Below are 117,839 nucleotides of genomic sequence, written 5' to 3'. Positions count from 1 at the left end.
GGTATAACCCATATCTTCCTAGATTTCATTTACTTATCACTTCATAGCAGGACACACGGGTAAGGCTTTTTAAGTAGAATAATTAAACTGCACAATTGGAATTAATAGCAATTATTTCAGGACATTTACTTAAATAAAGTGTATTTTCAAAATTAAAAGATTAAAACAATTTTTTTAAAGGATATAACAGATCTTTTTCTTTTGATGTATTGGGCTAGTAGTAAGACCTTCAGGTCTTCTTGTCAATCATAATTCTTTTAATCTTGGGTCCTCTGATATATTTTCTGGGTTGTTTGGTTTTTCTTTCTTCTTTCTTCCTCTTGCTCTTTATTTATTACTTTATGACCGTGTTGTTTATAGCCGCTGGCACTTTATCTGCTTTGCGGAGCCGTTCGCCCAGCCTCCACATGCCGTTGGCTTTTATCTTCTGCTCCGGTCGTCGGCTGCCTTCCTCTCCGGTTGCCTTTGTTCAACAGACTGCTGTCAGCAGCCCTAACTGCTCTTAACTGCCGTTATTTTTTAAAATAACGGGCGTCGCGAGTGCCAGCGCGTGCCTCCTGCATGCGCTGCCAACTGCCGCCTTTTTTAAAATAGCAACGGCTCCTGCGTGTCTCAGCACGCGCCCTTTTCCAAAAAGAACTATTATTTTTTTCATAAACAACAAAAACTTCCACTGGGGTTGATTCTACACACAGCCGCAGATAAGAATAGTGGCCAACCAGCTTTTCTTTCTCCCCGGCAACATGGTCAAAGATTTGACATGATTTTTAATTGAGTGGCAGGCAGATGAGCCTCAAGGCACCGACTGGTGACGTCCCGTTCCTCCAAAGACACGAGCACAAGTTGGTCATCTGCTCTCTTCGCCCAACATTGGTTCCTCAAACAAAAACCCTAAGTCCTCCCAGGACGGCTCAAATGCCACATTTTTCCATTTTTTATTACACACCCAAACTTTGTCTCTCATGCCTTTAATCATCCAGACCCTGAGGGACATTTGTTTCCAACGAATTCAGGGCCCATGTTCCCAATGTGATCCTTGTCCAGAATTCCCAGAGTAGTCTTGCTGATGTATGAAAGATGGTAGCAGGAAATGGGAAGGATTGTGAGTGCTGAGGCCATGTAGAGAGTGATTCTATGATTCTACGAATAGTTATGCTTAAAAATGGGCCACTTTAACCAGGCTTTCCTGAGTTAAGGTAGAGTAAGTTCATTAAATACTAAAGACATGAAGAGGAAGGGGGCATAACTATAAGGTTCAGGGCGGGAGATATAGGAGGGATGGCCGCGGTAGGATCTTTACTCAGAGAGTGGTTAGGGTGTGGAATGGACTGCCTGCTGTGATAGTGGAGTCGGACACTTTAGGAACTTTCAAGCGGTTATTGGGTAGGCACATGGAGCACACCAGAATGGCAGGGAGTGGGATAGCTTGATCTTGGTTTCAGACAATCCTCGGCACATCATCGAGGGCCGAAGGGCCTGTTCTGTGCTGTACTGTTCTATGATGGGAGATGTGAATTAATCGGCTCAGAAACCCTTGTAAGGCAAGTGATCCTCTCTGTCTGCACCACACCCATCTCCTTGGAACAGTGCTTCTGCATTAACCTATTCTACTACCTCAGCCCATGGTCACCAGGGAGCTAGCCAGCATAGTCAAAGCATCACCTGAAAGGTGGGCATGGGAGGGGTGGCTTGTGGTGGTTCTCCTTTCAGCTTCCCTATTGCCCTTCATTTTAACGGTGTTCACAATGAAACTGGTTGGAGGTAACGTGCACTCTCCTGGTTCGGCAAGCTGCCTCTGAAGTGTTAATAATTCTGGTACGTTGTTTGTTTAATATTCAGCAGGCATAGAAACAATAGAACCACGGTTCCCATGGCCCAAATGAGCATGAGCGTGATTGGGGTGTACTAATCACAGCCCTGCCAACATCCCCCCTCGTCCCCATGTTCAGAAATTTCCAAATTTAGTTCCCAGAATGTTTTAATTGACAATAGTTCCTTCTCGTTAGGAAATGAACGTCCTCTGCATGATTGGTTCTAATGACATGCACATGCACTCAATGTACCTTCCTCTAATTATGATTTAATACTGCCTCTAACTTTAGGTTAGATAAATGACCCACCTATATTGCCTATGAAAGGAGCTGTTTGAAGAGGACTGGGTTGAAAAATCTCCTCTGGAATAAAACGACTCTGATACATGTAATCCTGAGAAAAATGACTCTAATTCTGCAGTCAATGTCAAAGGGACAATAATTCCTTATGATCTAAAATAACTAGCAGGCTCTGTGGTGTCAATCTCCCCCATTATGGCATCAATTTCATTCTGACACCAACCAAGGGGTATCACTGTCCAGAAACGGAGAAGTTGTCAAGCGATTCACAGTGAAGAATTCTCACATCAAAGAAGGCAAGAAGTAAATGGCACTGATTATTATTTGCTTTATGATATTTTTAATAATGATCTTTTCTTGTCACAAGTAGGCACACATTAACAATGCAATGAAGTTACTGTGAAAAGCCCCTAGTCACCACATTCCGGCGCCTGTTCGGGTGCACAGAGAAAGAATTCAGAATGTCCAAATTACCTAACAGCACATCTTTCGGGACTTGTGGGAGGAAACTGGAGCAGCCGGAGGAAATCCACGCAAACAAGGGGGGAAACGTGCAGGCTCCACGCAGACTGTGACCCAAGCCGGAAATTGAATCTGCAACCCTGGAGCTATGAAGCAACAGTGCTACCCACTATGCTACCACCCCCCCCCCCCCCCCCCCCCCCCCCCCCCAACAAAGAGCAAATCAAAGACAGGGACTATTTAACAAATAATCTATGCAATTTTTATCATAGAGTGAAGGGAATGAAACGGCAAACTTGTAAACTTAGTTTTTGTTTTAAGGGCGAAGAAGTTGTTCAGCAAATCACTGGTTCTGACAGATAAGTCTATGACTATGATTCTATCTGCAAAGACAGCAATTGTGCACTCAATGGCTAGAATTTTCCAGCCCCGGCAGTCTTCCAGTGTCAGAAGCAACTCACCAATGGCAGCTAGCACGAACTTCTGGCCCTGCTGAAGTCAATGGCTGTTTGTGTTGCTCACCGGTCACGTTGTCGGGGAACCCACTGTTGGGGGGAGGCGCGGGGGCTGGGAGTAGGAAGTGCACCTTTTGCGGGACTGGTAAATCCCACTGGTGGGAAGGACTGGAAAATCCCGAGAAATGGAGGAGTAGGGTATCACTGACAGTAACTTCTGGATTTCAGTTTTTAACTACACATAGCTGGTCCTGTAAGGTACTGTTTTATGTACCCTAGAATTGTGTCAAGGGCTGACAGTCTCGCCGTCATCGCGACGGCAAAATCTTGGGCAACATAGTTTGTTCACCTATACACATGACTGACAGTTATTTTTAATCAGATGAGTTATTCAATTAGATAAGACTCTTGTTGTTTTCAAATGTATTTAATTAGCTCACACTGACCCAATGAGGGCATCAATTGAAATTTATGAAGAGAATCAGTCAGACCAATTAGTTCATACAATTGGCAAGAAGAGATAATTACAAAGTATCTATTTGTCCAGGGATTGATGGTATTCAACCAAAACTTTCAAATGTTGATTGAGGAAGTCTGTTGGCAGGCAAAGGGACTGCTGTTAAGCGGGAGGCTTTCAAAAGTGTGTGGCTTGGATCACTGTCTGTGTGGAGTCTGCACGTTCTCCCTGTGTCTCCGTTGGTTTTCTCCGGGTGTTCCGGTTTCCTCACACAAGTCCCAAAAGACACACTGTTCGGTAATTTGAACATTCTGAATTCTCCCTCTGTGTACCCGAACAGGCGCCGGAATGAGGTGACTAGGGGCTTTTCACAGTAACTTTGTTGCAGTGATAATGTAAGCCTACTTGTGACAATGAAGATTATCATAATACATAAAGGACAAAAGAGTAATCAGGGAGAGTGTAGGACCTCTTAAGGATCTTCAGTTTGCAGATGACACTAAGATTGGTGGCAAAGTGGATAGTGAAGAAGGTTATCTAGGGTTGCAACAGGATCTTGACCAATTGGACCAGTGGGCTGATGAATGGCACATGGAGTTTAATTTAGATAAATGTGAGGTGATGCATTTTGGTGGATTGAATCAGGGCAGGACCGACTCAGTTAATGGTAGGGTGTTGGGGAGAGTTACAGAACAAAGAAATCTAACAGTACAGGTTCATAGCTCCTTTAAGGTGGAGTTGGTAGATAGGGTGGTGAAGAAGGCATTCGGAATGTTTGGTTTCATTGGTCACAACATTAAATACAGGACATGTTGTTGAAGTTGTACAACACATTAGTAAGGCCACACTTGGAATACTGTGTATTCTGGTCACCCTATTATAGAAAGGATATTATTAAACTAGAAAGAGTGTAGAAAAGATTTACTAGAATGGATAAGACAGATATAGAGGGATATGGGCCAAATGCGGGCAATTAGGACTAGCCTACAGTATTTGTAAAAACTGGGCAGCATGGACAAGTTGGGCCGAAGGGCCTGTTTCTATGCTGTTAACCTCTCTGACTCTATGACTCTAATTCCAAACCATTTCAATAGTTTCTGTATTGAACATAATTGGTATAAGCAACTGCTTCAAACAGAGAAAGAAACATATGTATCAGGAACAGGGATGGGCCATTCGGCACATAAAGCCTGCTCCACCATTCAAAAGATCATGGCAGATCTGTTGTTATTTATTTATTTCTTCATTTATTGTTGAAGAATTTCATTTCAAGTTGAAACTTATATCAAGTCCTGATATTGGTTCTACTGCAGGTGAATAGAATTGTATGGATATCCATGCGGAATCTCAGTTATCTCACCATCCTGATTTTAGTATAGGCGACTGTAGAACCCACTAAAGCAGCTCGCATTGGCCAAGCAGGTAGGAAACAACGGTTAAGTTTTATTTGTGATATACAATATTTCCACTCCTTGGAGGGTTTCCCTCCTCGATCTGCACCCAGGTTGGGAATTTCATAGTGCTCTAACCCTGTGTTAAGAGAAATACCTCCCCCTCATAACCGGGAAAGTTGGTATTCAGTGGAGATCACGGGGAATCTGATAGTCCTGATGCAGTGACCTCCATGTGGGTTGTAATATTACACCCCCCTCCAAGTCCAGCTATGCGTCCATAACCATGTCCGCGGGCAGATCCAAGGAACCCTTAGATATAATAGCCCGGCAACGGCCGTCAGGGGCTGCCTGTGTGGCACCTGGAGGCCTGTAACAAACCAGGAAATGGTGTTTCCGTATGGACCACCTTGGCAGAGTGGTCAGGGCAGAGGTGGCTGTGGCTGCTGACATAACATGCTAATTCAATTTGCTTACACGTGGCCTCACTCTGGGCTAACACGATGCCTGGGATCCATGTGGCACCTTCCCCAAAGTTGTGACATACGCCGGGTCTCTGACAGCGAAGGTGCTCTAAGGCATTCGCCAACCTCCTCAACCCCAGCTCTATCCTGGTGCTGGCAGATTTCCCCACCAATATCCGGGATAACCAAACTTAAATGGATACTAAGGCAATGGACCATCAGCAATTCAGCTGGAGCGAGCCCCGTGTGGTGTCTGTCATTGTCCGGTAGCATAAAAGGAATTGCGCTAGCCAAGTCTCCCAGGAACGGAAGCTCTGTTTCCTCATTCTGATTTTGAATATCTGGACTGCATGTTCCGCTAGCCCATTTAACACCGGGTGGTACAAGGTGGTATGTTTGTCTCATATGCCATTTGCGGGCATGAACGCCTCAAAGTCCGTACTCGTGAAGGCTGTCCCATTGTCCGAGACTAGCTGTCGTGGAGATTATAATAAAGACAAATTCCTCGAGGTTCGATTTAAGGGAATTTATTTACACAAATATATTTGCGGAGAGAGAGTGTTTCAGCTGCATAGCCAGGGGACCGGACTCTGAGATTCGATTGAAGAAAGCATATTTTTCTAGTCTGAAATAACAGCTTGAAGTAAACAGCCACGTTTATATTAAACAGACTTTGGAAAGTACGTAAGATGAAATACATAGTACGTATGTTCTTGCCCTTGGCTAAAAACAACTCGAGTACACATTTTGTTATCTTTTGGAGGACAATGTGTTTTCATAATAAGGCCGAGACCAAAATATTAAGCAGTATTTTGTTTGTTATCTGACCTACTTATTTTAGTTCAAAAGCAATGTTGAACTATAGTCAAGCATTTCCCAGCATGCTTCTAAGTTGGCAACTCATTGATTTCCCTTCCACAAATGCAATTTTCTATTAAAGGGGCCTCACGGTAGCATGGTGGTTAGCATCAATGCTTCACAGCTCCAGGGTCCCAGGTTCGATTCCCGGCTGGGTCACTGTCTGTGTGGAGTCTGCACGTCCTCCCTGTGTGTGCGTGGGTTTCCTCCGGGTGCTCCGGTTTCCTCCCACAGTCCAAAGATGTGCGGGTTAGGTGGATTGGCCATGCTAAATTGCCCGTAGTGTAAGGTTAATGGGGGGATTGTTGGGATACGGGTTACGTGGGTTTAAGTAGGGTGATCATTGCTCAGCACAACATCGAGGGCTGAAGGGCCTGTTCTGTGCTGTACTGTTCTATGTTCTATGCCTCCTTGTTGATCTTTTGATCAACACCTTTTAGTAAATTATCGCGTCCTCCGTCGAGAATGGGTGGTTTATAATGTAAGGGGAACGGATGTATGACAGTTCCCTGCATGTTATGAGCCTGGTAGCAAGGAGGCAAGGCGGCTAGGGCTGTTCCCATGTTAGTACAATAAAAATATCTTGCGCAACATTAAAACAGTAACCATACGGCAATCAAAATTACAATGGCAATTATAATCCAGAACACAATCTTCTTTCCTAACGATCCTACCATCTAAAACCAAAGTCCCATCCCTCATTTTCATGTAATCTTGTTACCTCTCTACAAATGTGATCGACCAGATTATCAATTTTCTCTGAGTTATCAGGGATGTATGTGCAGCAGTCACTTCCAATCAGGGCACAAGTACCTCCCTTTTCAGCTAACAAGAAATTAAGGGTCATTCTATTCTGCAGGGCAAGTGCTCTTATAGCAACTATCTCAGTTTGTATCTGGTTAACAGCTTCTGCAGTATCATTAGCTACCTGCTCACGGATGTCTCATAGTTTGTGTAGTTCGCATGTATTAGTGGCTATTTCTAATGGTGGTATCATTATTCCCAGCATTTGTGCCCATGTCATAATACTTTGTGTTGTCCTGTGATGGAGATGGTCCTGCAATTGTTGAATGTGATGCACATAAGGGACTACATATCCCAAATAGCAGAATCCTTCCTAATTTTCTGGTAACCAAGGGTACGCCTTATGGCCACAGATACAATGCATGCCGTTATATGCGGTCAGGTTTTCTTTACTATCAGTCATCATTAGTCTAATTGGATCCCCTTCCCAGGAGCCTCCACTAGTTTAATTTTCAACTCTTGACCAATCAAAGATGAATAGTCCTTTAGCTGTAAGGTGGAACATAGGGGGTTGCCAATTCAAGGTCTGATCACACTGACTCGTGCCTATTGAATGGGTCCCATATGTTTTATGATTCTTAAAGCATATACTTCCTTTTGAGATTCCAGTATAATTGGGAAGGATCAACGAGGGTGGGTGACATGTTACATTAAACCTCGGCCCCCACCATTCCTCAAACCTATTCATATCGTATCTAGCTAATCTCCAATATAACATATTCTGTGTGTCTTCACCACGTCCTGTACGATTTTGTCTCAGAGCCCATTCTTCTATCTCTTTACTGGTGAATGGGATAAGTCGCACAGGGAAGCCCTCCCCCGAGCATCATGGAATTTGTGCACAGACCCAACAATGAATTTATTTACCCTCTCTGCGTATTAGTGAGACATGTATATTAAGGTATTGGTATGTAGTTTACCCTCTACATGATGTTGGATAAATATGATAATACATAAGAACAAAAGCACCATCATTCTCTTCAGGTCAGCGTTTCGCTAGTATTCTCAAAGTTCCATATGATGTAGTTTACACCGAGCTGCGAGGAACCCATCTGGCTTTTCTTTTACTTTAACGGCTGTTCAGAGCAGCACTTGGTGGGGTCCATTCCACCAAGGAGAAAAATAATCTTTGTTTAGTGCTTTCACATATACTTGATCTCCAGGTTTAAAGGGTGTGTATTTCCCTCTTTCGGATGCATCTGAGCCTGTCGCACCTTTTCATGTTTTTTTTTGAGTGGTTCACACATGGCCTGGGCATATTTTAGTGATGCCTTATCTGCCCATATTAAAGCTACTGCCGCTGGAGTCATTGTGGGTTTAGTTCCAGTTGTCATGGGACATTCCATTAATATCTCATACGGGGTTAAACCCGTATTATGATTTCTCTGATTTCTCAGGGCATACATTATTATGGGGATGGCATCTGGCCATAGCAGCCCATTTTGTTGACACACTTTTGCAACTGCAGTTTTAATTATTCCATTCGCCCTTTCCACCATTCCTGAGGATTGTGGCTGATATGGTATATGCAATTTCCAATCAAATCCCATGGCGTCTGTTAGGGCTTTGGTCAATTTGCTCGTGAAATGAGTTCCCCTGTCACTGTTAATACCCATTGGTATCCCAAACCGAGGTATTATTTCCTTCAACAGAATATTTACCACTGTTCTAGCATCATCCCTTCTGATTGGAAAAGCCTCTCCCCACCGTGAAAACATGTCCAATATCACCGATTATTCCTTTGACAAATCATATACGTGCGGGCTACTTTTTCAATTGTTACCGTAATACCTTGACATGACATATGGCATGTGTCATTCCTCCTTTGCCCACATGAGCCCGCCCATGGGCAAGACAACATAGTGGCTAAAACAGACTTCTGGGGCATACTGCGCGGGTATCTGGGTGGATCTAGATTTGATGATTGTCTTGATAGCAACCCACTTTTAGCCAAGAGTGATGCTCCTGTAGCGAGGCTTTCTCCTGTGTCTGTTTTAACATGGGTTCTGTTATGGTGGATGGAAGTTCAACTGCAGCAGCTTGTAGTTGTGGCTGCTGTTTGAGAGCGACGTCCTTTGCTATTTTATCAGCAAATCTATTACCGCATGAGACTTCATCACCTGTGGTAGTATGTGCTTCACACTATATATGGCTACCTTGCTGGGCAGCTGAACAGCATCTCGTAAATTTATAACCAATTTAGCATGTTTAATAGGTTGGTCGCAGGATGTTATGAATCCCCTGTTTTTCCATAATTGGCCCAAATCATGTACTACCTCAAAGCGGATCGGGAATCAGTATAAATATTGATTGTTTTATTTTTAGCTGGAATACATGCTTTAGGAACGGCAAACTATTCGGCCGCTTGAGCAGACATTCTTGAAGGCAGAGCAAAAGCTTCCACTATCTTGAATGGAGTTACAATTACATAGCCGGCCAGGAGGGACATATCATTTGGTCGGTTTGCTGATCCATCGGTGAAAAAGATGATGTCTGGATTTTCTAGTGGGTGACTCAATAAATCAGGTTGAGGGGTTGTGGTGGTTTCAACCAATTGTAAACAGTCATGATCATACAGATGTTCTGCTTCCGAGGGCGCAGGCAAGAGTGTAGCAGGGTTGACAGCTGGAACTCGCTTGTTGGTAAAGTTGGTTTTAGAGAGGATTACTTTGTACCCAGAGTATAGAGCCGCAGTAAAATGCTGTGTTGCGGATGAATTAAGCAGCAGCAAAACTGATTTTTCTACAATGGCCGCCGTGGCTGCTACTGCTCTTAAGCAGCATGGCATAATGGCATACCATTTGCCACAGCACATAGGTGCCATCAAGTAATAGGCAAGGGGTATTTTCTCTCCTCCATGCTCTTGCACCAGGACCCTTGTTGCAAATCCCCCTGCTTCATTCACAGAAAGAGTGACTGGCTTGCTGAAATTAGGAAGTCCCAAGGCAGGGGCGCTAATCATGGCTTGTTTCAAGTTACAAAATGCTTGCTCCCTCTCTGGGATCCAGGTGACAACTGAAGCCGCATCCTGTAGGGTAGCCTTGTGCAGTACTGCGTCCATCTCTCTATAGTCTGGTATCCACTGCCTGCAATAGTCCACCATGCCGAGGAAGGTAAAGGTTTCCTTTTCTGTGCGCGGAGTTGGAACCCTTGCTGCAGCCTGTATTCTTTCAGACCCAAGCCTCCACTGTCCTTGCTGCAGCTGAAATCCCAAATACTGAACTGTCTCCTGACAGAATTGCAGTTTGTCCATTCAGACCCTCTGCCCTCTTTCTGCCAGATATGATAATAACAAAAGGGTATTCTGTTGACAAACTAGCCAGTTAACAGTAGTGAACTCGCCAACATTGAGGGCATTTAAAAATTTATTGGATAAGCATATGGATGATAAGGGCATAGTGTAGGTTACATGGCCTTTAGATTTTTTCCATGTCGGTGCAACATCGAGGGCCGAAGGGCCTGTACTGCGCTGTATCGTTCTATGTTCTATGTTCTATGTTCTAGCCCTCCTTCTGTGGCTATCAATAAATCATATTGAGGGGATGTTTGTTGCGCCTGCAGACAACTGGCACTCGTCCAAGTCTCTTTAATACTGTTAATTCCGATATGTAAAGGCAAATAGATATTGACTTTCTGGGTGAAATGGTATGGAGAAAAATGCTGAGAAAGTATCTGTTGTTGGTGGTATATAAGACAAAATGACATTTGTGTCCAGCACCAATGGAGCATTAGTGATAACAATTTTATTGATAGCTCTGAGATCTTGCACAAACCATCACTAGTTGGTCTTCCTACCTTTGGAATGGGGAGTATAGGGGTGTTACAGGGGCTTTGTGTTCTCTTCAGCACCCCTTGCTGTAATAGTGCACTCCCTCTATCCATCTTTCTGCTTCCGGTGCCAACCAGCATAGTTTTAAGCAGGGCAGGGCAAATTTCTTCTGTAACTGCACTCTGTACGCTGGGGCAGAATGTACTTTTCCAACATGATTTTTATGTTGGGCCCATAGATGTGCCGGTACCTGGGCCAGGATTGAAGGGAGTAAATGATGGCTCTCTCGGGGAGGTTCTTGTCTTTCAAAAGTAGCGGGACATTGCTCCTCTTTCCAGGTCACTCTGCCCTCCTGTTTGCCATAAAATTCTATCAGGCAATTTTGTCCGTCTATTTCAATATAAATCCCATGTATTACCTTTTTCCTTTGGCCTCTTTGATCACTTCTCCTATTTGCTTTGTCTTAGGGGGATGTCTTACGGCCAATGTAAAATGGGGTTCTGAAGTTAAACCCGTCCTAAAAATGTCCCTCTGACTATGGGTCAACTGTACTAACATTCCGAATCCCGCAACACCAAAAAATAAAAAGGAGTGATATGCAATGAGGTCTGCTTTCCTAAGTGACTTTGCGTTTGTAAATTGTATGCCTGCTCATCCTCACGAGCATACCAAGCCGTGCAATGGATCACTATATTCTCTCATCTGGACTCTTATCAGGTGTTTTAATAGTTGTGCCCAAGGGTCATTCACCTTTTGTTAGACATCCTACAGTTAAAACATTTTTTTTTTCATAGTGGCACTGTAAGGGTTAACGTTCAGCTGCCAGCATACAACACATACACAGAGCCATCGGGCGCAGGCTCAGAAGTTATTCAATTTGCAACTAGTGAGCTTGTCTTTGAGACAGTTCTATAAACATTCCATTATCAATACGATGTATTACCGCTCCTAATTTGCAGAGTGCCTGTCTGCCCAATAGGGGAAGGTGTCGCTAGGTGGGGTACATCCTTCCTGGGGGTTAAATGCTTCTTGGCCCCTTGCATGATAACCTCTTTCCCTCTATTTGCTAAGCAGTGTTCGAGGCACTCATTTCCTTCATTCAAATGATTATCATTATTGGGAACCCAGCCCCCATTTATGCCAGTGCGACTGCAATCCCATCCTTCAAAGCTGGCCAAGATGCACCATAAGAGTATTTTAGAAGCAGGAAAACATCCCCAGGGAGGGGGCTAGAAATACCACATATTTAAGTCAATTTCCAATGATTGATTTTATAGGTATTAGCTATTCTTAGAGATGTACATTTTTCTTTGTCAATTCAGAAAATGTCAACTGTCTGCTGAAATGTCTTTTCACGTAATCTAAAAACTTATTTAAAAACTGTTGTTATTGGTATTACTGAGACTTGGTTGAGGGAAGGGCAAGATTGGCAACTAAATATCCCAGGGTATACATGCTTCAGGAGGGATAGAGAGGGAGGTAAAAGGGGTGGAGGAGTTGCATTACTGGTCAGCGATGATATCACAGCTGTGATTAGAACATAAGAACTAGGAGCAGGAGTAGGCCATCTGGCCCCTCGAGCCTGCTCCGCCATTCAATGAGATCATAGCTGATCTTTTGTGGACTCAGCTTTTTTACGCAGAGGGTGGTGGGTGCCTGGAACGCTTTGCCAGCGGAGGTGGTAGAGACGGGCACGATAGCATCATTTAAGATGCATCTAAACAGATATATGAATGGGCGGGATCAGAGGGAAGAAGACCTTGGAAAATAGGAGACAGGTTTAGATAAAGGATCTGGATCAGCGCAGGCTGGGAGGGCCGAAGGGCCTGTTCCTGTGTTGTAATCTTTTTTGTTACTTTTGTTCTTTATTCATATTCAATTACTTTTATTCGTAAAGGCAGTTGCCTTCTTATAAACTGATTTTAATTTCCAATGTTTCAGCACATTAGAGAAATCTCAACACAAATCACTTAAGTTATAATCTCGGACTCACAATGAAGACGATAAAAAATACAACTCAGTTAGCTCTTCATGCTTTGACTAAAATTAATTGGTTAAACAAAACACACAGATACTCACAGCTCACCAATATCACAGGTAACGGTTAGCCTTATCTCATGGCTACAGACAATCTAAATTCCCTGTTTGACAGGAATCCATCTGTTATGCTTTTTCTTTAATCTTCTATTTACTTTTACTCCCCTGTTTTTTCTTCGAGAGAAAGTCGGCTGCATTACATTCCTATGCAGGACATATAGGTTTACCTACCTCATTCCGTTGCTTTACAATTGTTTCTTTCCATTTTCTTACCCATTTTGACTCCCTTATCTGTGTTCTTCAAGGGGTTCACCTTCTTTCTCACTCTGGATGTCTTTTCCGAGGCTTCGGGACAACCTGTGAGGAGGCGTCGAGTTTATTGCTCATTGTTTCTTCTGCAAAATACTTTAGAACATATATAACAATAACAACGACCACGGAGATCATTTACAAATACTACAGAGAGCGCACACCGGTGTTTAGTCTTTCACGAACATCAAAATCTTTTTTAAAATTTTAGTCTTTTTTTTCTTCCCTTTTTTCTTCCCATGCAACAAGAGTTAGTTTATTAATTAAGATAGCTCATCCTCGCATGAGTCGCCAGCTAGTAATTTAAGGCTGCCGTGCGCCCCCCCCCCCCTTTCAGCTGGGGTCGCGCTATGGTTCTCTCCCTTTCAGCTGAGAGAGTCCTATTTATAGAGTCGTTTCAGGGTTCACATCCCGTTAAATTAGGGAAACTGCAACGAATACGCCAATTTGTCATGGAAATTATAATAAAGACAAATTCCTCGAGGTTCGATTTAAGGAAATGTATTTACACAAATATATTTGTGGAGAGAGAGTGTTCGGCTGCATAGCCAGGGCACCGGACTCTGAGATTCGATTGAAGAAAGCATATTTTTATAGTCTGAAATAACTGCTTGAAGTAAACAGCCATGTTTATATTAAATAGATCTTGGAAAGTACGTAAGATGACATACGTAGTACATATGTTCTTGCCCTTGGCTAAAAACAACTCAAGTACACATTTTGTTATCTTTCGGAGGACAATGTGTTTTCATAATAAAGCCAAGACCAAAATATTAAGCAGTATTTAGTTTGTTACCTGACCTACTTATTTTAGTTCAGAAGCAATGTTGAATTATAGTCAAACATTTCCCAGCATGCTTCTAAGTTGGCAACTCATTAGTTTCTCTTCCATAGCAGCACCACTGGTATCACGTGCGTGCTGAAAGATAGCTGCAGCCTGTCAATGGTGGCACGGGCAGTCATACTTTGCATTTCATGGACCTCCATTCACTTTGCGTGGGCATCTACAATGATGAGGATCATGGCTCATTGGAACGGTCCCGCAAAATCTATGTGGAGGCGGGACCGAGGAAGCCCCAGCCAATTTCATCCTCGTCGCCAGTCGCTAGAATCCACTAAAACAGCACACGTTGACCAAGGTTACATTTTATTTACAATATATAAGCCCTCCACTCCCCGAAGGGTCTCCGTCCTCGGCCATATTAGTTATCTGACCCCCTGTTAAGTGAAGCCCCACCTCCTCATTACCGGAGGAGTTCATTTTCAGTGGAGGCCAATGGGAATTGGACAGTCCTGATGTAGTGACATCCATGAGGGTTATAACAGTGACCATTCATTCAACAATGTTTGGTCAAAAGCCTGGGAGTCCTTCATCTAGCATTGTTATGAAAGGACTACAGCGCTCCAAGAGAATAGAACATAGAATATAGAACAGCACAGTACAAGTCCTTCGGCCCATGATGTTGTGCTGACCACTTATCCTAATCTAAGATCTACCTAACTTACACCCCTTCAATTTACTGCTGCTGATGTGCCTGTCCAAGAGTCACTTAAATGCCCCTAATGCCACTGACTCCACCACCTCCGGTGGCAGTGTATTCCACACACCCACCAATCTCTGTGTAAAGAAATGACCTCTGACATCCCCCACCCACCTTCCTGCAATCACCTTAAAATTATGTCCCCTCATGACAGCCATCTCCACCCTGGGGAAAAGTCTCTGGCTATCCACTCTATCCATGCCTTTCATCACCTTGTACACCTCTATCAAGTCATCTCTCGTTCTTCTTCATTCCAGTGAGAAACGCCCTAGCTCCCTCAACCTTTCTTGCTAAGTCACGCCCTCCAGTCCAGGCAGCGTCCTGGTAAATCTCCTCTGCACCCTTTCCAAAGCATCCACATTCTTCCTATAATGAGGAACCAGAACTGGACACAATATTCCAAGTGTGGTCTAACCAAGGTTTTATGAAGTTGCAGCAAAACCTTGCGACTCTTAAACTCAATCCCCCTATTAACGAAAGCCAACACACCATACGCCTTCTTAACAACCCTATCAACCTGGGTGGCAACTTTGAGGGATCTATGTACGTGGACCCCAAGATCCCTCTGTTCCTCCACACTTCCAAGAATCCTGCCTTTTACGCTGTATTCAGCATTCAAATTTGACCTTCAAAAATTAATCACTTCACATTGATCAAGATTGAACTCCATCTGCAACTTCTCAGCCCTGCTCTGCATCCTGTCAATGTCCCATTGCAACCTGCAACAGCCCTTGACACTATCTAGAACTCCACCAACCTTTGTGTCATCAGCAAACTTACTTGTCCACCCTTCCGCTTCCTCATCCAAGTCATTTATAAAAACCACAGAGCAGAGGTTCCAGAACACATCCCTGCGGGACACCACTGGTCACCGACATCCAGGCGGAATATTTCCATCCGCTACCACTCGCTGTCTTCTTTCGGTCAACCAATTCTGTATCCAGACAGCCAAATTTCCCTGTGACCCACGTCCCCTCACTTTCTGAATGAACCTACGATGTGGAACCTTATCAAATGCCTAACTGAAATCCATATACACCACGTCCACTGCCCGACCGACCTTCATCAATGTGTCTCGTCACATCCCCAAAGAATTCAATGAGGCTTGTGAGGCATGACCTGCCCCTCACAAAGCTCAGACATGGGGAGAATGTACAGACTCCGCACAGACAGTGGCCTAAGCGGGGAATCGAACCCGGCACCCTGGCGCTGTGAAGCAACAGTGTTAACCATTGTGAAGGCAGTCTAATATATGGAAGCTGCAACACCTGGGGAATGAAAGACAGATAGGCCACTGTCTGTGCGGAGTCTGTATGTTCTCCCCGTGTCTGAGTGGGATTCCTCCGGGTGCTCGTTTCCACCCACAAGTTTCGAAAGACGTACTTGTTCGGTGAATTGAGAGCTGGTTTAGGTCAGTGGGCTAGACAGATGGGGGGCGATTCTCCGCACTCACGACGGTGCGGAGAATAACGGGGGTCGTAAATTTTTACGGCCACGCTGGTCTGACGCCCTCCCGCTATTCTCCCCCCCCCCCATGCCCGCCTCCCGACACGAATCGCTGCCCGCCGTTTTTTTACGGCGAGCAGCGATTCTCAGCTGGCCGATGGGCCGAAGTCCAAGCCCTTTACGACCGTTTTTAGGAACGTCAAACACACCTGGTCTGACCGTTCGTAAAAACGGCCGTAAAGTTGCGATCTTGGGAACCATGGCACCGATTGGCAGTACCGCGATCACGGGCAGCGGGTACTTACCCCGCGCACTCTTTGTATCCATTCGTGGGGCGGCTGAGGGGCATCCCGTCCCGCGCATGCGCGGGTTTCGCGCAAATGCGTGATGACGTCATCCGCGCATGCGCGGGTTGGAGTCTTCCAATCCTCGCATGCGCGGCCGACGTCATGTGACGCATCAGCCGTCGCAAAGTCTGGCAAGTGGGCTTAACGAAATTCGTTAAGCCCGCGATGCCGGAGTTCACGGCCGCGGCATGCTAGCCCCAACCGGGGATCAGAATCGGTTCCCGGTCGGGGGAGCGGAGGCTGGCGTCAAACCCGCCCGTTTTTGACGCCAGCCTCACGATTTCTCCCGGTTTCGGAGAATCACGCCCATGGTTTGTGATGCAAAACAAGGCCAATAGCACGGGACCCATTAATGTAATACAAATTCCTGAATGAAATTCCCTCCTTCAGGGATCCTCCCGGTGTCAGGTTATGCCTGGAATTCTGAATCAGGCTGCATGTGCAGTATTATTTGTAACAATGTTAAATTGTAATGGAAATACACCAGATACTAGATTCTCGGAATGTTGTATTTGTGAGCCAGCCTTTACCATTTAAACTGCAAGTCAGGTTTCTGTATTGACGGCTGACAAAGTGGGCTAACAAATTATCCTCAGCTCTGTATAAAAAAAACAGGTTTAACACTACAAATGGCAGCAAATTGCCTGCAGAATCTGACTGGAAAAGAAGACCAACAGAAAGACCCATGTGCTTCCTGTACTGATTAGAGAACCTGTCCCTGAATAGCTGGAGGGTTCTTTGAATGAGCTCGACCTGGTCATGTCTCAAAAGAATAAAGAAATAAATTGACAGGCACAGTAGAATTCTGATAGGCAGCTATTTAGATCGGATACGGGAAAAAAAGACTTCATTTATGGTTAAGTTAGAATATCCCAAAAACGAAGAAGCAGAGCTCAGTGACTGCGTCGATTGTTTAACGCGCTAATCATCAATCTCTAATTTTCTCTGTACATTTTCGAGATACAATCCTCACAGAATGGGGATTAAATTTTGACATTTTACCTCTTTTCGCCACATCACATTCCCTTTGTGTGGTGAGATAATCTAAGGCATGGTAACACTCTCAACTGCACATGACACTATTTTGAAGAGGAGCAGGTGAGCTCCCCGGTACCACAGGATAATATTTATCCCTCAAACAACTTCACGAATTGTTACTTAACCCACTGATGCTCCTGGAACCTTCTTGTGTGTTAACTGGTTTCCCCGTTCACCTACATTACGGACATCGCCTTGTTCAAAAGTACTTCATTGGCTGCAAAATGCTTTGCGGTGTCATGAGGTCCTGAACATTGTTATATAAATAGAACATAGAACATAGAACAGTACAGCACAGAACAGGCCCTTCTGAAAGCATTTGATTTAAATTTTCTTTAAAATTAAAACATAAAGGGCGTGATCCTCCCAAAAGGGAAGAAAATCCCCTAGCGAGCCCGTTTAGCTGTGTATTTCCAGGCGCTTACAATGCCAAGAAACACACGGCTATACAATGCGACTCGCGTTGAATAAGCGGCCCGAACGGGTGACCCGTGGAAAGGCTGCACATATCTGCTCTGCTTTTTACAACAGGGAGCTCTGCTTGTCGGAACTTCCATTGTAGCGAGAGATCGGAATGCCATTTTTAAATGACGTCCCAATCTCCAAAGGCCACCGAAACAATCCCCGACCTCCCCACCCCCCAGCCTGAATGCAATATGGGAGGTCCCTGCCCCCCACCCACCACCATGCTTTGCAACCCCAGTCCGATCACATGTGTTCAAAAAATGCTAGCTTGGCACCTTGGCAGTGCCCACCTAGCACATGAGCTGGAACAATTTAAAAGAAAGACATGTCCTAGGATCAGCTAGCGATGATCTCTACATTTTATTTCCTTTTTAAATTGCAGGTTGAAATAATTATCTTTTGTGACAATATTGCGACAGCACAGATATTGGTGCAGACGTGGAACAAATTTACTTATGTATTTGAAAAATAAGTCATTGGTTTTTAGATTTATTGAAGAAGCTAATAGGTCAGTAATGGGCCATGCAACTAATCATGCAATCACCGGAAAACAATGTGAAAAAAATGAAATGACAGAAAATATGAAGCGTTTTGTATCATTGGTTTGGGTCCTCACGCCTGAAAGGTAATTACCAGTTCGCTTACAGGAAATTTAAAGATGGAATAAAACTCTGACCAAGATTAGTTTGGGTTTCACAGAGCATGTGGAACAAGAAGGCAACACCTTTAATGAGAATACTGGACGCGAAGAATGTGGAACAGAATCTAAGAGGTGTGTTTACTTTGAAGAACCAGGGACGGGATTCTCCCCTAACCAGCGGGGCGGGGGGGTCCCGGCTTGTTCGAGTGGCGTGAACCACTCCGGTGTTGGGCCGCCCAAAAGGTGCGGACATCTCCGCACCTTTAGGGCCAAGCCTTCACATTGAGTGGCTAGGCCCACGCCGGAGTGGTTCCCGCTCCGTCGGCTGGCATGAACGGCCTTTGGCGCCACACCAGCCGGGGCCGAAAGGACTTCACCGTCCGGCGTAAGTCCGCGCATGCGCTGGAGCATCAGCGGCTGCTGACGTCATTCGCAGGAGAAGGGGTCTCTTCCGCCTCCGCCATGGTGAAGAACATGGCGAAGGCGGAAGAAAAAGAGTGCCCCCAAGGCACAGGCCTGCCCGCCGATCGTTGGGCCCCGATCGCGGGCCAGGCCACCGTGGGGGCATCCCCCGGGGTCAGATCGCTCCGCGCCCCCCCCCCCCCCCCCCAGGACCCTGGCGCCCGCCCGCGCCGCCAATCCCACCGGTAAGGTAGGTGGTTTAATCCACGCCGATGGGAGAGGCTTGTCAGTGGCGGGACTTCAGCCCATCACGGGCCGGAGAATCACTGCGGGGGGCCCGCCGACCGGCGGGGCGCGATTCCCACCCCCGCCGAATCTCGGGTGGCGGAGAATTTGGGACACGGTGGGGGAAGGATTGACGCCAGCCCTGGGCGATTCTTCGACCCGGCGGGGGGTCGGAGAATCCCGCCCCAGGAATGACTGGAGGACATGTGTGATGCCAATTATTCCTGTATTGTTCAACATGAGTACACAAATAATAGGAAGAGATATCCAAAATCAGCGGAAGGACTGCAAGTTGGGAATAACTGTCCTGCTTTTCTTCAAAGTCTTTTATGAGTGTTGAATTCTTATATTTGATGTAAACGTACCAATCACACACAAGAATTGGTAAAACAATAATGTAGTTTCTTTATTTGGCGACTAAACATGAACGTCTTAATTCTACCGTCTGCTAATGTAAACTGAATATAAATCATGGGATTAATACATCACATCCTGTCGAAGTGGCAATGATTGAAAGCACTTTAAAATATGCTCCCTTAAACTACTTCATATCGGGGTCCGGTTTAGCTCAGTTGGCTGGACAACTGGTTTGTGATGCAGAACAAGGCCAACAGTGCGGTTTCAATTGCCAAACTGGCTGAGGTTAAACATGAAGGCCCCCACCTTCTCAACCTTGCCCCTCTTCTGAGTTACGGTGATCCTCAGGTTAAATCACCACCAGTCAGCTCTCGCCCTCAAAGGAGAAAGCAGCCTATGGTCATCTGGCACTATGAAGGCTTTACTTTTACTTCACTTCACAACAATGTCCACCTGAGAGGGCAGAAAGACAACACCGCTGACAGTGCAGCACTCCTTTATACTGTACTCAAGTGTCAATCTAGATCTTGTGCTCAAGTCCTGGAGTATGACTTGAGCTCAAGTCCTGGAGAATGACTTGCGCTCACAACCTTCTGGCTAAGAACTATGAATGGATTGCAGACCTGAATGCTGCATCAATGGATGAAGATTAATGTTGGTAAGATTAAAGTTTTCAAGGCTTCTGGGACTGCAAGAATGAGCATTTAAGAAGCAAGAAACAGTTGGATCAGTTAAGATAATTTCAATATCCAGTACACGTAAATGACCGATGATAACTAATCTGAGATGAAGATGAGAGAGAAAAGTTGCGTTTGATAAAAGAAGACAATACCATTTGTAAAAATGAAGAGCTGAAAACATAGTTATTTAGGTATGTGTATGGAGTGTGGCGCTAACACATGGGCGCAAAGCACTCCTGGAGATATTTGAGATGTGTGTTTGGAAACTGATGCTAAAGTAAAATAGAAAGAAAAGAATTGTACTGGGAAGGTGTTGACACTGCTATAAAAATAATTAATTTGACTGATGTTACAGAAAAAGAAAAACAAATGGGATTGGACCTTGCTGAGAATGGATGGGATGTTGTAAGATGTGTCAGAAGATGGAAAAAGGCTAAGAGGGAGGCAAAAGAACAATGCTTCTGTACCCCTTGAAAAATGGGACATTGCACAGACAATTAGAGAGAGAAGCACAAGAAAACATGGTTTGGAGAAGGGCAAATTGATCAGAACTTGCCGTGGGCAAACCACTGATGTGATGAGGTCAGTAATTAAATGATGGTGCTGTCTTCTGGTGAAACATTTAAAGTGGATGATATATTGTGCAGATGCGTGGTTATGATTTATAGCTTTAGACTTTCCATCATCTGTGGATGTTTGAATGAATGACACCATATTCAATTGAAATATTTACTTATTAAACTTTGAAAATACTGATTGAAGTAGGCAATGAGCATTACCTTTTTTGGCATATTTTGGTTATATTATCAGATGTCATATATATATTTTTTAATGTTAGAGTTCCCAATTATTTTTTTTCCAATTAAGGGACAATTTAACGTGCCCAATTCACCAAGCCAGCACATCTTTGGGTTGTCAGGGTGAAACCCATGCAGACACGGGGAGAATGTGCAAACTCCACACGGACAATGACCCAGCCAGACTTCATATATAATCATTATAATTAAATAAATAATACGATAATGCACCAATAAATATAAATATTTGCAACAACTAGAAGGGTTTGTGAATATATTGGTGCTAATTTTGACTTTGACAATAGACTAAACATCTATACAATTGACTGAGCGACCTGCTGTACTTCTCGGCTGATTTTAATTTAGACGAAACAAAAATTGGGAGAGTGCTTGAATCAATATCAGCCCTCTCACACTGTCACCCAAAGTCAAAATTATCGCCATTCTCCCTGAAACCCAGCTATAATAGTGCAGCCATTTTTGTTTGTAGCACGTCCATCTTTGTCCTTGGCTCCTCAGTTCATATTATCAATTACTGGGCAGCACGGTGGCACAGTGGTTAGCATTACTGCCTATGGCACTGAGGTCCCGGGTTCGAATCCCGGCCCTGGGTCACTGTCTGTGTGGAGTTTGCACGTTCTCCCCGTGTCTGCGTGGGTTTCGCCCCCACAACCCAAAGATGTGCAGGTTAGGTGGGTTGGCCACGCTAAATTGCCCCTTAATTGGAAAATTAAAAAATAAATAATATTATCAATTACCTGTTTTTTCTTAACCTGTGCGAAGTGTTTCACCTCCTGTATCAAACGTATTCTCATTAAAGTGTTGTTAAATTTTATGTGGAGCTTTGTTTGGTATTTTGTGTTGGTTATCTCCAGAAAAAAGTTAGAGAGCTACAGGGAGAGTAATTGCAAAACTGTCAAAGTACAGTGGACTGAATGGTGTTCTGTGCTCACTGACCCTATTCTTTATGAAATAAATTTAGGCTTCTTAGCAAAGGTTTCCTTTTGCTGTGTTATACTAAATGTTACATCCAATGTGTTAGAAAATCAGATTTAATATGAGATATTTGTCATGAAATTAAATTAGATTGACAGTGAAAGTAAAATCATGAGACAGGTTTGCTTTATTGTTGTCACCACACTCCTGTAGTGAAGTGAGACCCAGATTGTGTATCAGTAACGCATAACAGTGCTAAAGAACTTCAACAAGAATGATTTGATTTGGATTTGATTTATTGTCACAATGGGTGTGTCAGGTCCTTTGGATTCAATGAGAGGATGCTGAAACAATTGTTTCTTCAAGCCAGTTCCACAAACGTGCAAGCAAAATTACTAATCAAGTTCAATGACTGATGGCCAAAATGCATCTCTCCCACCATGTCCTCTTTCCTCAATTCTCAAATGGCCAATGTCCCAGTGGAAGGTAAAGAAAATGCTTCAAAGACACTCTAAAGAGGAGCTTGCTACCAATCATTGAAAATTTCAACAACTTGTCCATCACGTCAAAATGTTTTCATGGTGAGGTAAAGTGGTGATGGAGAAGCAAAGGAAAGGAAGAAGATCCTGCATCACGGAACCCACTACCTTGTGGGGCATCCTGCCCCAAACATCTAAAGATCTTCAGGTTGTGAATTGGCCTGTTTAGACACACGGAGACCCATGGCAGAAACTCGCAACCCTGAATAGCTCTCATTCTTGGCAGTCACTGCCAATGCAAAACAAAACAAGACACTAAACCACATAAGGAGATATCAGGTGAAGCCGATGGTTAAAAGCTTGTCAAAGAGACAAAGAGTACTTCAAACGAGGAAAGCGAGCTAGAGCTCCAGGGTTTAGAGTTAACGTTTTGAGTCTGTATCACTCTTCTTCAGAGCTGAGAGGTGTAGAAATGGATGGATTATATAGTTGGAGAGAGGTGGAGAAGATGGAGCAGAATAGAAGACCAGAGATAAATTGGAGTTGAGGAGTGATTGACAAAGGTGTCATGGACGTAAGAAAAAGAGAAGTAAATGATCATCATTCAGGACTAAAGGACCATAGAAACCCTAAGTACAGAAGGAGGCCATTCAGTGAGATAGCAGAATGTGAACATTCCAGTTCAGTCATTGGTAGGAAGAGCGCTCTTGTAGTATATTAGAAGGCCTCTGTCAGGTTCATTAATCCAAGTATGTTTTCTTTGTTTTCTATCTGTCAGCCTAATGTTATAACTAATGTAACCTGAATCACACAGGCTGTACTTTCCAGGCCCTAAACATAGAGAACATTTGCATAACAGGGCTACATTTTACTTGGGGGAGGGGTGTGTGGCAGGGTCCCAGTCCTGAGATGTATAACTTGAGAGTGTGAGCTAGCTTTCACATGGCAGCCAGCTCACATTGCAGTTATTTAATGGCTGGTGGGCCTTTAATTGGCTTGAGGTTGGATTTCTACCTCTATAAGAAGGAAGTCCGACCTTCAAGCTGGCAGACAATCAAATGGCTGGCAATGTTCTGGTTGCACCAGTGTCACAGGGTATCTGATCAGGAGGTACAACGAACTCCATCCAGTCCAGCACAAGTCCGTCATGTTTCAGCTGGCTGTGTCACAGACACCTGGTCCATGGACACTCCCCTGCACTTGCAGGCTTCACTTGGCCCATGAGTGAGCGGGGGCAGCTCAACGCCTGTCTCGACATGGGTACTATAATTGTGGGGTCTGGGGAGGGCAGGCATGCAACTCACTGCCTGCCTGAAAACCTGCCCATGGGGCTAGAGACATAAAATTCAACCCTTAGTGTGCCTGTGTCCTCGGGAAGAAAAACTGACATCTGAGATCTACAGCCTCGGTGAAGGATTTAACAACAAATAGTCTGTTTTAGTTTGGGACACGGCTTGTTGAGTGATGAATTATCCTTGATATCTATAATATTGTATGAACATTACAATATGTAATACACTTCTTTATTCAGAGAGCAGCGAGAACATTAAAGCCATATCGCATGGAGTGATCTGTTGGAGTGAATGGCTGGTTCTGTGCTGTAAAGTTCAATGTAAGTCTACGTTTTTAGAATCTCTCATAAAATGAGCAGCTTGTACTTATATATTATCTGAGGGATATTGTTGTGGAATCTACGCATTAAAAATACAGCCCCACCTCAAGGGGATTGAGGTTAATGAAGTGTTTCATTAAAGGTCTGCACTAAAATGGAAATAAGTATAAATCATAACTAGTGTTCCAGCTGATAGTTTTTCTTTCCAACAGGCGATACATTAAAATGACTAAAGTAATAAGTAGTGTGCCTGAGTTTGGGTGGTAATTATGGTTAATTATTCTGCATCTAACCTTCAAGTAGTTTTAAAACCTACACACAGGACAGTTCTACACAACCTACATTGCAATCAGTCACTTCGCAAAAGAACACTTATCACAGTTTAGATTCTAGTAAATCCCATTCCCACAATTGCAACCTATTTTTGGAAGTGTTTGCATAATTACAAACCAGTTTCACTAACTTCATTAGTACGCAAATAAATCTAATTGCGAATTTTACATTAATGAATAACTAATGCTAAATCCACCTCAGATGCAAATTATTGACGGGTTTTGATCTGTTGATTTGGGAGAACGAGCTCATCTCCTAATAATAATAATCTTTATTAGTGTCACAAGCAGGCTTACATTACACTGCAATGAATTTACTGTGGAAATCCCCTCGTAGCCACACTCCGGCACCTGTTCGGGTACATTGAGGGAGAATTCAGAATGTCCAATTCACCTAACATACACGTCTTTTGGGACTTGTGAGAGGAAACCGGAGCACCCGGAGGATACCCAAGCAGACACGGAGAGAATGTGCAGACTCCGCAAAGACAGTGACCCACGCCGGGAATTGAACCTGGGACCCTGAGGCTGTGAAGCAACAGTGCTAACCACTGTGCTACCATGCCGCCTCGGAACATCTTCAAGGCTCATAGAGGTAACAATGACCAGTAACCTTCACAGAAAAAAGACTCTTCGAAGTTTATCACAAAAATGTTTGTATTCTTGACTCCCTTTCTGCCAAAATTTAATGATGGATTCACTTGTCTAATTAATTGGATATATGTTTCAAGAGGATTCTCCTTTGCAATTAATTAAATGATCACAAGCCATCGCCAATCAAAAAAAAAGAGTGCGTGTTTTTGACTTACTCCTATTGCTGAGCTGGAAGACTTTGTAGAAATGTCAAGCACTAAAAAAAGTAGCCAGCCGAAGAACAAAGGGACATGAATCAGACATTGATATGCAATAGTCTGCACTTTTCCTCACAATCATGCAATCGCTCCTCATCTGCTCAGTTGATCTTCCCTTCAGAGATTCTATTATTTTTGACTAACATGTGATTGATGTTCCTTTGTTCTTCATTCTTTTAGTTGCTCTCAATTAGAGCTAAGTAGCAAGGAAGAGCGAAAGCACACGAAAACTACTATTAAATCAACCAAAGGGATATTGCAGAATAAAGGATCAGAGATAATGTGGAAGTAATAGAAAAAGCTTTATTCATTTATGTAGAGTCAGAGAGCTAACAAAGACAGTTTTGGCCATTGAAGGATCTTCAAGGACAAGATTCACTGAGCATGATAGAAATATTACACCTGTATTATGCACCTATCTTTACCCTTGAGGTTGATGTTCCACTGTTAAGGGTTTAATGATCAGGTTAATAACAAAATTAGCATTATTGATGTAGCTTAATATCGCTTTTAGATAAAAGTAAGATCCTGAAAAGTAATAGGCAGCCGGGCTGGATGCTATCCATTCCAGGATTCAAGGGGACATGAGACACAAATTTTGAGGAACCCTGCCTCACTGCCCGGTAGGGCTGCTCCAATAGAACAAAATGAAGCTAATACTGTCCACATCTTTAATACAGATGATAAAAGGGACCTGGTAACTATAAAACCATTAGCCTGATATCAATAAGGAAATGGAGGCTTTGGAGAGAGTACTGAAAAGACTCACCAGAATGTTGCCTGGTACGGAGGGTATTAGCTATGAGGAGAAATTGAATAAACTGGGATTGTTCTCCCAAGAGAGACGGAGACTGAGGGGCGACCTGACAGAAGTTTATAAAATTATGAGGGGTACAGATAGGATGAACAGTTGAAGACTTTTTCCCAGGGCTGAAATGACAATTATAAGGGGGCACCAGTTCAAGGTGTAGGGGAATGTTCAGTGGAGATGTGCGAGGAAAGTCTTTTACACAGAGGGTGGTGGTGGCCTGGAATGCACTGCCAAGTGAGGTGGTTGAGACAAATATGTTAGCGACCTTTAAGACTTATCTGGATAGGCACATGAACAGATGGGGTACAGAAGGGTACAGGCATTTGGTCTAGATAGAACGTGTGATTGGAGCAGGTTTGGAGGGCCGAAGGGCCTGTTCTTGTGCTGTATTGTTCTTTTGTTTTTGTAATGACAGGAAATATACTTGAGGGAATCATGGATGTGATGTATGTGTACGTTGTTTGATTCCCGGCTTGGGTCACTGTCTGTGCTGAGTCTGCATATTCTCCCCGTGTCTGCATGGGTTTTCTCCGGGTGCTCCGATTTCCTCCCACAAGTCCCGAAAGATGCGCTTGTTAGGTGAATTGGACATTCTGAATTTTCCGTCAGTGTGATCGAACAGGCGCCAGAGTGTGGCGACCAGGGGATTTTCACAGTAATTTCATTGCAGTGTTAATGTAAGCCTACTTGTGACATTAATAAAGATTTATTAGATTGAGAGGTTAAACTCAGGACACCCAACATGGCCTCAAAAAACAAGCCAATAAGTCTTACTTGATTATATTTATCAAATAAATATCTCAATGCTGGGTGAGGAACACCTTTTAGGCATTGGACAGAATTTTTGAGAAGTGCTAAATGAGTATTTTTCGTCAGTATTCACACAGGAAAAAGACAAAGTTGTCGAGGAGAATACTGAGATACAGGCTACTAGACTAGAAGGGCTTGAGGTTCATAAGTAGCCTGTATCTCAGTATTCTCCTCGACAACTTTGTCTTTTTCCTGTGTGAATACTGACGAAAAATACTCATTTAGCACCTCTCCTATCTCCTCAGACTCTACGCACAACTTCCCACTACTGTCCTTGACTGGCTCTACTCTTACCTTAGTCATTCTTTTATTCCTGACATACCTATAGAAAGCTTTAGGGTTATCCTTGATCCTACCTGCCAAAGACTTCTCATGTCCTCGCTTGGCTCTTCTTAGCTCTCTCTTTAGAGCCTTCCTAGCTAACTTGTAACTCTCAAGCGACCCAACTGAACCATCACGTCTCATCTTCACATAAGCCTCCTTCTTCCTCTTGACAAGTGATTCAACTGCTTTAGTAACCCATGGTTCCCTCACTCGACCACTTCCTCCCTGCCTAACAGATACATACTTATCAAGGACACGCAGTAGCTGTTCCTTGAACATACTCCACATTTCCATTGTGTCCATCCCCTGCAGTTTTTCTCTCCAGGCGATGCATCCTAAGTCTTGCCTCATCGCATCATAATTGCCTTTCCTCCAGCAATAACTCTTGCCCTGCGGTTTATACCTATCCCTTTCCATCGCTAAAGTAAACGTAATCAAATTGTGGTCACTATCACCAAAGTTCTCACCTACCTCCAAATCTAGAACCTGTCCTGGCTCATTACCCAGTACCAAATCCAATGTGGCCTCGCCTCTCGTTGGCCTATCTACATACTGCATCATTTTCGCTCCTATCCAGAATCATCTTTGCAATCCTTTCCTCTACATCTCTGGAACTTTTCGGAGGCCTATAGAAAAGCCCTAACAGGGTGACCTCTCCTTTCCTGTTTCTTAACTCAGCCCAAGGATGGCAGATTTCCTTCCCTGAAGGACATCAGTGAACCAGACGGATTTTTACGGTGATCAACACTGGTTTCATGGTCATCATTAGACTTTTAATTCCAGATTTTTATTGAATTCAAATTTCGCCATCTGCTGTGGTGGGATTTGAACCTGGGTCCCCAGAGAATTCCCCTGGGTCTCTGGATTACTAGTCCAGTGACCATACCATTATACCACCGCTTCCCCAATGTCATTTAGTACTCTTTTTCAAAAACGTGAAGCTGGAACGATGGCTGCTGAGGGGAACTGAAGAGGTGAGTAACTATTTCCATTTCCCAGCATGCAGCTTAAGGGCACTGGAGCTGCTGCCCTGCTGCTCGTGGTGGAGGTGGGGGGAGGGGTGCAGGCCACCCCTCAGGGAGCTTGGACTTGGTCCAGGGCATGAGTAGGGGCCTGTGCGGTATTTCACATACTGCAGCCCACAGCAGCATCCGGAAGGTAATGGATGTCCTGTACGCCTGGGCATCAGACTTTATCACTTTCAACCTGGCCAAGTTCCAACAAGATACCCAGGTTCTGGGATTCTCTGCCATCACCGGGATGCTCCAGGTCCAGCGGGCAATCGATGGCATGCATGTATCCCTGCGCACACTAGGACATCAAGGAGTGCCCGTTAGTAACAGGAAGGGGTTCCACTCACTGAATGTTCAGTTTGTGTGCGACCACCGTTTCCGTATCTTGCACACGTGTGTCCACCACCTAGGGAGCGTGCTTGGCAGCTACATCCTGGGGCATTCAGAGATCCCCAGCATCTTAGCGGATCATCCCAGGATGACTGGTTGACTCTTGGAGGATAAGGGATATCCACTGAAGTCCTGGTTGATGGTGCCGAGGCAGAAACTCGTGAGAATGAGGCCAATGCGGCCACCCGTGCTGTCATTCAGCATTGCATCAGACTGCTGAAAATATGGTTCCAATGCCTGGACCGCTCTGGTGATGCCCTATAGTACACCCCCAGAGGACCTTCTAATTTGTGGTGGTCTGCTGTGCGCTCCGCAACCTGGCACAGCAGCGGTACAACACTCTGGAGGAGGAGGGGGAGGGACATGCAGCCCCATCTGAGAAGGAGGAGTTGCAGATCAGCAGGGGCTTAAGGACAAGTCCGAACAGGGGCCAATTGAGCGGTCGGAGGATGGAGGACAGGCGGCGGCAAGGGTCCTACACACCCAGTGTACCAGGGAGGCCCTCATACTCATCAAATTCTCATAGGACGAGGCTATGACTATCAACTCAAGCCTCTCCCCCCCTCCCCCCCCACTTCCCTCCTTCCCGCATTCTGGTCACCCATCACATCACCCCCTCCCCAACCATCCTGTTCAACTCTATAAGAGTCTGTGTAACATCATTCCAAGGTGATGGACCCGTGTCGGCACAGTCAGCGGGTCAAAATACAAAACAGGAGAGTCATTTTATTTTTTAAATTCATTTATGGGAAGTGGACGTCACTGGTTCGGCCAGCATTTATTGCCCATCCTTAGTTACCCTTCAGAAGGTGGTGGTGAGCTGCCTTCTTGAAATGCTGCAGTTCCTGAGGTGTAGGTTCACACACTGTGCTGTTAGGGAGGGAGTTCCAGGACTTTGCCCAATTGACAGGAGAAGTAACGGTGATACATTTCCAAGTCAGGTGGTGAGTAACTTGGAGGGGAACCTCCAAATGTTGTGGTTCACAGGTATCTGCTGCTCTTGTCTTTCAAGATGATAGTGGTTGTGTGTTTGGAGGCTGCTGTCTCAGGAACCTTGGTGAGTTACAATGCATCTTGTAGATAATACACACTGCTGCCACTGTTATAATAATCTTTATTGTCACAAGTAGTCTTACATTAATACTACAATGAAGTTACTGTGAAAAGCCCCTAGTCGCCACATTCTAGTGCCTGTTCAGATACACAGAGGGAGAATTCAGAATGTCCAAATTACCCAACAGCACGTCTTTCAGGACTTGTGGAAGGAAACTGGAGCACCGGGAGAAAACCCACACAGATACGGGGAGAACGTGCAAACTCTTCACAGATAGTGACCCAAGTTGGGAATCGAACCTGTGTTCGTTGTTAGTGGAGGTTTGAATGTTTGTATAAAGGGGAGCAATCAAGCGGCTGCTTTGTCCAGGATAGTGTTGAGCTTCCTGAGTGTTGTTGGAGCTGCACTCATCCAGGCAAGTGGAGAGTATTCCATGACACTCCTGATTTGTGCCTTGTAGATCATGGACAAGCTTTGGGGGGTCAGGAGGTGTGTTACCTGCCATAGGATTCCTAACCTTTGACCTTGCCTGGCAGCCACAGTATTAATATGGCTAATACAGTTCAGTTTCTGATCAATGGTATTGTTGATTGTGGGGGATTTAGTAATGGTGATGCTGTTGAATGTCATGGGGTGATGATTAGATCCTTTCTTGTAGAAGATGGTCATTGCCTGGCACTTGTGTGGCATGAATGTAACTTGTTACTTGTTATCCAATTCCGGATATTATCCAGGCCTCGCTGTACTTGAACCTCGACTGCTTCATTATCTGAGAGTCGTGAATGGTGCTAACATTGTGTAGTCACCTGCGAACATCTCCGCTTATGACCTTATGACGGAAGGGAGGTTATTGATGAAGCAACTGAAGATGGTTGGGCCTACGACATGACCCTGAGGAACTCCTGCAGTGATATCCTGGAGCTGAGATGATTGGCCTCCAACCACCACAACCATCTTCCTTTGTGCCAGGTATGACTCCAACCAGCGGTGGGTTTTCACAGTGATTTCCATTGGCTCCAATTTGCAAGGGTTCCTTGATGCCATACTCGGTCAAATGCTGCCTCGATGTCAAGGGCAGTCACTCTCACCTCATCTCTGGCATTCAGCTCTTTTGTCCCTGTTTAAACCAAGACTGTAATGAGGTTAGGAGCTGAGTGACCCTGGCAGAACTCAAACTGAGCTTCAGTGAGCAGGTTATTGCTGAGTATGTGCCTCTAGATAGCATTTTTGATGACTCCTTCCATCACTTTGCTTATGATGGAGAGTAGACTGATAGGGCAGTAATTGACTGGATTGGATTTGTCCTGTTTCTTGTGTACAGGACACACCTTGGCAATTTTCCACATTGCCGCATAGATACCATTGTTGGGGGGTAGTCGAGCTTGTCGAGGGGTGCAGTAAGTCTCGAGCACAAGACTTCAGTATTATTGCTGGAATATTTTCAAAACCCATAGGCTTTGCAGTAGAGCAGCACAGTGATTAACACTTCTGCCACACTGCACCAGGAACCCAACTTCAATTCCGGCCTTAGGTAACTGTTTTAGTGATGCTGGCTGAGGAATTGGCCAAGACACCAGGGAGAATTACCCCACCCTTTTAAAAAGGTGTCATGGGATTGTTCACATCCACCTGAACTTCATTGGCGCCTACTTGTGACAATAAGCGATTATTATTATTGAAAGACAGGCAAGGTCTCAATTTGCCATCTCATCCAAGATGGCTCCTCTGGCATTGCAGCACTCCATCAGTACTGCATTCAAGTGTTGGCCTGGATTAGATTGTAGCATTGGTGAGTGATTGGCTTTGGGGAATGAGAGTGCAGGGATGATGGTGGCAAGGCACGGAAACATTGGGGAGATGTTTCTCGGATCCAGGTACCGGGGAATGGTACATTATACAAACAAAGTGAGTGGGGGGTGGGGGGGGGGGGGGGGGGACAGTGGTTGTGCTCTGGTGTGGCATTAGTTTGCAGATGGAAGTGTTAGAAATGTGGGATGCAAATCATTGCAGAGGGAGCTGCAGGGTTTAGGGGAAATCAGTAATGCGGGAGTGAATGGGCAAGTAGTATCTTCTCTTAAGTGTAACAGGTACTTCAGAGAACCTGAGAGTTCCTGCTATTGATCAGGAACTTTGCAATAGGAATTTTTAGTAAGGGGTGAGTCAACTGTCATTGAAAGTGGAAATTGCAATCAAAACTATGAGGTTTGCAGCAGTATGTTTTCCCGATATGAAACTATTCCTATTCAAATAGAGACACACAAACACATGCAGTCGTCCACTTTAGAATCTAATACTCAGTCATTAACCTGCCTGAAATATAAAAATATCCCCACAAAGAGACCATTGAACAGTATGGATGCAATCTCGGACTCATCAGACATTCATTAAAATGCACCGCAATCTCAGTGTTATTGTTTTGTCTTACTGTCCATGCATCACTGCATCTTTCCATACCTTGACGCACTATTTTTCTGTTTTATTCGCTGGTGTCCAGTATTGTCAAATAAATATCAACGTGGAAGCCCGTAGCTCGTTCAAAGCACAAAGCGGTTTCTGTCCCACGATGATGGCTGAAATGCAACTGGCACATTGTACCACTGCGGAATGAAGGTATCATGATTGCCGCCATGTTCCAAGTCTCCAAACTCCTAACTAACTGGAAAAGCCAGGTCCATCCCCAGTGTTCATGCGCTCCACCCTGATTGGCCGTCCAGGTCACTTGACCTTCCAGGAACTTGCCCCCTTAAAGGGTCACAACTCTCCTCCTTTAAGTTCCTGATTAACACATTTCAATAACACTGGAATTATTTACAGTAATATACAACAGATGGATCTGATCACAGTCTCTCATTAAATGAATTAGTCGCGGACATCCTGACCCTTTTGAACTATTTTAAGTTCAACCAATTAAACTAAATCAAACAAACCGAGGACGAATTAAAACATCAAATCAGAATGTTCTTGACCCTTTGAGAGTGTTGTAACCTACTAACAGCCGCTTCAGTAGTCGAGGTAACTGTGGCGTGATCCTTAACAGGTTGGCTCTCGATTTGCTAAGGTAACCCGTGCAGATATTTTCCTCAGTTCCCCCTGGAACATTTCTGGTTTCTTCCTTGGGATAACTTGCTACAGCATTACTTACATCTGTAGAAATCTCGCTTACAGGCCAGCTAGGGCCAGGCTGATCTGCTGCTTCTGTGTGTGGTTCTTTTCTTCCCAAATGGTCCAGATGCTTCTTTCTTCCTTGTACTGTTCCTGGGATACAATTTAGGCCAACCCAAAATAATTCACATTCCAAATCGTTCACCTCAAATATTCTCCTAGTTTTCTTTGAGGCGTGATGTTTTTTCTGTGTGTTCTGTTTAACCTCTACCCTACCCGTCCAATTCAGAATCACAAGATCCAACCAAGTCCTAATGTGCGTTTCCATTAGTAACTCGATGGGTGTAACACCTGTGATGACATGAGGTGCAGTTCGATAGATGAGCAGAAAACCTGCCAGTCTGAGTTGATGGGGTGCAGATAACTGTTTCTTCATGTTGGCTTTGAATGTTTGAAGGGCTCTCTCTGCCATTCCATTTGAAGCAGGGTGGAAGGGAGCCATTCGAATATGTTGAACACTGTTGTCTTATAAACTTCTTATAAAATTCTTCACTAGTTAAAGCAGTCCCACTATCTGAGACCAGAACCTCAGGCAACCCGTGGGCGGTGAATGTCTGTTGCAATTTCTTCACCATTGCTGATGAGGTTGTGGACATCATTTTAAGTATGTCCAACCAAGTGGAGTGAGCATCTATGATGAGCAAGAACATGGAGTCCATAAATGGATCATAAAATCAACATGCAGTTGCGCCAAGATCAACCTTGCCTCTGCCAAGGGCTCATTATGGCCATGAAATCCACTGTAGGCAGACTGTAGGAGCCATGCTGAGATGAAAAAACAGAAAGATTGAAGTATCTATTACAGACTTCACTGTGTAAAAATCAGTCTCATTGTTTAAACCCATTCAAAAATTTAAAAATCCCCTCAAACACTTAATGCAGCATAAAAGCAAACATTTGTTTGTATTCAGAGCAATCAAAGAGAGCTAACCCCATGATAATCCCTTTAAACTGAATTTACAGCATCTAATGAGATAATGATAGGTTACAGAAATCAGTTATATGATAATGATATCCTTTAGGGTTATGCCAGCTAACAGCAAATGAAACTCCAGGAACTGGATTTTTTCAACTCCGAGACGCAGCAATCTATTTTCCCCCAAAATTAAAGGGCAAGAGATTTCAATTACTTGACATTTTGACAGTTCCACAGACTTTGGGCGGGCTATTTCCATTTTATCACAGAGTGAGGCAGTGGGCGGGAAAACCAGCATTGAAGCCAATGCTCCACTGGTGGTATTCCCCACATATCGTGAGGAACGTTGAAATAAAAAACAAGAGGCGGATTCCACAATGTCACACTGGCAGGGCTGGGTGGCTTTGATTGAGCCCAACCCACAAGCAACTTAGTTTTTTTAAACATCGGAGTACAATTTTTAATGCCGCCCCAATACAAAACCTAACAATATGGAATCCCCTCCCCCGCCCTACACGCAATATTCTTCCATCACTGCCCAGGCAGTGTCAGGGGCAATGTCAAGGGGAAGTGCCAGGGGCAGTATCCTCCTCTACGCATCCCTCCCCCTGAGTGTTGCACTAACCTGAGCTCCCTGACCTGTCTGCCCATCAGTTGCACGCCATGGGAGACCAGTCATAATTCATGCCTACATGCCCTCATGCCAACGTGAATGGATTATGTAATGATAGGGTTATCAGGCGTAGAGGACCAATAATTTGATTAAAATTTATAATTATAGGGTTCTTGAAATTGAACATCGGGAATCCCATTCCGTCAATGGCTGGAGGGGGGGGACGGGGGGAGGGGACAATCGCCTCACGTCCTTACGTTGGTGTGAAACGTGGCTTGGATATCTAGTGGGATTTTATGCTCCCATTACCAATCCCACAAGAGCAGAAAATCGCCCCCTTTTTTGAGTCTACTCTTAAAACGTGTAAGTTACACACCACGGAAACTAATCACTCTGTGGCCGAAATCGGGGTCTGTTTGAACTGAGCACTGAGTGCCCCCCCCAGTGGTCCGACCACCCACCTCCCAAGAGAACACCTTGGAGGAATGCTCTGAGGAGACCACCACATTAGTGGCACGGCTGTGAGTCCCACCCTCCACCAACGCATGGACACACACCTCGGTAGACGACAGTAGTGGTCAGGCGTCTGGGGCACATGCTGGTGAGCACCTCAGAATTGCTGATACACGTCAGAAGGAGGCAGGAACATCCAGGTGAGATAACATGTGCCCATGTGCCTTTGATTAGATCGTTGACAGTTTGCGGTACATATTGAGAGAGCAGTTAGCAAAGCATGTGGAATCTTCCACTCCACAAATAGAGGCGTTCATAACAAAAGCAGGGAAGCTTTGATGGTTGGACCCCAACCAGAGCTTAAAGACTAGGAGATCGGACGATGACTCGGTATAAGGGCTTTGCGAAAGAAATGCAGAGGGAATGTGGTAAGGACGGGCGGTATTAGAAACATAGAAACATAGAACACTACAGCGCAGTACGGGCCCTTCGGCCCTCGATGTTGCGCCGACCTGTGAAACCATCTGAAGCCTATCTGACCTACACTATTCCATTTTCATCCATATGTCTATCCAGTGACCACTTAAATGCCCTTAAAGTTGGCGAGTCTACTACTATTGCAGGCAGGGCGTTCCACACCCCTACTACTCTCTGAGTAAAGAAACTGCCTCTGACATCTGTCCTATATCTCTCACCCCTCAATTTAAAGCTATGTCCCCTCGTGTTGGTCATCACCATCCGAGGAAAAAGACTCTCACTGTCCACCCTATCTAACCCTCTGACTATCTTATATGTCTCTATTAAGTCACCTCTCAGCCTTCTCCTCTCTAACAAAAACAACCTCAATTCCCTGAGCCTTTCCTCGTAAGACCTTCCCTCCATACCAGGCAACATCCTAGTAAATCTCCTCTGAACCCTTTCCAAACCTTCCACATCCTTCCTATAATGTGGTGACCAGAACTGCACGCAGTACTCCAGGTGTGGCCGAACCAGAGTTATGTACAGCTGCAGCATGACCTTGTGGTTCCGAAACTCAATCCCCCTGCTTATAAAGGCTAGCACACCATATGCCTTCTTAACAGCCCTATTAACCTGGGTGGCAACTTTCAGGGATTTATGTACCTGGATGCCGAGATCTCTCTGTTCATCTACACTACCAAGAATCTTGCCATTAGCCCAGTACTCTGCATTCCTGTTACTCCTTCCAAAGTGAACCACCTCACACTTTTCCGCATTAAACTCCATCTGCCACCTCTCAGCCCAGCTCTGCAGCTTATCTATGTCCCTCTGTATCCTATAACATCCTTCAGCACTATCCACAACTCCACCGACCTTCATGTCATTTGCAAATTTACTAACCCATCCTTCTACACCCTCTTCCAGGTCATTTATAAAAATGACAAACAGCAGTGGCCCCAAAACAGATCCTTGCGGTACACCACTAGTAACTGAACTCCAGGATGAACATTTGCCATCAACCACCACCCTCTGTCTTCTTTCAGCTAGCCAATTACTGATCCAAACCGCTAAATCACCTTCAATTCCATACTTCCTTATTTTCTGCAATAGCCTACCGTGGGGAACCTTATCAAACGCCTTACTGAAATCCATATACACCACATCAACAGCTTTACCCTGATCCACCTGTTTGGTCACCTTCTCAAAAAACTCAATAAGGTTTGTGAGGCATGACCTACCCTTCACAAAACCGTGTTGAGTATCGCTAATCAACTTGTTCTTTTCAAGATGATTATAAACCCTATCTCTTATAACCTTTTCCAACATTTTACCCACAACCGAAGTAACGCTCACAGGTCTATAATTACCAGGGTTGTCTCTACTCCCCTTCTTGAACAAGGGGACAACATTTGCTATCCTCCAGTCTTCCGGCACTATTCCTGTCGACAAAGACGACATAAAGATCAAGGACAAAGGCTCTGCAATCTCCTCCCTGGCTTCCCAGAGAATCCTAGGATAAATCCCATCTGGCCCAGGGGACTTATCTATTTTGACATTTTCTAAAATTGCTAACACCTCCTCCTTTTGAACCTCAATTCCATCTAGCCTGGTCGACTGAACCTGAGTGTTCTCCTCGACAACATTGTCTTTCTCCAGTGTAAACACTGACGAAAAATACCCATTTAATGCTTCCCCTATCTCCTCTGATTCCACACACAACTTTCCACTACTATCCTTGATTGGCCCTAATCTTACTCGAGTCATTCTTTTGTTCCTGATATACCTATAGAAAGCCTTAGGGTTTTCCTTGATTCTATCCGCCAACGACTTTTTGTGTCCTCTCCTCGCTCTTCTTAACTCTCCCTTTAGGTCCTTCCTGGCTAACTTGTAACTCTCAAGTGCCCTAACTGAGCCTTCATGTCTCATCCTAACATAAGCCTTCTTCTTCCTCTTGACAAGTGCTTCAACTTCCTTAGTAAACCACGGCTCCCTTGCTCGACAACTTCCTCCCTGCCTGACATGTACATACTTATCAAGGACACGCAGTAGCTGTTCCTTGAAAAAGCTTCACATTTCGATTGTACCCATCCCCTGCAGTTTCCTTCCCCATCCTATACCTCCTAAATCTTGCCGAATAGCAACATAATTGCCTTTCCCCCAGCTATAATTCTTGCCTTGCGGTATATACCTATCCCTGCCCATTGCTAAAGTAAACATAACCGAGTTGTGATCACTATCACCAAAGTGCTCACCTACATCTAAATCTAACACCTGGCCGGGTTCATTACCCAGTACCAAATCCAATGTGGCCTCGCCCCTTGTTGGCCTGTCTACATACTGTGTCAGAAAACCCTCCTGCACACACTGCACAAAAACTGACCCATCTATAGTACTCGAACTATAGTATTTCCAGTCAATATTTGGAAAGTTAAAGTCCCCCATAACAACTACCCTGTTACTCTCGCTCCTGTCAAGAATCATCTTTGCAATCCTTTCCTCTACATCTCTGGGACTATTCGGAGGTCTATAGACAACTCCCAACAGGGTGACCTCTCCTCTACTGTTCCTAACCTCGGCCCATACTGCCTCAGTAGACGAGTCCTCAAGCGTCCTTTCTACCGCCGTAATACTTTCCTTGATTAACAATGCCACACCCCCCCCTCTTTTACCATCTTCTCTGTTCTTACAGAAACATCTAAATCCTGGAACCTGCAACAACCATTCCTGTCCCTGCTCTACCCATGTCTCCGAAATCGCCACAACATCGAGATCCCAGGTACCAACCCATGCTGCAAGCTCACCCACCTTATTCCGGATGCTCCTGGCGTTGAAGTACACACACTTCAAACCAGCGTCCTGCTTGCCGGTGCCCTCTTTCGAACTTTTAACCCTATCCTTGACCTCACTACTCTCAACATCCTGTACACTGGGACTACAATTTAGGTTCCCATCCCCCTGCTGAATTAGTTTAAACCCCCCCGAAGAGCACTAGCAAATCTCCCTCCCAGGATATTGGTACCCCTCTGGTTCAGGTGAAGACCATCCTGTTTGTAGAGGTCCCACCTACCACAGAATGAGCCCCAATTATCCAGGAAACCAAAACCCTCCCTCCTGCACCATCCCTGTAGCCACGTGTTCAACTCCTCTCTCTCCTTATTTCTCACTTCGCTAGCACGTGGCACGGGTAACAACCCAGAGATAACAACTCTGTTTGTTCTAGCTCTCAGCTTCCACCCTAGCTCCCTGAATTTCTGTCTCAAATCCCCATCTCTCTTCCTACCTATGTCGTTGGTACCTATGTGGACCACGACTTGGGGCTGCTCCCCCTCCCCCTTAAGGATCCCAAAAACACGATCAGAGACATCACGAACCCTGGCACCTGGGAGGCAACACACCAACCGTGAGTCTCTTTCGTTCCCACAGAACCTCCTGTCTGTTCCTCTAACTATGGAGTCCCCAATGACAAGTGCTCTGTTCCTCTTCTCCCTTCCCTTCTGAGCAACAGGGACAGACTCTGTGCCAGAGACCTGCGCCCTATTGCTTCCCCCTGGTAAGTCGTCCCCCGCAACAGTATCCATTCTCCGCTAAGGCCAAAAATCGCGGAGGCCATCGTGAACTCGGCCGTGGTTCACGACAGCCTCGGGGACCGCTCCCCGCACCTAATTCATCCCCACCCGGGGGGCTAGGAGCGGGCCCCCGTCGTTCCCGGCCACCAGAAATGACGCGCGAACGGCGCTTTTCATGATGTCATCTGCGCATGCGCGGGTTGCCAGTTCCAACCTGCGCATGCGCAGAAGACATCACCGTGCAGATGGCACGAACCCGCGCATGCATGGTGCCGTCTTTCTCCACTGCCGCCCGGCAAGACATGGCAGCTTGATCTTGCCGGGCGGCGGAGGGGAAAGAGTGCGTCCATTTTGGACGCTGGCCCGACGATCGGTGGGCACCGATCGGGGCCTGTCCCCTCCGGAGCACAGTCGCGGTGCTCCCATTCAAATCGGGCCCCTAGATGCCCCAAACGGGCAACTGCCGCCCGTTTCACGAATGCAGCGACCAGGTTTGGTTGCTGCCGTGGTGAAACGGGCGTGAAGGGCCTGCCGCTCGGCCCATTGGGCTCGGAGAATTGCCGTTCACCGCGAAAAACGGCGAGCGGCGATTCTTCGGGGGGGGGGGGGGGGGGGGGGGGACCGCGGGGGCGCCCGGGGGGCGTACAAAATGTCGGGAGGCCCTCCCGCGATTCTCCAAGGCCGCGTGGGGAGCGGAGAATTCCGCCCGACATTTTTCCACAGCAAGTGGTAATGACTGGAACTCACGGCCTATGAGAGCAGCGGAATTGGTGATGTGAATGGTGGATGGACACTTGAAGGAAATAAAGTTACCGGGCTACAGAGAGAGACACTGATTAGATTGGAAGTGACAAGGACAAGGACAAGGAATTGAAGCAAAAATATGAGCTTCTTAATGCCGTTATTGGTACTAAATATTTCCCCCTTCCACTCTCCTAATGTGCAAGGAAGTGTTGATCGTGCAAGTGATAGCGCTGTCTGAAACATCTCAGCTGCACACTCGCCAGCTGGATAAAGGAGGTATAGAAAAGGGCTAAACTAGATGAACTAAAGAAATAGATAATTAAACATGTTGCATCAAGGCAAACTTCTGATGCAGCTCCTGAAAGCCAATCAATCAGCCCCATAAATTATTTTTATACTTTTTATTCGGTTGTTGCCACAGTGTATGTAAAAAACGGACTCATAGGTAATTAATATTCATAATCAATAACAAATCCATCCATTTTTGTTTAATCTGTTTTTGGTATAAATTGATTTGAATATTGTGGTTGTTGAATTATAACTGATTTTAATATTTATTTAAAAATAACAGGCCAGTTTATTTTCATGAGGGAGATCATCCAGAAGATATCTCAGGGATATGTTGGAAATGCGGTGTGTACAGAGTGAGTGCATGATAAAATTTGAGCCTTAGGTTTTTTTGAGATTTATGTATCTGCTTTCAGGAACCCTATCAAATAGTGCAGGCTATGAACATGGTCATCTTCACCTCAAAGAAGGGACAGCTTTAAGACATTTTAAGCAACATCAAGTGACCATGAGGTTTTATGGCTGTAATAAATCTTTAAAGAGAATTGAGATCAATGAGGAATTGCTCCCAGTGCGATGGATAAAAGGAGAGAAGTGGTTCAATGGCAATTAGAATCTGTATGCTGGGAGGTAATCCCTGTTACGGTTTTGTTGATCTCTGCAGTTGAAGACACAATATTGATGGCTGAATGAATCTCACTTGATTTAAACTCCAGTTCCTAAGCTCCAGCCTGCGTGTCTAATTGACCACATGGGTTTGGATTCCGCTTTACTTTGTTACAGTGGCTACACATCAAGACCACAGAAATTACTCCTCCCACGAAGTTACTTATAACTTTGCCACATACATAACTTCTCCAAGTACCAGGAATATTGGGGAGCACAGGGTTTAGTGAGAGGGAGGAATGGAAAGGAAATCAGTACCAGCAGTGAAATGGTGTTGGGGAAATTGATGGGATTGAAGGCCGATAAATCCCCAGGGCCTGAGAATCTACATGCTCGAGTACGGAAGGAAGCGGTCCTAGAAATAGTGGATGCATTGATGGTCATCTTCCAAGATTCTATAGACTCTGAAACAGTTCCTACAGATTGGAGGGTAACTAATGTAACTCCACTATTTAAAAAGGGAGGTAAAGAGAAAACAAGAAATTATAAAAGAAAATTACCGTGGATGCTGGAATCAAAAACAAAAACAGAAAATGCTGGACAATCTCAGCAGGTCTCACAGCATCTGTGGAGAGAGAGAAGGGAGCTAACATTTCGGGTCTGGATGACTCTTGTCAAAGCTGTCAGCTGGTAACTTTGACAGGAAGTTATAGATCAGTCAGCCTTGTGGTGATATGCCTATGGACGATATCATAGATGGATGGTGCGTGGCCTCCAACCAGAAGGTGGCGGTGCAGACACACCATGCTGTCTCAAGACCAAGGTCACGTGACCAGTGACTCTCATATAAGGGGAGACACTTCCGGCCATGAGGGGAAGACTGCAGATGGTAATAAGACTTACAAGTGAATGGTCGATGCTCGGTGCAGTTCCAGAGGGGTAAAAAGCAGACTCCATGATAACGTGCTCTGTAACAGATTCTTACTACACGAGACTCAATAAAGTTCTGGTTTGGACAAGTCTAGGTGTTTAGTGGATTCTTTCATGAGGTATAGAAGACCAAACACGTTGGGCGCGATTCTCCGCACCCGCGAAAAATCGCGAAACTGTCGTAAAAAACGTGCGCGTTTTACGACGGTCGTGAAGGGTCCATTTCCCGACGTATTCACTTCCGGGAAATGGGCTAGTAACGCGGCCGCGTCAATCACGTGCGCGATGACGACGGAACGCGGCGACGACACGATCACGCCCACGTGACGCCGCCCGACGCCATAAAAAGGCGCGGGTGAGCACAGGATCTGTCGGCCATGATGTCGGAGCCCAGGAGAGCTGCACCTCGTTTTGTTGAGGCCGATGTCAAGACTCTGCTCGATGCTGTCGAGCAGAGGAGGGGCATCATCCGCCCGCGGAGAGGGCATCGCCAACCTGCCAGCGCGGTACGCCAGGCCTGGCGTGAGGTGGCCGCTGCCGTCAGTGCTGTGGGGCAGACCCCTCGCTCTGCAGAGCAGTGCCGGAAAAAGCTACATGACCTCACCAGGGCTGCCAGGGTAAGTGCCAAGAAGGTGCCCCCTGGTCACAACCATCCCTCCCCCCCCTTTACTTAATCACCCACCTCCCCCCCTGGCACGGGGGGTGGAGGGGGATTGGGCCAGAGTTATTTGAGGATGGTTCACAAAGTTGTCACAGACCCAGCGCTCTGGCCCCGTGGAGAGATGCAATCGTCTTTTGACAACTTGACCCCCAAACTGTGCCAGTATCTGAACGGACTGCTGATACCTGCCGTATTGTAATGGTCTACCTATGTACCCTCCCCCAACAGGCCAAGTCCGCTCACAACAACCGTGAGCGGCACAAGACTGGAGGGGGTTCGCTCAACCTGCACCCCCTCACCACCTTTGAGCAGAGGGCACTGGACCTTGTTGGGGGGTCTGCCACCCGGGATGTCGCGCTATGCGAGGTTGGCGGATCTGCAGCAAGTGAGACAACCCTCCTTGACAAACACCCACCCCTCCCCCATCCTCTGTCCCTTCACACACCCTGCCCACTGGGATACCTCCCCCATCCTCTGTCCCTTCACACACCCTGCCCACTGGAATACCTCCCCCATCCTCTGTCCCTTCACACGCTGCCCACTGGGACCGTCCAGCGGCCTGCCGAGCAAATCTAAATAACCCGTCTCATTCTCTTCCCTAGGATGTGATGCTGAACGACCAGGGCCGTCTGGCTGCAGACGGACACAGGCATCTGCCGCCACCTGACCCGGGGCCGCACGACAGAGGGTGCCCGATCAGCGGGGAGTCCCATCCTCCCCAACCCAATCTGCGGATCAGGACGCCCAGAGGGTGGCGAGAACACAACCCCCGGAAATGGCCAGGGATAACCCTCCGGACTCTAAGCAGTCCCACACCATTGAGGAGGGGCTAAATTGCGAAAACATCGGGCTTGCGGCACTGCTATCTCCCACAACATCCATCATCCCAGAGACACTCACCCCGGCGGGCCTATTTAGTGATGAGCCTCCTGGGTCACAGTCTGGTTCGCACATCACAGCTGAGCAGGTACAGCAGGTGGAGGTCGGAGCAACCGAGGGCCCGGACTCGCGGAGGCCAGACCAGGCCCAGGATGCAGCTGGCTCCCAGACGTTTTCGGAATTCCTGGAGTTTCTCAACCCACCCGCACAGCCGTGCCTCAAGAAACCCAGGGAAACAACGACGGGATGAGGGCTTCCTTCCAGACTCTGCAGACGCTGTTAGAGGAGTCGAACCGCGTCCACGAGCAGGGAGTGGTGCCGCTCATGGCAGAGACCCAGTCCGACACCGCACGGATGGCATCCGCGGTGGAGGCAATGGGTCAGGTGATGCAAGGCATTGGGGTTCATATGCACGCGTCATCCTCGGCCCTGGACAGGGTTGCCCTCTCACAGGCAGCAATGTGCCAGAGGCAAAACGACATTGCCGGCGCCCTGCAGGCCTTGGCACAGTCTCACCAGGTCATTGGCCAGTCGCAGCAGTCAGTCGCCGAGAGCATCAACCGCCTGACACATGTGCTGGATGGCGTCGTGCACTCACAGGTTGAGATCGCACAGTCCCTGGAGGGAATGTCTAACTCCCTGGACTCTGTCTCTGCAAACCTTCGGATCCTGGTGGATACCGTTGCAGGCCTCCAGGACTGGCAGCGCCAGGTGTCGGTGGTGCGACGGGGCACCTCCCCGCTTGCACCTCTGTCCCAAAGTGAGGCCCGGGGGCCACCGGGCTCCCAGAGGGAGGAGGAGGTTTCGGGGCCTGTCCCATTAAGTCCATCACGGGACTTCCCGGAATTCTCGGCCTCCCCCCGTCCCATCCCTGGTGCATCGGGTGGGCAGCAGGCAGAGCAGGGTGGCACAATGTCACACGAGACGCCCGCAGAGCAGCCTGGCCCATCAAGGCCGGGTCGCCCCAGGAAACGCTTGGCCAAGGAGAAACGAGTCGAGGGGGGCGATTCGCAGCAATCCTCCTCCACTCCTGCTGTATCATCTGGGGAATCACTTAGACGTAGTGGTAGGGCCCGTAAGGCAACTAAGATAGACACTGAGTAAGTTGGCACGGGTGAAGGGCACAGTTTAGTTGTAGGGGCTAGGGCACCTGTAAATAATTGTTAACATTAAACGCACTGTTCCACCTTACTTGTAATACCGTGTGATTGTTCCACAGCCACAGGATTTGTGATGGTGACCGAGTGTCGCTGGGGTTGACGAGTGGTGAAACTTCGGTGCCGGGTGTGCAGTCCCTGCCCCTCCCCCCACCCCCTCCCACAGCTAGCCCACGCGGGCACGTGATGGAGTGTCAGTGACGATCTCAGCGGCCACCAAGGTGGATGGTTCAGCTATTGCCATGGGTCAGACTCTCTCTAACGATTCTGAGCTCACAGCTCATCGCAGAGCGGGCTGTCATAATTCCACATGGCACTGATCACACCCGCTGACACAGCCATCAATGTTGTGCCATACCGTCTGGACCCAGTGGTAAGGGTGATGTCTAAGTGGAGCAGTGTACACTGAGAGGGGGTTGTGGTGGTGGCAGTTGTGTGTTGACCCTCTGCACGACTAGCGATGCAGGTGGTGGTTTGGTGTTCAGAGGGGACGTCACATGCGACGCGTGAGCCGTGCTGCCACCAAGGCGTCGCGTGCCCGCCGTCCTCGCCGGGTCTGTCGTGCCGCCTCCTGGACATCACCAGCACCTGGGTCGTGTCTGCGTGCTGCGCCCGCCACTCCACCAGCCTCCTCCTCCTCCCTCTCCTCCTCCTCCTCCTCCTCCTCCTCCTCCTCCGTGCTGGCACCACTGCCACTGGCTTCTCCCTCCGCCTCCTGCAGCAGGTCATCTCCCCTCTGCATCGCGATGTTGTGCAGCGCACAGCAGACCACTACAATGCGAGCGACCCTTTCGGCCTGGTACTGCAGGGCACCTCCGGAGCGGTCCAGGCACCTGAATCTCATCTTCAGGAGGCCAAGGCAGCGCTCCACCACACCCCTGGTTGCTGCATGGGCCTCGTTGTATCGTGTTTCCGCATTGGTCTGAGGCCTCCGTATAGGGGTCATCAGCCAAGACCTCAGCGGATAACCCCTGTCGCCTAGCAACCAGCCCCTCAGCCGGGGGGGACGTCCCTCAAACATCGCAGGGATGAACGACTGCGCCAGTATGTAGGAGTCATGCACACTCCCTGGGAACCTTGCAGAGACATTCATGATCCTAATGTGGGGGTCACATGCCACCTGGATATTCATGGAGTATGTCCCCCTTCTGTTTGTGAACACATCCCTGTCCCCTGCAGGCAGGCGCATGGGGACGTGAACACAATCAATTACCCCCTGCACCCTCGGTATCCCGGCCACGCTGGCAAATCCACGAGCTTGTGAGTCTTGACTTGCTTGGTCCTCGGGAAAGGTGATGTAGCGGTCCGCGATGGCATAGAGTGTGTCGGTCACATCCCGGATACACCTGTGGACCGATGACTGGGAGATCCTGGAGACGTCCCCGCTCGGAGACTGGAAGGAGCCGGTTGCATAGAAGTTAAGAGCGACCGTCACCTTGATGGCAACCGGGATCGCGTGTCCTCCCCCCGTTCCACGTGGGGCGAGGTGCGACAGGAGTTGGCAGATATGTATCACCGTCTGCCTACTCAGCCGGAGTCTCCTCCTGCAGATGATGTCCGTCATTGTTAGGAAAGAGACCCGGACACGGTACACCCTCGACTTTGGTTGTCGCCTCTGGCGCCGTGGCTGCACCCTCACTCTCTCCTCTTCCTCTTCCTCCTCCTCCTCCTCCCCATGCTGCTCGACGACTGGCAACTCCTCGGCCCTTCCCTCTGCTGCTGCAGCTGGCCCTGCATCCACTGCGGGTTGTGGGTGTGGATGCTGCTGCATCTCCAAATGCAGTGCAGCAACCCCAACCACTGCGCAGAACATAGCCGTTCTGTTCACATACATTGTGCTAACCTACAGAAGGGTGGTGGGGGCAGAGAAACGGGACATGTTAGACGGAGGTTAGTCGACACCTTGGCAGCTGCCTGCCACGGGATACCTGTGTGTCCCGGTGGCCTGGTCGCGCTGCTGACACGCGGGCAGCCTAACCCCTGGTCACTTTCTGCATCCAACGGCCAGTAAACTATGTCCCCCTCATGGGTGCGTCAGTGGCCTGTGGCCGTAAGCCACAGGGCAACCAGCAGCTGTGTCCTCGTGAGCGGCATGCCATGGCATGGTGGCAGACATTTTGTTACGGGGTTGGACGGCTCACTCGCTCACTCTCTACCTAACCCCCCCCACTCCCACTCCACCCCCGTCTCCCCCACTCCCCCCCTGTCTCCCCCACTCCCCCCATCTCCCCCACTCACCCCCGTCTCCCCCACTCCCCCCCGTCTCCCCCACTCCCCCCCGTCTCCCCCACTGCCCCCTCCGTCTCCCCCACTCCCCCCCCCCATCTCCCCCACTCCCCCACTCTCCCCCCGTCTCCCCCACTGCCCCCTCCGTCTCCCCCACTGCCCCCTCCGTCTCCCCCACTGCCCCCTCCGTCTCCCCCACTGCCCCCTCCGTCTCCCCCACTGCCCCCTCCGTCTCCCCCACTCCCCCCCATCTCCCCCACTCCCCCACTCCCCCCCCATCTCCCCCACTGCCCCCTCCGTCTCCCCCACTGCCCCCTCCGTCTCCCCCACTGCCCCCTCCGTCTCCCCCACTGCCCCCGCTCTGGACCCCCCCCCCCCCTCCCGTTCTCAGGGATGCCTTCTCCGTTGTGGCCAGACTCGAACGGTGCGCTGAGCGGCGCGCTGAGCGGTGCGCTGAGCGGTGCGCTGAGCGGTGCGCTGAGCGGTGCGCTCACCTGCTCCAAGCTGTCGTCAGCCAGCACGACTGGTTGACGAACTTAAATAGCAGGTGTGTTTCACGCTGTGCAAACAGGGCGCGATGACGTCGGGACTTCGGCCCATCCGGGACGGTGAATAGCGGGGGGGGGGGCTATTAGTGGCGAATCTGGTCGTGTCGGGGGCGGGAAGGAGGCGTTTGTCGGGAATTGCGACTCCGAGATTTTGCGGGGTTCGGAGAACAGCGGGAGGGCGTCGGAACAGCGTCGCCGTAAAAATTTACGACCCCCGCTATTCTCCGCACCGTCGTGAGTGCGGAGAATCGCGCCCAACAAGCCTGACATTGGGAGTGGGGAAAATGCAAGAGTAAATGATAAGAGATTCAAGAGTAGAGCACTTAGAAAACATGGAATAGCCCTCCTTGTCAGCTGGGGAACGGTGAGGACTTGTGTGTGGGGGGGAGGGGCATTTTCACTAAACGGTGGCCTGATAGTTGGATCCTGATGGAATTGAGCGAGCTCACTGCCATGCATAAATTTATATGGTTAAGGAGTGAGACTTGCACCTGGACGCTGCTCCTAGTGCTGACGGAGACCAGTCCCCATTCCCGGCTGGCAGAAGCACTTGGGCTTCAGAACAGAGAATCCTAGCCAAAGACTAGGAATAAATAGGGCTTTTTCCAAATGGCAGGCAGTGACTAGTGGGGTACCACAGGTTCAGTGCCAGGACCCTGGTGTTGACAAAAGGGGCTGGTTTAGCACACTGGGATAAATCATTGGCTTTTAAAGCAGACCAAGGCAGGCCAGCAGCATGGTTCAATTCTCGTACCAGCCTCCCTGAACAGGCGCCAGAATGTGGCGACAAGGGGCTTTTCACAGTAACTTCATTGAAGCCTACTTGTGACAATAAGCCATTTTCATTTCATTTCATTTCAAATGTATCAATGATTTAGATGAGGGAACCAATTGTAATAACACCAATTTGCAGATGACACAAAGCTGGGTGGGAGGGTGAGCTGTGAGGAGGATGCAGAAATGCTTTAGTGTGATTTGGATAAGAGTGGGCAAATACATGGCAGATGTATAAATGTGAGGTTATCCACTTTGCTAGTAAAAACTGGAAGGCAGATTATTATCTGAATGGCCATAGATTGCGAGACGGAAATGTGCAATGAAACCTGGGTGTCTTTTTACACCAGCCGCTAAAAGTAAACATGTAGGTGAAACGGGCGTTAAAGGGGCAAATGGTATGTTTGCCTTCATAGCGAGAGGATTCGAGGAACAGTGATGTCTTGATGCAATTATACAGGGCCTTGGTGAGACCACACCTGGAATATTAGTTGCAGTTTTGTTCTCCATATCTGAGAAAGGATGTTCTTGCTCTAGAGGGAGTGCAAAAAGGTTTATCAGACTGATTCCTGGGATAGCAGGACTGACGTATGAGGAGAAAGTGTGTTGGTTAGGATTATTTTCATTGGAGTTCAGATGAATGACGAAGGGGTAGGGGTTGGTTTTATAGAAACCTAGGAACCAAATCATTCTATGTTTTCAAAAAGGAGTTAGTTATAGCTTTTGGGCTAAAAGGATCAAAAGGTATAGGGGGATAGCAGGATTAGGTTACTGAGTTGGGTGATCAGCCATGATCGGATGACGGAGCAGGCTCGAAGGGCCGAATGGCCTCCTCCTGCTCCTATTTTCTATGGCTCTAATACTTTTTCAGGAATAGTGGGGAGAAGAAAGCCGTAAAACAAGGAAGAGTTTGAACAATAGATGATCTTCGGCGGCATAATAGCACAGTGGTTATCACTGTTGCCTTACAGCTCCAGGGTCCCACGTTCGATTCCCAGCTTGGGACACTGTCTGTGCAGAGTGTGCACGTTTTCCTTGTGTCAGCGTGGGTTTCCTCTGGGTGCTCGGGTTTCTTCCCACAGTCCAAAGATGTGCAGGCTGGGTGGATTGGCCATGCTAAATTGCCCCTTAGTGTCTAAAAAGGTTGGGTGGAGTTACTGGGTTATGGAGATAAGGTGGCGGTGTGGGATTAGATAGGGTGCTCTTTCCAGGGGCCGGTGCAGACTTGATGGGCCGAATGGCCTCTTTCTGCACTGTAAATTCTATGATTCTATGATTAAAGAGATGCGAGCTTAAACGGGACAAAACCTGAGCCATCAAACCCACTAAGGGAAGGGTATAAACAAGCAGAACTCCAGGGGTTGAATTCCATAATTTCCTGACTTAATTAATCATTTTTAATTATACATACAAGTGGAACTCAACTATCAATATCCTGATGTAAGTAACTCACCTCCTGACTTCCCACACCTGTCCACCATCTGACAGGCACAAGCCAGGAGTGTGATGGAATACTCTCCACTTGCCTGGATGAGTGTAATTGCAACAACAGTCAAGGAGCTTGATACCATCCAGCACAAAGCAACCAACTTGATTGGCATCCTATCCTTAGCACACTGGGCTAAATCGCTGGCTTTTAAAGCAAACCAAGGCAGGCCAGCAGCACGGTTCATTTCCCGTACCAGCCTCCCCGGACAGGCGCCGGAATGTGGTGACTAGGGGCTTTTCACAGTAACTTCATTGAAGCCTACTCGCGACAATAAGCGATTTTCATTTCATTTTTCATAAACATCACTCCCTCCACCGCCGATACACAGTAGCAGCAGTGTGTGCGAGCTACAAAAGGCACTGCAGTAACTCACCAAGGCTCCTTCGAGAGCACCTTCCAAACACCTGACCGCTACTATCTGGACATGGGCAGATGATACATGGAAAAATCACCCTCCAAGCCACTCACCATCCTGAACCTGGAACTATATCGCCGTTCCTTCGCTGTCACTGGGTCAAAATCCTGGAATTCCCTCCCTAGCAGCACTGTGGGTGTACCTACACCACATGGACTGCGGCAGTTTAAGAAGGCACCTCACCATCACCTTCTCAATGGCAAGTAGGGATCGGCAATCAATGAAGGCAAGCCAGAAAAGCCCTTGAATGAATTTTTAAACAGATACATTATTAACAAAGAAATTGTGTGCTAATATCTATGTTGGTATCTCTCAGCTCAAATAGAGCCATTTATATAATATAAGAGCAAATTATTGCGGATGCTGGAATCTGAAACAATAATAGAAAATGCTGGACAATCTCAGCAGATCAGATAGCATCCGCAGAGAGAGGTCGGAGCTAACGTTTCCAATCTGGATGATTCTTCGTCAGAGCGATCCATCTGGATCTTTTGTTCTCTATCAATTTGTCTGGAGAAATGTTCAAGTAGACCATTGAACTGCCTGTTGCTGCTTTTAACATTCATTCATGTGATGTGAGCATCGCTGGCGGCCAACATTTTTGCCCATCCCTAATTGCCCTTGAACTTACTCAGCCATTGTGGAGAGCATTTAAGAATCAACCACATTTCTGTGGTCCTGGAGTCGCATGTAAGCCAGAACAGGTAAGGATGGCAGGTTTCCTTCCCCGAAGAAAACCCCTAAGGTGGGTTTGTATGACAATTGACAATGACTTCGTGGTCATCATTGGACTTTTAATTCCAGATGTTTTCGAATTCAGATTACAGCAGCTGCCATGGTGGTCCTCAATACATTATCCTCAGCTCCTGAATTACTAGTCCGGTGACAATGCCACTACTCCATCGCCTCCCTTACAATGGGGAAAGGCCAGGGGAATAGGACTAACTGAAAAGCTGTTTCGAAAGAGCCAGAAAAGGTAGGATGAGCTGTTTAACGTCATATTGTATGATTCTAATACCAGAGCCTGGACCGGTTTGAGACTAAAAGAAAGATTGTGCTGTGCTACAGACTACTGCTTGAGGTTTGGCCACATTTTTGTGTCCATGGCATCAATGCTGCATGGCTCTATTTACTTTGGAAGTGCTTGATGTTGATTTTTTGACCAGCAGAGTGGAAAAACGTCCATTTCCAGTCAGTGCAACCCTTCATCAGGATGAGCATCAACATAATCAAACATTAAAAATCTAAAAAAGAAACTGTGCGAGCAGAAAGAGTATGTCAGAACAAAATAAATTTGCCACATCTGGATCAGGTAAGATAAAATGTATTGTTTTGCAAAATTAAGTTGCAGTATTATCCAAGCTGCACGTCGAGATGTCTAAAAATAATTGTTTGCATACTGCAAAAAGGAAGGACTCATTTTTATATATGATCTGTTGTGACCTCAGGGCAGACCAAAGTGTTTCACAGCAAATGAAGAACTTTTGAAGTACAGTGGCAATCTTCTTGCCAATAGTGGTAGCATGATCTGATCTGGATAAGATTAATATCTGTCATGCTTGGGATACAGTGAAGGTGTTCCTGCAAAGTGGTCACCCAGTCCCAGCACCTTCTTATGCAATCGCAGAGATGCAACACCTGTCCCTTTACCTCCTCCCTCTTCACTGTCCAAGATCCCGAATGCTGCTTTCAGGTGAAGCAGCCTTTCACTTGCGCCTCCTTCAATTTGCTCCATTGTATTCACTGCTCCCAAGGTGGCCTCCTCCACACGGGGAAGGCTAAAGTCAGACTGGGTGACAGCTCTGCGGAACACCTTTTGTTTTTGTTTCCTTTTTAAAAATAAATTTAGAGTACCCAGTTCATTTTTTCCAATTAAGGGGCAATTTAGCGCGGCCAATCCACCTACCCTGCACATCTTTGGGTTGTGGGGCCAAAACCCACGCAAACACGGGGAGAATGTGCAAACTCCACACGGACAGTGACCCAGAGCCGGGATAGAACCTGGAACCTCGGCGCCGTGAGGCAGAGGGCTAACCACTGCGCCACCATGCTGCCCTTGCTCTGCGGAACACCTTCCCTTCGCTCCATCTGCAAGGAAGACCCCCATCATCTGGTCACTTCCCATTTCAACTCAGCATCTGTTCCTCGTTCTGGGTGAGTGTGCTTAACACTCAATTTGGCTCTGTTTCGTTCGTTAGCTTTGGAGTCGCCAGGTATTGTTAAGATACCGCCACAAGTTTCAAGGTCAAGTTCAAAGCAATAAAACCATACACCAATTAATAAGTTCAAACAAGACACGTTTATTATATTACAGTAATCTACTAATCATGCATATAAACTATAAGACTAGGCTAATCCTACCACTAATAGGCCAAATACTTATCTGGATAAGGGGACTGCCGGATCAGGGAACAACGGCTTCTAGCTTTGTCCTGGGTCCGCAGGCTTCCAGTAGTTATGGTTTAAAGGGGTCAGGAGAGTCTATTCCAGTAGCGTGCGTTGTGACACTTACTTGTTAGCGGCTGCTTTTCCAGACCTCTCCTCCACAAGGTTCTTCTGCTGCAACGGTGTTCTGCTGGGAGGGTTGGCTGGTCAAGGAGAGGCTGGCAGAGAGAGCGAGCTGGGGTCAGGGTCTCTGTCTTATACTCCTCTCAGGGTCTTGCGCCCACCTGGGCGGACCCTCAATACTCTCGCAATCGATTGGGTCTCATCCCAATCGTTTGATTTGAATTCCCCAATAACGGGACAGTATCTCGATCACTGGGGCGGTTCTTGGGACTCATTGTTTTGGGCTTCTTTGGCGCCGATAAGCCTGGCCTTCCATTTAATGTATCGGTTAGTGTTAACTTGTTTCTTTTGTGCCTGGGGATCGCCCGGTATTGCCTCATTAATATGCTAACTGTTTCTTTCCATAGCGTTGTCTGGTTTCAGCAACAGCCAAAACTGGTTTCTGCAGCAGTCCAAATATACAAGCGCTCTGCAAGTTGCTTGCTTTTTACAACATGTCCATTTTCCCTGCATTCCTTGCAATCTTCTATTTTATGTTTGGGCAGTGGTCACCCCAGGTGGCCAATCATGCTCTCATGCTCACATGCCCGTTCGTGGCCTGCTGTGACGGTCCAGTAATGCCTAATGCAAACTGGAAGAACAACACCTCACCTTCCAATTAGGCACATTACAGCCTTCTGGACTCAACATTGAATTCAACAATTATTGGACTGTGAATTCCAACTCCCCTCCCATCTTGACCCCCTTTTTGTTTTTTGTTTTCCTTGGTTTGCCCCAGTACAACCCTACCCGTTCCGCCACAGATCCATCTAATCCTTCTTTTCTCGTTTTCTTCGACTAAGCACTGACCTTTTTTCTCCTATTAACACGTTCTGCTATCTTACTTTTGTGCCACTATAAGCACTCCTTCTGTCCTTAATGCCACCACTAACACCCAGTTTGTCTTATGTCCATGACATCTTTGTCAGTCTCTCCATTGCTCCAACCTGTCATTGTCCTTGTATTAGAACATAGAACAGTACAGCACAGAACAGGCCCTTCGGCCCTCGATGTTGTGCCGAGCAATGATCACCCTACTCAAACCCACGTATCCACCCTATACCCGTAACCCAACAACCCCCCCTTAACCTTACTTTTTAGGACACTACGGGCAATTTTAGCATGGCCAATCCACCTAACCCGCACATCTTTGGACTGTGGGAGGAAACCGGAGCACCCGGAGGAAACCCACGCAGACTCGGGGAGGACGTGCAGACTCCGCACAGACAGTGACCCAGCCGGGAATCGAACCTGGGACCCTGGAGCTGTGAAGCATTTATGCTAACCGCCATGCTACCGTGCTGCTCCATTCCCACTATTCTATCCCACTCCCCTCTCCATCTATATAATTCATTACATTTCTAACCCAATCAGTTGTTTTTCTCTCCACAAATGCTGCCAGACATGCAAGGTTTATTAAGAATTTTCAGTTTTTACTCCTACTAATTTTACTTGGCACATCACACTAAGTCCGTACAAAACCTCTGAGTTATGACACCAGCGGACATCAGCTGGGTATAAACAAACAAATTAATGCCTCTTAAAATTGCAAGCAGGGAATTCAATCAAGCATTTGCATACAAGGGCTGTTGTTTTTTATTGCTCCAGGCTAAGCTTAGGCTTTTGTGCTAGTGTTGACACAAGAGCAAGGAGGGCAGTGAGCTGACTGTTGGCAATTTTCCATCGTCAGAATTACTCATAGCAAACTGCTCCACCTTTGGCTTTGTGTGGGAGCCAGTCCTGGCGGTGTGAATTAATATATCTGGCTGACATTTTTAAAAAATAATTTTGATTCAAGTTTTTCAACAACAAATTTTCTCCCCACAGTTAAAGTAGACAAGGTGTGGTTCTACACCGAAACAAGAAAAGAACTCCACCCCCCAAAACATAATAATAAATAATAACAAACAACAATACAAGAAAGAAGAAAATAACAAGCCCACCGTCGCAAAAACAAACCCCCTTAACCAGCCCCGAACCCACCCCCCCGTACCTTCCCCCCCCCCAGGTTGCTGCTGAGACTGACCACCCTCTACCCCTTCGCCAGGAAATCAAGAAAGGGCTGCCACCGCCGAAAGAACCCCTGTACCGACCCCGTCAGGGCAAACTTAACCTTCTCCAGCTTGATAAGCCCAGCCATGTCGTTGATCCAGGCCTCCGAACTCAGGGGCCGCGTGTCCCTCCACTGTAACAGAATCCTGCGCCGGGCTACTAGAGACGCAAAGGCCAGAATGCCGGCCTCTCTCGCCTCCTGCAGTCCCGGCTCCGAAGCTACCCCAAATATCGTGAGCCCCCAGCCCGGCCTGACCCTAGACCCGACCACTTCAGACAAAATCCCCGCCACCCCTTTCCAAAACCCCTCCAAGGCCGGACATGCCCAAAACATATGGGTGTGGTTCGCTGGGCCTCCCGAACACCTCCCGTACCTGTCTTTTCCTCCAAAGAACCGGCTCATCCTGGCGCCTATCATGTGCGCCCTATGCAGCACCTTCAGCTGAATTAAGCTGAGCCGTGCGCATGAAGAGGACGAGTTTACCCTCTCCTGGGCGTCCGACCACGTTCCATCCTCAATCTCTTCCCCGAGCTCTTCCTCCCACTTCGCTTTGAGCTCCTCTACTGAGGCCTCCTCCTCCTCCTGCATCAACTGATAAATTGCCGAGATCTTCCCCTCACCGACCCACGTCCCCGAGAGCTCCTCCAGATTCGCGAACTACCCATCAAGGAAGAGGTCCCCAATCTGTCTGATGCCTGCCCTGTGCCAACTCCCAAATCCACCATCCATTCTCCCCGGTGCAAAACGGTGATTGCCCCATATCGGGGCCCAGACTGAGGCCTTCACTTCCCCCCTATGCCACCTCCACTGCCCCCAGATTTTGAGGGACGCCACCACTACCGGACTCGTGGAGTACTTTGCCGGGTGGAGTGGAAGTGGGGCCGTCACCAAAGCCTCCAGACTCGTACCCACACAAGACGCCACCTCCAATCTCTTCCATGCGTCACCCTCCCCCTCCGTCACCCACCTGCGAATCATTGCCACATTCGCCGCCCAGTAATACCCACACAGGTTGGGCAATGCCAAACCTCCTACCTCCCTTCTTCGCTCCAAGAATACCCTCCTTACTCTCGGGGCCTTCCGCGCCCACACAAACCCAAGAATAGACTTATTCACCCTTTTGAAAAATGCCTTTGAGATCAATATGGGGAGGCACTGGAAAAGAAACAAAAACCTCGGGAGCACCATCATCTTAATCGACTGGACCCTGCCTGCCAACGAGAGCGGCAGCGCGTCCCACCTCCTGAACTCTTCCTCCATCTGCTCCACCAGCCTCGAAAAGTTAAGCCTGTGCATGGCCCCCCCAGGTCCTAGCTATCTGGACCCCAAGATATCTAAAGCTCCTCTCAGCCCTCTTCAACGGGAGCTCACCTATCTTCCTCTCCTGATCCCCCAGGTGCAGGACAAACAGCTCACTTTTCCCCACATTGAGCTTGTAACCCGAAAAGTCCCCAAACTCCTCAAGTAAGTATCTTCAACACCTCTGGCATCCCCTCAGCCGGATCCACGACGTACAACAGTAGATCACCTGCGTACAATGACAGCCGGTGTTCCCCCCCCCCCCCCCCCCCCCGCACAATCCCCCTCCAACTCTTCGATTCCCTCAGCGCCATGGCTAGGGGCTCAATCGCTAACGCAAAGAGCAGGGGAGACAAGGGACCCCTGCACCCCTGCCTCGTCCCCCTGGAAAGCCGAAAGTCCTCCAACCTCCTCCCATTCGTCACCACACTCGCCACCGGGGAGCTGTACAGCAACCTCACCCAACTGATGAACCCCTCACCAAACCCAAACCTCCTCAACACTTCCCACAGGTAACTCCACTCCACCCTATCAAAAGCTTTCTCCGCATCCATTGATGCTACTATTTCTGCCTCCCCAGCTGCCGGCGCCATCATCATAACATTAAGGAGCCGCCGTACGTTGGCATTCAGTTGCCTCCCCTTTACAAATCCCGTTTGGTCCTCATGGATAACCGTCGGGACTACATCTTCCACCCTTCTGGACAGTACCTTTGCCAACAACTTTACATCCACATTAAGGAGCGAAATCGGCCTGTAAGACCCACACTGAAGGGGATCTTTGTCCTGCTTCAGGATCAAAGAAATAATTGCCCTGGACATCGTCGGGGGCAGAGCCTCCCTCCCTTGCCTCATTCAGGGTCCTCACAAGCAGTGGGCCCAGCAGATCCGAAAACTTCTTGTAAAATTCCACCGGAAACCCGTCAGGTCCCGGCACTTTCCCTGTCTGCATACTTCCCAGCGCCTCCATCAGTTCCTCCAGCTTGATTGGGACCCCCAGACCCTCCACCCACTCATCCCCTACTCTTGGGAACTCCAGCCTATCCAGAAAGCGGTCCATCCCTCCTGCCTCCCTAGGGGGCACCGCTCGGTACAGCCCCTCATAAAAGGATCTGAACACCCCATTGATGTCCTTGCCACCCCGCACCAAGTTCACTCCTGCATCCGTGACTCCCCCTATCTCTCTCGCTGCCTCCCGTTTCCGGAGCTGGTGGGCCAGCATCCGACTTGCCTTCTCCCCGTACTCATGCACCGCCCCCTACGCCCTCCTCCACTGCGCCTCCGCTTTCCGGGTGGTCAGTATATCAAACTCCGCTTGGGGATTGCGCCGCTTCATCAAAAGCCCCTCCTCCGGGGCATCCGCATATATCCTATCCACCCTTACTATTTCCTCCACCAGCCTCTCCCTCTCGGCCCTCTCCGCCCTCTCCCTGTGCGCGCCCGAATGGATATCAGCTCCCCTCTGACTACTGCCTTCAGCGCTTCCCAAACCACCCAACCTGAACTTCCCCGTTGTCGTTGGCTTCCAGATACCCCTCTATGCCCCTACGGACCCGCCCACATACTTCATCCTCTGCCAGAAGCTCCACATCTAACCTCCATTGCTGGCGCTGGTCCTTCCCCTCCCCCAGCTCCAGATCCACCAAATGTGGAGCATGGTCAGATATGGCTATCGCCGAATACTCCGCCCCCACCACTCTCGGGATTAGCGCCCTACTGAGAACAAAAAAGTCAATCCGGGAGTAAGCCTTGTAAACATGGGAGAAAAAGGAGAACTCCCTACTCCCCGGCTTCAAGAACCTCCAAGGGTCCATCCCTCCCATCTGATCCATGAACCCCCTCAGCACCGAGGCCGCCACCGGCCTCTTGCCCGTCCTAGACTTCGAGCGATCCAGAGCCGGATCCACCACCGTATTAAAGTCCCCACCAGGATCAAACCCCCCATCTCCAGGTCCGGGATCAGGCCCAGCATTCGCCGCATGAAGCCCGCATCGTCCCAGTTGGGGGCGTACACATTGACCAGGACCACCCGCTCCCCCTGAAGTCTACCACTCATCATTACATATCTATCTGCACTGTCCGCCACCACATTGGACGCAACGAACGACAAGCTCTTACCGACCAAGATTGCCACCCCTCGGTTCTTCGCATCGAGCCCCGAGTGAAACACCTGTCCCACCCAGCCTTTTCTTAGCCTCACCTGATCCGTAACCTTGAGGTGCGTCTCCTGGAGCATAGCCACATCCGCTCCCAGCCCCCTCAAGTGTGCCAAGACCCGGGACCGCTTCACCGGACCATTCAGCACCCTCACGTTACATGTGACCAGCCGAATCTGGGGGGTCCTCCCCCTCCCTCCGCGCCGATCAGCCATAGCTCTCCCTCAACCCACCACGTGGACAGGGAACCCCCCAAGCCCGTTCCCCAGGGTGGCAGACCCCCCTCGCAACCCACCTGTTCACCAGCCGTTTCCTTACAGCCCCTACAGCAGCAACCCGGTACCCCGCCCCTTCTTCCTCCCCCCCCCGAGCCCCCCCCCCCCCCCCCCCCCCCCCCCCCCCAAGCTAGGGCATTATCTGCATTACCCCTAACATTGTACTTCCGTAAGTCAGCCGACTCCTGCTGACCCCGGCTACTCCCGCCATACCAACAACCCTCCCCCCCCCAATGCAACACAACCACCAATCCCCCCTCCCAGTGCCGGCCCCACCCCAAATCCTCCGGCGCGGGAAGAAAGCCCGCGCTTCCATCCCGAACCCTGCCCCCCAACCCAACACGCGGGAAAAAGACGGGCACATGACCCAGCGGGACCTCAAACTGCTCCCCAACCCCCCACCAGTGGAAAAAAAAAAAAACGCCACGGTAAATAAATAACAGCCCCAAAAGACGTAAACTCAGAGCAACGAAAAGGCAACATCAAACACAGCCAATATAAGTGTGGTGGTATGAATGGGAGCACTGCCATTGGTGCAGAGCATTGGTTTCCCTTTGGCTCTGGCTGGTCATGTGCCTCTCGTCTGATTGGCTGGGACTAGTCATGTGACTGCTCACCAATTGGTCGAGAGGCGAGGAGGCGGGGTATAAGTACCCAGAGTTCCTGGCGGTCAGCCTTTCTCTGTAGTCGACCACCGGGCTAACAACTAGCTGATTAAAGCCTAAGTTTGGACCTTCATCGTGCCTCGCGTCCAATTGATGGTACATCAATAAGCAAAAGGATACCAAGGAGGACAGAGTCTCCAAACAATGTACATCTTTCCCCAGCCCCCCAGTCCTCAGTTCGAGTCCAATTTCTCTGCCTGGACAAATGCCCAGGCCTCCTCCGGAGAGTCAAAGTAGAGCTGGTGGTCCTTGTAAGTGACCCAGAGGCGAGCCGGTTGTAACAGGCCAAACTTCACCCCCTTCCTATGAAGCACTCCTTTCACTCATTTGAAGCCAGCCCTTCTCTTCGCTACTTCCGCACTCCAGTCCTGATAAATCCTAATGTCCGCATTCTCCCACCTGCTGCTCCTTTCCTTCTTTGCCCATCTCAACACGCACTCACGGTCGATCAAGCGGTGAAAGCGGACCAGCACCGCCCTGGGCGGCTCGTTCGGCCTGGGCTTCCGCAGCAGCACTCGATGGGCACCCTCCAGCTCCAGGGGTCCCCTGAACGACCCCGCACCCATCAACGAGTTCAGCATCAGGACCACGTAGGCCCCCAAATCCGAACCTTCCAGCCCCTCCGGGAGGCCCAAAATCCGCAGGTTCTTCCGGCGGGAGCGGTTCTCCATCTCCTCCATCCTTGCCAACCATTTCTTGTGAAGCACCTCGTGCGACTCCACCTTCACTGCCAGGCCCAGGGGCTCGTCCTCGTTCTCCGAAGCCTTTTCCTGCAGCTTTCGAATCTCCGCCGCCTGAGCCGTCTGAGTCACCATGAGCTTGTCCAGCGAGGCCTTAAAAGGCTCCAGGATCTCAGCTTTTAGCTCCCTGAAGGAGTGCTGAAGCAGCTCCTGCTGCTCCCGTGCCCACTGCTGCCACGCTGCCGGTTCCCCGCCCGCCGCCATCTTGTTTTTTCTGCCTCACACCTTCTTCTGCTGCAAAGTCGACTTTTTGACCGCTCCACTTCTGGTCCAGCCCATCCACCGGCCGCTGAGCACAGTGGCTGCGTTCCCACCCGGGGAAAAGCCGAATCAGCGCCATTGCGGGCCCTTAAAAGAGCCCGAAAGTCCAAAAATAGCGGGAGCTACCGAACGTGCGGCTTAGCTCCGCATCGCTGCAACCGGAAGTCCCGTCCCCGCTTCTTCAATGGCCTTGGTGAGATATTTTCACAGTTGTTCCCTCTGCTGCTAGAATTCAGCTTTCATAAAGGCCCTCAAGTCACACTTGAGGCCTCTAAGCCCGCCCTTCCCCCGCCTGCATGCTGGAAGAGGCTTTTATCTTTGCTGCAGCTTCAGCCAAATCTTTCACTGTTTCTGTGGGTCTGGTAACCAAGAAACATACCATTCCTGGGGGAAAGTACTCCTCCAACATTCACCTACGCCTTTTCGTCAAAATTCCATCCCGTATTGATTAAAAAAGAGCTCTTTTCTGGAACCTTAGGCAGGAGCTGCCTTGTGTGTGACCACTCACTCCATGGTGCACACCGGAAGCCTATCTGGGTGACATTTAAAGGGATGCCCACACTTGAAGTAAATAGTTGCAACTGTTAACAAATGTCTTTTCAGTGTGAAGTGCAGTGCAGTGGCATAATCTGATTCTGGGGTCCAATGATGGTAGCCAAAGCTGATGACTGTCAGAATTGCGGGCGCATGACGTGTGTTTTGGTGGGTTACCCTGCTCAGCACCTCAAAGCAGAGTAGCATTCCAAACATCAGATGTTACAATGGTTTATGTCATCAGTTGTGCCTCAGTTGATGAGTCTGTGTTCAAGGGCCTTCCAAGGAATTGACGCAAACAAGTCAAATCTACAATGGTGTCATTCAGATGTACATAGGGAATTTCAATATGTCAAGCATGTAAGTGGAAAGCCCTTAAACATCTGTCCTGCCTAAACCTGTCTTCTCGAACTTGGCCACTTTTCCCAGCGTCCTTTGCCAGACACCATTTTAGGTGGCCACACATCAGACTAAAATAATGGGCGGGATTCTCCGATCTCTCGGCTTTGTTTTTCTCGCCGGTGCGCCATTCATTGGTGGTGGGATTCTCTCTTCCCGCCGCTTATCAATGGGGTTTCCCATTGAAGCCACTTGACACTGCCGGGTAACCCGTGGACTGGGGTGCGCTACAGGGGGCAAAGAGAATCCCAATGGGCAGAGAATTCCTGCCAGTGATAAACGAACAACAACGGCTGTTTGGACAGGGCACAATATTAATGTAATAGGGTCCCAGCCTCCTGTCCTGGTGGCCACGCACCACCAGAGAGACAGGAATCTTGGACGAATCAGGAAGCTTCAAACTTGTGGAGAGGTCCAGGTGATACGATGGTCCATATATTTGTTCAGGTCAGTAGCCCAGAGCCATGAAAGAACCATTGGGTGCATTTTGATTGGCTAGCACCCAACAGCACCCAAAAGGGGAGCTGCGATGCAAAATTTGGATACATTAATTTGGATTGATGTTAAAGAATGCCAGTCAAGAACAGCAACTGGCATGCAAACATGTACACCCTTACATCAGAGCGGTTGGAATTAAGAAATGGGAGATGCACAAACAATGTACAGGATTGGGCAGCACGATGGCACAGTGGTTAGCACTGCTGCCTCACAGCACCAAGGACCCAGGTTCAATTCCGGCCTTGGGTGACTGTGCGGAGTCTGCATGTTCTCCCCATGTCTGCGCGGGTTTCCTCCAAATGTTCCGGTTTCCTCCCACAGTGCAAAGATGTGCAGGTTAGGTGGATTGGCCATGCTAAATTGCCCCTTAGTGTTCAAAAGCTTTTTAGGTGGGGTTACGTGGACAGGATGGGAGAATGGGCTGGGGTAGAGTGCTCTTTGGCTTTCGGTGGGTCGGTGAGACTTGATGGGTCGAATGGCTTCCTTCTGCACTGTAGGGATTCTGTGATTCTACAATTCTCATCAGAAAATGGGGGAAACCATTGTCACATTGTCTGATGACCTCAATGCACAGCAATTTACCCTCGCAAACCTATTATGTGGAATACACATATTCTCTAGCATCTCCGAAAGGACAATACCAAGTGTCTACATTGCTGTACAGGAACACAATTATCAGCCCACCAGAGGCCATTGTGATGTAGCATTTGTCTATTCACTACCTTTAAAGTTGTAACTGACAATGAAAACATATCGAAACTGTGTGCATTTGAACCTCAGCGGAGAAGCGCCTGGATGTCCAGCGTTTGCTCGCCGCATGCATAATAAAACCACTTCAACATTGCACCTGGACTCCGAATGTTGGAATTTTACAACAGATCATTTCTGGGGCCTTTCAGCCTCAGTTGGTGAGTCAGGGTCTGTGTTCAGAGTGCCTTCCTAGGGGTTGAACACAAAAAGAGAATGAAATCTGTCCACCCCTCAGATGGACAGATCTTTGGACACTGTTCCGAAGAAGAACAGAAGGTTATCCACACTTTGCAACATTGCAGCAGGGACTGTGCTCTTTTATTTGTAAAGTGCTTTGAGCTATCTAGTGACTGAAAGGTGCTATATAAATGAAAGTCATTTAATTTCTTTTGCACATTCGAAAGTCAGTTACTGCCTCCCTCAACTATGCCCACCTACCCTGACCCTCATGCAAAGGAAATTATTCCAGTTGGGACGTCTAGCAGTGTACGTGGTGAGCTGCTTTCTTGAGCTGTTGCAGTCCATGTGGTGTAGGCACATCCACTGTGCTATCAAGGAGGGAGTTCCAGGATTTTGACCCAGTGAGAGTGAAGGAAAGGCAATTTATTTCCTGGTCAGGATGTTGAGTGAAATGGAGGGGAACTTCCAGGTTGTGGTGTTCCCATGTATCTGTTGCCCTTGTCCTTCTTGATGGTAGTGATTGTGGATTTGGAAGGTGCTGCATAAGGAGCCTTTGTGAATTCCAGCAATGCCTCTTGCAGATGGCACACACAGCTGTTACTGTGTGTTGGTGGTGGAGGGAGTGATTGTTCGTGGAAGGGGTGCCAATTAAGCAGGTTTGCTTTGTCCTGGATGGTGTTGAGTTTCTTGAGTGTTGTTGGGGCTGCATGTGGGGAATAATCCATCACATTCCTGACTTGTGTCTTGGACATCGTGGACAGACTCTGGGAAGTCAGGAGGTGAGTTGCTCTATCAGAGATGGTCGAAAATGGCAAGTCTCTGACCTACTCTGGCAGCCACAGTATTTATTTGTCTAGTTCAGTTTCTAGTCGATGGTAATCCTCAGGATGTTGATAGTGGGGGATTCAGTGATGGTAATGCCATTGAATGTCAAGGGGTGATGGTTTGATTCTCTCTTCTTGAAGGTGGTCATTGCCTTGTGTGGAGCACATCTTACTTGCCACTTGTCAGCCTAAGCCTGGGTATCGTCCAGGTCTTGCTGTATTTACACGTGGACTGCTTCTGTGTCTGAGGGGTCATGAATGGTATTGAACTTTGTCCAATCAAGACCAAACATCCCCACATTTGGCCTGTTGGAAGGAAGGTCATTGATGAAGCAGCTGAAGATGGTTGTGCCTCGGACACTACACTGAGGAACTCTTGCAATGCTGTTCTGGAACTGAGGTGATTGACCTGCAACAATCACAATCATCTTCCTTTGTGCCAGGTTATGATTCCAACTAGTAGAGTATTCCCCCTGATTCCCATTGACTCTAGGTTTGCTAGGGCTCTTTAATGGCATACGCAATCAAATGCTGCCTTGATGTCAAGGGCAGTCATTCTCATCTCACCTCTGACATTCAGCTCTTTTGTCCATGTTTGAACCAAGGCTGTAATGAGGTCAGGAGCTGAGTGTTCCTGGCAGAACCCAGACTGAGCATCTGTGAGCAGGTTATTGCCAACTAAGTGCCGCTTGATAGCACTGTCGATGACCCCTTCCATCACTACTAATTATGGAGAGTAGACTGATGGGCCGGTAATTGGCTGGGTTGGATTTGTCCTGTTTTCTGTGTATGGGCCAAACCTGGGAGATTGTCCACATTGCCAGATAGATACCAGTGTTGTATTACTACTGAAATATCTTGGCCAGTAGCGCAGGAAGTTCGGGAGCACAAGTCTTCAGTAGTATTGCCGGAATATTGTCAGGGCCAATAGACTTTGCAGTATCCAGTGCCTTCAGCCATTTTTTGATATCATGTGAAGTGAATAATTGTGGCTGAAGACTGGCATCTTTGATGCTGGGGACCTCTGGAGGAAACCGACACGGATCATCCACTTGGCATTTCTGGCTGAAGATTATTGCAAATGTTTCAGCCTTGTCTTTTGCACTGATGTGCTGGGTTCCTCCATTCATTGAGGATGGGGATAACTGTGGAGTTGTTTAATTGTCCACCACCTCTAAATGAAGGATTTGTAGGTCGGTGTTCCACTCCAAGGGTGGAATTTTATGGCCCAGCCCACCAGTGTGATTTTGCGTTCCCATGGAAGGCAATGGAATTTTGAACAGGTCGAAGCATTTTCCGGGCAGGGACCGTAAAGTTCCTTCTGCACCCGGAGGAAACCCACGCAGACATGGGGAGAACGTGCAGACTCCGCACAGACAGTGACCCAGCCGAGTATCGAACCTGGGATCCTGGAGCTGTTAAGCAACTGTGCTAACCACTGTGCTACCATGCTGCCCAGGCTATGAGAGGCTAAATGAGAGGCTAAACTGTGCCTATGTCTTCCCACTTCAGCAGATGCAAAACCTCCCATGACACTATTTTAATGAAGAGCAGTGGAGTTCTTTCAAGTATTTTCACCAATACTTACCCCTCAAACAACATCACCAGATCAACAGTTGTCTGGTCATTATCACATTGTTGTCTCAGTATCTTACTGTGCTCAGTTTGGCTATATGTTTATAAGCATACAAGTTAGGAGCAGGAGTCAGTCACTAAACCCCTCAAGCCTGCACCGCCATTCAATAAGATCATGGATGATCTGATTGTAACCTCAACCCCATATTCCCACCTATCCCCAATAACCTTTCACCCCTTTGCTCATCAAGAATCTATCTTGCCCCACCTTAAAAATATTCAAAGGCTTTGCTTCCACCACCTTTTCTGAGGAACAGAGTTCCAAAGACTTACGATCCTCTGAGAGAAAATGATTCTCCTCATCTATGTCTTAAAGGGCCGACACCTTGGTTTGAAACAGTGACCCCTGTTTCTGGATTCTCTCACACGAGGAAACACGGGGCTGGTTTAGCTCACTGAGCTAAATCGCTGGCTTTTAAAGCAGACCAAGCTGGCCAGCAGCACGGTTCGATTCCCGTACCAGCCTCCCCAGACAGGTGCCGGAATGTGGCGACTAGGGGCTTTTCACAGTAACTTCATTGAAGCCTACTCGTGACAATAAGCGATTTTCATTTAACCCTCGCCACATCCACCTTGCCAAGTTGCCCCAATCAATTCAACTCGTACTCATCTAAACTCCTGCGGGTACAAGCCTAACTGTCCAATTTTTCTTCATAAGACATTTGTCCCATTCCAGGTATTTGTCTCGTAAACCTTCTCTGAACTGCTTCCAATGCATTTACGTCCTTCCTTAAATAAGGAGACCAAGACAGTATATAGTGCTGTACTCCATAGAGTAATAGAATTTACAATGCGGAAGGAGGCCATTGAGTTTGCACCAACCCTTGGAAAGACCCCGCCCAAGCTCACACCTCCACCCTATCCCCAGAACCCCACCCAACCTCCTTGGACACTAAGGGCAATTTAGCATGGCTAATCCACCTGGCCTACACATCTTTGGACTGTGAGAGGAAACCAGAGCACCCGAAGGAAACCTACGCAGACAGAGGGAGAACGTGCAGACTCCGCCCAGACAGTGACGTTGAGTCGAACCTGGAACCCTGGAGCTGTGAAGCAGCTATGCTAACCACTATGCTACCGTGCCGCCCTCGAATGTGGTCTCGCCAATGTCCTGGAAACTGAATGTTTCAATTCCCCTCGCAACAAACAAGAAGATTCTATTAGCTTTCCTAATTACGTTTTGTACCTGCATGCTAACCTTTTGCGATTCATGCATAGGGAACTCTATATGAGGTCAGTACATTAATTTAAAAAGGACTTAATTGGTTGTAAAATGCTTTAGGATGTCCCGATGAGGTATCGTAGCACAGTGGTTAGCACTGCTAGCTCACAGCACCAGGGATCCAGGTTCACTTCCGGCCTTGGGTGACTGTTTGTGCATTCTCCCCGTGTCTGCGTGGGTTTGTTGCGGGTGCTCCAGTTTCTCCCACATTCCAAAGATGTGCAGGTTAGGTGGAATGGCCATGCTAAATTCCACTTAGTGTCCAAAGATGTTCAGGTTAGGTGGGGTTATGGGGTTACGGGGGTAGGACAGAGGAGTAGGCCTTGATAGGGTGCTCTTTCAGAGGGTCAGTGTAGACTTTTAGGGCCGAATGGCCTCCTTTTGCACTGAAAATATTTTCAAGATGTTGTGATAAGTCATTTTTATCATAGTGAATGTCTGCAAACCATCGCTGTGCATTCCTGTCGAATTCATATTCATTCTCTTGCTCTCTGAGGCGTGTATTTTTGTCCCTGAGAATTTTCCGTCTTACTGGGACTCAGTTACGAAGCAGTTAAAAGCTTGATTTAAGTGCTCCCTTCAATCAGCAAATACAAATCTGGACCCTTTAATCTTTGACTGCGCAGCTTTATCACATAGCAAGAGATATTGGCATGAATTTGGAAATATATTATTATGGGCCAGGATTTAGAGAACACCAAAGTAGTCATGGAGTTCACCTGACCCACAACTTTTAATAGATTTTGGTTATGGGGGGCACAAGGGCCCACTTTATAGGTGTGATGCAACAGAGAGCTAAAATATGTTTAAAACAAAACAACGTTTATTCTGTGAATCCAGTCAACATTTTATAAACGCACAGTAAACAGTTTATCAACTATCAACAGACGTAACTCCACAGATACCATACTCTATCGATAACCCTTCATAACTTCCCAAACAACACCCATAAGTTAAACCTTTTTAAAATAAAGACAGCAGATTTAAATTCTCTATAGAAACAGGTATTACTTTGAAATCATCAATGAGATGAAGACATTCTTTAGCTTGTAGAGAGAGCGATCAGCACACAGCTGATTGCTTTGAATGCAGCTCTCCAACTCTGAAAACAAAACCAAAATCACACTGCAGCTCCCAGTTCAAAACGAAAGTGGAAGACAGACAGCCCAGCTCCACTCACACACTGACATCGCTGCAGATATTTGATAAATACCATTTCTTAAAGGTACATCCACCTGACAATATAATCTGATCACCTGATGCTCAGTTGGTAGTACTCTATCCTCTAAATCAAAAGATTGTGGAATTAAGTCCCACTCCAACTACCTGAGCCAGGCCAGGGGATGTTTAGATTACCCCTCTCAATGTCGAAGGCCAAGAAGTGAGTTTTGAAACAGTACTTAATTGGTTGCAAAATGCTTTGAGATGTCTTGATGCGGCATGGTAGCACAGTGGTTAGCACTGCTACCTCACAGCACCAGGGATCCAGCCTAGGGTGACTATCTGTGTGGAGTTTGCATGTTCTCCACATGTCTGCGTGTGCTACAGTTTCTCCCACATTACAAAGATGTGCAGGTTAGGTGGATTGGCACCTAAGAAAATGCAAGAGGGGGATCTCCATCCTGTCTATTGTAACCTTGGCAGATAAACCTGGATTTCTCTGGCTTATCCACCAAGTTTACATTGGATAAACATGGCGAGGCACCTTCCTAATGTCCTCCGAAGTGACACACGGCTATTCAGCAGCAATCCATTTTATTCAGCTTCTTCAGAGTGAAACATCAACGTGAGACATCAACAGACAGAGCAAGAGAGCAAGGCAGGTAGTACAGGAATCTCCTGTGGCCATTCCCCTGCAGAACAGATATACTGTTTTGGCTACTGTTGAGGGGAATGACCTCTCAGGGGAAAACAGAAACAGCCAAACTCGTGGCACCACGGTTGGTTCTGCTGCAGAGGGGAGGAGTAATAAGTGTGACAGTGCAATAGTTATAGGGGATTCAATTGTAAGGGGAATGGACAGGCGTTTCTGTAGCCGCAAACGAGACTCCAGGATGATATGTTGCCTCCCTGGTGCTAGGGTCAAGGATGTCTCGGAGCGGGTACAGGACATTCTGGAGGGGGAGGATGAACAGCGAGTGGTCGTGGTACACATCGGTACAAAAGACATAGAGTATAGAACGTAGAAAAATACAGCACACAACAGGCCCTTCGGCCCACAACGTTTTGCCGGACTTTTGTCCTAGATTAAGAAGAAATTAATCTACACCCCATCATTCTACCGTAATCCATGTACCTATACAGTAGCCGCTTGAAGGTCCCTATTTTCCCTAATAGGTAAAAAAAGGAATGAGGTCCTCAAAGCAGAATACAGGGAGCTAGGAAGGAAGTTAACAAATCGGACCTTGAAGGTAGTCATCTCAGGGTTACTACCAGTGCCACGTGCTAGTGAGAGTAGAAATGACAGGATATATAGGATGAATATGTGGCTGAAGGGATGGTATCAGGGGGAGGGTTTCAAATTCCTGGGGCATTGGGGCCAGTTCTGGGGGAGGTGGGACCTGTACTAACTGGACGGGTTACATCTGGGCAGTACTGGAACTGATGTCCTGGGGGCTATTTGCTAGAGCGGTTGGAGAGTGTTTAAACCAATGTGGCAGGGGGCTGGGAACCGATGCAGGAAATCGGAAGGTAGTAAAACAGGGACAGAAATAAAAGGCAGTAAGTGGTGGAAAGTGTAAGGCGGAGAAGCCATAGTCAAAAATCAAAAAGGGCGACATTACAGGGTACAGGAACTGAGGGGAGCTCAGTGAATAGGCCCAGTAATACTAAAAGGAATAAAACATGAACGGAAAGCGACGTGGCAGGTTGTTACATGAAGATATGGGTTGAATGACAAGGAAAATTAGGAGAAAGGTTAAGAGGAAAAATAACTTAGGAGAGGATACTGGGCAGCACGGTGGCATAGTGGTTAGCACAGCTGCCTCACGGTGCTGAGGTCCCAGGTTCGATCCCGGCTCTGGTTCACTGTCCGTGTGGAGTTTGCACATTCTCCCCGTGTCTGCGTGGGTTTCGCCCCCTCAACCCAAAAATGTGCAGAGTAGGTGGATTGGTCACACTAAATTGCCCCTTAATTGGAAAAAATAATTGGGTAATCTAAATTTATTTAAAAAAAAAGGAGAGGATACTGATCAAGGTGTTAAGATTCAAAACAGGTATAAAAGTCAACGTAAGTGTACTTTACCTGAATGCTCATAGTATTCGGAATTAGGTAAATGAGTTGATGGTGCAAATCATCGTGAATGACTATGATTTAGTGGCCATTACAGAAAGATGGTTAAAGGATGGTCAAGACTGGGAGTTAAATATCCAAGGGTATCAAACTATTCGGAAGGACAGAGTGGATGGTAAGGGAGGTGGTGTAGCTCTGTTATTTAAGGATGACATCCGGGCAATAGTAAGAGATGACATCGGTGCTATGGAGGATAAGGTCGAATCCATTTTGGTGAAAATCAGGAATAGTAAGGCGAAAAACTCACTGATAGGAGTAGTCTATAGGCCACCAAACAGTAACATTATGGTGGGACAAGCAATAAACAAAGAAATAATTGATGCATGTAGAAATGGTACAGCAGTTATCATGGGGGATTTTAATGGGGGATTTTAATCTACATGTCGATTGGTTTAGCCAAGTCGGTCAAGGCATCCTTGAGGAGGAGTTTGTTAAATGTATCTACCATAGTTTCCTAGAACAGAATGTAATGGAACCAATAAGGGAACAAGCGGTCCTCGATCTGGTGTTGTTTAATGAGACAGGATTGATTAATGATCTCATCGTTAGGGATCCTCTCGGAAGGAGCGATTACAATATGGTGGAATTTAAAATACAGATGGAGGGTGAGAAGGTAAAATCAAACACTAGTGTTTTGTGCTTAAACAAAGGAGATTACAATGGGATGAAAGAGGTAAGACTGGGAGCAAAGTCTTTATGGTGAAACAGTTGAGGAACAGTTGTGAACCTTCCAAGCGATTTTTAACAGTGCTCAGCAAAGGTTCATACCAACAAAAGGAAGGATGGCAGAAAGAGGGAAAATCGACCGTGGATAATCTAAGGAAATGAGGGAGAGAATCAAATTGAAGGAAAAAGAATACAAAATGGCAAAGATTAGTGGGAGACTAGAGGACTGGGAAATCTTTAAAGGGCAAAAGAAAGCTACTAAAAAAGCTATAAAGAAGAGTAAGATAGATTATGAAAGTAAACTTGCTCAGAATATAAAAACAGATAGGAAAATATTCTATAAATATATAAAACAAAAAAAGAATGGCTAAGGTAAATATTGGTCCTTTAGAGGATGAGAAGGGAGATTTAATAATAGGAGATGAGGAAATGGCTGAGGAACTGAACAGGTTTTTTGGGTTGGTCTTCACAGTGGAAGACACAAATAACATGCCAGTGACTGACGGAAATGAGGCTATGAAGACCTTGGGATGATTGTTATCACTAAGGAGGTAGTGACGGGTAAGGTAATGGGGCTAAAGGTAGACAAGTCTCCTGGCCCTGATGGAATGCATCCCTGAGTGCTAAAAGAGATGGCTAGGGAAACTGCAAATGCACCAGTGATAATTCAACAAAATTCACTGGACTCAGGGGTGGTCCCGGCAGATTGGAAATTAGCAAACGTGACACCACTGTTTAAAAAAGGAGGTAGGCAGAAAGCGGGTAATTATAGGCCAGTGAGCTTAACTTTGGTAGTGGGGAAGATGCTGGAATCTATCATCGAGGAAGAAATAGTGAGGCATCTGGATGGAAATTGTCCCATTGGGCAGAGCAACATGGGTTCATAAAGGGCAGGTTGTGCCTAACTAATCTAGTGGAATTTTTTGAGGACATTACCAGTGCAGTAGATAATGGAGAGCCAATGAATGTGGTATATCTGGATTTCCAGAAAGCTTCTGACAAGGTGCCACACAAAAGGTTGCAGCATAAGATAAAGATGCATGGCATTAAGGGTAAACAATAGCATGGATAGAGGATTAGTGAACTAATAGAAAGCAAAGAGTGGGGATTAATGGGTGTTTCTCTGGTTGGCAATCAGTAACTAGTAGTGTCCCTCAGGGATCAGTGTTGGGGCCACAATTGTTCACAATTTACATAGATGATTTGGAGTTGGGGACCAAGGGCAATGTGTCCAAGTTTGCAGACGACACTAATATGAGTGGTAAAGCAAAAAGTCTAGTTGATAACGGAAGTCTGCAGAGGGATTTGGATAGGTAAAGTGAATGGGCTAGGGTCTGGCAGATGGAATACAATGTTAACAAATGTGAGGTTATCCATTTTGGCAGGAATAACAGCAAAAGGGATTATTATTTAAATTATAAAATATTAAAACATGCTGCTGTGCAGAGAGACCTGGGTGTGCTCCTGTATGAGTCACAAAAAGTTGGTTTACAGGTGCAACAGGTGATTGAGAAGACAAATGGAGTTTTGTCCTTCATTGCTGGAGGGATAGAGTTCAAGACTAGGGAGGTTATGCTGTAATTGCATAAGGTGTTAGTGAGGCCACACCTGGAATATTGTGTTCAGTTTTGGTCTCCTTACCTGAGAAAGGACGTCCTGGCGCTGGAAGGTGTGCAGCGGAAATTCACGAGGTTAATCCCAGAGCTGAAGGGGTTGGATTACGATGAGAGGTTGAGTAGACTGGGACTGTACTCGTTGAAATTTAGAAGGATGTGGGGGGGATCTAGAATCATATAAAATTATGAAGGGAATAGATAGGATAGATGCGGGCAGGTTGTTTCCACTGGCGGGTGACAGCAGAACTAGGGGGCATAACCTCAAAATAAGGGGAAGTAGATTTAGGACTGAGTTTAGGAGGAACTTCTTCACCCAAAGGGTTGTGAATCTATGGAATTCCTTGCCCAGTGAAGCAGTTGAGGCTCCTTCATTAAATGTTTTTAAGATAAAGTTAGATAGTTTTTTGAAGAATAAAGGGATTAATGGTTATGGTGTTCGGGCCGAAAAGTGGAGCTGAGTCCACTAAAGATCAGCCATGATCGCATTGAATGGTGGAGCAGGCTCGAGGGGCCAGATGGCCTACTCCTGCTCCTCGTTCTTATGTTCTAAGAAAGGGGGTTGCAGACAGGTGGGCCTTTTTAAAAAATAATCTTTATTGTCACAAGTTAATACTGTGATGAAGTTACTGTGAAAAGCCCCAAATCGTCACATTCCAGCACCTGTTCGGGCACACAGAGGGAGAATTCAGAATGTCCAAATTGCCTAACAGCACGTCTTTCGGGACATGTGGGAGGAAAAGGAGCACCCGGAGGAAACCCTTGCAGACACGGGGAGAACGTGCAGACTCCATACAGACATTGACCCAAGCCGGGAATCGAACCTGGGACCCTGGAGCTGTGAAGCAACAATGCGCCACACTGTGCTACCGTGCCCTTCACATGTTACAGATTATAATCAAATCAATCTTTACCACAGGCATATGGATGTCTTGCCACCCACCAGGGTCTAGGCAAGGCACACTTTTGATAGCTGACCACCCCACCATGCCTTTTCAGCTTCCTATCTTTTCATTCTTCCTCCAAACTACATTGTAAATCTGAATGATTGGAGGCAGCTGCTTGCCAGGGACCACTGGGCACCCAATCTCATGTCGGCTGGGGTCGGACAAATGCTGTTCACTGGCGGACAGTGCCAGACAGTTCCAGTTTCCGACTCACTCCTACCCTCTCCACACTCCCACCCTTTGCTCCAATATCCCTACTTTGTGTTCGCATGATGAGCACCGGCCTCTCTCACAAAGAAAATCAATCGTGAACTGTCAAAACAGCATCAAATTTATGGGGTTGTTGAGCAATATTTGAGGTAACTGCTCAAGAGCCGATAACTGATTCTATTTTAGTGTTCCTTCACAAACAGTTTTAACTTCAAAATCTATCACAGAGAATGCATGCCTGTCTGATCTCTAATCTTGCTTCCTTGTACATGTTTATGAGGTGAAGTGTGGCCAAGATAAAGTGTATTTTCTCGATAGAGCCAATATCAATCTCCAGAATGCTACATGAGAGGTATTCATCTCATACTCCTATCATACTATATGATTGGTGTGTACCTTATAATATCTTTCTCTTTTGATTGCTGAGTGCATGGGTGGAATTTTAACTCCCTCTGCCTGCTTGTAGCCAAGGGGGGGAGGGCAACATCTTTCTTCCATTCTCCTGATTTCAACAAGAGCCACTCCCAAACTCCCTTTAAAGAGAGAGCCTTCTCTCACACAGTGCAGGTCATCATCACACCTGCCATTTGTAACTGGCCAGGATACAGGGAGGTAGGATGTTAATGGCATAGTTGCCAGCCTCCCCATTTTGAGGGAAAACACTCCAGTCACCAATGTTGAGCTAGAATTCCTGCCCTTATCTACTGGATATATTTTTGTACATGTGAGGGAAGCAAATTTGCGAGGCCAATTTTTATGGTAAAATTTTGAGGGCGGCCTCCTATAAAAATAATATTTTTTGTGGGGAATGACATGCATGTCTGATTGGGACCCACACAGTATGAAACAAAGACCGCCAAACAAAATCTCCTGTGAAATCCATAAATATCGTAGGCGTATTTCTTATTGCCAAAATAAATTATTTTCCTTTCCTGTTGTACGATAAGATTCCACCATTAGTTTTCATCTTTGAAATAATCACTGAAATAAAGTAGAAATCATCAAATTTCAGTAGAAATGATAGCAGCCTTGTTATCCCGAAGGTGATAGGCCTCAATGCCAACACTGGCCCAGACCCAAATTGGACGTTTTCAGTGATGTGCTGTGAAGGGCATGGAAGATAAAAATGAAATCCTCAGCTCCACACTTTCCTCAGTTCCAAGCCGTAGTGAAGGTGGCAACGGCTTCGAGAAGAGCCTCCTCTCGCAGGCTAGCACCACCTCCATTATTGCATCCCCCAGCGTACACCCATCCCTGCCTTCCTTTCCATTCACTGCCTTTCTGAGGGGGCAAGATGTCTGCCTCCAGCATCCAGTCAGTCATCGAGTAGCAGCTTTATTCTTGTACAAATCATAGAGTCATCGATTCTATATTTGAGAATCATATATATATAGCAGAGAATCAGAGATTCTTTATCACAAATCAGCCTCCTGAGCCTACCACTCTCCCAAAGCTGGAACCATCCACATCAGGGCATTAAATCCACTTCACCAGCATTGCCTGAATTCTGCTTCAAGATGGCCAATATGGAAAGAGAATTTCAGATGTCAAATGGAATTTTATTACCTGAGCAAGTCTGCACTGCTGACAACGTTAGAGTTGTCTTTCAATAATTTTCATGATTTTACCATCCAAAAGCATCCTAACTATCTCCAGGGTACACATTGGTTCTGAAAGGTTTCAGCTTCGATCCTTGAAATACGAAGGTCAACGTTTATCATGACCATTACCATCTAGAAGGACAAGGGCAGCAGACACATGGGATTACCACCACCTGGAAGTTTCTCCCCCCAAGCCACTCACTTACGATCCTGACCGTTCCTTCACAGTCACTTGGTCAAAACCCTGGAACACCCTCCTGGAAATCCTGATGCACAGATTGGAAGCATTGTCAATTGTGATGTGGATGGTATTGAATTTAAAACAAGGACACAGACACATTGGAGAATTAAGTAGACATAAGTGGCAAATGAAGTTCAATGCAGAAGAGTGTGAAATGATTAATTTTGGGCAGGAAGAATATTGAGAAATTATATAAAATAAAGGGCTAAACTCTAAATGAGTTGCAGGAGCAAAGGGACATTGGTGAATGTGTACAGAAGTCACTGAAGGTGGCAGGCGAGAGCAGGTAATAAAGCATACGAAATCCTAGGTTTTATTAAAAGGGGAATTGAGTACAAGAATAAGGAGGTCATGAGGAGGAACTACTTCTCGCAGAGGGTGGTGAACTTGTGAAACGCGCTGCTCCATAGTGCGGTGGAATCTGAGTCATGAAATTATTTCAAGAATGAGATAGATTTCTAATAGAAAATGGATTAAAGGGCTATGGGTAACAAGTAGGGATGTGGATTTGAGACCAGGAAGAGATCAGCCATGATCTGAATGAATGGCAGATCAGGCTCGAAGAGCTGAATTGCCTACTTCTGCTCCTAATTCAAAGAACAAAGAACAAAGAAAATAACAGCACAGGAACAGGCTTTTCGGTCCTCCAAGCCTGCACCGACCATGGTGTCCTTCTGTACTAAAAACAATTTACCGTTCTGGGGACCATATCCCTCTATTTCTATCCTATTCATGTATTTGTCAAGATGTCCCTTAAAAGTCACTATCCTATCTGCTTCTACTGCCTCTCCCGGCAGCGAGTTCCAGGCTCCTACCAATCTCTGTGTAAAAAAAACCTGCCTCTCGGACCTTAAACCTGTGCCCCCTAGTAATTGACTCTTCCACCCTGGGAAAAAGCTTCTGACTACCCACTCAGTCAATGCTCCTCATTATCATGTAGATTTCTATCAGATCGCCCCTCAACCATCAATGTTGCAATGTTGCAGTGAGAACAAACCACGTTTCTCCTGTCGTGTTGTCATTCACCCTGGGGTAACACAGACTGCAACATGATGCAGTTAGGCTACAAAGCATACACCAAACGTAGGCGTTGGTTCAATACAGTTTATTGAACTTCTGTAACAATGCACACAGCTGGCTGTGAGTTGACTCTCTACTACTCTAAGTAAACTAACTCTAACTATCTAGACCAGGCTAGCTCTGATCCACGTGTAGAAGGTGCTGTGCTATGTACACCCTGACTGTCACTACAGTTGTCACCAGTTGAAAGAGGCGGAGTGCTGATGCTTCGTGTGTTTCATAGTTGGAAGCCCCCCTCTGGTGTTCTGTCTGGTGATTGGTTGTGTTCTGTTCTGTATGTTTATTGGTTCACCTGGGTGTCTGTCACTGCCTGCTTTTACCTCATGATGTGCATGGGTGCATATTATGACATCCCCCTTTTTAAAAAAAATTGCCGGTTGCTTGGAGCATATACGACATATTTACAGAGATAAATATTTACAGCAATTGGCGAGTGAATACATATGTACATGTAAGGTGTCTAGCATGCATATACAGAACAATGTATACAAAGGAAATATTTATAAGTCCAGTCGCTGGGGCTGGCATCGGATTCTTGTCGACCGTCTGAAAGGTGGGGGTGGGGATGATGGCGCCTTGACAGGTGGGAATGGAGCCAGATTGGTGGCCTCGTGGAGCGAGGTGTCCAGAGAAGGCATAATGACATCTGGGAACGTGAGATCCGGTGGTGGGCAGGCAAGTTTGCATAGTGCCCTTCTGTTGCGCCTGACAATGGATCCATCAGCCATGCGAACCACAAACGACCTCGGAGCAGCCTGTCGAACAACAACCGCTGGAGCTGACCAGCCTCCACCAGGCAACGTGATGCGAACAGCATCCTTCGGAGAGAGCACGGGCAGATCAGTACCATGAGCATCGTATGTCAGCTTTTGCCATTGTCTGATTTGCTGCATCTTCTGCAGCACTGGAAGGTGATGCAGATCAGGTAAATGAATGGCCGGAACAGTCGTCCGCAGGTTACGATTCATAAGGAGCTATGCCGGAGACAGACCGTTGGACAGAGGGGTTGCCCTGTGCGCCAGGAGAGCAAGGTTAAAGCCCGAAGCTGAGTCCGCAGCCTTGCAGAGCATTTGCTTCATGATTTGGACCCCTTTTTCAATCTTCCCGTTAGATTGCGGGTAGTGTGGGCTCGAGGTGATGTGCTGGAACTGGTATAGCATTGCAAAGTTGGACCATTCTTGGCAGTAGAAACAGGGACCATTGTCGCTCATGACCGTGAGCGGAATACCATGCCTGGCAAATGTCTCCTTTCAGGCCTTGATGACAATCCTTGATGTTAAGTCGGAAAGTTTCACCGCTTCAGGGTAACCCGAGAAGTCGTCAATTATAAGGGTGTAGTCACACCCGTTGGTGTGAAAAAGGTCGATACCCACCTGAGACCACGGAGAGGTCACGATCGCGTGCTGCTGGAGCGTTTCTTTGGACTGAGAAGGCTGGAAATGCTGGCAGGTCACGCAATTGAGGACCATGTTTGATCTGTCCTCATTGATGCCGGGCCAATAGACAGCCTGCCGGGCCCTGTGCCTGCACTTCTCAATACCGAGGTACCCCTCGTGTATCTGCGTGAGCACTAAGCTATGGAGGCTGCGAGGAATGACGGTGCGATCCAACTTGAGGAGGATCCCCTCAACAACTGTGAGGTAATTCTTTACATTAAAGAACTGGGGACATTGCCCCTTCTGCCAGCCATTCGTAAGGTGATGTGTGACCCGCTGCAGAACAGGGTCCTTGGCGGTCTCGTCTCGAATGTTGACGAGTCTTTCGTCGGATGCCGGGAGAGTGCTGGCACACAATTGCATCTGTGCTCAATTTGGCGGATGAAGTCGGCCTGTTCACAGGGTGAGGTGATGGCGCGGGACAGGGTATCCACGATGATTCGCTCCTTTCCAGGTGTGTAAACCAGTTCCAAAATCATACCTGCAGAGTCGAAGGAGAATGCGCTGAAGCTTGGGCGTCATGTCATTCAAGTCCTTGTGAATGATATGGACCAGGGTCTGTGGTCAGTCTCTACTGTGAAGGTAAGCAGACCATATACATAATTGTGGAACTTCACAATACCTGTGAGAAGGCCCAGGCATTTTTTCTCTATCTGAGCATACCGTTGTTCAGTGAGGGTCATGGCCCTTGACGCATAAGCCACTGGAGCCCAGGACGAGGAGTTGTACTTCTGGAGGAGCACCGCCCCAATGCCGTCCTGGCTGGCGTCTGTGGAGATTTTAGTCTCCCGCTCAGGGTCAAAAAAAGCTAGAACAGGAACAGTGGTTAGCTTTGCCTTTAACTCAAGCCACTCAGCCTGATGTGTGTGTAGCCACTGGAAAGTGGTGGACTTCTTCACCAGATGCCTGAGGGCCATGGTGTGTGATGTGAGGTTGGGAATGAACTTTCCCCAAAAATTTACCATACCAAGGAATCGAGTACCACCTTTTTGTCTTCCGTGGTCTTCATTGTGTTAATGGATTGACTTTGTCCGAATCCAGTTGCACGCCCTGCTGGGATATTTCATCACCCAAAAACCTGATTGATGACATGCCAAAGGAGCATTTGGCTTTGTTCAACTTAAGGCCGTTGGCATGTATGCGTCTGAAGACCTGTTGCAGATGAGAAATATATTCCTCCAGGGTTGTGGACCATATAATGAACATCATCCACATAAACCCGCACACATTCAATGCCCTCTAACATTTGTTCCATTATCCTATGAAAGATTTCAGAAGCCGAAACAATACCAAATGGCATGCGGTTGTAACAATACCTTCCAAAAGGTGTATTAAACGTGCAGAGCTTCCTGCTGGACTTGTCCAGTTGGCGTGTGCCATCTCACTTGTCAGCTCCTCCCGCTTCGGGATCGGGTGGTGTTCCCACATTATGTTACGGTTCAGATCCTTGGGATCTATCCAAATGCGCAGATCTCCAGAGGGCATCTTCACACAGACCATCAAGCTGACCCAGTCAGTTGGTTCTGTCACTTTAGATATTATACCCTGGTCTTGGAGCTCCTGCAGCTGGGCCTTTAACCGATCCTTAGGGGAGCCGGCACCCAGCGTGGTGCATGGATTACAGGTGTGGCATCAGGCCTGAGCAAGATTTTGTCGTGGTAGGGCAGCGTGCCCATCCCACTGAACACGTCCAGATATTGCAATAGTAGCTCGTCAATGTCGGCCTGAAGATTCATGTTGGCAGAAGACATGGCATGTACGTGCTGGACGAGATTGAGTAGCTTGCATGCATGGGCACCAAGCAGGGACGCCTTGTCGGGCTTGATGATTTCAAACTGCAATGTGGCCTTGATAGCCCTGTTGGAGATATGCAGGTGACAGGACCCTAACGCAGTGATGGCATTGCCATTACAGTCACGCAGCTGGCAGGCCGGCGGAAGAATTGTTGGCTGCCTTTGGATGTGAGCAAGATCTGCTTGAGATATGAGATTGGCTAAAGCACCAGTATCCAGTTTGAACCGGATGCTGCAGTGGTTGACTTGTACGATTGCACGTCACTCGTCCGCAGAATCCACCTTGAGGATGGGCATGTGTGTTGCTGAACGTGAGGAGGCCTTATCATACATGGTAATGATGCCCACTCGATATGTGGAATCCAGGCAGTCCAGATCCGTGGCGGTATCAGGTTCTGAATCCAGCAGCCCTTGTTGCACACTTCGAACACGTTTGCGTTGGAACTGGGATCGTTGGCCCACAATCAGAGGTGCAGACCTGCACAAGGCGGCATAATGGCCAGGCTTCCTACAATTTAGACATCACCTGCCTCTTGCAGGGCATTGCTGCTTTAAATGGGTGGTGCCGCAGTTCGGGCACATCATCATGTTGACGTCGTAATGCTCCACGTGTCATTGCACATGTGCAGTGCGGTCAGCCGCCGCTCCCACCTGCGCAGTGCGGTCTTCGGCCACTTTGTTCTCCCGTCCCTGGTTCGCATGCGTAGGACCCCGGGAAAGGCATGCAAAATGGCCGCCTTCATCGATGCTAAGGATCCGAATTTGGGCGATAGCCTGTACACTCTCTGCCTCGTGGGAGGCAGGTTGGTCCTGCTCTGCCGATTTAAGGCGGGAATAGCGACTTTTCGCTTGTTCATGGACTTTGCACGTCTCGATGGCGACTGGCAGGGTTATATTTTTTATTTTTAGGAGCTGCTCCTGCAGGGCGTCAGAGTCAAACACGATCTGATCCCTGATGAGGGAATCATCCCTGATGAGGGTAGTTGCAGGATTGAGCTAGAATGCGGAGATGAGTGAGAAAAGATTGGAAAGGCTCATCCTTACCCTGAAGGCGCTGCTGGAAGACATAGCGCTCGAAGCTCTCGTCCGTTTCCACTTCACAGTGACTGTCGAATTTGGCTAGCATGGTATGAAACTTGGTCTTGTCCTCACCATCGGCAAAAGTGAGCGAATTGAAGATTTGGATGGCCTGATCCCCCGCAGTCGATAAGAGCAGAGCGGCTTTCTGACATCGGACGCATTTTCGAGGCCCGAGGCCTCAATGTACAGACTGAATTTCTGCTTGACGATCTGCCAGTTGGCGCCAATGTTTCTGGAGATCCGGAGCTGTGGAGGTGCCTGGATCTTCTCCATGCCACTGGAAGGCTGGTCGTTAGTGAGTTCTTGAAGGTAAGTTACTTAGATGAAGTAGCCACCCCTGGTATCATGTCGTGTTATTCACCCTGGGGTAACACGGACTACAACACGATGCAGTTAGACTACAAAGCATACACCAAATGTAGGCATTGGTTCAATACGGTTTATTGAACTTCTGTAACAATGCACACTGCTGGCTGTGAGTTGACTATCTACTACTCTATGTAAACTAACTCTAACTATCTAGACCAGGCTAGCTCTGATCCACGTGTAGAAGGTGCTGTCTGCTATGTGCACCCTGACTGCCACTACAGTGGAAAGAGGCGGAGTGCTGATGCCTCGTGTGTTTTATTGTTGGAAGCCCCTCTGGTGTTCTGTCTGGTGATTGGTTGTGTTCTGTCCTGTATGTTGAGTGGCTCACCTGGGTGTCCGTCACTGCCTGCTTTTACCTCATTATGTGTATGGGTGCATATTATGACATCTCCAACCTTCATCCTAGCTAATTCCCTCCATACCAGACAACACCTTGGTAAATCTTTTCTGCACACTCTCCAAAGCCTCCACCTCCGTCTGGTAGTTTGGCGACCAGAATTGAACACTATATTCCAAGTGTGGCCTAACTAAGGTTTTATAAAGCTGCAACATGACTTGCCAATTTTTAAACTCAGTGTCCCAGCTGATGATGGCAAGCATGCCGTATACCTCCTTGACTACCTTCTCCACCTGCATTGGTACTTTCAGTGACCTGTGCACCTGTACTCCCAGATCCCTCTGCCTATCAATACTCTTAAAGGTTCTGCCATTTACTGTATTTTTCCAATCTGTATTAGACCTTCCAGGCCAGTAACGTGCACTTTTGTTGTACTGCTAGCCAGTAACGGTTCTTAGCTGGAAATGTCTGATATTTAAACAATTGCTCATGTTTCTTTACTCCCTGCCTATATTGCCTGCAGTGTGAATAGGTCATAGATGAAGCACTGGGAGCTGACACATCTCTAGCAGTTTTACACATTATAACCCGGCAATTAGTGGCGAATTAAAATTGTTTTAAAAAATCCATATTGTAATCTCTGATTGAAAACAGATCATTGCTGTCACGACGGTCTTGAATGGCTCAGAGGATAACAATCTAAGTTTGAAGCCTATATATGTTCAATCCCTAATGAAGAGATTTATAGAATCCCTACAGTGCTGGAGGAGGCCATTCGGACCATTGAGTCGACACTGACCCTCTGTAAGGGCACTCTACCTAGGCCCACATCCCCCGCCCTATCCCCGTAAACCCCAACTAACCTTTACATCTTTGGGCGCTATGGGGAAATTTAGCACAGCCAATCCACCTAACTTTTAAGTTAGGTGACTTAAGATTTAAGCATAGAATTTTAGGTCAGCCTCTGTGCAGCACGGAAGGAGAAAGCTGCTGCTTCTCGAGTCAGGCATTAAACTCAGGCCAATCATTTTAGGAGTATTAGGACATTTGGCCCCTCGAGCATGCTCTGTCATTAACTGGATTGTGGCTGATCTTCTATCTCAACATCATCTTCCAGGACTATCCCTCAATGTCAGTGCCACCTGGGAACCCTGGTTAGACCACACTTGGAATATTGTGTCCAGTTCTGGTTGCCTCATTATAGGTATCCATAAATTTATCCACCTCAGCTTTGAACATACTCACAAAGAACTCCAAATATTTACTACCCTCTGACTAAAGAAATTCCGAGCAGTATTCAGCAGCCTCGTCAACCCGACTTGGTGTCTGGACAAGGCCGTTGACTCTCGTGAGAGGCGTCTCGTGAGATATGCAACGCTCGAGACGTCACACTCTGGATCTCGGCCTCACTGGCTGTGGCCCAGATCAGCATATTTAAATGAGCCGTACAGCTCATTTGAATAATAATCTTTATTAGTGTCACAAGTAGGCTTACATTAACACTGCAATGAAGTTACTGTGAAAAGCCCCTAGTAGCCACATTTTGGCGCCTGTTCGGGTACACTGAGAGAGAATTCAGAATGTCCAATTCACCTAACAAGCACGTCTCCCAGGCCATTACAGACATCTGTGTGGTCAGGATCAAGGTATTGTAGAACCCTGGCATTCCCCTTGGCATCCAGTCAGTGCCACCTGGGAACCCTGGTTAGACCACACTTGGAATATTGTGTCCAGTTCTGGTTGCCTCATTATAAGAAGGATGTGGATGCTTTGGAGTGAATTCAGAGGAGATTTACCAGGATGCTACCTGGACTGGAGGGCATGATTAGTGAAGAAAATTGAGGAAGCTAGGGCTTGTCTCACAGGAGCGAAGAAGGAAGAGAGGTGACGTGATAGAGCTGTACAAGGTGGTGAGAGGCATGGATAGAGTGGATAGCCAGAGGCTTTTCCCTAGGGTAGAAATGGCTGTCACGAGGGGACATGATTTTAAGGTAATTGGAGGAAGGTAAAGGGGAGATGTCAGAGGTCGGTTCTGTACACACATAGTGGTGGGTGTGTGGAATGCACTGCCAGCGGAGGTAATGGATTCAGAGTCATTTGGGACATTTAAGCGACTCTTGGACAGATACATGGACAGCAGTAAATTGAAGGGTGTAGGTTAGGTTGATGTTAGATTAGGATAAATGGTTGGCAGAACATTGTTTACTGTGCTGTACTGTTCTCTGTTCTATGTTCTATTTACAAAGGAAAAGTTTTATAATATTAGTACGATACATGGGGTGGGATTCTCTGATCCTGAGGCTAAGTGTTGACGTCGTCGTAAACGCCGTCCCTTTTCCCGCCGGCGTCAACATGGCCTCAGGAGTGTTGCCAATTTAAGGTGATACTATCCCACGTGCATCACCAATAATGTTGCTCTTTAGAGTCGCCAATAGGGTACTGAGGCTCTTTTTATGATATGATGTTATGTCCCAACAGCATCGCCAATACTGTAGGTGTTTCTATTTTTCTTCCTGGACCACAAGGCTTTCCCGTAGATGGGTCAAATGACCACACAACCAGTTAGTCAGTTCAAGTTGAAAGATGTTTTATTTACACACAAGGGTTACTTTGACATGCAAGCACAATATACTACAAGTTAAACTACACCTATCAGCTACAATAACCTAGATTAACCTCAGGCGACCAGCACTGTGCAAGTGAATAAGGCCTTTACCTTGATCACGTGGCTGGTTTGAAGAAGTGGCTCTGTCTCTGCTGGGCTCATCCATCAGGTAGCGATCGTTGGTCCTGAACTTGGCTGTATGGTTGTTATGCTGCAGTTGGGTTGGCACAGGCCAGATTCAAAGGAGGCTGGCACAAGCCGGGTCCAAAAGAGACAGAACACATGGCTGTGCCCCATTTATCCCTCTGGGATCTCGCGCTCTATGGGGTGGTCCTTAATCTTGGACCCAATAATTCGACAGGCTTCGATCACTGCCTTCAATTTTGGCCAATAAAGGGGCGGGTGCCTTGGTGGCTGGGCGGGTACTTAGCGGTCATTGACCTTGGCAGTTGGGCTCTCTGAATAAAGGGAGTGGCGCCGATCAGTCTGTGTCTGTATCGGTTTCTTGAATGCAGTCCTATTGTTCTGGGGAAATGGGCCATTAGAATGCTAATGAGCGGGGGTTTCGGTCAGGTTTAGCTATCTGGGTTGCAAATACACAGAAGCTCTGTATCTGTCTGAGTCCTGGGTTGGCCACAATTCCCATGGTCCTTTGCAGGTGGCCATCTCAGATGGCTACAGGGTGAGCAATTCTGGCCCCTACAGGGGGCCAGCACGCCACTGGAGTGACCCATGCCACTCCAGCTGCTGATTCCTGCGTCAACCGGGCACCGCGGGGTCCGCGCATGCACAGTGGCACCGGCGCCAACGCACGCGTGCACAGTAGCCCCCTTTTCCGTGTCGGCTCCGGCGCAACATGGCGTAGGGCTACAGGGGTCGGCATGGAAGAAAGAAGGATCCCAGCCCGAGAGGCTGGCCTGCCGATCGGTGGGCTCCGATCACAGGCCAGGCCACAGCGGAGGCCCCGCCCCCCGGGGCCGAACCCCCCTCCCTCCCCACAGGCCACCCCCGGACCCTTCCATGCCGAGGTCCTGCCGGGTAAGGCAAGGTCAGAACGGTGCCGGGTTTTTTGTTACGGCCACTCGGCCCATCCCGGTCTGTCATATGACTTTGACATGTCGTGAAAAATCAATAACAAAATGTTCATCAGGTATGATTCAAAAATTGAGTCTGCCCGGCTTCCTTCTTTTTCTGGTTGACCTTCTTAAACCACGAAGAGGAGACTCAGAGGTTTTTACTGTCCTTGTGAATCTTCATGAACTTTGGAATTCCTGAACTTGGACAATGCCCTGTTGGCCAACCATTGTTGAGATGGTCTCTGACTCTTTGAAGCATTGAATCCTTCTTGGTTTCTTCATGCATGAGGTTCGGGTTCACATTTGAAGCAGGAAGACTTTAAGCTCGAAGCTGCACTTGAGCTTTTATATGCTGTATAAATTCATGAGGTTCTTCTTCTGAATTAATTGAACGTGATAAAGCGTCAGCTATTAGCAACTCCTTGCCTGAGTACAGATGAGGTTGAAGTCGTATCTACAAATGTTCATCAAGATGCTCTGTAATCATTTAAATCCTTTTGTATGATTTGGACAAGTAGCCTGTGGTCAGTTTCAACTGTAAAGATAGGAAGACCATAAACATAATCATGAAACTTTAAAACAGTAATCAGTAATTACTGACAGTGTCAGTAATCCCAAGCATTCCTTCTCTAATTGTGCATACCATTGTTTAGTCGGCATCATTGCTCTGGAAGCATAGGCAGCTGGCAACCAGAACGAATTGTCATCTTTCTGGAACATAACTTCTCCAATTCCGCTCTGATTCGCATCATTCGATATCTTGGTCCCTCTGTCTGGGTCAAAGAACAAAAGAAGAGGTGCAGTCATCAGTTGAGACTTTAAATCGTGACATTCCTTTTGTCAGTTCAATCAAACGTGGTAGACATCTTGGTGAGATTTCTGAGGGCTGTAGTTCTGGACGAGAGTTTGAGAATGAAGTTTCCTAAAAAATTCACAAATCCTAAAAATCATAAAACGGCCTTTTTGTCCTCTCGGACTTTCATTTATTGTACGGCAGCAATCATTGTCAGGTCACACACCATGGGCGGGATTCTCCGACCCCCCCGCCGGGTCGGAGAATTGCCGGGGGGGCGGCGTGAATCCCGATTTCGACAAGTCCCGCCGGCGTGGTTTAGACATGGTCCATACCGGCAGGACCTCGCTTGGAAGGCGGTTAGCAGGGTCCTCGGGGTGGCATGGGGGGATCTGGCCTGTGGGCACCGGGCCCACGACCGGGGCCTACCGATCTGCGGGCGGGCCTGTGCCGTGGGGGCACTCTTTCCCTCCGCGCCGGCTTCTGTAAGGCTCCATGATGGCCGGCGCGGAGAGGAAACCACCTGCACATGTGCAGGAAACACGGCAGCAGTCTGCGCATGCGCCAGAACACGCTGGGCATCCTCCACATGCGCCAACATGCTCCGGCCGGCGGAGGCCCTTCGGCGCTGGTTGGCATGGCGCCAAACCCTCCAGCAGCGGCCTAGCCCCTGGAAGTGCAGAGGATTCCACAACTTCCGGGCGTCCTGATGCCGGAGTGGTTCACCAATTCTGTGTAAATCCTGGCCCATGTTCTGAAATCTGGTCTCCAAGGAACTTCGGAGTACAGCACAGGAACAGGCCCTTCAGCCCTACAAGCCTGCATCGACCATGCTGCCCATCTAAACTAAAATCTTCTGCACTTCCGGGGTCCATATCCCTCTATTCCCATCCTAGTCATGTATTTGTCAAGATGCTACTTAAACGTCACTATCGTCCCTGCTTCCACCACTTCCTCCGGCAGCGAGTTCCAGGCACCTACTAGCCTCTCTGTAAAAGACTTGCCTCGTACATCTGCTCTAAATCTTGCCCCTCACACTTTTAGCCTACGGCCCCTAGTAGTTGACCCCGCTACCCTGGGACGATGTCTCTGACTATCCACTCTATCTATGCCCGTCATAATTTTGTAGGCCTCTATCAGGTCGCCCTTCAACCTTCATCATTCCAGTGAGAACACCCCGAGTTTATTCAACCTCTCCTCATAGCTAATGCCCCTGATGCATGTTCAATTGCACAAAGACAAGAGTTGAATACAACTGAGGCTTTATTACACTACGATGTGTAGCCTCCTACAGCAGCTAGCGAAATGGCTGCTGTACGGGGAGCACACATATTTATACTCTGCCTACTGGGCGGAGCCAGAAGGCAGGGACTACCCCCGTACCTGTCGTACGGGGCCTTACCATACGTACCTTAATATATACAGCAGTGATTACTACCACATTCACCCCCTGTTAAAATTGAGTTCGGTGGAGAACTATATACAACACAAGTTTAATATACAGAGAAAAAGAAAATTTGAGTCCAGAACCAATTACAGGTTTAGCAGATCCGGAGCCTTGATCTGACATTGGGAGAGACACAGTGGAGGCGGCGATTCTAGCGTCGGTTGGCTCCTTACTGACTCTGGGAGCATGCCGTGATCCTCTTCATCCTCAGGCGTGGGCAGGGGGAGGACGGATGGTCCTGGCGGAGTTGGTGCTGGGCGCACCAGGGGAGGGGAGGGTGGCGCTGGGCTGGGGGGGAGGGTGTGTGTGTGTGTGTGTGGAACCTGCTGGTGCCAGGTCCCTGAGAGAGACAGTATCTTGGCGGCCGTCGGGGTACCCTACATAGGCATACTGGGGGTTGGCGTGGAGTAATTGCACCCTTTCCACTAACGGGTCCGCCTTTGTAGTCGTACGTGCTTACAGAGGAGTACGGGTCCTGGAGCTGTGAGCCAAGTCAGGGGCGACACCCCGGAGGTGGACTTCCTGGGGAAGGCAAAGAGACATTCATGGGATGTGTCGTTAGTCGCAGTGCATAGGAGCAACCGAATGGAGTTCAGTGCATCGGGGAGGACCTCCTGTCAGCGGGAGGCCAGGAGATGTCTGGACCGTAGGGCCAGCTGGACGGCCCTCCAGACCGTCCCGTTCTCCCTCTCCACCTGTCCGTTTCCCCGGAGGTTATAGCTGGTCGTCCAGCTCGAGGCGATACCCTTGTCGAGCAGGAACTGACGCAGCTCATCGCTCATGAATGATGATCTCCTGTCACTGTGGATGTAGACGGGGAAGCCGAATATAGCAATGATGGTGTTGAGGGCTTTTATGACGGTGGCAGACGTCATGTCGAGGCATGGGATGGCGAAGGGGAATCTGGAGTACTCATCGACCACACTGAGGAAATTCTTGTTCCGGTCCGTGGAGGGGAGGGGCTCTTTGAAGTCCACACTGAGGCGTTCAAAGGGGCGGGAGGTCTTAACCAGGCGCGCACGATCCGGCTGGTAGAAGTGCGGTTTGCAATCCGCACAGACCTTGCAGTCTCTGGTGATGGCCCTGGCTTCCTCGACGGAGTAGGGCAGATTGCGGGACTTAATGAACTGGTACAACCGTGTGACCCCCGGGTGACAAAGGTTGTCGTGCAGAGTCTGGAGTCAGTCCTCCTGTGCCCTGGCACATGTACTTTGGGACAGGGCATCGGGGGGCTCGTTGAGCTTACCGGGGCGATACAAAATCTCGTATTTGTAGGTGGAAAGCTCGATCCTCCACCTCAAGATTTTATCATTTTTGATCTTGCCCCGCTGTGTGTTGTTAAACATGAAGGCTACCGGCCGTTGGTCAGTGAGGAGGGTGAATCTCCTGCCGGCCAGGTAATGCCTCCAATGCCTCACAGCTTCAATGATGGCCTGGGCCTCTTTTTCGGCGGAGGAGTGCTGAATTTCAGAGGCATGAAGCGTTTGTGAAAAGAATGCCACAGGCCTGCCTCCCTGGTTGAGGGTGGCGGCTAGAGCGACTTCTGATGCGTCGCTCTCCACTTGAAAGGGTAATGTCTTGTCGACTGCGTGCATCGTGGCTTTGGCGATGTCGCCTGGGGAGGGGAAAGATGTCGGCATCCCCTGTCCGTACTCGGGGGGGAGGGTCGGAGCAGCGGCGACTGAGCAAGCCTGGCACACCACAACGATGTGCCCCTTTTTGCCGCAGGCCTTGCAAAGGGCACTCCGGGCCGGGCTGCGATGTTGGGGGTGTTTTGGCTGCCCACAGAAGTAGCATCTGGGGCCCCCGAGGTTGGCTGGTTGGTGCGTGGCACAGGCTGAGTGGGATCCCCGATGGGGTGGCGCCTGCGGGGTCCACGATGCGTAGGAGGGGTGGGCCGTGTGGCCGGGGGTGTCGGCCTGGATGTTACGTGAGGCAACCGTCATCGATAGCGCCAGCTTTTTGGTTGCTGCGAGGTCGAGCGTGGCCCCCTCTAAAAGTCGCTGGCGATGTGATCTGATGCAATCCCCGTAACGAAAGCTTCCCGCATGAGTAAATTCAAGTGTTCCGTGGCCGTGACGGCTTGACAGTCACAGTTTCTGACCAGGAGAATTAGGGCATGCTAGAAATCTTCTATTGACTCACCAGGGAGTTGACTACGGGTTGAGAGGATGTGCCTTGGGCAAAGCGTGTTACTCCGCTGAGCGTAATTCTCTTTCAGTAGCGCCATGGCTTCATCGTAGTTTGCCGAGTCCTGGATAAGCGGAAAAACACTGGAGCTCAACCGCGTGTAGAGGATCTGGATCTTCTGAGCTTCCGGAATTGGGTCTGGTGCAGACCTGATGTAAGCTTCGAAACAAGCGAGCCAGTGTTCAAAGTCCTTTTTGACGTTGCCTGATTGTGGATCCAATTGCAGGCGATCCGGTTATCAACCTTAGTGTGGTAAATTGATGCACAATCAATTGCACAAAGCCGAGAGTTGAATACAACTGAGGCTTTATTACACAAAGATGTGTGGCCTCCTACAGCAGCTGGCGAAATGGCTGCTGTTCGGGGAGCACACATATTTATACTCCACCTACTGGGTGTACCTGTAGTGCAGGGCCTTACCATACATACCCTAATATATGCAGCAGTGGTTACTTCCACACCCTCCATGGCAGGCAACATCCTGGTAAATCTCTTCTGCACCCTCTCTAAAGTCTCCACATCCTTCTGGCCATGTGGCGACCAGAATTGAACACGATACTCCAAGTGTGGCCTCGGTGTAGATCCTTGTAGGCTTGCGCACCTAAGAGTGAACATAGAACATAGAACAGTACAGCACAGAACAGGCCCTTCGGCCCTCAATGTTGTGCCGAGCCATAATCACCCTACTCAAACCCACGTATCCACCCTATACCCGTAACCCAACAACCCCCCCCCAACCTTACTTTTATTAGGACACTACGGGCAATTTAGCATGGCCAATCCACCTAACCCGCACATCTTTGGACTGTGGGAGGAAACCGGAGCACCCGGAGGAAACCCACGCACACAGGGGGAGGACATGCAGACTCCACACAGAAAGTGACCCAGCCGGGAATCGAACCTGGGACCCTGGAGCTGTGAAGCATTTATGCTAACCACCATGCTACCCTGCTGCCAATGAAGATTTGAAGAAAGTGAAGATTTGTTTGAATCACCAAACTCAAATCTTAGCGATATTGCTGTGTCATGATTGGTAACTAACAAGTAGCAAGATCCCATTGAGGCGATGACACTGCCATTGTAGTCGTGCAGTTGACAAGTTGATTTATCGATTTTCGGAGTTTGCTTCAGCTTTGAGAAGTCAATGCTATTGAGCAAATTTGCAGAAGCACCAGTATCAAGCTTAAAATTGATTGGAGAATTATGAACTTGAAGTACTGTGTTTAATTCCATATCTGTGTTGATAGAGTGAACTTTCTTGAGAGGAGCTGAGACTTCTGTGGTTCCATCATACTTCTCAACGATGCCTACAAAGAACGAGTCTTCCAAAAAATAATATCTAAACAATTGGAAACATTTTCTTGAAAACCTTCTTCCTTTGTATCCACAGTTCTAACATTCATCTGTTTTGAGTTTAAATTTGAAGATTTAAATGTGCGAGTGGATCTGCACTGAGCAGCAAAGTGGTTGTGTTCGCCACATTGTGAGCAAATCTTTCCTCCAGCTGAGCATTTATTTTGTGGGTGGGCGTTTCTACACCTTTCATACATCATCACGTGCAAGTCATCATGCACACAACCTCTTCGCACGTGCGCAGATCGGTCTCCGTCGATCATGCATCTTTTTGAGACGTGCGCATGTGTTGGTTTAGAATGCGCATGCATAAGATGGCTGCCGTCCGAAAAACACATTTTTTTCATCTGCAACACTGCCTTAACACATTTTACCTCGAGGTTTGTTTTCTCGCCCTTTTCTCAGAGAAGAATTTTATTAAACTGACTATTGAATAATTGATATAAACGGCACATGACGATCACATTTTCAAGCTTCAGATCTTTCTGTCTCAGCAAACATTTTCTGAGCTTATCATTGATTATTCCAATGACTATTTGATCCCTGATCATTGAATCATTTAACACAGAGAAGTTATAAGGTTGAGCAAACAGTCTGAGATCAGTCACAAAGCAATCAATTGAATCACCTTTGTTTTGCATTCTTCTTTAGAAAATAAAACGCTCAAACGTTTCATTTCTCTGAATTTTGCAATAAAGATTGAACTTTTCTATAACTTCTTCAAATTTGGTCTTACCTTGATCCGCAGCAAATTGAAATGAGTTGTATAATTCTATGGCTTGGTGTCCCACCATGGTTAGAAACAGAGTTATTTTACATTTGTTACTCGCATTATTTAAATCTGAAGCTGCCAAATACAATTGATACTGCTGCTTGAACAGTCGTCAGTTAACATCAAGTTTACCTGTGATCCGGAGTTGTCATGGAGATTGAGCTTTCTCCATCAGTCCTGGATTATTCAATGTCCTGCAGTAACAGGTTGGTGCTTTGAAATTCGATTTGGGTATTAGTATTTCTGACTAAATCTTACTAAACTATCTAACTAGCTTCAGTAGGTACCCTGGTACCATGTTACATTATCCCTGGTGGTAATATGTTGTATTCTTTGTCTTTTGTTCCAGAATGGTGCATCGAGTTGATGATAAAGAATCCACTAATCATTATATTGAAACAATACTAATTTATTGTATAATGATTAATTAAATGAAGTTTGCGCATGCTACTGAGCTATAGTTAATAATAAAGTAATATTGAATCTGTCCAGCAGTAATCAATAATCTACCTAGTCACGAATAATAACCTTGTGTATTCTCTCTAACCAAATCATCTCCTAATGTTGTTCTCTTGCTTTCTCCTTTACTAGTACTCTTCTAACTACCAGCATTCCCTGAGGTCTTATTTGTATACAGAGGAGTGGTGGTGCCCTCTCGTGTTTGAGTTACACAGAGATGTATTAATTAACCCTTCACTGACCTGCCTATATGCATATCATTACACTGTGCCCACCCCAGTCCAACTCCGGCATCTCCACATCAAAAAATCAAGTGAAAGTAATGACCGAGACATGCTAGTCTGCAATTCCCTATGCGGGGACATTGTCCAAACGTTTGAACCACAGGAAATTTTCCCAGGGATGTCAAGTAGTTTCAAGTCACAATCCAAGTTGACCATCATTACCTCCCCGCCTATTTGTAGTTTCCTTTCAAAGTAAGTGAGGATCTACACAAGCAAAAATTAGTATAGCATGAGTGAAAGTATGGCTGGTCTCAGCTGTCAAACCTTGCTAACACCAGCCGGCAGATGTGGAGCCCATTTTAGCTTCTAAGGTGTGATTGAGGCTGGTAACCCCAAAAGTCAGAATGCATCATTATTTCTCGCGTGTTGGGACATGTCTATTCTTTTTGGGAAGATCAGAAAACCTGCACCCCTTCCCCTTCTCTCCCTCCCCCCTCCCCCACTGCAACACCCCTCCCCACCCCACTCTACCCATTCTGGCCCGTTTTTAACCAGATATTTCAGGCTCTTGCATAGAATTGGCAGGTTGGGGGAGGTAGGGAAGGTGGAGAAGGTGGAGATAGTGGACTTGGGGAGAGGGGGATGATGGGAGATATATGGCTGATACATCCTCAATAAAACCTGCTCCTTAATTCCATTCAACAGCACTTTGACAGTGCAATCCCATTGCAACTTTCTGGAGGAAATACGAGGTTCTTTGCTGCAGTGTTCATTTTTTGCCAAGCCTGAATAACGGCAAAATCATCCATGCACAAAGTAAATATTTTGACCCCTGTGCCTTATTCTCCTCGCCACACTCCCACTGAGTCAAATTCCGCTGTAGATATAATAGAAAGAATAGTACATCTTTGATCTCTTATTTCATTGATGTAAGAACCATGAATTAGAATTTCAAGGTAGGCATTCATTTCAGACAGTGGCCTTGAAATGATGCTGCACTAAAGTTAGGTTATGAATAATTAATTAATTCGTATGAAGTTCCTTTATGCTTCAATTTAATAAGATGTATTAAGCAATTTGAAATAAATGGACAAGAATCATTCAGTATTCAGACACTAATATGCAGAAAGTGGAAATTCAAGGTCTGCACTTTCTAATATAACAGTACCAACAATGTATGAAGAGTAAACCTCCCTCACTTGTTCATGTGCTGTTGGACATTTTGCCTGATGCTTACATTGTTGTTGATGATCAGTGGGTATTCAGATTAATTCCTTTATGCTTTTTGCTTGTGATTACAGAAAAAGAGAATAAGTTTAAAATTATTCAAATGATTGAAAATAGTATTTATAGAATAGAACAGTACAGCACAGAACAGGCCCTTCGGCCCTCAATGTTGTGCCGAGCCATGATATTTGATGTGGATAAAAGAACATTGTTGCTGATGAGCCCGAGGCCAGGGCTAATGTTTCAGAAACATGCCATAATAACAGTATTTGTCCAAGTGTGACGTAAAAGAGCCCTGGCAAAAGTGCAATTGTTAGGAATCTCTGAGAAGCTCTCCCCTGGCTGGAGTCAAACCTGACACAATTGTGGGGGGTGGGGTGGGGGGGGGGGGGGGGGGGGGAGGCGAGGGCAATTTTGAGCCCACGTTAGCCATCCGCGGGATCGCCGTCGCGGGTGGGAAATCGAGAGGGAAAGGAGAAACGCAATTATGCACGGAGATATGACATTTCCCAATTTTCAACGCCCCTCGATGGTGACGTCACGAGATTCACACCCACAAAGGGCGAGAATCTAATTTTAATGCTTATGAATACATTTGAATGTGATAACCAATGTGATAATCCCCCCAACACAACACGAGCCCCCCCCCCCACCCCACTGAATATTCAAACCTCACTAATGTGAGGTCACGTTGACAATGTCCTACAACAGCTATTCAAAGAGAATCAGTTGAGGGGATCCGCCCACACCCCACTCGCCCTCTCCACCACAGCCCCGGGCTGCAGCCTGTGAATCTCAGTAGTACTTTGGACACCTTAGCCAGCCACCTATACTGGGGAGACACTGAATATTTTGAGGATGACATCCATACCAGTGTTGAAGTCAAATTTGGAAAGAAGAATTTAGATAAAGGCTTAGATGCATGTTTAAGAGGTAATCTGTCGGAATTGATAGTGTATATACAATGCTTGTGATTTTATAACCGAAGAATTACGAATATCAGAAAGGACAGACATACAATTAAAAAGAAGATATGCCAAATGACTGTCAGCTGACTTAGCAATATTAAAGACACAAAATGGCCTTTAGCTGAATTAGCGACATTCGTGAACAACCATTAGCTCGGTTGCAAACTTGTACAAATAACACCATTTAATTACTGACAGCAGGGTTAGTCAGGGAGTCAAGAATGGTTGATGTCAAGGCATTGAATGAGAAACAGACATGGGAGGCAAGGGAGGCATGCACAAAGAACTGATAAACATTGTCCACAGGACAAGGACCATTGTTCATCCACACCAGCCCAAGGTGTCCAGGTGCAGGCAGGAAAGATGACTGTGACAGTTAGTATGAATGACTTCTTCATGAAGTCAGGGGTTGGTAAGGTACCAACCCACTTTACGCAATGTCAAATTTGATTGGATATCTCACTAATGCATGTAATCCATAGTCAGCATTATTGGACAAGGTCCAGCTGAAATGGGCTGTGTAACCGTTTTGAAAAATGTATAAGAATGTATGTTTTCCTTTGTTCGGTGGAGAGATGGTCTGGAGTTTGACAGACGCCATCACCCCGCAGGCGAAATAAACCATTTAATGTGAGGACCAGCCCTGGGCATTGAATTATTTTTTTGGTTTGCTCTCCTGTTAACACCAGTATCATTCCAACGGCAGTCAGCCCAGCAGCCTTTAATCAGGGACAAACGGCAAGCCGCAGGGGACGGGATTGACTGATGAAAATCCAATTGAATTGGTTGGAAATATTCAGCATTACCGATGGGGTTTTCCAGCAACTTCTACAGTGATACCACAAGGTCTTCCAGAGAGATAAAAGCAAATTACTGTGGATGCTGGAATCTGAAACAAAAACAGAAAATGCCGGACAATCACAGCAGGTCTGACAGCATCTGTGGAGAGAGAAGGGTGGTAACATTTCGAGCCTTTGTCGAAGCTGGGGACAGCAAGAAATAGGGTCAGATTTATACTGTTGGGGGGAGGTACGTGGAGCGGTGGGGATGGATACAGAGTCAGTGATAGGTGGAGATTGACAAAGATGTTGTGGACAGAAAGACAAAAGGAATGTGAATGGGGGTGATTAAGGCTAAGAAGGGTCCTGATAGTGGCTCCTTCCAGAGAGAGGTAGGATGCATCGAAGGAGGGAAAGCAAAGTGTCATGTTAGAGTACCTTTAAGAAATGGATGTTTAAGCAATGTACCTTTAAGAAATGAAGCACCTCATATTACTGAAGTGATGTCAAAAGGGGGCGCTGAGCTGAGATCACTTCTGCTTTTTGGGAGTTTTAGTTTCAGTTTGGAGGAAAAGAGCTTGGGTGTGTCTGTGTTTGTAGTGAGCTGGATCTGCGGTGATCTCTGCCATGAAAGATTATCTCTGAATCATTTGGGTGATTTAAACTCATAATAGCAATGTCTTTAACCTGGTGTGTTTCTGTTTAAAGGTGTTAAGTCTTTTGTAGCTTTGAAGGAACAGTTTGAGGGATTATTTAGTGTTGCATTATTTTTGAGGTTATCTTTGAAGTAAGGGGTGTTAAGGGATCCAATATTTATTTAAAAAGGTTAAGTTGAATTCATGGAATAAACATTGTTTTATGTTTATAAACCCACATGTCCATAATTGTCATAGCACACCTGAAGACCAAGCCGTGTGCTTCAAAAGCAACAATACATTAAAGGGAGAGTTTGGTTGAACTCCATGATACATTATGGTGTTCTGAAAATGCCGCTCCCAGAACAAAAGAGTTATGTAGATCCAGAAGCAACACCAATTCTTTTTCACACCATACCGATGCCTTATGCTCAACACCAAAAAGTGGAGGTGAAGTTGAAACATCTGAAGGACTTGGGGGTAATTATTCCAGTACAGTTTTCAGAATGGGCAGCACCCATCGTTCCAGTGTTGAAACCAGACTGCGACTGTGAACAAGGCTGCCAAATAGCCTACCCCGAGGATAGAAAATTTATATTCCAAGTTGGCAGGGGGCTCAATAAACCAAATTGGATTTTAGCCATTCATACCAGAAGCTTAAAATGGAAGATGAGTCAAGAATGTTTGTTACCATAAATATCCACAAAGGATTGTTCCTATATACGAGGTTGCCCTTCGATATTTCATCGACTTGTGCGATATTTCAGTGCACAATCGAGAGTCTTTTGCAGGGAATTCTGAAGGTTGACATGCATCTGGAAAATGTCCTAGTGACATGGGCAACACCAGAGGAGCACAGAGAAAATTTGAAAGAAGACCTCAAGAGGTTTAAAGAAGCCGATATTTGGTTAAAGTGAGAGAAGTGCACATTTCAGGCTGGTGAGGTTGCATATTTAGGTTTCCGAGTTGGTGTGAACGGATTACATCCATTTGAAGGTAAGATGGACGTACTAACAGGGGTCCCGGAACAAAGGAATAAGTCGGATTAAAATCCTTTTTGGTTATTAAGGCCTTTTGTTTTACCCAATCTGCCGACCATTTTGACACCCCTGCATCGATTGCTGAAGAAGCACCATCATTGGAAGTGGTATGATTCCCAGAAGAAGTCTGGCAATTCGCTCAAACAGGCCCAGCAGTCATCGGCCTTGCTGGTCCTTTTCAACCGGGTAAACCCATGGTAGTCATTTGCGATGTATCAACGTATGGCATCGCTGCGGTGCTCTCACACAAAATGAAAGTAGGTGTGGAAAGGCCTGTCCCCTTCACACCCAGAACACTGCAGGATGCTGAAAGGAAATATTCCCAGATCGACAAAGAAAGTCTAGTGGTCATTTATGCCGTAAAAAATTCAATCAACGTCTTTGTGGCTGGGACCGTTGCCTCAGACCATAAACCATAAATCATTACTTTGCATTTTCCGTGCAAATAAGCCTGTCCTGCCAATAGCATCAGCCCAAGAGCAAAGATGGCCGCTGCTCTTGGCTGCAGACTCATGCACCTTTCAGCGTAGACCGGGAATCAGATACCAAATGCGGATACTTTGAGCAGGATCCCACTGCCACAAACAATATCTGAGCCTCCCACTCTGCAGGAGGTGCTCCTGGCTCTAAATTAACTTGACACTCCATGTATTTCATCGGGCCACAACAAAACGTGGACCAGCAGAGACCCTTTGTTCTCAAGGGTTAAAAGGATGTTTCTCACAGGTTTGCATTTGAGAATTCAGAACAGATTAGGCCCGATATGCAAGGTAGAGATGAAATCACAAGCGAGGACGGTGCCAATGCCAACCCAAATGCCGCAGGTTCTTCTCCAAGAATTACACAACTGTCATCCTGGTCAGTCCAAGATTAAGGCTCTGGCCAGACGTTAAGTGCCGATCCTTCTTGGGCCATGTGACAATCCCAGAGCCTATGCGACCAGAACACACAAATGTTAGTCTATCAGGTGTTTGGGCTTGGACCTGGCTGTTGGGCTTTGGTCAGAGTTGTGATTTAACACAGTTTGGTCGCTTGCCGCGCAATACAACACTGACCGAGCCACAGATGTTCATATCCCATATGAATATCAAGAAACGTTCCGAGCAAGGCATCTTCTGAATTTATTTATCTGAGCATTGTGCTTTAAAATACCCAATTTAATTATTTTTCTGTTTAACAGTGGCAGCAAGTTTGGAGTACACCTGGGAGCCTGAGCTGGCATTTACTTCATTTTGTTTAGCATTATGCTCAATGGGTGGAGTCTGCCTGATATGCATTGATTAACTCAGACATATTTTCCCATGTCATGAACGCCTCATAATACAACTTTTATGAAAGATTATTGCAGGAACGTGCTACGATTCCAGATTTTCTCCCAAGTGAGGTAATTCATTGGAGAGTAGAGTGGAGTGAGTTGCATTTCCAAGTACAAGAATTAATGGCAGGGATAAGCCATTCAGCACCCTGCATCTTTAACTCTGTGAGTTGGCAATTCCAGTACACACCTCACATTTTGCCATCTGTAAACCTGATGTCAACCAAAGCAGAGGGCCGGCATAAATATGTCTTTCTCTGGTGGATGAACTGTAACCAGCCACAGGGGTCAGTCCACGGACCTCAACTCTTTACAATTTATATAAATGATCTGCAAGCAGGGACAGAGTGTAACACAACAAAATTTGCAGATGATAATAAAATATGTGGGAAAGCAGGCAGTGAAGAGGAGACACAGATTTTACAGATTGACATAGATAGGCTGGGAGATTGGGCCAAAATTTGGCAGCTGGAGGTTAAAGTGTGAGGCCGAAAAAATAGTCAGACAAATTATTATCCAAATGGAAAGCAGATGCAAAATGCATCTGGGCAGAGGGACCTGGGTGTCTTTGTTCATGAATCGCAGAAAGTCTGTCTGCAGGTACATCATGTAATAAAAAAGGCAAATGGAATGTTAGTGTTTATTGAAAAAGGACTGGAGTATAAAAGTAGCGAAGTATTGTTGCAATTGTATAGGGTGTTGATGAGACGACATCTGGAGTATTGTGTCCAGTTTAGGCCTCATTAATTGAGGAAGGATGTGATGGCATTGGAAGCAGTCCAGAAGAGGCTCATCAAATTGATTCCCAGGATGAAGGGGTTGACCAGTGAGGAAATATTAAACAGTTTGGGCTTATCCTCACTGGGGTTTAGAAGGATGAGAGGGGATCTGATCAAGATACATAAAATACTAAAAGAGATTGATAAAGTAAATGCAAATCAAATGTTCCGCCTTGTGGGTCAATCTAGAACAAGAGGTGATAAATATAGTTTGAGAGGCAGTAGGTTTAAAACTGAGGAGGCACTACATCTCTCAGAGGGTAGTGAATTTGTGAAACTTGCTGCCCCATAATGCAGTGGAGTCCAAACCATGAAATTGTTTCAAGAAGGAGATAGATATATTTCTCATTTAAAAAACATTTTGAAGGGAAATGGGGAACAGGTAGGGAGATGGCTTTGAGACCAGGAAGAATATAGAGGCCATTCAACCCATCATGTCTACACCGACCCACTTAAGCCCTCACTTCGACCCTATCCCCGTAACCCAATAATCCCTCCTAACCTTTTTGGTCACCAAGGGCAATTTATCATGGCCAATCCACCTAACCTGCACTGGCGCGATTCTCCGCACCCGCGGAGAATTGCGGAAGCCGCCGTGAAAGAAGCTGTCTTTCACGACGGCCTCGGAGCCCGCTCCCGGCACCCGATTCTGCCCCCCCGACGGGGCTAGGAGTGGGGCTCCGGGTATCTCGGCGGGAATGACACGCGGCTGGCGCCTAGATGACATCAGCCGCGCATGCGCAGGTTGGCCGGTTCCAACCTGCGCATGCACGGATGACGTCATCGTACAGACGGCAAGTATCCGCGCATGCGCGGTGCCGTCTTTCCCCTCAGCCGCCCTGCAAGACCTGGTGGCTTGATCTTGCGGGGCGGCAGAGGGGAATTAGTGCGTCCGATTTGGGCGCTGGCCCGACGATCGGCGGGCACCGATCGCGGGCCTGTCCCCTCCCGAGCACAGTCGTGGAGCTTTTTCCCAAATCGGGCGCCTAGAAGCCCCAAACGTGCTTCTGGCGCCCGTTTCACGACGGCAGCGACCAGGTGTGGTTGCCGCCATCGTGAAACGGTTGGGAACGGCCGGCCGCTCGGCCCATCGGGCTCGGAGAATCGCCGTTGGCCGTAAAAAATGCCGAGCGGCGATCCTGCGAGCGGGGGGGGGGGGGGGGAGAATCGCGGGGGGGGGAGAATCGCGGGGGGTGCCAGGGGGGAGTAAAAAATGTCAGGAGGCCCCCCCCCCCGCGATTCTCCCAGGCCGCGTGGGGAGTGGAGAATTCCGCCCCACATCTCTGGACTGTGGGAGGAAACCGGAGCACCTTGGAGGAACACACACTGACACGGGAGAATGTGCAAACTCCACACAGCCAATCATATAAGGCCAGAATCGAACCCGAGCCCCTGGCGCCGTGAAGCAGCAGTGCAAGGCACTGTGCCACTATGCCAGAATTGTCTCCCAGTCGCGTAATCCCATGACTTTAAAATTCTCATCCTGGTTTTCAAATCTCTCCGTGGTAGCCACCAGCTCTAAAACCCTTTGAAACATCAACACCTATCTACTTTCTGGCCACTTGAGCAATTTTAACTTTACTTGCTCCATCATTGGTTCCATACCTTCAGTTACCTGCCCTAAGTTCTGGAATTCCTTCGCTAAACTTCAGTACCTTTCCACTTTACTCTCCTTTAGAAACCTACCGCTTGGACCAAATATTGGCCAACTGTCCGGACATCACCGTACCTGGTGTGGAGTCAAATTTTGCTTGACGCGGCCCCTGTGAAGTACCTTTGACATTTTATTACAATAAAGATGGTATTTAAGTACAGGTTGTTGTTGCTGTTCCACTGTATCACTTTTGAACTGGTAATACACAGTGGCAAATTATTCTTTGTGGAGTTGAAGGACCCTTCCTGCCTCATTTTGGGAAGGATGTGGAAGCTTTGGAAAAGGTGCAAAGGAGATTTACCAGGATGTTGCCTGGAATGTAGAGTAGATCTGACAAGGAAAGGTTGAGGGTGCTAGGCCTTTTCTCATTAGAACGGAGAAGGATGAGGGGAGACTTGACAGAGGATTATAAGATGATCAGGGGAATAGATTGAGTGGACAGTCAGAGACATTTTCCCTGGGTGGAACAAACCATTACAAGGGGACATAAATTTAAGGTGAACGGTGGAAGATATAGGGGGGATGTCAGAGGTAGGTTCTTTACCCAGAGAGTAGCAGGGGCATGGGATGCACTGCCTGTGGAAGTAGTTGAGTCGGAAACATTAGGGACCTTCAAGCGGCTATTGGATAGGTTCATGGATTACGATAGAATGATGGGGTGTAGATTAATTTGTTCTTAATCTAGGACAAAAATTCGGCACAACATTGTGGGCCGAAGGGCCTGTTCTGTGCTGTATTTTTCTATGTTCTATGGTCTAGCACATCATCAAGAGTCAAGGAGTTGAGCGTGGGGCGGGGGGGGGGGGGGGGGGGGGGGGGGCGCATTTGGCAACCAACACATCAGTTGGCTTAATTTTGCCTTCCTATCTATAAAGCTGTTTTCAGGTTCAAAAAGATATACATAATTTTAAGTACAGGGTAGGACAAAAGTGCACTCATCAATTTATTTATGAACACTCGTGGTTCCTATCTGGAGAACGCAATATATTTAATTGGAAACATTTATGATGAAGAAGCTCTTCAGCTCATTTGACCCTATCCTTCCAGAATATTAACATTATTTTCTTCCCATTACAGATTTAATGTCTACTTGAGTGGGTAGACAGAACATCATCATAAAATGTCATCCAAACGATGGATGTTTCATGTTAATGATATCATTTTTTAATTTAATATTTTGTGGCAGTTTAATGCTGAGGGCACTTTTAATTAATTGCTTACCACAACATTCCCTGAATGGTTCGACGATACCGCGGAGTTAAATTTGTTTCAACTTCTCTATTATTGTGGCAAATTGAGCTGCTTTCCATTTGCAATTAGAGAGATGGGATATCATGATGTTCTGGGCTGGGAAAGGAACGACAAAACTACAGAATCCAAACAGTGCAGATTCAGCCCATCGTGTCTGCATCAGCCCTCAGAAAGAGCACCTAACCAAGACCCACACCCCCGCCCTATTCCCATAACGTGGGGGCAGCACGGTAGCATTGTGGATAGCACAATGGCTTCACAGCTCCAGGGTCCCAGGTTCGATTCCGACTTGGGTCACTGTCTGTGCGGAGTCTGCACATCCTCCCCGTGTGTGCGTGGGTTTCCTCCGGGCGCTCCGGTTTCCTCCCACAGTCCAAAGATGTGCAGGTTAGGTGGATTGGCCATGATAAATTGCCCTTAGTGTCCAAAATTGCCCTTAGTGTTGGGTGGGGTTACTGGGTTATTGGGTTAGGGTGGCGGTGTTTACCTTGGGTAGGGTGCTCTTTCCAAGAGCCGGTGCAGACTCGATGGGCCGAATGGCCTCCTTCTGCACTGTAAATTCTATGAACCCCATCTAACCTGAAGATCTTAGGACACAAAGGAGAAATTTAGCATGGCCAATCCACCTAACCTGCACATCTTTGAACATACAATAAAATGACTGGAGCTGGTTTTAAGACGTCAAGTGGGGTGGCACGATGGCATAGTGGTTAGCATTGTTGCCTCACAGTGCCAGGGAGCTGGGTTCAATTCCAGCCTTGGGTGACTGTCTATGTGGAGTTTGCACATTCTCCCCCTGTCTGCGTGAGTTTCCTCTAGGTGCTCCGGTTTCCTCCCACAGTCCAAAGATGTGTAAATTGCCCCTTAGTGTCCAAAAGGCTCGGTGGGGTTACTGGGATTGGTAAAGTGCTCCTTCAGAGGCATACTGCAGACTCGATGGGACGAATGACCTGCACAGCAGTATTCTATGATTTGGGCAGCACGGTAGCATTGTGGATAGCACAATCGCTTCACAGCTCCAGGGTCCCAGTTTCGATTCCCGGCTTGGGTCACTGTCTGTGCGGAGTCTGCACGTTCTCCCCGTGTGTGCGTGAGTTTCCTCCGGGTGCTCCGGTTTCCTCCCACAGTCCAAAGATGTGCAGGTTAGGTGGATTGGCCATGATAAATTGCCCTCAGTGTCCAAAATTGCTCTTAGTGTTGGGTGGGGTTACTGGATTATGGGGATAGGGTGAAGGTGTTGACCTTCGGTAGGGTGCTCTTTCCAAGAGCCAGTGCAGACTCGATGGGCCGAATGGCCTTCTTCTGCACTGTAAATTCTATGATTCCATGAATTAAATAAGGTTGAACTACAGAGAACATATGAACTCAATTCAGAGAGAGCATTTTACTAAGTCAAGAAGCAGCCGACACATTTCAAACTATCCTGCACACTCAATGGTTGCCTTAATATGAAATGACTTCCATCGAAGCATTTTGCTGGTCTACATGATTTCTAATGAAGCATTTTGTTGGCCTACAGAAATTTCACAGGTTGTTCGAGGAAGCTTCACAGAGTTATTGAGTTCTCTAAGAGAAAATAAAGTCAAGCACTTCTGGTAACTTGTATTGGTCAGAGTTATGCCACCATCAAAGGAAGCAAAAAGCAAATCTGTCCACGTTTTTCAAAAGCTTCTATCATCTCATGAAACATGCATATACCACTCCAGCAGGAGGAGTACAACATATTGTCGGGCCAGTAACTTGCAGAGGGCAGACAACATAGGATTGAGAGACAACATTCGCAAATTAGGCACAACATGAATACAGATGAAGAAGACATTTCGTTCCTTTTTTAGGTTATTCACCGAGTACAACCCAGAACCCCCTCTCCCAACACAGCACCCAACTGATTTGAGATGATTCCGAAAAGGTTGACATTGCGATCCCATCCAGAGGCTATTTGAAAGAATAACAGTCATTAGTGCCTTGCAGGAGCTTTCAGTCATGAAGCTGTGTTCACGATTGAGGCAATTTTGCCAATACAGTTACAGTTGTCGTCCAGATTGCCTACCCTGGACAAAAATCAATTGAACCAATGGTTAACACATGGTTGTTAACTAATCACACATCAGAGGCCGAAAACTACGAAGGATCTTCAGAATCTGCAGCAACGAATAGTCGGACTAGTTGAACAGAAATTCAAAATCAATGATCAGGGAATAAACTGCGGCAGTAAGGGGGGATAACATTTTTGAAGACTCTTCAAGTAAAGCGATATTGGTACAACTTAAAAACCAAAAAGGAGCAATCACATTGCTGGAAGTGTTCTATTGACCCCCTATCAGTCTGAGAGAAATAAAAGATCAGATATTCAGGCCAATTTCAGAGACGTGTAAAAGTAATAGTGTAGTGATAGTGGGGGATTTCAACTTCCCCAACCATGACTCGGGAATTCATAGTGTGAAAGGTTTAGGGGGAGCAGAATTCTTAAAATGTATCCAGGAGAACATTTTACACCAGGGCGTAGAAGATCATATAAGACACTGCTGGACTTTATTTTATGTAACAGAGACCATGCATCAGAACCCCCATAGAGACCCCCATATCAGAGAGCCCCCATATCAGAGAGCCCCCATATCAGGGACCCCCTTCAGAGACCCCCATATCAGAGACATCCCCATCATTGATAGCCCCCCCCCCCCAACAGATATCCCCCATGGCCCTTCATCTGTCACCATGGCCTAGAAGTTAAAGAGCAGTCCAGACAGAAAGGATCATGGTTTTTAGCTTTTAGTGGGCTGCAATTGACAGGGAATAGCTTTCAAGCAGTCCGGTATATGGGTTTTTAAAATTTCATTTATCTTCATGCTTGAATGCATATCAAGTACCAGGTGCTTGAATTCATATTAAGTACCCTGCTTTGAAGCTAACCACAGTGCTAATAAACATCTAGCTATGATCGACAGCCCCTGACCACATCTTAATTAAGTTAAGTACTTTTTGCTGAGAAAAAAAATGAAGTGAAAGATTAACTCCTACATGTTTACAAAAAGTAAAAGCTATTTCTCTTTGAAAGTGAATAGAAGTCTCATAGAGCAAAGGATATGAGAGGGCTTAACACCTTGCGATGTGGTTTGACTTTCTATGATGCATAGGGCAACTGCTGCTGCCTTCAACAGTTCTGTCTGAGGCAGCAGGTGTAAGAGACTGGTAGATGGAAAAGCTGTGCTTTTTCATGATTTCTGCCTGGACTGCTCTTTAGCTTCCAGGCAAGGGTTTCTGAAGGGGAGGATCTCTGTTGAGGGGAGCCTCTGTTGAGGGGAACTCTGATAGGGGTTCTCTGATATGGGGGTCTCTAATATGGGGGTAACTGATATTGGGGTCCATGTTGGGAGGTCTGATGGAGAGGCCTGATGGGGAGGTCTAATGGAGGGGTCTCTGTTGGGAGTCTGACGGGGAGTTGATAGGGGGAGGCTGACAGGGGTAGGGTGGGCAGGATTTATGTTGGGGAGGAGGGGGTCCTCCAATGGATTTTGAAGATTTGTATAATACGTACTTGCGTACTTGACCCATTGCGTGTTCCATTGTGTCAGGACCAGGCTTGAAAAGCATGTAGCTCACTGCCGCCGCTGGTGAGGGAACAGAGCATCGCAACAGGATTGTCGCCTGGGCAAAGCCCATTTTTAGCCCTTCGTTCGATTGTCAGCCGCATTGGGAACCCTGCTAATGGCGGCCGGCGGCTGGGGAATCCACCTCCATGTCTGACCCCATTTTTCATCCAGGTGTTCAACTGACTGTTGCCCAAATAGATTTAGGCTTCTTCTATATGAAGGTTTCAATGCCTGGTTACACATTCCTTCCTGAAATGTGCTGTTCTGAGGAGCACAGGTGTTCGGTCCACAAAAACAATATACTGCAGATGCTGGAAATCTGAAATAAAAACAGGAGAAGCTGGAAATATTCAGTAGGAATAGCAGCATCTGTAAGAGAGGAACAGAGTTCACATTTCAGGCCTTAGTTTGGAGCAAACTAAATACTTCAAAAATTTGGATTGAATTTCTGAATTGAAGTCACTGACATAATTTAGAAACATTGTACAAACACTAAATCCTGGAGTACTCATTTAATTTTCCTTCACTCTGTCATGAATTCTCCAACAAGTACCTTCTATCCCTCAGTCAATTCTTGTATCCATTATCAAATATTATCCTGCATCTTATAGAATCATAGAATAACTACAATGCAGACAAAGGCCATTTGGCCCATCGAGTTTGCACCAACCCTCTGAAAGAGAACCCCACCCAGGTCCAATCTCTGTACTATCCCTGTAACTCCACCTAACCTTCAGACACAAAGGAATAAATTCTCATGGCCAATCCACCTAACTTGCATGTCCTTTCTCCGGAGCACCTGGAGGAAACCCACGCAGACATGAGGAGAATGTCCAAACTCCACACAGGCAGTCACCCAAGGACAGAATCAAACCTGGGTTGCCTGGTGCTGTGAGGCAGCAGTGCTAACCACTGTGCCACCAAAGCTTTGAGTGAAACTGGCAGCTTTTCACGTGCACTTTTATCAAATACTTTTGTTGCATTAATCCAATTCTTTGATGGGGCTTAAGGGACTTGAGACTCAGGCATGACGATGATTAAAGAGAAGATGTAAGAGCAGCAAGGAGGCACAGTGACCAGAATGTGAGCTGTCAGCACACAGCTGAACAAAGTCCAGCAATTGCTGTTAACTCAGATGTCCTCTTAATTGGGAACAGTACAATATTTGACCCAACACTTCCGGTTAATGGAGTTACACAACATTATCAGGACAAGCGTTGTAAACCCTCAGATTGATTTTCAAAGAAGTTTCTTTGCATTAAAAAAATCCATAAATTAGATGGCATACTGGCAAAGTGAAATCTGAGTATTTCATTGTGCCTGGGCGTTGACAATAGCTCAGTGGGAGGATTTGACTGTTTTGCAGTGCCCAGCAGTCTCACTTCTGCCCCCCCCCCCCCCCCCCCCCCCCACCCTCCGAGACTTGAGCATAAAATCAAGTCTAACACTTCAGTGTAGTCCTGCAGGAATGCTGCAATGCCGGAGGTGCTATCTCCTCTCTCATGTGGATGTAAAAAGACCTCTGCAATAAAGCAGGGGGAGTTCTCCTTGCTGCACTGGCCATATTTGTCCTCTAATTAAAGTCAGTTAAAACAAAGCAGATTATATGGTTGTCACCATAGTGCTTCCCTGAGAGGGAACTTGATGTGTGCAAATTGGCCGCTGTGACATTGCAACAGCAGCTCTGTTTCAAAAAGTGCATTGTTGGCAGTAAAACACTTTGGGATATCTGAGATTGTGAAGAATAAATGTAAGCCATGGCCTCCAACTGTGTAGCTGTCTTTCAGAGTAGCTCTGGAATTAACCTACATTGTGTGCTCATGTCTCACAGGTAGAACCCGAGCTTGCCACCAGAAATAAGGGTTCTGCCACTGAATCACAGCCAACACCAACTCAATCTTCTTATCGCCTCTGAACTCAAGTACAAATGTCAAAACTTCACTATCATCAGTGGGGGGACGGTAGTAGAGGGGCGGAGGGAGGGGTGTGGAGAATTTAAATTCAATTAATTAATAAGTCTAGACTAAAATGCCAGTTTGTTTAATAATGATCATGAAATTCCAGATTGTTTCAAAAACCCTACTGGTTCACTAATGTCCTTCAGAGGCGGAAATCTGCCACTCGCAATAGTTCTGACCCACATGCGACTCCAGACCCCATAGCAATGTGGTTGCCTCTTAATTGCACCCTGGAATGGCCTAGCCAGCCACTCTGTCGGACAAGCTACGACAAGAAAAGAAAAGGCTGTGGGTTGTTGTTGAAAACTCACCACTATTCTTAGAATTCCCCCATACAAAAAAGGGCCGATATTCTAAATGGTGAACAGGGATTCTCACTCCCTGACTCCGATGCAGGCTTTGGTGGGTGCTATTTAGGTCAAACTATATTTTCAAGTTATCCCCCGGTATAACCCATACCTTCACCGAAGATGTCATCTACTTACGACTTAGTCGCATCGATCCTGGGTCCCACATTGCTAAGTAAGTAAAGTAGACTTTGGAATAACCACTGTTTCAGGTTAAATTAAATTATTTTATTATTATATATATATTTATTTTTAAAAGATGCAATCACTGTCTTTACAGAAAAGTAAAAAGATCTTGCTTCTGGATCCTTCTGGTTGGTTGAAGGGACGTTCAGGCCCAACTTGACAATCAATCTTCTTTTTAAAATCTGGTTTTCTTTAGATGTATTCACTGGTGAGCTCGGTTGCTATGTTCTATCTTTCTCATGTACCGAGCGGTGAGAGCTGACTCTGATGGCTACCTCTGAGCTGACTCTGAGCTGACTCTGCCTCCTCTTTAAATTCTAGTCTTCCTTAGATGTATTAGCTGTTTTACCTCGGCTGCTATGTCTTATCTTCCCCATGGCCGAGCTGACTGTAAACTGACTCTGCTTGCTTCTCTTTTTCCTTCTCTGCTTCTCTCCTCTCTCTGAGTTCTGGTAGTTCCTGCTCTGGTCTCTAGGTTTATATTCTCTTTCTAATAGTTATTTAGTTTTTATGACTTTATTGTAAAGTAACTTTTATTTCGCTTTGATTGTAAAAGGTACCTTTAATCTAAATTTTTCAAATACGACTAAGTATTCATTTTGACATGACCTCACTTCTCAGGTCTCTGATTACATTGTTTCCTTTGTGATGTTCAAAGTTCCTTTGTGATATTCAAAAATGCTTTGGTTTCAATAGAGGTGTGAATTTTGGTTTGGTTCCTATCATTTCTATAGTTTTATTTTCCAATTGTGTCCCCAGCTCATAACTTGGACTTTGATTTTGGCTTTAAATTATGTTTCTAATAGTCGTAGACTAATAGTCTCCAGTTTTCTTTAATTTACTTGATGTTAGCAGAATTTCACATCTAGAATTGTGACCAAATTCAACTGAACCTCATGCTTTCCTTCCCAGCTGCTTACTAAGATAGTTAATTTCAATGAAGTGGTGAGCCATTGTTTTCAGCTTCATACAAAAATCCTGTGTGTTTGCTAAACCTGCTTGGGAGAAAGAATCTGCATTTTATAGTCCTGCTCTTTGCAGCGGCTGTTAACCCTTCGTGGGATCATTCCCTGTATCCTCTCATGTTTCTCTCAGACCAGATATTGCCCGACTTCCATGTTTCAAATGACACATCTTTCCATATTTTCAATTACAGGGTGGACCTCAACCAAATCGACTGCAACAGTTCAAAAAGGTGGTTTACCACCACTTTCTCAAGGATAATCAGGAGTGGGTAGCAAATGCTGGCCGTGCCCGTAACTCACATCCCAAGAATGAAGTAAAAAGAAAATTCCTCTCGTACACCAAGAACAGCTACTATTGTTCGTGGCCTCATGTTTGTGCACAGGATGAATTCTAGGCCCATGTTTTGGGCGATCACATTACATAACCACTGCAGTTCTGGCTACGATACAAAAAGGTGCAGCTGAGGCAGAACAACACTTCAGTTACTTTGGCCTGTATTATTCATGAGCTGTACATCTTCAGTGTTGATACTAGCTGCCAAATTAGAAAAAAGGCTCCTTTGCTTCCATTGACATCTCTTGCCTGAATGACTGGAAATGTTTTTAAAAAGCATTGACTAAACAGTTTATTTTCATGAATGCAAACATTTTTGCTTCAGCTTTATTTAAATTTGTTTCACGAACTACTTCAACTGATCAACTTACATTTGAATCACTCCGGGAACTGAAGCAGCTGTGCTTGAGCAAATGATGTCCTGTATTCTATTCTTTGCATACAGAATAGGAATATTAGAATAAAGGATCATAATGTGTGGGTGGAAAAATAAATGATCAACTGAACATTCCTCCAATTGTTGATTTTTCATAATTTCAGATGCAAAATTGATTTCTGCATTTACTAATCTAGTCGGGGCTGTGTTCAAAAGTAGTTTATTCCTGTGGAGTGCTTTGGGATGTTATGAGGCATAATTTATGCAAGCTTTGCTTTAAAAATACAGACTCTGGAAAGAAAACTGTCTCAAGCTCCGTTAAGTCCCTACATATATTCATGTATATTTTATTTACCAATTTGGTTACAACACTGAAAGAGACCAATAATATTAAATAACAGTATAATATGACACTGACCTTCAAGCTAGATCTGAATCACACAAGCCCGAGAGACATAGAGAGAGGAATGGGGGGACATAGTTGCAGTAGGGTGGGGGGAGGAGAAATATGTATCCTGGAAAGACAAATTTAACAGCAAAACCTCTTATCATTTGTTGTACCTTGGTACCTGCTCTGTCGCCAGATTGAAAAATTGGCCAGTGGGAAAACTACGTTGGAGGTGGGCCCTGGCAGCCAGGAAATGGTAGGTCTTGTGGGTGGAAGAGTTGGATTTGCAGTCAAGAGAGAGTGGGTAAGAGAAGACACAAATGTTCGGAGGGAGGAGTGCAGGTTGATCATGGCAGAATATTTGCTTGAGAGGCTGGAAGTGGGTCAAGTGCACAGCAGTCCTGTTCCTCCTGGCCCACAAACAGTGCCTTTAAGACAGAGATAGATAGGTGCTTGATTAATAAGGGGATCAGGGGTTATGGGGAGAAGGCAGGAGAATGGAGATGAGAAACATATCATTCATGATCGAATGGCAGAGCAGGCTCGATGGGCCGAATGGCCTAATTCTGTTCCTATATCTTATGATCTTTAAATTTCCCACCAGTTTCTTTTCCTGAACTGGAAAGTTCAGGCAACCTTATTCTAGTTTCTAAATGGACAAATTACAGATTCTCACTCGAACGTGTGGGTGACTTAGAATTATCTGGTCTCTTTTACAGAAACTCAAGTGTTATTTTAATGTGAGAAACGTAGCAGCTGATTTGCACACAACAGGCAAACAGTGAAGTGATACTGACCAAATAATCTGTTGCAGTGAAGTTGGCTGTGTGACTAATAGTGGCCAGGGCACCAGGAAGAACTCCAAGGTGGTAATCTCATCGCTTGACGATGCACAAATGTTCACAGCGATGAACATGTCGGTTTCCCTGCACTTACTGGTGTCAGGCCACCATTTTGAATGGGTGCACCGAACCAAGCATCCAAAGATAGTCCCCCCCCCCTACAATGCAAATATTGACCCTGCTGCTGACAAGGGAAGCACCCCCAATCTCTCATCGAGGAGGGCATCCTCCCCCACCACGAAATAGCGGGTCACCCCGCTACACGATAAACACATAAGGGTGACGGACCCTCCCAACCGACACCCCATCAGCTTCCCCATATGCCCCTGTGCTTGAGCCACACCCTCCTTAAATCACCCCCTTTTCAGCCATCCCTTCCTCAACCACCCCGGAATTCAGCAACCCTAACCCCTCTAGGCACCCCCACTCAGTCCGCACCCCTGCAAACAGTGCACTGCCCGCTGGCACTGACACTTTGGCGGTAACAACCTAGCCTGGCGTACAGGGCCCGAGTGAGGTCAGTATATTGCTCAAGTGGCACTCTGCCACTGCCAGACTGAAGAGGGAGGGGCCTCCAAGGGTCCTGGGGGTTGGGTGGGCTCTGGCTCTGAGTAAGGGGTTGTCCCTCAGACCTTCCTCTGGGATGGGGGTCCATCCAGCCCTGGGCAACCTGAAGATCGCTCTTGGCAAGGTTATTTCAGGCAGATCTTTATTCAAAACCATCATCCTTTTCTGACCTGTGTAAACTCTGAAGTGGCCGACAGCTGATGAGCAGACCATACAGTTAATTGAAGATTCAAGTCAGAAAGACTTTCCCTTTCCTCACATCTGCTCCCTCAGTCCTATGCTTTTAAAATGGTTGCTTTTTGAAGTGTCAGAGCCTTCCTGGAAAGCCTGCAACACGTGAAAAGCCTTGAAATCCCCTGAGATCTTTTGAAATGCCAAGCATTCATTCAATTTCACAGTGCAGCCTCATAACAGCCTCCCCGAACAGGCGGCAGAATGTGGCGACTAGGGGCTTTTCACAGTAACTTCATTACTACTCGTAACAATAAGCGATTTTCATTTTCAGTTTCATTTCATTCAGTACCTTTAACTTGCCTTTGATCACAGCTTAATGGTTTAACCACAGCTGCCAGGCGGTTTGATTTTTTATCCTTCCCTTCACTTTTGAATCCATCTGAAGTACCCTCCTTGATCCTAACTTGATCCTATCCTGTTTATAAACATTCTTGTTATGATTGACAGCATCTGGCCACTTCAAAAAAGCAGCTGTGTGCTTTCACTTGCTCTTTTCTAACAGCGCTTAGCATTTTTGAAATGGTCAGCAGCTGTCAATCAGAACAAGAATGTTCATCAACATTGTAGTTAGGATCAATGGCGGGCACCTCAGATGCATTCAAGTGTGAAGAGAAAGATAAATAACAAACCTCCTGGCAACTTTGACCAAGGGTTATCCAGACTCAAAACATTAGATTTTCGAGAATTTTCTGTGTTTTTGTGAAAGGGAACGTCTTCCTTGCTTGAATCTTCAATGAACTGTCTGGTTTGCTTTGTAACTTTGAGGGAGAACACTTCAGAGGGTGAAGGCCACTTCAGCTTTTAAACAGGTCAGACCAAGATGATGATTTTGAACTGTGTGCTACCTGAGATCCTGTAAGAGGCAGTCCAGACACGGCACCTCTATCCTGGGGGACGGACCCGTGGTTAACCCTTTATCCACAGCCCAAGTCCACCTAACCCCCAGGACCCTTGGGAGACCTTCCTTCTACAACCTGGCAATGACAAAGCGGCCTAACCCCCTTGGACACCCCTCAGTGACAAGCAACACTGCGCTTGGCAATACTTGTACCAATGCCCACCTGCTAGAATTCCCGCTGTGGGTGTTGGAACATAATGTGGGGGGTTCCCAGGAGGGGTGGGGGTGGGGGTATGTGTGGAGATTGATTGATATTTATTGTCACATGTACCGAAGTACAGTGAAAAGTATTTTTCTGCGACCAAGGGAACGTACACAGTATGTACATTGTGGACAAAAGAATAATCGACAGAGTACATTGACAATGGTACATCAACAAATCGTGATTGGTTACAGTGAAAAACAAGGGCTAAACAAGAGCAGCATAGGGCGTTGTGAATAATGTTCTTACAGGGAACAGATCAGTTCAAGGGAGAGTTGTTGAGGATTGAGCTGTTCCTATGTCTGGATGTGTGGGTCTTCAAACTTCTGTATCTTCTGCCTGTTGGAAGTGTCTGGAAGAGGGCAAAACCTGTGTGTGAGGGGTCTCTGATAATGCTGTCTGCCTTCCTGAGGTAGCGGGAGGTGTAGACAGAATCAATGTGAGGGTGGCAAGCTTGTGTGATGCGTTGGGCTGAGTTCACCACACTCTGCAGTTTCTTGTGATCTTGGGCCGAGCAGTTGCCCTATCAAGCTGTAATACAGCTGGATAGGATTCTCTCTATCGCACATCTATAGAGGCTTGTGAGAGTTGATGCAGACATGCCAAATTTCTTTAGCTTCCGTAGGAAGTAGAAACATTGTTGGGCTTTCTTGACTGTTGCATCAACATGAGTGGACCAGGACAGACTGTTGGTGATGGTGACCTCCCAGGAACTTAAATCTGTCGGCCATCTCTACTTTGGAACAATTGATGTAGATGGAGGTTGATGTGTTGAGTACTCTGGATCTGTGGAGACTGCGTTTACCTTAGCAGTGACATAGACAGGTTACCAACACTTGTAATAGTACAACACTATTTTATTAAGCTAGGAACTGTTGAACATACATTCACTGTGTGTCGACACTATGTTAGATTAACTGAAGACCTATGCCTATCCTGACCAGTCTAAACTGTTAGCACATGGTGAAGGTCTGTGCTACAAGCTGTGAGCTCTGTCCTTCTCAGAGGCTGCATCCCGAATGAGTGGGAAAACTAGTGCCCTTTGGCTTTATAGTGAGCGTGCCCTAACTGGTGATTGGCTGTTGTGTTGTGTGTGTTGATTGGTCTTGCAGTATGTCAATCAGTGTGTGTCTGCACCATTATATACTGATGTGTATATTATGACAGAGTTGTGTGTCGTGTTACGCTTCCTGAAGTCGATGATCAGTTCCTTGCTCTTTCCAACATTTAACGAGAGGTTATTTTTAGTACGTAATAATAATAATCACTTACTGTCACAAGTAGGCTTCAATGAAGTTACTGTGAAAAGCCCCTAGTCGCCACATTCCAGAGCCTGTTCGGGAATACCGGTACGGGAATTGAACCCGCGCTCCTGGCCTTGTTCTGCATTACAAGCAGCTGTTTATCCCACTGTGCTAAACCAGCCCCTTCATGCAACTAAGTGATCTATCTCCCTTCTCATGTCTGATTTGTCGTTGTTTGAGATACGAATCACCACAGTCATATCATCTGCAAACTTATAGATTGAATAGAATTGAATTTTGCCACACGGTCATGTGTGTATAAGGAGTACAGTAGAAGACTGAGCACACATCCTTGCGGGGCTCCGGTGTTGAGGACTTTGTGGAGGAAGTGTTGTTGTCTATCCTGACAGATTGTGGCCTGTTGGGGAAGAAGTCAAGGATCCAGTTGCATAGGGAAGGGTCAAGTCCAAGATTGCAGAGTTTGGTTATTTTTCTTGTTGGGATAATGGTGTTGAAGGCAGAGCAGTTATCTGTGAACAGCAGTCTGACATAGGTGTCCTTGTTGTCGAGATGTTCGAGACTTGATTGTAAGGCCAGAAAGATAACATCTGCTGTGGATCGGTTGCTATGGTAGGCGAACTGCAATTGATCGAGACCATCTGGGAGGCTGGCGTACCTCCATCTCATGACTAGCTGCCCGGAGCATTTCATGATGACAGACGTCAGGGCCATCAGTCGGTAGTTGTTGAGGCACACTACCTTGTTCTTCTTTGGTACTGATATTATGGTGGTCTTCTTGAAGTAGATAAGGACCTCGGAGCGGAGAAGTGAAGTGTTGAAGATATCTGCAAATATATTCACAGTTGGTCAGCGCAGGCTCTGAGAGTTCACCCAGGGACTCCATCAAGGCCCGTTGCTTTCCGCGGGTTTACTTTCAAGAAGGCAGCTCTTACCTCCGAGGCTGTAATAGTGGGTATGGGTGTGTCCAGGGCTGTTGGGGTATGGGCTTTCAGCCAGTTAATCTCATTCCAATTAATGTAAAGGAGGTATTTGCATTTACACACCCTCTATTGCCGATGGGACAGGAAAGGAGACTGAAGATGGGTCTGCTGGCCAGCCCTGATCCTGTTTTTGGGCCGATGCAGGATTCTCCACCAGTTCGGGATTCCTTATCTCTTAGTAGCGGGGTATGGAAAATCCCGGCCAGCTTCTTGGTTCAATGCCTCATTCAAAGGCCAATGGCTCCAATGATGTAGTACATCTTCAGCACTGCTCTTCAGTGTCAACCTACTGTAATGGTGGCATGGTGGCATAGTGGTTAACACTGTTGCTTCACAGTTCCAGGGTCCCCGGTTCGATTCCCGGCTTGGGTGACTGTCTGCACGTTCTCCCCGTGTCTGTGTGGGCCTCCTCCAGGTGCTCCGGTTCCCTCCCACAGTCCAAAGATGTGCAGGTTAGGTGCATTGGCCATGCTAAATTGCTCCTGAGTGTCTTTTGTGAGGGCCACAGAAGAATCCAGCACACGTTTGTAGAATCGAAAGAAATAGTTTTATTTACAATTACATATAGACAAGAGCAGCAGTACTCCCTTGTTGCTCAATTCTCTCTAGCTGGCTCCACACTGGCCAGCTCTATTTATGCAGGTGACTCCGCTAATGATTTCTCCGTCTTCCTCATTGGGGAAACTCAAACTCACGAAGGATTATGGGATTGCCATTCGTCCCCAGCCAGTAGTAATCAGGCAGGTTATAACAGTGTCCAAAAAGATTAGGTGGGATTACTGGGTTCCGGGGATGAGGTGGGGAGCTCTTTCAAAGGACCTATCCAGGCTCGAGGGGCTGAATAGCCTCCTTCTGCCCTGTAAATTCTATGATTCTATGATGATTGTACTCCAGGCTCAAGAGTGGGCAGTGCGAACCCACAATCTTCTGAACAAGAGGCAAGAGTGCCAGCAACTGAGCCAAGGACTGACAGAAGTATGTGATTGTGCCTTCAGTACAGATGAAAGTCTGACAAAGTTGGAATCGGGCGAGACCGTGGGTGGCACAGCGCACAGTGGTGAGCACTGCTGCCTTACAGCGCCTGGGATCGGGTTCAATTCCAGCCTCGGATAACTGTGTGGGGGCGACACATTCTCCCCATGTCTGCCTGGGTTTCCTCCAGGTGCTCCAGTTTCCTCCCACAATCCAAAGATATGCAGTTTAGGTGGATTGACCATGCTTAATGCCCCTTAGTGTCCAGGGATCTGTCGGTTAGGTTAAGGGGCTAGGATAGGGTGGGGTAGAGTGAGCAGGTGAATGGACTGAGGTAGAGTGTTTGGAGGGTCGGTGCAAACTTGATGGGCCAAATGGCCTCCTTCTGCTCTGTAGGGATTTTTGGGGTAATGTAAAGGGTTGTCCAAAGTACATTTGACCTATCATGGAATTGTAGAATCCCCACAGTGCATAAGAAGGCCCATCAAGTCTGCACTGGCCCTTGTAAAGAGCACCCTACCTAAGCCCACACCTCCAACCTATCCCGGTACGTAATCCAGTAACCCCACGTAACCCTTTTGATGCTGAGAGACAATTTAGCATGGCCAATCCATCTAACCTGCACATCTTTGGACTGTGGGAGGAAACCGGAGCACCTGGAGGAAACCCACGCAGACACGGGAAAAAGTGCAAACTCCACACAGACAGTCACCCGAGGCTAGAATTGAATTTGAGTCCCTGGCGCTGTGAGGCAGCAGTGCTAACCACTGTGCCACCGCGCCGCCCACTATGAGCTGGGAATAGTTGAGAACTGAATTGCCCCGTGTTAACATCTATTCACAGCAACGTGTACACAACACCCAATAAAAAAAATACTGAAACAAAAGTGCATTCCTCCCATCAGCACAGTGCATTAAGTAAGAATTTAATAAATTAATTTCTTTTGGAGATATTTGAAAAACTTAAAGAATTAAACAGGCCTTCTGCATTCAACATCAAAACGATAAGAATCTGGGACTTCAGACGTAAATGTTAAATTTTAATTCATGCCAGGGGCCTACAATTCAAGCGAACATTTGTGTTTGTTAAAATTCTAACATATACTTCAAAAGAGCAGTTCAAGGGAGAAGAAGAAAACAGGCCTTGAAGATCCAGGTTTTCGACTAAAAATATTGACAAGCCCTTCCCCGGTAATTAATTGATGCTTGCTCGCAGGCGGCGAATTCACAATATTGAGGTACTTCTGCAATAATCACATATTCAAACATGAAGTAGTGTGGTTTGTTATTTACACGGCATAGCTCAATGTGCCATGTAATCAAATTCATTGTCTGCTCACCCTGCCACAATAATTAGACCGACCTTGATTGTCAGAAACAAGTATTTAAGTATATATTTCATATAAGGCTTCAGTAATTTTGTCTTACTGTGGGATAAAGAAGCTTTCTCATAGAATTTACAGTGCAGAAGGAGGCTATTCGGCCCATCAAGTCTGCACCGGCCCTTGGAAAGAGCACCCTACCTGAGCGCACGCCTCCACCCTATCACCATAACCCCACCCAAACGTTTTCGACACTGAGGGCAATTTAGCGTGGCCAATCCACCTAACCTGCACATCTTTGGACTGTGGGAGGAAACCGGAGCACCCTGAGGAAACCCATGCAGACACAGGGAGAACGTGACCCAAGCCTGGATTTGAACTTGAGACCCTGAGCTGTGAAGCAACCGGGCTAACCACTGTGCTACCGTGCCCTGAATGAAATGCCATCTCATTTCATACCAATTTTTCATTGAAGGGGTAATTGTACTTACTTTAAAAGAATTCTCTCAATTAAATCCATTGTTTACATGCCTATTAAAGGGACATTAGAACAAAGGAGCAGGAGTAGACATTTGGCTCTTTGGGCCTTCTTTACCATTGAACAAGATCATGGCTGGTTGGGTTGTGCTCTCTCTTCCACTTCCCTCTCAGCTCCCTCCCACCCCATAACCCTTGCCTCCCTTGTTTGATAAAAATCTGTCTTACTCTGTCTTAAATAAATTCAAGGACTCAGCCTCCTTCCTGGGGAAGATAATCATATACACTAGCGACCCTTTGAGAGATATCCTCCTCATCTCTGTCTCAAAAGTGAAACCTCTTTTTTTCCAACTATATTACCTGGTTTTCCTCTCCTCGACAAGAGGAAACATCCACTGGCTATCAACACTATCAAGTCCCCACAAGAACTTACATGTTTCAATATGATTACTTCATATTCTTCTAAAATTCGATTGGTATAAGCCATTTGACCCATCCTGCTTCTCCGCCAGTGGTGCCCAGCTGGCAATGCCAGCCTAGCATGAGCGCTGCCAGGGTACCAGGCTGGAGGTGCACGGGTGGCATTGCCCGCACTGAAGTTTGGGCCCAGGAGTGCCCTGCCCTTGTGTGGTGTGCTACCGTGGGCTTGCGCACCCCTTTATAGGTGAGTTCGGGCATTGAGAGGGGGGGGGGGGTCCGGGTGCCATGGTCTAGAGATTAGGTTGCCATTTGTTGCACCGATCTCTTCCAATGCCGACATGAAAATAGGCAACAGGTTTAGATAAAGGATCTGGATCGGCGCAGGCTGAGAGGGCCAAAGGTCCGGTTCCTGTGCTGTAATTTTCTTTGTTCTTTGTTCTATGCAGAGCTCATTAGTGCAGGAAATAGAACTGAGTGCACCTTCGGCAGGACCTTCCTTGCCGAGGCCCAGAAATGAAGCAGAAACCAGTTTGATAGCGGGGTCACTCTCAGTGCTGCCAACGCCGGGAAATACAGGGCTAAATGCGCTCAACGCAGAACTATGTTTCATTTCCATTAAATCGCGCCCTGTATGG

At 47.0% G+C, this 117,839-nt stretch overlaps 1 long non-coding RNA gene across 1 annotated transcript; it reads left to right on the top strand.

The window, feature by feature from the left end:
• Nucleotides 1-20,827: 20,827 nt before the first annotated feature.
• On the top strand, nt 20,828-108,738 carry LOC119970029. Its single transcript, XR_005461523.1, has 4 exons — nt 20,828-20,900; nt 50,434-50,589; nt 50,783-50,925; nt 108,120-108,738. It is a non-coding gene; the product is annotated as an uncharacterized LOC119970029 (long non-coding RNA).
• Nucleotides 108,739-117,839: the final 9,101 nt, after the last annotated feature.

This window comes from Scyliorhinus canicula, chromosome 8 (genome assembly GCF_902713615.1).
Source record: "Scyliorhinus canicula chromosome 8, sScyCan1.1, whole genome shotgun sequence".
NCBI classification, from domain to species: Eukaryota; Metazoa; Chordata; class Chondrichthyes; order Carcharhiniformes; family Scyliorhinidae; genus Scyliorhinus; species Scyliorhinus canicula.
The sequence above is the reverse complement of the archived record's forward strand: the minus strand, read 5'-3'. Positions and strand labels throughout refer to the sequence as shown.